At 42.2% G+C, this 144,179-nt stretch overlaps 1 protein-coding gene across 1 annotated transcript; it reads left to right on the top strand.

Moving 5' to 3' along the window:
- Positions 1 to 58,970: 58,970 nt before the first annotated feature.
- LOC132405871 (hepatic lectin-like) lies at positions 58,971 to 93,307 on the top strand. The gene is made up of 7 exons (XM_059990862.1): positions 58,971 to 59,075; positions 59,508 to 59,627; positions 73,679 to 73,744; positions 74,307 to 74,372; positions 76,065 to 76,216; positions 82,367 to 82,476; positions 92,063 to 93,307. The coding sequence occupies exons 1-7, from the start codon at positions 58,976 to 58,978 to the stop codon at positions 92,196 to 92,198; spliced, it is 750 nt and encodes a 249-aa protein (XP_059846845.1). The 5' UTR covers positions 58,971 to 58,975; the 3' UTR covers positions 92,199 to 93,307.
- The last annotated feature ends 50,872 nt before the right edge of the window (positions 93,308 to 144,179 follow it).

The raw sequence follows: 144,179 nt of genomic DNA, 5'->3' as shown, positions 1-144,179 counted from the left end.
CATTACAGAGACTTGAATGGCTCAGGGGCAGGAATGGCTACTTCAAGAGCCAGGCTTTAGATGTTTCAGAAAGGACATGAAGTGAGGTAAAAGAGGTGGGGAATGGCACTGTTGATCAGAGATAGTGTCATGGCTGCAGAAAAGGAGGAAGTCATGAAGGGTTTGTCTACGGTCTCTATGGGTGGAAGTTAGGAATAGGAAGGGGTCAATAACTCTACTGGGTGTTTTTTATTGACCATCCAATAGTAACAGGGACATTGAGGAGCAGATAGGGAGACAGATTCTGGAAAGGAGTAGTAATAATAGGGTTGTTATGGTGGGAGATACTAATTTCTGAAGTATTGATTGGCATCTCCCTAGAGTGAGAGGATTAGATGGGGTGGAGTTTGTTAAGTGTGTTCAGGAAGGTTTCTTGACACCATATGTAGATAAGCTTACAAGAGGAGAGGCTGTACTTGATCTGGTATTAGGAAATGAACCTGGTCAGGTGTCAGGTCATTCAATGGGAAAGCATTTTGGAGAAAGTTATCACAATTCTATTTCCTTTTCTATAGAATTGGAGAAGGATAGGAACAGACAAGTTAGGGAAACATTTAATTGGAGTAAAGGAAAATCAGGTAGGAACTTGGAAGCATAAATTGGAAATAGATGTTCTCAGGGAAACATATGGAAGAAATGTGGCAAATGTTCAGGAGATATTTGCATGGAGTTCTGCGTAGGTACTTCTAATGACACATGGAAAGGATGGTAGGGTACAAGATTCGTGGTGAAGAAAGTCAAGAAGAAAAGAAGAGCTTATGAAAGGTTCAAAAACTAGGTAATGATAGAGATCTAGAAGATTATAAGGCTAGCAAGAAGGAACTTAGGAATGAAATTAGGAGAGCCATAAGGGGCCATGAGAAGACCTTGGCGGACAGGGTTAAGGAAAACTCCAAAGCATTCTACAAGTATGTGAAGAGGAAGAGGATAACATGTGAGAGAATAGGACCAATCAAGAGTGACAGTGGAAAAGTGTGTATGGAACCGGAGGAGATGGCAGAGGTACTTAATGAACATTTTGCTTCAGTATTCACTATGGAAAATTATCCTGGTGATTGTAGCATTGACTTGCAGCAGACTGAAAGCTAAAAAGCCTGAGCATGTCGATATTGAGGAAGAGAATGTGCTGGAGATTTTAGAAAGCATCAAGTTGGATAAGTCACTGGGATTGGATGAGATATACCCCAGGCTACTGTGGGAGGAGAGAGAGGAGATTGCTGAGCCTCTGGTGATGATCTTTGCATCATCATGGGGACAGGAGAGGTTCTGAAGGATTGGAGGGTTGCGGATGTTGTTTCTTTATTCAAGAAAGGGAGTGGAGATAGCCCAGATACTTGGTACTGGGGAGGAGCACAGGGATCTGGGGGGTACATGTCCACAGATTCCTGAAAGTTGCTTCACAGGTAGATAGGGTAGTTAAGAAAGTTTATGGAGTGTTAGCTTTCATAAGTTGAGGGTTAGAGTTAAAGAGTCATGGGGTAATGATACAGCTCTATAAAACTCTGGTTAGGCTACACTTGGAGTACTGTGTCCAGTTTTGGTCACCTCTATAGGAAGGATGTGGAAGCATTGGAAAGGGTACAGAGGAGATTTACCAGCATGCTGCCTGGTTTAGAGAGTATGCATTATGAGCAGAGATTAAAGGAGCTAGGGCATTACTCTCTGGAGAGAAGGAGGATGAGAGGAGACATGTTAGAGGTATAAAAAATATTAAGAAGAATAGATAAAGTGGACAGCCAGCACCTCTTCAACAGGGCACCACTGCTCAATACAAGAGGACATGGCTTTAAGGTAAGGGGTGGAAAGTTTAAGGGGGATAGTAGAGGAAGGGTTTTTACTTAGAGAGTTGTTGGTGCATGGAATGCACTGCCTGAGTCAGTGGTGGAGGCAGATACACTAGTGAAATCTAAGAAACTACTAGACAGGTATATGGTGGAATTTAAGGTGGAAGGTTATATGGGAGGCAGGATTTAAGGGTTGGCACAACATTGTGGGCTGAAGGGCCTGTACTGTGCTGTATTGTTCTATGTTCTATATAGGATCCTGGTCAGACCCCACTTGGAGTACTGTCCCCAATTTTGGTTGCCTCACCACAGGAAGGAAACCATAGAAAAGGTGCAGAGAAGATTTACAATGATGTTGCCTTGGTTGGGCAGCATGCCTTATGAAAATAGGTTGAGTGAACTCGGGCTTTTCTCCTTGGAGTGATAAAGAATGAGAGGTGACCTGATAGAGGTGTACAAGATGATGAGGGGCATTAATCATGTGGATAGTCAGAGGGTTGAAATGGCTAGCACGAAAGGACATAGTTTTAAGGTGCTTGGAAGCTGATACAGAGCAGATGCTAGGGGTAAGGTTTTTATGCAGAGAGTGTTCAGCAGTTGTGGTGGAGGTGAAAATGATAGGGTATTTTAAGAGACTACTGGATGGCTAGATAGTTAAATGGAGGGCTATGGGTAAGCCTGGGTAGTTCTATAGTAAGGACATGTTCAGCACAGCTTTGTGGGCTGAAGGGCCTGTATTGTGCTGCAGGTCCTCTATGTTTCCATGTTTCTATGTTGTAGTAAATCATTCAATTCATGGAGGACATCGGCATCAGATTGATCATTGAAGACATTGGATTCCAAAAAGATTTCATGTCTAAAGCACTTGCTGCTTCTTTCCACATCTTTTGGATCAACTAGAACCTCTGGATTAAACTATCATTCCCACCTCTATGTCATCCACATTGAGATGTTTTCCACTTGCTCTCTATTCTCTAAGTTTGGGTCATCCAAACGATATAAAATTTCTCATGTTCAATACCATCCACGCTTCTCTTGTCCTTGCTGGAATACATTGGCTCCACAGTGCAGTAACTGGAGGGATGATTTGAAGGACGGTGTTGACTGAAGTTGAGGAAGGTCATTATGGGCTTTTAGGATTGAATGGAAGAGTTGGCCATTGGGTCTGCATTTGAATCTACCTGCAGCATATGTGAAAATGCCTGTGACGACTAATCCCTGTATAAATTTCCACTGACATACATGTATGACTGTCACAAAATAGAGTCCATTTTTCAGTGTACTGTATTACTTTTGGACTCCCTTGCATCTAGAAATAGAGTCATAGAAATGTACAGGGCAGAAGTAGTCCCATTGATCATTCTGATCTGTGCCGAGCCATTTAAACTGCCTACTCTCTTCGACCAGCAGTGGGACCATAGCCATCCATAGTACTGCCATCCACGTTCCTATCCAAACTTCTCTTAAATGTTGGAATTGAGCTTCCATGCATCAATTGTTCTGGCAACTTGTATCACACTGTTAGAACTTTCTGGGTGAAGAATTTTGTCCTAATGTTCCCCTTAATGCATAAAATAATTCACCATCACTATTGAATTCAATACATGTTTTCAGCAATTGGTTTATTTTTTCATCATCACTGAGACTTGCTTTGTTCTAGATTTAATCAAACTTTGAATTGAAACTCTCAGATACGGTGTCAGGTTTGAAATTTTTTTTCTAAATTAGTAGCTTCTGGATCCAGCTGCACTCGCAATCAATGCCAGCCTACTTGGAAATTTTGAAGTTGCTCCTTTCAGGAACTAACTTGGATTTCAACTATTCATGTTTTCATTCTCCAGTATGAAAAACCCAAGTCATAAACTTCCCCCACTTAGCCATCATTGTGCTAGGGATGGAAGGAATATGAAGCCCAAAAATTCAGAGATTGGAAAAAAAAGCAACATATTGAATATCTGAAATTTGTTCTCATGCTTTGCTCCTCTTTCTGTTAGAAAACCCTGATATGACAAATGACTCGCTTGCTGAACTGCAGAGTAAGGATTCTCGTCTGAGAAAAGGTAAGTTTAATAATCTGAATGCTCTCATCTGCCACTGTTCATTAAAAATTGGGGATTTTTTCTGTGCTAATTCTGCCAAACTAATATATTTTGTGTTTTAACATTAAATGGTGCTTGGTTTAACTAAAAAGTAAATGCCTTCTATCTTCTCTGAACCCTACTGGCCAGAGTATTTCAGTTGTCCTGGGAGAGTGGGATATTGAACGTGGGGTGGTGGTGGAGTAGTGAGTAAAGCTGTTTCAACAAAGGAAAAGGTCCCTGAATACGGTCCAGTCTATTGACTGGAGGCAATCCCATTGCTGCTCTTTTCCCTCTCTATGAATGAAAGATTTATTGTAGAGTAATTTGCGAAAGTCTTTGGCACATATATTGTGTGAGCTGCATTTAATTTCAACTATTCATGCTTTCTTACTCCAGCATGAAAAACCAAGTCATAAAATTCCCCTACTTAGTTATCATTCTGCTAGGGTTGTAAGGAATAAACATTGCAAAAATCTTGAGATTTGTGAAAAAAACAACATATTGAACGTCTGAAATTTGTTCTAATGCTTTGCTCCTCTTTCTGTAATAGAGAACGCTAAAATGATAAATGGCTCACTTGCTGAACTGCAGAGTGATGTTTCTCAACTGATAGAGAGTAAGTTAAATAATCTGAATACATTCATCTGTAGTTGTTTATTAAAACTAATTCTGCCCAGCTAATTTATTTTGTGTTCTGATATTAAATGGTGCTTGGTTTAACTAAAAAGCAAATGTCTTCTATCTTCTCTGTACCCTATTGCCCAGAGTCTTTCAGTTGCCCTGGGAGAGGGGGATATTGAGCGTGGGGTGGTGGTGGAGTAGTGAGTATAGCTACTACTGCAAAGGAAAAGGTCCCTGAACACGGTCTAGTTGATTGACTGGAGGCAATCCCATTGCTGCTCTTTTGCTTCTCTGTGAATGAACGCTTTAATGTAGAGTAATTTGTGAAAGTCTTTGGCACATCTACTGTATGAACTGCATTTGATTTCAACTATTCATGCTTTCTTTCTCCAGCATGAAAAACCAATTCATAAATTTTACCTACTTAGCCATCATTGTGCTCGGCATGGAAGTTATAGGAATTGCAAAACTCCCGAGATTTGTAAAAAAAAAAGCAACATATTGAATATCTGAAATTTGTTCTAACACTTTGCTCCTCTTTCTGTAATAGAGAACTCTGAAATGATAAGCAGCTCACTTGCCAAACTGCAGAGTGATATTTCTCGACTGATGCAGAGTAAGTTAAATATTCTGAATACTTTAATCTGTAGTTGTTCATTAAAAATTGGGGATTGCTAATTCCGCCCAGCTAATTTATTTTGTGTTCTGACATGAAATGGTGCTTGGTTTAACTAAAAAGCAAACATCTTCTCTCTTCTCTACACCCAACTGGCCAGAGTATTTCAGCTGCCCTGGAGAGGGGGATATTGACCATTGGGTGGTGGTGGAGTAGTGAGTATAGCTGCTACTAGGAAGGAAAAAGTCCCTGAACACGGTCCGGTCCATTGACTCGAGGCAATCCCATTGCCGCGCTTTTGCCTCTCTGTAAATGAAAGATTTAATGTAGAGTAATTTGCGAAGGTCTTTGGCACATACACTGTATGAACTGCATTTGTTGATTCTGGGTCTGTATGCACGGATGCTCAGAAGAATAAAGGGGATCTAATTGAAACCTATCAAATATTGACAGGTCTGGTAAGTGTGGATGTGGAGTGGATTTTTCCCATTGTGGATGAGTCCAGGACTGGAGCGCACAGCTCTAGAACACAGGGATGTCCTTTTAGAATAGAAATGATTTTTCTTAAGCCAGAGTATGATGAATCTGAGGAATGTCTTGCCATGGTCAGCTAAGGAGGATAAATCATTTGGAATATTTGAGGCAGAAGGTGATAAGCTATTGGTTAGTCAGGGTGTCAAAGGTTACAGGTAGAAGGCAGAAAAAGGTCATTGAAAGTTATAATAAGCCAGCATTCCATGGTGGAATGGCTGAGCAGACTCGATAGGCCGAGTGACCAATTCTGCTCATGTATATTATAGTTTTATTGTCTTATCAGTTCAAATCTATTGACTTAAACTGATATCTGAGCACTAATTCTATTTGTCATGGTGAAGAAAAAATTCCCAGCAATGATGGGGCATGCAGACTTCCACAGATATTATTCTGTGCACTTGTTGCCCTCCTGATTTCAAAGTTACAAGGAGCTGACATGAGACTCAGTAGGTATCAGTTTGCCTTTTCATTTTGTGGCTGTGGAACCACTGCTATGCCTTTGAGTAGCAAGTTCGAAAGGCGGAGAAAGGCACCGTTCTGTGATCAACAATGCAGTGGTTCTGGAGTCTATTCTGGTTGCTCCCAGATCACTTCAGTTACACACAGCTCATTGGCCTGCTGGCCTTTACATTACCAAGGTTGAATAATGAGTAGGTTGGGGGAGGATGGGTTAGCGAATGGACTTGTAGCATGGAAGCCATTAATCGAGAGAATGCCAAAAATGATGGAGCAAACAGGAATAGTTGTGGGGTTAGATGAGTCTCTGCTCAAACAGTCAATCTTTGTGATTGATGGTAACTGGAGGAAGGACTTGAAATCTGTTTGATCTTTGTTAGAGGGAACTTTTGTCATAGAAGCAGATCATGGAGTTTTCACGGTCTAGGCTTTAGGGTTTTCCAGGGTCTGGGTTAGTGGACAAACTGACAGTGAATACTGACAACATTATCACCCATGCCTGTGCCTTGTTTTAATTTTCCACTGTTAATGCTCCTTACCAGCAGAGTTATAATTAGATTTTCCCTGATGGTCTGGCAGAGTAACTGCTCATGCAAGCTGTAGCACCTCTGAAGATATAATACTTACTCAGTCCTGCAAAACAAAGTCATTCTAGATTTTATGCCCACCTGTCCTGTGGAGATGGATGCAAAATATTTTTTAAAAATATAGGCGAGAATGTCCATGGACAATAATGAAGTCCTGAAATGCATGATGTATTTAGCGAGTATGAAAATTTCTTAGAGATGACGCTGACACCAGAGGTATAATGTGGTGTGGCTCCTACAAGATTTGCAACATACTATAGATGGGGGCTTCAACATGATATGGCATCAATGCTTGAATGAAAAAAAAATCCATGTGTAAACGTGGGTATGGACATACCCAAGCATTTGCAGTGCACCAAATGTTCCTTATTTCTATTTCAATACCTTCATAGGTATTGGTCCTGTCCAGGCATTAAACACATGGCTATGCTTCAAAGAAAGTGAGTATTATTTTACGTCAGTTTGATGCCTTTGGACAGAAGCGGAGCAACTCTGTGCGCACATGAAGGCCAAACTCGTGGTCATTAACAGTCAAGAAGAGCAGGTAGGAACCATCACATTCATTCTATTTCTGCCTTATTCTTTACTGTCATTAAACCTATGTTACTCAAAGCAATGTTCGATTGATACTGATACTGATGATGTATTAATGCAGGAACAATTATTCCAACTGGATTAACTGAACGTTATTAGCAGGTACGGGTCATCAAAAAAATTCTCAGTCAGTGCTTGCTGCTGCCATTGGAAAAAAGGTACAAGAGCTTCAGGACCCACATCACCAGGTTCAGGAACAGCTATTACCCCAATCCATTAGTCTTTTGAATCAGGGCGTATAACTTCACCGAACCGTACTTAACCACCACTGAACTATTATCGAAACCTATGGACTGACTGACATAAGGTGCTCTGCACCTCATGTTGTTGATATTTGTTGCGTATTCATTATTATTGTTACTTTTACTTCTTCTACACTGAATCTGGTAAATCTGAGCGTATAGCCAAGCACAGTCAATCACTAGGAACTTTCGTATTGTTATAGTTCTGTTTAGTATTGTGGCTTTTCTGAGAATTAAATAATTATTTATATTGCCATGTAGGCCTAATTGTTTAATACTATTGTGTAGTGACTTTTTAATGATACCAGTTGTAGACATTACTATTAGAACAACAGTAATAATTATATTCTGGTCATGCTCAGTAGTGTTTCAATTTCTTCTTTTAATTCAGCATAATTCTGGTGTTTTTCACATGTTAATTTTGTATACTACATTTGTTTGGAATGGCTGTATGTATTGAGTGAGTTATTCTTGCTTGTATATCCTGTAATATTTTATCCATACAGATTTTACTATCTGTAATAATGGATCACCATAATATCATTTGTAAGACTCTGACACTGAAACTGGATCAGGCTTGTATTTATAGTAAGGTATAGCATCTTTTATGAGTATGTATTTTGAAGCAAAATTTTGGTGAATGATGTTTGCCACTTAATTGTGCCTGTGTAACTAATCAGATTGTGGGCAGGATTTAATGTTTTGAATGTGTTAGTGTTTATGATGTACACTTGATAATCTTTTGTGCACCACCTAATCCTGTACTCCTACAAAGATGTTCTCTGTTTCTGGGGTCTCCAACTCTAACCCTGTAGTTCAAAACTTCCTTGTCGACTTGAAACCTATTCAAATCGTGGGGATATCTTCCATGGAGAGTTCTGCTCTTCCATTGGTTAACTTTTTCTTCTGTAGTAATAATTTATTCATTTCTCTGTGTTGTTCTTGCAGTTAAGTCTAGTGGCCTATACTTCAACACACAGGAACAGGTGGTTAGCACAATGAATGACCAAAATATATAATGAAAGGACAACAAAATCAAGATCATAAATGTAGAAAATGCCTAGAGAAGCTGGAAGTAGAGTCATAATACCACAAGTTATGACTGATCAATAATTACAGATAGGACAATCCATAATAACTGTCTGGATATAATAATACAGTATAAACAAGCAAAAGCAACTTATTTGATAGACATAGCCATTCCAATCACATATAACTTACATAGATCAATGTGAAAGACATCACAAATATGCTGAAAATTGAAAGTGAAAATTGAAATTCTCTAGAACATGAACAAGAAACACATTGTCCCAATAATAATATCCACAACTGGTGTCATCCCAAAGGCAATACTGAATAGTATTAAACAATTATGCCTACATAGTAATATCTATGTAAATTTTCAGAAAGCCACAATACTAAATACCACTAGAACAGTCTGAAAGTTCCTAGTGATTCACAAATGAGCATGCTTGGCTATACCTGCATCTGAGGTTTTAACATCTTGAGCTAAGAAAAGAATATAATTATTATTAATAATAATAATAATAGACTGAATAAATTTAGAACATTAAACATAAAGAAAGTTGCAATAGAGCTAATAGAATACAAAACAGAGTAGCAGGATACAATACTACTGATTGATGAACATGAAACATAAGCATCTGGGATATCACCAGGAAAGAAAATAGATCATAGTGTGATAAAGGAAAATCCTTTGGAAGAATTCACTTCAAAGCTTAAGAAAATCTGCCAAAAAGAGTTCTACAGTAAAAATATAACCAAGGCAGAAAACACTTTTGCTATATCTATATTAGTGTATTCTTTTGGCATAGTTCCTTGGTCCAAAACCAACCTGGAAGGTTTACAAAGAAAAATAAGAACTGAAATGAGAAACTGAACTGAAATGACAAATTTCAGAAAACATAAAGGTGTACAAGATATTAAGAGGAATAGGCAGAGTGGACAGCCAGCGCCTCTACCCCAGGGTACCACTGCTCAGTACAAGAGGACATGCCTTTAAGGTAAGGGGAAGGAACTTCAAGGGGGATATTAGAGCAAGGTTTTTCACTCAGAGAGTGGTTGGTGCATGGAATGCACTGCCTGAGTCAGTGGTGAAGGCAGATACACTAGTGAGATTTAAGAGTCTACTAGACAGGTATATAGAGGAATTTAAGTCGGGGGGTTATAAGGGTGGCAGGGTTTGAGGGTCAGCACAACATTGTGGGCCGAAGGGCCTGTAATGTGCTGTTCTATTCTATGTTCTATATTAAGTACATTTGAATGCACTTAGATTAAAATTATCTAGGCCAGAAGAGAGAAGAGGAATAACAAACAATACAGATCTATGCAGCAGTCAGGTAGAACTTCTAAGGGTATACTTTTATAAGGAAAACAGGAATTAGCTCTCCACACAAACATATGCAATTCTGTTAAGAAGTTTACATCACCAAAGTTAAAATAGAGCTCAAATTAGAAAAATGAAGACATTATCACCATTGAAAAAAATGTTAACCAATGGAAGGGTATTATCTACCATGGATGATAACTCCACGATCTGAGCCGACTAGATGTCAACAAGGAAGCATCAAAAGCTTGACCCCGAGTTGAAGAGCTCTACCCAAAACAAAAGGCTTTCTTGTAGAAATACTGAGCCAGGAGGTTAACACACACACACACATGCATGCACACACACACATGCATGCACACACACACACACACACACACACACACACAAATGTGTGCGCATCAAAAATATATAATAAAATACCAAAAAATTCAAGATTTTAGATGTAGTAAATGCAAAGAAAAAAACAGAAACAATCCAGCACATTATAGGATCCTGTAGCAGTTTCACACAATCTGATTACTTACACAGGCATAATCGTGGCAAACGTAATTTATCAAAATCTTGCTTTAAAATACAAACTCATATAAGAATTCACACATTACTAAAGTTCCAGTTTTAGAGTTAGAATACCACAAATTATATTGTGACTGATGTATTATTATAGATAAGGTAATCCATAGTAACTGTTCAGATATAATAATACAGTACAGGATAAACAAGCAAGAACAGTTTATTTAATAAAAATAGCCATCCCAAGCACACATAACGTACAGAAATCAATAAGTGAAAATACCAGAAATATGCTGAATTAAATGAGGGAGCTGAAAGACTTTGGAACGTAAACACGGTGTAAGTTGTACCAATAGTAATATCGACAACTGGTATCATCCCAAGCTCACTGCACAATAGGATTAACCTATTAGGACTACACTGTAATATCTTTGTAAAGCTTCAGAAAGCCACAAAACTGAATACCACTAGAATAGTCCGAAAGGTCCTAGCAACTGATATACGAGTGTGCTTGGATCTATTCGTACCCCAGGATTTTACCAGCTTGAGCAGTGAAAAATAACAATAATAATAATAAAATAATATTTTTAAATTTTTATATTTGTACATCTTGCTGTATCTTGCACATTGATTGTTCATCCATTCTGTTGTGGGCTGTGTTTCATTGATTCGATTGAGTTTCTTGTATTTACTATGAATGTCCACAAGAAAATGTATCCCCCAGTTTGTATATAGTGACACCTGTGTACTTTGCTAATTTAATACTGCACATGACCCAATTCCCGATTACACTATCCACCCTAATCCCCAGCCTATGTCTTGCTTCTGTGGGCCAGAGGAAAAGCAGATACAGTTTCCTGTAATTAAATCTCTCGGTGTGTGAATGGCATCTGAAACACTACAGTGAGCAGAAAACTGTGAGATGAAACTGAACTCAATAACTCAAATGATTTCGTGACTGGGAAATGAGAACGAACGTGATAGTAACCTGAATCTGCACAGGCAAAGCAGCCCTGAATATACATGAGGTTCTTTCTGATATTATAGTGAATCAGGGGAATATTGTTTGAATATTGCAGAGGAAGCAGACTGCATGCAATCTGGCTGTTCTCCAGCAAATATGCATCATTGGCTTTCTTTTTAAACACATGAGAGTGAAGATTGCAAAAGCAAATCTGAAGTTAAACTTTGAACATTGCTCTGAGGTTAATCTTCCTTGTGAGAGTTTCCAAGCAAGGCTGGAGCTCAGTGAAATTCCTCGCCAAGGCCCACATCTATAGTATTAATTTCCCCTCCATTGGTTCCTCCATGTGTCATGGCTTCTTGAAATAACCAGGAGACGCAGAAGATTCTTCGAGAAATTTAAGCCTTTATTTGCAAACAAAAGCTGAGACAATTAATGAATGTGTCACTAATTGTCCACTGAGCCCTAGTTCACAGTATTCATTATAGTAATTTCTTATCTTAGTTTCAGTGGCATATACTTGTTCTAGTGCCTTAACAGGTTTTCACACCATCACACCATTGCACAATCCTGTCTAGTCTACTCCTTGGAACACGTGTCCCCCTTCCTGGCCTTGACTGGTTCCCATACCATCACACCACTCCATGATCCCGTCTACCACCGTTATCTCTGCATGCTTACTTTCGCTGTTAGCTACATTCTCAAGGCACTGATGTGTTCAATATTACAGAGACAATACAGAGATTACATTTTGGCTAATAAGTTGGATACATAGTAAATAGCAAACACAAGGCTGGTCACATAGATCTGGCCACACAGCAAATGTTGCAACTTTATTCTCCAAAATAATCCCCCCTTTGAGATCCATAGGGTCTCACACAGAGAAAGAAGACTAAGAGTCCATGCACAAAAGCCCAAATAAAGTCCAGCACTTATTCCCAGATCTCGGGTTAAACTATAATTTTCTGCGCCAAGTCCTCAAAGTATTCCCTCCCTGTTACCCTAGGCTGCTGAGTCAAAAACCTGTCCCTTTGTATCTGAGACAGGGAAAAAACTCAGTAGTCCTTACAATCTACTCCCACACTGTCGTTTTGCTCTCGTTCATCCTGCAGGCATTGTAGGCTGTAACAATACTTCTTCGGTGCTTCCTTCTCCACTGAGCTTGGTTCAGTAATCACCACGAGCATCAGAAATTGTTTGGTTGCAGCACACTCTACAAGAGACTTGAGACAAGGAAGAAAACAGCACAGAACAAGCACACAGCTCAGCAATACAATACCGACAGTCATTGCCATCTTAGTCAGCCATACTCCCCATCCTCCGAGTCTACTTTCTAACCAGTCAAATAACTGATGCCCAAACCCTGCATTCTGCTTAACTTCCTTTCTGAGACTTTTCAACTTATACATTGCCTTAGTAAACGATCCTTCTGGACTAGTGTTAGTTGGTATAAAAGTACAGCACTGCTCTCCAAACGTCATACAAACTCCTCCTTTTTCTGCCAACAGCCAGTCCAATGCTTGTCTATTCTGCCACGCCATTTTGCTAGTTGCATCTAACTGTTGTCCCAAGGCCTTCAGTGCATCATTGGTGCAGTTGATGAATCTTTGCTGATTGTAATATATATAATTTATCCATTCAATATTCTTAATAGTTCCCATCAAGGGAGAAATGCTTCGAAGCCTGCAGCAATCTCATTCCTCGGTTTAAATTCATTAGGTATACATCTCGGCTGACCTATCCTATCTATCCAAATCATCGAGTCGGGTTCATATTTTCTCCTTTTCCGCAATATTGTCTGCTGTTCAGAGATATCAGTGTTGAAGTGTACTTCAGGGGATAATATAACTTCTTGAAGTAGCATAACGTATGGACACGTACCTGCCCAATTGAGGGGAAGCGTGGATCTCAGACCTCCTTCCTCACCACACAGCCACCAGGTGTCTGCTAAGGGGATGATCTGGGCGTCCAATGCACCTTCGGGTGGAGGGGAACCTACTACGTGTCTTTCACCTGGGGTCACATTCCACATCCGAGTGCAGCTGCCTCTGAAATGACTCACTGAATGAGCACCTGTCCACGTAAAACATTCATAGCTCAGCTGATATTGCATTATAAGCTGTTCCAGTGTAGGTGTCTGGCTTCTTATTCCTCCTGTCTGTCTCCTGCTAACTGTTCCTCCGCATCACTTGCCTCGGACTCCTCACCTGATTGTCCTTGCGGGACTGCCCTCGTGCAGTGGTTCAGATGGTACCAGGTGGAGCGTCCTTCTACCTGAACTGCAGTGGGTTATGCCTTGGTCACCATAAAGGGTCTTTCCCTTCTTGGCTCGTTCTACTTTCTCCAAAAAACTTGCACGTAAGCCTGGTCTCCTGGTTTGATTGGTCCTTCCCCTTGTACAGTCTCCGGCTCTTTCTGTTTTTCCTGTGCATAAATAGACCTATGTATCATTGTTAGCTGCTGCATGTATTGTTTCAATTCTATTTCCAATTGTTCCAAACTAGGTCCTTTATATGGCCCTCTCACCTTTCCCAGCAATGGCATGTGCGGTTGGGGAGTAATTTCGACCTCTTTCATTGTCCCTACCATATTTACACATACCATTATTTTAAAGCAATTGTTGTCTTCTGATATCCACACCTCTGGCGTGATTTTCCTCCACACTGTTACGGTTTCAGCACTCTTAACTAAGGGTCCTAAGTCTTTAGACTGATATCCCTTGTTTACCAACAATGTTACGTGGGGTGCAGCCTCTGATATCCTGTATCATTTTTCTAAAAATGTGTTCCACTTAACTTGTAAAGCTGCCCCTTGCTTTCCAATTATCACAGCCTCCCCTTCCAGGTGCTGTTGGATACGTGCCTCCATGTGCCATCTCCCCTTTAACTCCCTGTTCTGAGTCTCGTCAAAAATTACTGTACAATGTAGCTCAGACTTGGGCATTACAGCCCTGGGTAACATAGCCTGCACACCCTTTTTCCATTTTCCCAGGTTTCCTGAATCTGAACTGCTATGTCTCCTATCCAAAAGACATTAGCCTTCTTGTCTTCTCGCACTATCAATTGAGCCCCTGCTCTTTCCACACTCAGCCTATTTCTGGTGCATTCTAATTTTAATTCCAGTTTTAATAAGGCATCCCTGCGTAGCAAGTTAATCAGAGTTCCTTTAGATACTAGCACTGGCAAAACAATTCCTTTATTTCCCATTCTCAACTGCACTGGAGCCGTGCACTGTGTCAACTGTGTTTTCCCCAAGAACCCTACCATCTTAATAAACTTTCCTGACATGGGAAGGTGAAGGGCATACTGTGGCTGTACACAAGTGTACGTAGCTCCAGTGTCTATCATCATTGGTGTCAGCTGCCCTTCTAATACAACCTGAACAATAGGTTCCTCTTCTGCCTCCCTTGTTATCATTGGGTAATGTCCCTTTCCACTCGAGTTCTTGTGGCACCCCTAATACCTTGCATAGGGGTTCATAGGTCTGCTTGGGCCTGTTGGGGCTGGTCCTTGGCTAAACTTTAGTTCCCTTCTTATCAGTTCCTGCTGGTGTGTGACAGGCCATGGCGTAAATGGACAATCTCTTCTCATGTGACCTGGCTGTTTACATCCCCAGCACAATCTCTCTACCTCTCTTTCCCCCTGTTTCCTCACTGGTCCCCTCTGCCCATAGCTCCTCTGTCCCCCTCCTTGGGACTTCCAGTCCTGTCTGGGCTGTTTGAATTTCATCTGTTCCTGATAGGGCATTTGTGGGAATGCTCCTCCAAAGAGGTTGATTATTGGCATGGGGTTTTCTGGCCCTTGTTTTACAGTATGATCAGTTCCTCCATATAGCGGTGCTTCATCCAGTGCTTTTCTCTTTTTCCTTCTTTTTGAGTTCTTCGAGCTGCATTTGCATTAACTTTCTTTGCACCTCTTCTTGCTGCTCAGCCAACCTTTGTTCGTCTTTCCGGTATTTCTCAACCACATGGACTACGTGGTCTCTGAATTCTTCTGGGGTCATTGATGTCAGCCCAACCACTTCCTCCAGTTTGGATTTAACTTGCTGTGGCATTGCATCCAAAATGCAATGTCGGAACAGTGAGGTCATAAATACGCTATTTCCCACCCTTTCAACTGGTTTTCTACATATTCTGCTGGGTTTTCAGTGTCTTCCACTGGATCCCCCTTTAAAGCTTTGGGGTCCACTTTGGGTGGATAAAGCGTCCCGAGGGCCTGCCTTACCCTCTGCCTCACTCTGTCAAACCTGTCTCCATCAGTTCTCGGGTTGTTCGAGTTTATTATGCCAGCCATTTCCATTAGTTCGTTAAATTTGGAGGTTCCCATCAACCTTATCAATCGTGCCTTTAAATCTCCCATAGCCAATAATTGTCCTGCCATTTCTTCTTCAAAGGCTCTAATCCATTTCCCTGCTCCTTCATATAGACTGGGCAGAGTGTTTTTCAGTCCTTCTAGATCCTGGGATCCCCAAGGGATATTCTGCACTTGTCCTGATCCTTTTACTAACAATGGCATCATTCTTCCTCCTTCTTCCCACTTGCCCTGGCTCTCCTCCTCGCCTGACTCCCCATCCATCCCTGGGTATGTCTTTACTGCCTCCCACACAAATTTCTCTGGGGTCCTCTTCTTCCCTCAGTCTCTCTGTGCAGTTGTTCCTTTCTGTCCTGATTCAATACTTGGTTAGCCCCTGGAGTACTTTTCACATCTCCTCTGGCAAGTCCCTCTCTGTAACTTCTCCCTGAATGTTTACTGCACCCGTCAGCATGGGGCACTGCTTAGGGGTTCCTTCCTCATAATAGGGAGGGGGCCGTTCTGCTTCCTTCACATCCGGGTATGGAGCTGAAGCCAGCTTCTCACTGTACCTTCCTCTCTCTCTAATAGGCTGTTTCTCCAGCACCTTAGTGTCTTCCTCGCTTGGAATCAATATTTTACCTGTCTTCCTCAGCCTCTCTCCCTCCATTCTGAAGAGTTTTAGCACTTCCATTTCTTGTTCTCTTTTTTCCTCTCTTTTCTTAGATTTATCTTTTGGTTTGTAATTTTTAATTAGCGCCTCCATTTCTTCGCATAAGCTTACATCAAATGTTCCTTCTCTTGGCCATTTTGTGACCAGGTTCTTGGTTCTTTGTTCCCATTTTCCTGAAGTTTTTGTGATCTCACTTTTATTTACCGGGAATTTTTTGCTCCAAATCTCTACTGACGTTCTTTTATCTGTCAAGTTGTTCTCTCTTTTTAAGGTTTTTCAGAGATTCACAATTCGTTTACTGGATAATACTATTTACTCTAATTCTATGCCTAGTTGATTGTCTATCTACCAGCGCTTTAAACTATATAATGGACTGTCCTTGTTTCCTATTCCGTTCAGCCCATGCAGACCTCCACATAGAGTGGTATCCACGGAACTTTCTCTTTGCACCTCATCTATTCAGACCCTTATCTCTTAAGGTTATATCCACGAGGATTTTTCTACTTTTCCTTTCCCTGCCCGTTCAGACCTTCATTTCGTATGAAGTGGCATCCACAGGGACTTACCAATGCCATGTGGAATTTGTCTTCACTTAACTTCTTATTAGCTTATTCGTACTTACCCCCATTGCAGTGTTCTCGATCAATCCTCTGAGCCTCCAGTTAACCCCCAATTCTGCCAGATTCTTTGGACTGGAGAGACCCTTCGGCAGTGGTTCCACCCTTCTGAGTCTCCGAGACCTCCGCAAAACCAATAGAATTCTTAGTCCAAATTGTCGCAAAAAGTGCTTACCTTTTGTTTGGGTGCACCCTTAATTCTGTTTGCCCTGTGGGGGTCCCTAGAGGTCCAGGACGATTTCCCAATCTGCCGTTTCCTTTCCGCAGGTCTCTTTCTGGTCCTGCCGCGGTAGCCAATTTTGTCGTGGTTTCTTGAAATAACCAGACCACGCAGAAGATTCTTCAAGAAATTTAAGCCTTTATTTGCAAACAAAAACTGAGACAATTAATGAACATCTCACTAATTGTCCGCCAAGCCCTAGTTCACAGTATTCTTTATAGAAATTTCTTACCTTAGTTTCATTGGCATATACTTGTTCTAGTGCCTTGACTGGTTCTCACACCATCACACCACTCCACGATCCCGTCTACCACCGTTATCTCTACATGCTTACTTACACTGTTAGCTACATTCTTAAGGTACTGATGCGTTTACTAGTACAGAGACAATACAGAGATTACATTTTGGCTAATAAGTTGGATACATAGTAAATAGCAAACACAAGGCTATTCACATAGTTCTGGCCACACAGGAAACATTGCAAATTTATTCTCCAAAACATATCCCAGAAAAATGAAGAAGATCCCACTGTCTATAATATCACAGTGTCTAATTCCGATCCCTTCTCTATCCGCCTCCTTGTACTACCCCAATCCCACTCTTCATCTGTAGTCTGATGCTGCAGGTTTTCCCAGTTGGCCATTCAGGCTGGGGTCAGGAGAAGGAGACCTCCAAGTTCTTTACACAGATAGGGAGAAAATAGGCCTGAACTTACTGGAAGAAATTTGTAACTGCCTGATCATCTATCACTGTTCAGTGATTGGTAAAAAAAGTGGATTTGCGGTTTGGAATAACTTTGCTATCTCCCTTAATGTGCAGACTGAAATTTCTTTGAAGAACATTGTTTTATCCATGGAGATGATCCAATAGTCTTGCAGACACTTGAAGACAATGATGTTGTTCACAATGATGTCTCTGAACTTGGATCAGCTAGCTGCTGCAGCAATTCCTAGAAACACGCAGAGTGTATTCTTACTGAGTAGATGCTCATTAGTTTACTAATTGCCTTTAATTTTTGCATCTGAATGTTCTCCTGGGACTGAGGTAAACTCTGCGTTTCAGGATAGGCTTTCATTTATGTAGCTCATTACATACCATGAGGATGATGTAAGATGCCCCTTCCAGCACACTATTGCACCTGAACTGTTTGTGGTTGATTATCTAAGAGAGAAAGGAAAATCTTAATCTGGTCTCTCAGTATGAATAACGTGCAGATTGGACAAGGGCTGAAGGACAGACAAAACAAGGAAATATTTGGCTTCAGCTCATACTGCCTCACGCCAGGGCAAATTTGAGGATGAAACCAGTCTCAGGTAAATATGAAAAATGCATATCTATCCCCATATCCGCTTGGTATTGTCCAGCATCCTGGGATGGACAAAGGACACATGAGTGTACCTCATGAACAGAAATGAAGAAATCGCTACTGTGATCCCTACAGGATTGATGCCTCTGAGCAAATAAATTAGTCATGCCGCGAACACTGGCAAATCTGATCATGTGAATATATTTAAATGTATCTGGCAGGAATATATCCGGCTGAGTGTGAATTGTGAGCGTTGGATTGGACTCCATGACAGCGCCGAAGAAGGGTAGATGGCACTGATTATGCATCCAATGTCAAGTGAGTATATTTTTACCTCACACAGTGAAAACCTTCACCCGCTGTCTACTGAAGTATGCTATTATCCCCCTTTATTACAGAATTTTGTGCAGTATGAATAATATTTTTCCTCTGCTCCAGCTTGCAGTTTCAAATCACATTCCCTTTTCCTTTCCCGGATACTTTCATTTTATATCCTCTCCCTCTCTTGCTGATATACACTCAGTGTCACTTTATTAGGCAGCAGCTGCACCAGATAAAGTGGCCACTGAGTGTATGTTTCTGGTCTATTGCTGCAATAGCCTATCCACTTCAATGTTAGCTATGTTGTGCGTTCAGACTTTCTGTTGTGCACACCACTATTGTTCACATGGCTGTTTGAGTTATTGTTGCTTTCCTGTCAGCTTGAACCTGTCTATCCTTTCACCTCTGATACCTCCCATTAAAAAGGCATTTTTGCCCACAGAACAGCCACCCACTGGATCTGTATTTTAGTCCGTGAGCCAGTAGGGTTGTTTGGTACCATCTGAGGGGAATAATGCTTGTAGTGATTTTTGACAAGGTATACATCTCTAGAGTTAGAAAATATGTGATAGCATTGTACCAGTGCTTTATGTGTGCCATCATGCATTTTATAACACTACACTAAAATAAGCATTTCTGAAAAGTGGCCAAAATAAAGTTCAACATATATATTCAACATAGTGGTATTTTGTCAACAGTGTCCATCAACACTGAAATTTGTCACAATGATAGCTGAGTTCAAGCACTTTTTGATTTCACCTTTTTTGGCACAGAAAAGGTGATACCTGAGCTCATTGACCTTGGTGGTCGATGCTTTTGGGGTATGCAGGAGACATGTAGATGCCCCCAGTTTGTCCGTCAGTTCTGAGGAGAGGTCCCATTCCTGACCCAACTCTAAGAATGTGTCCTGAGTTTCCCTGTTGCTGGTCAGAAATTTTAGGGCACATCTTCCCTTTGCCTACAAAAGCCCTTACAGTGTCACATCCTGTATATGCGTGCAACCTGATGAGAGCCCTACAGACCTCTATGCCAACAGTGGCAGCAACCTTCTTGATGTCTATAAGCCTTGAAAGGGTTCTACTGCCACACTTCTGGAAGAATGTGTCCTTAATCTTGTCAAAAAATGCTAGAGACATCTGTGTCTTCTGAGCAGATCACTACAGATTAGTTTCCCTCTCTTGTGGCATGGGCAGCAAGGAGAAGTAGGTGGCCATCTGCTCCTTCTTGTTGACACTGAAGTGCTGACACCTCCTCACTGTCTTGAGATGAGATTCTATAACATTTGTTATTCACAGTTGCATACAGAATCTTCTCCTGTAGCTTTGCTCTGTACTCCGCCTTCCACCAGTCATGGACTATGAAGCTAGTGAGACTATTTTTGTTACTGATTTTGGTCAGGAAGCTCCTCCACTATCTCACCATCTGTGTGCCTGTGATACCTTGCAACTCATGACTCATCTCTTCACCCCGTAGAGATCTTTCACTATTCTTGATAGAGTTCTCCTTGTATGTGTTGAACACAACATCTATTCTGCTACTCTGACTGCTTTCCCTCAGAGCCGTACCCAGAATTATTGTGGCAACATCGCTGAAAGTAACTTGATTACCTTCCACTCTTTGGACCAAGTTCATTCCATCAACCACTGTAGCAGAGTTTCCTGGGAGTTGCTCTTCTACTGCTACAATTTTCTGCAAGGTTGTGGCTAAAGTAGCTTTATTTGTCTTTCTCAGCAATCCTTCTGGTGTGGACAGGGCCCAGGACAATGGTCCAAGGTAATGAGAAAGGATATCTTTCATATATAGACTGCACCCTTGTGCCATCACTATGATGCCTCCAAACAAAGACCTGTCTGCTTTCAAGATGATTGCCCTCCCATGTGATTTCACTTCTCTATTGTTACACATATCACTGAATGTTTCCAGCTTGTTGGTTTTCATTGGGTCATGGAATTTCTTTGCTGGTGGGTGTTCCTCTAGTCTCTTATCCTTGAAGGTAGCATAGCATTGCTCACCAATATTTATATGCCTTCATCAGGTCAGAGGCAATGTCCTTGGGGCCTTTGCTGTAGAGATGCTAATGAGGTCCCACTTCTCTGCAAATGGGTTGACCCATTCATATATGAGGCTAAACATTGCTGAAGCTGCTTCCTCATCTTTCTGGATTCTTGGCCGCTGTAGCTCCACATGACAAAGCTCTGATTTGTTGCCTTGCACCATCTCCCTTAGCTGTCCCAGGAATGCACTGCAGCTCTCAGCTGTTATGTGGCAATGCTTGATAGCTGCAGCACTCAGGCTGAACCGTGATGTGCCTCCAGGAGTCTGTGTGCCTTTGTTCACTGTGGCTTCAATAGCCTGGTCCACGGGGATTTTGCCCAAAGGGGTTGACAGCTGCACTGAGAATTGGCCTGTCTTGAAGGCCTCATACACAGGAGGATTCTTGGGAGATTCATCCTCTGAGCAAAGTAAGTGGACAGATACCTGGCATAATTCATCTCATCATGAGCAAAGCACCATAGGATCATAGTTCTTATAGCATGGAGGTGCATGGTCTAAGAATGGTCTAAGAATGATTTGATCATCCCACGCCTCTCTGGAACATTGTCCTCAACACACACAGAAAGCTACCACCACTGCAATGCTTTCACATATTTTCTAGCACTAGGGTGTATACCTTGCCAAAAATCACTATAAGAATTATTCTCCCCAGATGGTATCGGTGGCCCAAATTTGGGGTCCTGGCTCACGGACTATTTGTTTTTTGTTTCTAGCACGATCACATCACTTAGAGCACATTTCTTTCCTCTTTCTGATGTTTGGTCTGAATAACAACTGAATTTAGTGGACATGTATGTAAGCTTTAATGCATAAAGGTGCTACCATATGATTGCAGATTACAGATACTTGTATTAACAAGCAGGTGTTCAGGTGTATTTAATAATGTTGTCGTTGAGCATATATATGGGTTTATATATCAGCAGAGTATTATACAATAGTTCCCTTCAGCTACCAGAGTGTACTGCAGTTAAATTCAAAGCAGGGTTCTTACCATAACCTTCCACCTCATGGATTTTTCAATAAAATAAAAAAAAATGCAAGATATAGGAGCAGAACTAGGCCATTTGGCCCATTGAGCCTGCTCCGCTATTTCATCACAGCTGATCCTATTCTGCTCTCAGCCACAACACAATCCCCTGCCTTCTCCCCATATCCCTTTGTGCCCTGACCAATCAAGAATCTATCAGCTCCTGCCTTAAAAATATATAAAGACTTAACTTCCACAGCTGACTGTGGCAAAGGATTCCACATATTCATCACTCTCCAGCTAAAGGAATTCTTCCTCCTCATCTCCGGTCTAAGAGGATGACCCTCTATTCCGACTCTCCCACCATAGGAAACATCATCTCCACATGCACTCTATGAAAGTCTTTCACTGCTCACTAGGTTTCAATGAGATTCCCCCCTCAGTCTTCTGAATTCCTGTGAATACAGGCTCAGGGCCATCAGACGCTGTTCATGTGATAAGCCAACAAGCAACTGAGGCGTCGTGTCTGAGCCATGCTGAACCACAGTAGTACACCCATGTCGTTTGATATTGCACTGAGAAGATCAATGGCGATCCCAACTATAAACAGAAAGAAGCGAAACTGTGTTCTGGGGACACAAAGCTGTCGGGAGAGTAAAACACAGAGATTGAAAATGCAGACAAGAACACAATTAAAGCCAAATACCAAAGGCTTAGGAAATTATAAAGGTAAACAGAAATACTCAAAACAGCCTTAAACAGCCTCAACACCACTCAAAAACTCACACAGGAACAGAGAGGTTAGTAGAAGTAGGAGATGAAATAATGTGATAAAATATGAGGTTATAGGCCAGGGAAACAGGAATATGTGAGAAATGTTTATATTCAGTAAGAGGGTATGGACGCTTAGATATTTCAGGGTGTATGGTACAAAGCAGAAATTAAACTGGATATCAGCCCTACAATTTGCTGAGTAATTGGAAGAAACTCCATCAAAATAGCAGAATTTTTGCTGCTCCTCTGTAGAACTTCACTTTCAGAATTCTGAAAAAGGAAAACAAACTCAGGAAACTAAATCTTTGCAAGATGAATGAGACATTACTGCTTTGTGCACAGTTGCCGGGCCTAGCTCTCCATTTTTAATGGTATTAATGCTGTTTAAGGCCACTATGCATCCACACTCACTTGAGCACTGTTGTGATGGTGTAGGAATAAGTTCAATCTTCCTTGGATCTCCATAAGAACATAAGAAATAGGAGCCATAGGAAAAATAGCGGTGAAATATAGGAGAAGTAGGCCGTCTGGCCAGTCAAACATGCTCCACCATTGAATAAGATTATGGCTGTTTTGTCCATGTATCCATCTCCACTTACCTGCCTTGTCTACATAACCCTTAATTTCCCTATTATGCAAAAATCTGTCCTGTCTTGTCATTAATATATTTACTAAGGTAGCATCCACTGCTTCATGGGGTAGAATTCACCACTCTTAGGGGAAAGCAGTTCCTCCTCATCTCCATCCTAAACTTAGTCCCTCAAATCTTGAGGCTCTGTCATCTTGTTCTAGTCTCACCTACCAGTGGCAACAACTTCCCTGACTCTATCATATCTATTCCTTTCATAATTTTAAATGTTTCTATAAGATCTCCTCTCATCCTTCTGGATGCCAGCGAATATGGTCCCAGGACACTCAATCTCTCCTCATAGTCTAACCCACTCATCTCTGGAATCAACTGGTGAACCTCCTCTGCACAGCCTCCAAAGCCAGTTTATCCTTCCTCAAGTACAAAGACCAGAAATGCACTCAGTACTCCAGATGTGGCATCACCAATACCCTACACAGCTGCATTATAAACTCCCTGCAGGAATCCAAATGATGATGAATGTAGTTTACTTCTGGATGTCCCCATGTCGAAACATTGCTGAATTTTCGAGTGGGAGGTGGCAAGGAGATATAGAAGGTGGAACATTACAGCACACAAACAGGCCTTTTGGCCCATGATGCTGTACTGATGAAGCTAATGGTGCCTAATTTCACTAATATCTTCCTCAGTATGCACATAGTCAAAATCTTTAATTCTGTATAAATTTACATGCCTATCCCATCTACCCCATTACCAGCCCTGGCAGATCATTCCAGGAACCTATCACTCTCTGTGAAACACTCTGCTGAGTTTCCTCCTTTAACAATAAATGCATACTCCCCAGTATTGCATATTTTAATCCTGCAAAAAATAATCTGATCGTCCATCTATGCCTTTTGTAATTTTATATTCTACAATCACATCTCCACTCAGCCTCCGTTGCTGCAAGAGAAAACCTCTGGTTTGCCCAACCTCTGATTGCACATACCTCAACCAGGGAGCATCCTGGTAAACATTATCTGCATACACTCCAAAGCCTTTACATCCTTCCTGAAATGGGGCAAAAAGAATTGAATGCAATAATTGAGGTGCAACCTTATGAAAATCTTATAATGCTACAACATTACATCCTGATTCTTGAACTGAATGCCTAGAATAACAAATGCAGACAACCTTAAACTTCTCTCCCACCATCAAACAGAGCTATGAAATTGGATGGCAAGGTCTGTCAAGGCATTTGTCACGAACTCTCTACTTTTTCTTTACACTTGATCTCCCAAACTGCCACATCTCACACTTATCAGGTAGAAATTAATCTTCCACCTGTCTCACTGAATCTGCAACTGATCTATGTCCCGCCATACCCTTTAGTTATACCAGCCATTCTCAACGGCGGCCCTGGCACTTTGACGGGGCCATTGACTGAAAACTGTGAGAAGGGAAGCCCCAAGGGTTTATGGCGGCTCTGGTAACTGAATCAATGAAATATCCAAGCAGCAACCTTCATTGGAGTCAATAGTTTCCAAGGGAGACTGTCTTCAAAGTTTTGTTAATCTCTGGGATACCACAGTTTCCTTCATGTCTGATAAAGAGCATGGAGAAAGACTAGTTGATGCTAAGGTGGACATATTTTATCTGGCAGATATCTTTCAAAAACTTAATTTGTTAAACAAGACCTTACAGGGCAAAAACAGTAACCTCATAGATTGTAAGGAATCTATTGTTTCTTTCCTTAAGAAACTCGAAGTCTATTGCTACAATATAGGACGTTGGGAATGTTTTACAATTTCCAAACCTGAAGATGATCGCAGAGACACTGAAGGACGATGACCTTACTGCTTATGTGAAACATCTCAAGCAGATACACAAGGATATGGAAGAAAGATTTAATGACTTGTTAAACCTCAGTATCCCTGATTGTATTTTGAATCCATTTGAAGCACAACCCATCCAAGTTGAGGCAGAAATTCAAGAGAGTTTGATTGATCTTCAGAGTGATATAACTGCACGTCGTCAGTTCAGTCAGTTTCAAAAAGATTTTTGGATTAAGAGTGCTCTGCCGAATAAATTTACAACACTGTGGGAAAAAGCCCAAAGATTTTTTATTGCCTTTCCCTCAACATATTTGGTTGAGAGCGGATTTTGCAAAGTAGTTTCCTTGACAAAATCCAGGAACAGAATTGATATCGCAACAAGAGGTGACCTTGGACTGTAAGAGTAGTTACCATAACCTCTCTTTCTTCAGTGGACAAGCCAACCCCAAATCCAAACAGCCAAGTTCACAACTTTCTCATCTGGGGATCAATTACTTTTATGTTCTTGTCCTTACTCCTTCCTGGCTATTCTTGTACTTACATCTTAATGGCTCATATCGGTCCTAAACTCCTCAAGCAACTTTTACAAAGTGGCCTTGACTTACTCAAAATCAGGTACTTTCAATTAACTATCGATAGATCCTACCTCATACTCTCGGCATTTGCTCTACCCCAATTTAATGCTTTTTGTAATGTCCCTATTTATCTTTATCTATATCTATCTTAAATCTTTAAGAAGTTTGGATCACTAAACATTCCTGCACTGGAGGTTCAATTACCTTGTCAAGCTCATTTCCCAATTTAAAATGCAGTGTGGCTGAACTGTGAGTCGGCGATCCACTCTCTTAGCTCTTTTGCACTAAGAAGAATTTAGATTACACTGTGGAAGTTCAAGTGGCTCACTACTTCAAACCAGTCGAGTTTTCACCTTAACGTCTGATCCCCAATGTCCTGGTGTTTATTGGAAGTTAGGATGGAGTTGGGGAATCAGGATTCTGTATATAAACGATAAGTGCTATATAAATGAATGTTCAGGAACAAACAACGGATTCTACAAATATGGTGGAGAATCACAATTATGGTGTCAATGTTGTCGCTGCTAAATTGTAACCATCCGTCGGCAGTGGAACCTCCGGCTGCCAGGGCAAGGCAATAGTTTTTAACAAGATCTAAATGTCTGTTGTTTTCCACCACTTCTCCTTTCCACTCAGATTCTGGGCAAGCGGTCAACCCAATGGTAATGGAGACTGTGCTGTGATCAGAAGAAATGGATTTTGGTACGATCGGCCATGCAATTCTACGTATTCTGTTATCTGTGAAAGACGAGCAGACTAACGTTCCTTCACGCTGCTGTATACTTGGGAATGTGGGCGGTAGCTACATTTGTAAACCTTTTTCCTGTTCCCCAGATGATCAGCTCGAAGCTGGGATTGGCATGATGGGTCTGTGGCCAGATCTCTCTTACACTTCACCAGGCGATCCCAAAAGCAATCGGCGTGGCACTGTAGCTTTGTGCCATCGAAGTCAATCCTATGGGTATCAAAAATGCAATGTTCTGTTACCGCCGATTTCTCTGGGTAATCCTGTCTTGTTCACCTATTTTTTTTGTTACACTGAGCTCCCAACCTCACTGTGCACCTTTCATCTTTTCTTCCGAATCCTGTAAATTTACCAGAACTTGTTGAAATTTAATGGCTGGGTCTGTAACCGCTGGATTTTTTTCCAGGTCTTGATCTTTTCTTTAATTGTAACTTGCCAGAACTGCCAACAAACTGGGACTTATTTGAATCAAACCTGATTCTAGAAGGATGGGCTGCCAGTTCTAACTTCTACGAGGCAGGTGGATGAATTGATCTGAGTGTTGCCAAGGCTACTCATTGTCTGCCGGTCCCACACAGGCCTCTCCTTTCCTATTTTCTTTCTGTTCATTGACAAAGCCAACCTTTCTTGTTCCAAGCCAACTATATTATTTCTGGACATCATATCAATATCAGGATCTAACCTACAAGATTATGCTCAAGGATCTGCTGCTTTATAATAATTAATATCCATTAAAATTTGTTGGTTACTGGTATCTCAATACTAACAACTTAATCCTGAATAAAGTAGATATGCATTTGGGAATATTGTGGTATTGGTGGTTTCCTTGTCTGCATACGGAGGGCTCAGATGCCTTCGGGGGGATTGTGATAGCACTATTCACATATGAAATCCAAAATCCTATATGCTTCACTAGCTCTTTCGGTACGTTCTGACAACTACGTGGAACTATGCAATCCACTCTTATTTCCGTTGTGGCTTTGAAAATGTACAGCACACTCAATGTTTCCTTTTCCCATTCCTTCTGCTTCTCACAATTCTCTGCATTAACCACAATTCTGCAACCTGCCTGTATTCTTCCTCATCTATGACAGCCCCTTGGAGGTTGTCTGAGAGGGTTTCTTCCTTCTACTCCATATCTGTGCTTTTGGGGGTAAATGAGGTCAATGTATCCCTCTCATAGGTGCGAAATACTTTACACATATTGTCGGGTAGTTTGGGACATTGACTCCCCTTCTGTTACTTATGCTGTACTTGATCATGCTTTAAATTAAACAGCATAACCTTTCTACTGTTAACATGGACATACTCCATTTTGTTCAATCAATCACTGTAGACTCCGATGACTCAGTTGGTCTACTATAAATTCCAAGAAGAAAATGAAATTATCCCTGAATAATTTGCACTCTCTAGCTGTTCATATCTTGTCACATGGAGTTGGGGGTAGGATTTCTGTTACCGACTCTTCTGTAGGATATACAGTGGCATGCAAAAGTTTGGGCCCGGCTGGTCAAAATTTCTATTAATATATAGTTAAATCAGTAGAAGATGAACTGATCTCCAAAAGTCATAAAGTTAAAGATGAAACATTCCTTAAAACATTTTAAGCAACACTAGCGTATTATTTTTGTTTTGTGCATTTTTAGAGTGAAAAAATAAAGAGACACCATACAAATATTTTGGCACCCCAATAGATTTGAGCTCTCATATAACTTTTAGTATGGTCTCAGACCTTAATTAGCTTTTTAGGGCTATGGCTTGTTCACAGTCATTGTTAAGAAAGGCTAGGTAATTCAAATTTCAAAGCTTTATAAATACCCTGACTTCTCAAACCTTGTCCCAACAATCAGCAGCCATGGGCTCCTCTAAGCAGCTGCCTAGAACTCTGAAAATTAAAATAAATGATGCTGACAAAGCAAGAGAAGGCTATAAGAAGATAGCATAGCTTTTCAGGTAGCCGTTTCCTCAGTTCATAATGTAATTAAGAAATGGCAGTTAACAGGAATGGTGGATGTCAAGTTGAGGTCTGGAAGACCAAGAAAACTTTCCGAGAGAACTGCTAGTAGGAATGATGGAAAGGCAAATCAAAAAGCCCGTTTGACTTCAAAAGACCTTCAGGAAGATTTAGCAGACTCTGGAGTGGTGGTGCACTATTCTTTGTGCAGTGACACTTGCAGAAATATGACTTACATGGAACAGTCATCAGAAAAAATCTTTCCTGCATCCTGACTACAAAGTTCAGCATCAGAAGTTTGCAATGGAATATCTAAAGAAGCCTGATGCATTTTGGAAACAAGTCCTGTGAACTGATGAAGTTAAAATAGAACTTTTTGGCCGCAATGAGCAAAGGTATGTTTGGAAAAAAAAAGATGCAGAATTTCATAAAAAGAACACCTCTCCAACTGTTAAGCACCTGGGGTGGATCGGTGCTTTGGGCTTGTGTTGCAGCCAGTGGCATGGGGAACATTTCACTGGTAGAGGGAAGAATGTATTCAGTTAAATACCAGCAAATTCTGGAAGCAAACATCACACCATCTGTAAAAAAAAGTTGAAGATGAAAAGAGGATGGCTTCTACAACAGGATAATGATCCTAAACACACCTCAAAGTCCAAATAGACTACCTCAGGAGGTGCAAGCTGAAGGTTTTGCCATGGCCCTCACAGTCCCCTGACGTAAACATCGAAAATCTGTGGACAAAGAGCAGTGCATGCAAGACAGCCTAAGAATCTCATAGAACTAGAAGACTTTTGCAAGGAAGAATGGGTGAAAATCCCCCAAACAAGAACTGAAAGAATCTTAGCTGGCTACCGAAAGCATTCGCAAGCTGTGATACTTGCCAAAGGGCGTGTTACTAGGTACTGACCATGCAAGAAGCTCATACTGTTGCTTCGGCCTTTCTCCTTTTTTGTTATTTTGAAACTGTAAAAGATGGAAATAAAAAAGTAATCTTGCTTAAAATATTAAAAAAATGTGTCATCTTTAACTTTATGCTTTTGGAAATCAGGTCATCTTTTACTCACTTAGATATTCACAGTAACAGAACTTTTGATCTGGTGTGCCCAAACTTTTGCATGCCACTGTATAACTGATTTCTGCGAATGCAGGCTCTCAAGCTTTCTATCGGATAAGACAAAATCGCTTGCAAGCAATCAGTGTTGGATTTATTTGGAGACTGTCCTCTAAATTCAGAAAAGTGTATCACTGATTAGTCAAGCAGTAGGGTTTACATATGTTACAAATAATATATTGAGCACCTCATTACCGTCCATTAATATGTTACGTTTCACGAACGAAACAGACCCAACAACATCTGTGATACATTGGCACAGACTGGGAGAGCTCAATACTAACTCCACACTCGAGGAAATCTATTGACATTAAGTTAAAAAGGTTAAGGAAACTTCTTCCCGAATTCGACTGCTGGTATGTTTTGCTGATGAACTAGTGCACTCTATTTTGAACAAAGCAGGAACATTTACTGCAGGTAGAATGGGAAGTAATCAGCGTGGTCTTCAAAAGTTATCTGTTAGAAAAGCCAACCCTACTCAAAGTGGCTTAGATATGAAATTCATTGTTGCCACAATGGGATATTAACGTGTTATGATGGAACCAATGAGTTAACTTATTTGACCTAATTCTAAGCAATTTCTCAGTGACAGTAACATACTATTCGAGTAAACCTGGAACATTAGTATCGACCTAATAATTCATATAATTTCACGACTATATACGTACTTTAAACAGAAAATAGTTTGCAAATTCATTCTGGCTAATGACAACGCTGTCAGTTAGTTATGGTGAAATTATGGAAGAATTAATCAATATGCAGTAATGAAATGGAACCAACTATACCTGGTATGGTACATACACTATTTTAAAATCAGTTAATGAATATTTCCATGCATTGTACCGTCACGACTAACTTTAAGTCCGACATTTTAACAATCTTCAGAGGAGTGGACCTGGGTGCAGAGTAAACTCAGGGCTCAGCAGTAGAAATTAAGGATGAAGAATTTTTTAATTCCGGTATAAGAGCTCACCTACTCGCGACTTCAGCACATAGAATTATAGTTCACACGGAACTCGATCCAGAAATCAGCGAAGAATGCTGGTCCAGAATAACTTCAAAAAGAACATAAAACACAGTAACCTCGTGCGGCTCGAAATCAAAAACTAGTCACTTTAGGGCAAGAAGCTTTGGGAGACCGTGTTTAAATAACAAGCGTGAAATGTAGCGAAAATCTAATGATAAAAGTTGCAGTTAAACAACACTAATAAACTCAAATAAATAAATTTCAGATGCGTCGAGACCTGTCGGTACCCGGCGCATCCCATTGGTCCGAATGGTTAATAACTGGTGATCAGTACGTGTTATTAAACTTTCTCAGACTGTACTGATACAACCAGCAATGGATGCACAAGGGCCCCCGCCCCGCCCCCACTCCCCAGCTCTCTGTTCCCATATCCTATTTGGACTCAAGTCTCGTTTTTTTAAACATTTCTATTCTGCTTTTCTTTCCAATACACCGTAATACTGCGTTCCCCAGTTTAAATTTCGTCTGCAATGCAGCGCTATTCTACCACTCTGTCGACATTATCTCAAAAGCTATGATTAAATACGCTTCTGAAATTGTCACTATCTGCAACGTTACGACTTCAGAATCAGGTTTATTATCACCGGCATGTGACGTGAAATTTGTTAACCAACCAGATATAATCTAGCAATACATAATCTAGCAGAGAGAGAGGAAATAATAATAATAATAATAATAAGAAGAAAAAATAAAATAAAACAATAATAAACACAAGTAAATCGATTACGTATATTGAATAGACTATTAAAATGTGCAAAAACAGAAATACTGTATGTTAAAAAGGTGAGGTAGTGTCCAAAGCTTCAAAGTCCATTCAGGAATCGGATGGAAGAGGGAAAGAAGCTGTTCCTGAATTGCTGAGTGTGTGCCTTCAGGATTCTGTATCTTCTACCTGATGGTAACAGTGAGAAAAGGAATCAAAATCGAAATCGAAATTTTGGGAAACGTTTGGTAAGTACTAATGGTCCTAACGCTGAATTAGGGAGACTGCACCATATAACATGGTAAACCTAATTCCTGAACTGCTCTACTCTTACTGACGAAGTAGCACCGAAAATTAAGTTGAGGGGAGAAGGGATGCTCCAGATTCAGGCCAAGAGATGACGAAGAAACAGTAATTTCATTATGAAGCGTTTCTCGTGTTTTGGTGCATTGAAATCCTGTAATTGTACTACAGCTGCTTGTTCAAATATGCGACAAGCTCTAAAAAGTGGGTCCTACTATAATCAATTTGTTGTCAGGTCCTATCAATTTCACCGTTCCCTGGTCTCCATCATTTCTTCATCTCATAATGCCTGGCTACCTTCTGATGAGAAATCTCAGTCTGTAGTCGCGATGTAAAGCCCACTCAGCATTCATTCGGTAGAGCTTCGGCCATGTCTGCAGCACTTACCTTTGGAATCCACTATCAGCGATGTAAGAATGATGCTGGACTGTAGTCGTTTATTGAGGTGTTAAATTCCTCGCCTGTTTTCACAACTAGATGTGACAGGGTTGCGGGGTTTTAGAAACATAGAAAACCTACAGCGCAATACAGGCCTTCGGCTTACAAAGCTGTGCTGAGCACGTCCTTACCTTAGAAATTACCTAGCGTTACCTCTAATTTTGTAAGCTCCATGTACCTATTCAGGAGTCTCTTAAGATACGTTATCGTATTCGCCATCACCATCTTCGCTGGCAGCCGATTACACACACTCATCATTCTCCGCGTAAAAAACGTACACCTACTTCTAAGCACCTTAAAACTGTGCCCTCTTGTGCTAGCTATTTCAGTCGTGTTAAAAAGCCTGTGACTAACCGCACGGTCAATGCCTTTCATCATCTTATACATCTCTATCAGATCACCTCTCATTCTCCGTCGTTCCAAGGAGAAAAGGACAAGTTCATTCAACATATTCTCATTAGGCATGCTCCCCAATCCAGGCAACATCCTTGCAAATCTCCTCTGCATCCTCTGTGTGGTTACCACATCCTTCCTGTAGTGAGGTGACCAGAACTGAGCACAGTAGTCCAAGTGGTGTCTGACCAGCTTCCAATACAGCTTCAAGACTACCTCTCCGCTCCTAAACTCAAACCCACGAATGATGAAATGCCAAGAGTCTGAGCATTAATACTACATTTTGCCATCATATTTGACCTACTAAAATGAACCACTTCACACTTATCTGGGTTCAATTCCATCTGCCACTTCTCAGCCCAGTTTTGCATCCTAGCAATGTTCCACTGTAGCCTTGGACAGCCCTCCACACTGTCCACAACACCCCCAACCATTGTGTCATCAGCAAATTTGCTAACCCATCCCTCCACTTCCTCATCCAGGATATTTATAAAAATCACGAAGATTAGGGATCCCAGAGTAGATCCCTGAGGCACACCACTGGTCTTCGACCTCCATGCAGAATATGACCTGTCTACAGCTACTCTTTGTCCTTTGTGGGCAAGCCAGTTCTGGATCCACAAAGCAATGTCCCCTTGGATCCCATGCCTCCTTACTTTCTCAATAAACCTTGCATGGGGTACCTTATCAACTGTTTTGATGAAATCCATATACACTACATCTACTGTGTTACCTTCATCAATGTGTTTAGTCACATCCTCAAAAAATTCAATCAGGTTCGTGAGGCACGACCTGTTTTTGACAAAGCCATGCTGACTATTCCTAATAATATTATGCCTCTCCAAATGTTCATAAATCCTGCCTGTCAGGATCTCTTCCAGCAACTTAACAACCACTGAAGTAAGACTCACTGTTCTATAATTTCCGGGGCTATCTCCACTCCCTTTCTTGAATAATGGAACAACGTCCGCAACCCTCCAATCCTCCGGAAACTCTCCCGCCCCATTGAAGATGCAAAGATCATCGCCAGAAGCTCAGCAATCTCCTCCCTCGCCTCCCACAGTAGCCTGGGGTACATCTCGTCTGATCGAGGTGACTTATTCAAGTTGATGCTTTCTAACAGCTACAGCACATATCCTTTTTCATAATATCTACATTCTCAAGTTTTTCAGTCTGCTGTAAGTCATCCCTACAATCGCCAAGATCCTCTTCCGTTAGTGAATACTGAAGCAAAGTATTCATTAAGTACCTCTGCTATCTCCTCCGGTTCCAAACACACTTTTCTACTGTCCCGCTTGATCGGCTCTATACTCTGACGTCTTATCCTCTTGCTCTTCTCATACTTGTAGAATGCCGTGGGGTCTTTCACAATCCTGTCCGCCCAGGCTTTCTCATGGCTCTCCTAATTTCTTTCTTAAGTTCCTTCCTGCTAACCCTATAATCTTCTAGATCTCTATCATTACTTTTTTTTGTACCTTTCATAAACTTTTCTGCTTGACTAAATTTACAACAGCATTTGCACACCATGATTCCAGTACCCTCCCATCCTTCCCCTCTCTTCTTGGAACTTACCTTTGCATTTAACGTGGTCTTGGGATTTTGTAGTTCTGCATTTAGAACTTTCTGCATATAGCACGTAGAGTAAATGCTAAATGCAGTTCAATCGTTTATATTCTGGAATATACATCTCGTCTTGAAGCTTCAATCTGTTGGCAGCTCACTTTCAGTTACGTATGCCCTTTTGTACTCTAATGAACCAGGGATGAATTGATGGGTACGCAAATTCGAGTTTTCATATCTGCTCTGCTGATACTGCTTTGTACAATAATGTTGTTGCAGACCACAGAGATAGGACTTCATCTCCATAAGGACTGGGCGGGTTTATTTATTTATTTATTCATTTGGAGATATAGTCAGCGCGTCAATACATTTGGTTCCATGTAGTTCCTAATAAAGCAAACCCTTACTGGCTAATTACACCCATACGGCCAACTAACCAATGAACCCGTATCTCTTTGCGAATGTGGATGAAAACCGGTGTACTTGAAAGGAATCCACGGCATCACATGGAGAACGTACGAAGTCCTCAGTGACAGCAATGGAATTAACCCAGGTCGTTGACGCTGTAAACCTGTTGTACCTCATCTGCTGCATTTATTGTGTTGAGGTTAAAAAGAGCAATTGCATTTTTCCGGGTACATTGACAAGAAAGAGTCGAATGAGGTCGACCCGTTGTATTTTCTCTGTGGCAGATGTTGCAATTCAGGTCTCAGGTATTTTATTTTCGGCAGATTTTCTCTAAATGCAAAGTGGCTCTTTAGTTACATTTTACAATTTAAATTTACAATTCAGTTTAAATTGCTGAGTTGTGTTCTTTGTGCCTGATGTTGGAGAACTAGGAGACCAAGAGTCTCCAGGGGAACTACATCGGCGTGAAGTGCATCCGGCTGCAGCTCTTTGAAGACTGTGTGAGGGATCTGGAGTAGCAGCTGGATGACTTTTGGCCTATGGAAGTGTGAGGATATAATTGAACAAAGTTACAAGGAGGTAGTCACCTCGAAGTTGCAGGAGGTGAGTAACTAGGTGACCCTCAGGAGAAATGGAAATAGGCAGTTAGAGCAGAGCACTCCTGTGGCCATTCCCCTCAAAGACAAGTATACCACTTTGGATACTTTTGTGGGGGATGACCTCCCGGGAGAATGCTACGGCGACCGAGTTACAGGCTCTGAGCATGTGTCCGTGGTGCAGAAGGGAAAGAGGGAGACGTAAGGAGTGGTAGTGATAGGGGGCTGGATAGTGAGGGGAACAGACTGGGGATTCTGTGGACATGAACGGGACACCCGGAAGGTAAGTTGTCTCACAGGTGCCAGGGTTAAGGATGTCTCAGGTCACGTCCACCATATTTTGGAGAGACAGTGGGAGGGGCCAGATGTCTTGGTGCATATTAGTATCCATGATATAGGAGACAAAAGTATTGAGATCCTGAAACGAGAATTTAGGGAGCTAGGTAGAAAGCTGAGAAGCAGGATCTCTTGGGTAGTAATTTCTGGATTGCTACCTATGTCACGTGCTAGTGAGGGTAAAAAGAGTATGATTTGCCAGATAAAGTGTGGCTGAGAAGCTGGTACAGGGGGCAGGGCTTCAGGTTCTTGGATCATTGGGATCTCTTAGGGAACGGTATGACCTGTTCAAAAGTGACAGGTTGCACCTGAATCTGAGGGGGACCAATATTTTTATGGGCAGGTTTGTTAGATCTGTTGGGTAGGGTTTAAAATAATTTGGCAGAGTGGTGGGAACAGGAGTGAGTAGACTCAGGGTAGGACAGATGGTAAAAATGTAAAGCTAGAGTGCAGTCAGACTGTCAAGAAAGGCAGGCGGGTGACGGGACTTAGCTGCAACCAATAGGCTGAGCATCAGTACATTAGGGATACAGAATCACGACGGAGAGCAAACACGGTACTCAAAGCATTATATCTAAATACCGTGGCCATCACTGAATCGTGGCTGAAGGATGGTTGCAGTTGTGAGCAGAATGTGGAAGATTACACGTTATATCAGAGGGATAGGAAGGTAGGCAGAGGTAGGTGGTGTGGCTTTACCGGTAAGGTATGGCATCAAATCGGTAGAAAGATGCGATATAGGATTGGAAGATGTTGAATTCTTGTGGTTTGAATCAAGAAACTGCAAGGATAACAGGACGTTGATAGCAGTTATATACAGGGCTCCCAACAGTGACTGGGAGGTAGACCACAGATTACAATAGGAAATGGAAAAGGCATGTCACAAGAGCAATGTTATGGTACTCATGGGAGATTTTAACATGCAGGTCGATTGGGAAAGTTAGGTCAGTAACTGATCTCAAGACGTTGGGTTTGTTGAATACTTAAGTGATGGCTTTTTAGAGCAGTTTGTCGTTGAGCCTACCAGGGGATCAGCTATACTCTATTGGGTATTTACTAATGAACCAGAGGTGATTAGGGCGCTTAAGGTAGAATAACCTTTAGGAACCAGTGATCGAGTTCAAGTTGAACCTTTAATAGGGAAAAAGTAAATTCTGATAGAGCAGTATTTCAGTGGAGTAAGGGACATTACAGTGGTTTGAGAGAGGAGTTGGCCATAGTAAATTGGAAGGAGCTGCTGACAGGGATGTCCGCAGATCAGCAATGACAACGTTTCTGGAAGGTGCAGGATATACGTATTCCAAAAAATGAAGAAACTCTCAAATAGTAAAATACTACAATCAGGACTATCAAGGGAAGTCAAAGCTGTTGTAAAAGCAAAAGCAGGGGCATACAACAGAGCAAAACTTAGTGGGAAGATAGACGATTTGGAGGATTTTTAAAACCTACAGAGAGCAACTAAAAATCATCAGAAGGGAAAAGAAATCTGAAAACAGAATAGCAAATAATATCAAATTGGATAGTAACTTTGTTTTAAAGAAAATTAAAAGTAAAAAAGAGTGGACATAGGACAGCTAGAAAATGAGGCAGGAGAAATAATAACGGGGTACATGACTTGGCTGGAGGAGAGACCCCCCCCCCCCGGGCGGACCGCGTATGTCCCGGGTAGGGCCGCCTCCCAGGCGGAAACACGGAGGCCTGGGCAAGACGCGAACTCCTAGGAAGGTACAGTGCGCAACCCATCGGAAGCGGGGGGAAGGGGCAGAACACCCCGCCAGGCAGCGGCAGGCCAGCCGGGCCTGCCCTAAAGAGGCAAAGGGGTAGAACGGGGACTAGGTCCAGGGTGACCAGCACGACAGCCATGATCCCCAGGTAACTCGGGAGAGGCAGACAAACAGCGCGGGCGGAGCAGCGGGACGAGTGCATGCGAAAAAAAGCAGGGGAACAAGACCAACCCGGACAGAACAAATACCGAGCAGGTCGGAACCAGGGCAGGGTAAACGGGATGCGGAGCCGGATACAGAACAAAACGACCTCCTACTTGGTCTCAGTCCCAAGGCCCCTGGTAAACACCTGCAGCTGAATTGGCCACAGGTGTGCCTCCTAAAGCCAGGAGGATCCTAACTGGCTCAAGGATGACGGGAGGGACAGCTGCAAGACCCGGAGTCCGGAGTCCGCTGACCGGATCAGACCCAGAACGCAGGTTCTGGACTGGACCCCGACGGAAGGCAGCAGATAGGAAATTATAGACCAGTTAGCCTGACTTCAGTGGTGGGGAAGATGTTAGAAGCATTGCTGAGTATGAGGTGATGGAGTACTTGGTAACACAGGACAAGATAGTGCGTGACACAGCCACGGATTTGGCAGCGCAGCAGATCCGGAAAGTGTGCTCGTGAATATGCATGTGTCAGCTAATAATTATTTCATTGTGATGGCATTTAACTCCATTCATTTCGTCGTCGTATTTGCCGAGACTTGGACACAACGGTGCTTTGCTGCCTGCTTGTATTCCGCCTTGCCGGAGAAATTGGACTGTCAAGTTTAGCGGGATTCGTTTTATTCTTTGTTGTTCTTTTTGGCCGTAGTGTAAGTTTCGCTTACCATTTGAGAATTTTAGCTAATGGCTCTGCTTGATATAGCGTTAATTGTTTTCTTTTCCCTTTAACACTGTCCACATTAAAGTCTGTGAACTATCGACCTACTTCAGTGTCTCCCATCCGAACCTGGTGACAGCAAGTCTTGACCACACACAAAGATAGACCTAGCAGAGAGAGAGAGAGGGCAGCTGATCTTGGCCATGAGATTCGTTGGTCAGAGTGCTTCGTCGAGGTTGCAATGTTCCATTGGAATTCCTATGTATAAACTGTGTCTGTCTCCATCGTGACAGGAGGGAAAATGGAAATGGAGAAGAAACAAGCCAGTCGAACATTTACCTTATTTGAAAGATACGGTTGTCAAGAAAATCGTGACGCAGACTGTGGTCGCACAGGGAACGTGCAGATAACATTCAATTATCTAGTTTTTACACGAACTTGGAGGAAGTTCCAAAAGCCTTGTCCTTGGACATTTTTTTGACATTTATTTATAGTTTGCTTGGACTGTTCAGGCATAATTGTTCGGCACCATGAGTAAACCTAGTGAAGAAGCTAGATTGTTTATGCAACAATGAGCTCCAACGATTATATACAGACTATAGATTAAATCATATGTGTGGCAGGGCTTTTTCCTTTATTGCATTTGATATAGTTGACAATATTTTGTCAATGCAACTTTAATCTAAGCCGATGTTGGTGTGAGTGAAATTATTGCTCCTGACTAACAATAAATTTGCATGGGTAAGTCAGTAATCATACAAATAACGGTCCTACTTTCCCTAAAAGGAACATATAAATTTTAGTATTTCTTTTTACCCGAATCATATTTAACCTAAATATGTTTATTTCTTGGAAATAGCCTTTTGATCTTTGCTCGCCGTGCATTGCAGAGTTATGTTACTGGAGCTTGCATTCACAGTGTAGGCTAACTCATTACAAGCCTTCGGCGAGAGGGTTACACAAGAATATCTTGGAATTGACTACCAATATCCAGTATCATCTTGGTGAATGAACAGATGAAGGATAACAGCTGAGATCACGTTCACATGAATGGGATAATTTTATATATATACACTTACATTATGCTTTGATTCAATTAAAAACAGATGATAGAATTGAAATTCCTGGGAGAACCTGAGTTTCATCTCAAAGGAATTCGTACCGACGATTGTAGCCTGGATCAGATTAATCATGATTGTATCGATTGACAGGAGAGACTTGGCGCCAGCTAACCTACTCCCCATTTCCAATGTTGTCACATTGTCATGAGAGTTCGAGGAGGTTAGGGTGGAGGTTGTGGTGTGCGTGATGGGGCAGCGGTGAGTGTACGTGCAGATAGGAATAGGGGAATGATTGTAAAGGCTTCTTGCGAGTAGCGGGTTTAGAATTGGAGCGCTGGTATTCTGTACCCACTTTTGATCTCTTGACTGTTGTGCGGTACGAGTATCGATGCAATGCGTGTTGAACAATTAAATTCTTCAAGTGATGGCGAAGTACAGCTTCTCTGCTCCTGCTCCAAGTCTGGTAAGTTCCCTATTGTATTCTCGGCGATGACATTTAACTTGAATTTTACAGAATATAAAGACCGACCAGTAGAGTCTGTCCGAAGAAAGCTCTTGCCATTGGGCAATTACACTGTTCTGGCCATCTCCATTGTGCTGCTCTTTCGAATTTTCGGCATCACCGTTGTACAGAGTACCTTTGTGAAAGTCACAATATTGAAAAATATTTACAGTTTTTCAGACAGGGCTAAATTGATATATGGATGACTAACGGTCCGTGGCTTAATAGCTGCATGAGATCGCGATGTGTACAAGAGTAAAATAGATTCACGGAGACGTACAGAATAGAAATAAACCACCTGACCTAAAACATCAATGCTGAGCAGTGGAAACACATCCGTATTAATTCTGCGTTCCGCACTTGGGCCTTATAGCTGCATGCCGAAGCGAGAAATGCTCATTTGGAGACACTTCTTAAATGCTCCCAGCTGTTCCGCTTCAACCGCTATCCCAAGCACCGTTCTATGGGTTCCCAGGGAGAAGCGACCTCCTCAGATCTTTTCTAAATGTTTTAACCTGCACCAATCATATGACAGGTATGTTCAAAGACAGATCCAATCTCTCATTGCAATAGTTGGAAGTTCCCACCAGCTTCAAAAAGGCAATAATGCCGACGAAGAGCAGGATGAGCTGTCTTAGGGAATATTGACCAATGACAGTCACATCGATGATGATGTGCTTTGAGAGGTTGGTTATGTATAGTATTAACTCCTGTCTCAATTATGACCAGTACCCACTTGAATTTGCCTTACGATAGATTAGGTCTGAAGTGGATACGATCTCATTGGCTCTTCTCGCAGCATTGGATGACCTGGATGATACTAATACATATGTCAGATGCTGCTTATTGACTATGGTTCAGAGTTTGATATAATCATTCCTACAAAAACTTCAAAACCTGCACCACTGTAAATCCCTCTGCAACTGGATCCTCGATATCTTCACTGGAAGTTGCAGACGCAATAGATGTCCCCCTGCAGGTCCGTCAAAAAAGCTTATAAAGCCAGGCTCTATAAAAAAGTGGTACAGTCTAGTGGAGTGGTCATGGTGGGAGCAGTCATCTTGGGATCGGTCATCATTGGAGTAGTCTGAGGCAGAGTAGTAAGGCTTTGTCTCAACAAAACTTTGTTGAGAGCAGATGTGGGATTTCCAGCGGACTTCCCGTCTGCCCAATGACCACATCTGCGCCAGGTGCATCGAGATGCAGCTCCATAGAGACCGTGTTAGGGAACTAGCACTGCAGCTCAATGACCTTCGGCTTGCTATGGAAAATGAAGCAGTGATAGACAGGAGCTCCAAGGAGGTAGTCACCACAAGGCTACGAAAGAAAAACAAATGGGTGCCTGTTAGGAGAGGGAAGCAAGACCATCAGATAGTGGAGAACATGCTCGTGGCCTTCCCATTCAACAATAACTACTCCATTTTGAGTTATGTTGAGGGGACTAATTACCTGGGGGAAGCAACAGCGGCCGTGCCTCTGGCACTGAGTCTGGCCCTGTGGCTCAAAAGTGAATGGAATTTAAGAGGACGATAGCAGTAATAAGAAACCCTATAGTCATGGGGAAAAATAAAGACGAATGGTAGTTTGTTTCACAGGTGCCAGGGCTGGTGATATTTCTGGATGCATCCACAATATTCTGAAAAGGGAGGATGAGCAGTCAGAATTGTTTCCTATTGGTACCAACGCATAGGTAGAAAACGCGACAGCGGGGTTATGAATAAAATGAGGTGGCAGATAAATGCGCGACCGAACAATTGGAGCAGTGGGCCAGGATTTAGGGTTCTAGATATATGGGACATCTTCTGGGGCAAGTGGGAACTGTAGAAAAGGAGTAGGTTGCACTTGAAACCGAGTAGAACCAATAATCCTGCAGACAGATTTCCTCGAGCTGTTGGCAGTGGTTTCAACTCATATGGCAGGGGAATGTGAAACAGTATGATATATCTGAGAATGAGCCATCATGTTTCCAAGTAGATGATGGGTATAACATAAATGTAAGGAAGAACAAGCCAATGACTGGGTACAAATACATTATCCACAAAGAGTTAACTTGTACCACAGAGGGGAAATTCAAAAGTGCGAAGAATATAGGGCTGAAGTTGCTGCATTTAAATGTGCATAGCTTTCGGTATAAGGTGGATGTACTCCTTGCACAGTTAGAGATTGATCAGTATGATGTGTGAGCATCACTGAGTGGGGACTGCAAGAAGGCCAATTTTGGCAGGTTTGCATTGAAAGGAGAGGTAGGAAGTCATAGGCGGTGGTTGGTAAGGAATGGAATTATACTTTCAGAAAGAGGTGACATAAGGTCAGATAACGTTGAGTCTTTGTGTGTGGGCTTAAGACACTGTAAGGGTAAAAAAAAAAGCCATCAGAGGAATCGTATGTAGGCCTCCACATAGTAGCAAGGATGTGGGGTTGAGGTTGGAAAGGGAGCTGGAAAAGGCATATAATAAAGGTGATGAAACAATTGCAATGTGGAACTTCTGTGTGTAAGAGTGGGAAAATCAGGTTGGAGTCAGATCACAAGAGAAAACATTTGATGAATGCCTACACGATGGCTTTTTAGAGCAGCTTTTGTTTGAGCTGTTTCGGGGAAAGACTACCATAGATTGGGTGCTGTGTAATAACCCAGATCTTATTAGGGCATTGAATGTACAGGAGCTCTTATGAGGTAGTGATCATACTAAGAGTAAATTCATAGGTAGTTTGAAAGGGAGAAGCATAACTCACATGGATCAGTATCACAATGGAATAAAAGGAATAACAGGCATGGGAGAGGAGCTCGCCCACGTGCATTGGAGGAGGATGAATGCAGAGCGAGATGGCTGACGTATCTGGGAGTAGTTCACAAGGCACAACATACATTCACCCCACAGGAAGAAGTTCTGAAATAGCAGGGAAGCTTTTAAAATCCCACAAAAGAGAACTGAAAAGCTATAAGGAGGGGAAAGATGATATATGAGGGCAGACTAGCCAATAATATAAAGCAGGATACCTTATTATAGCTTATATTAATAGTAAAAGGGAGGTGAGAGTTGATATTGGACCTCTGATGCTAGTGACGCAATAATGAGGAAAAAAGAAATGGCACATGAACTTGATGGGTCTTTGCATCTGTTTTCACAGTGGAAGACACTAACAATGTGCCAGAGGTCCACCAATGTCAGGGAGCAGGAGGGAGTGCCATTGCTATTGGAAACCAAAAAGTGCTAGGCAAACTCAAAGGGCTTAAGGTGGATAAGTCACCTGGATCAGATGGGCTACAACTCAGAGTCCTGAGTGACACTGCTGAAGAGATAACGGGTGTGTAGTTTATGGCCTTTCAAGAATCACTTAATTCTGGCATCGTCCCACAGGACTAGAAGATTGCGGATGTCACTTCTCTCTTTTAGAAACATAGCAACATTGAAAGATAGAAACCCTACAATACAATACAGACCATTCAGCCAAAAATGCCCTGCTGAATACGTACTTACTTTAGAAATTGCCTAGGGTTACCAATAGCCCTCTATTTTTCTAAGCTCCACTTACCCATCCCAGGAGTCTATTAAAAGACCCTGTCGTATCTGCCTCCAACACCATTGCTGGCAGCCTAATCCACACACTCACCACTCTCTGCGTATTAAAAAAAAACTGAACTCTGACATCTCCTCTGTACCTACTTCCAAGCAGCATAAAAAGGTGCCCTCTCAGGTTAGTCATTTCAGCCCTCGGAAAAAAGCCTCTGACTACCACAAGATCAATGCCTCTCATCACCTTATACACCTCTATCAGGTTACCTCTCATCCTCCGTCGCTGCAAGGAGAAAAGGCCGAATTCACTCAAACTGTTCTCATAAAGCATGATCCCCAATCCAGGCAACATCCTTATAAATCTCCTCTGCACCCTTTCTATAGTTTCCACATCTTTCCTATAGTGACGTGACCTGGACTTCAAGTGGGATCTGACCAGTGTCCTATATAACTGTAACATTACCTCTCGGCTCTGAAATTCAAATCCACAGTTGATAAAGGCCAATGCACCATATGCCTCCTTAACCACACAGTCAACATGCAGAGCAGCTTTGAGTGTCCGATGGACTTGGACTGCAGGATCCCTCTGATCCACCACACTGCCAAGAGTCTTAACATTAATGATGTATTCTGCCATCATATTTGCCCTACCAAAATGAACCACCTCACACTTATCTGGGTTAAACTCCATATGCCACTTCAAAGCCCGGTTTTGCATCCTACGTATGTCCCACTGTAACCTCTGACAGCCCTCCACACTATCCACAACACCCACAAACTTTGTGTCATCATAAAATTTTCTAAACTCATTCCTCCACTTCCTCATCCAGCTCTTTTATAAAATCACCAAGAGTAGGGGTCCCAGAACACATCCCTGAGCCACACCACTAGTCACCGACCTCCATGCAGAATATGACCCATCTATAACCACACTTTGCTCTCTGTGGGCAAGTCAATTTTGGATCCACAGAAGAAGATGCACTTGGATCCCATGCCTCCTTACCTTCTCAGTAAGCCTTGCATGGGGTACCTTATAATATGACTTGCTGAAATCCATATACAGTACATCTACTGATCTACCTTCATCAACATGTTTAATAACATCCTCACATCCTTAAGAGGGGAGAAAGGCCAAAGAGAAGTTTTTATAGGTCAGTTATCCTGACCTCAGTAGTTGGGAAAGTGTCGTGGTCTATTGATAAGTATGAGGTTTTGGGGTACTTAGAGACAAAATATAAAATACGTCAACATCAGGATGGTTTCGGTAAAAGGTAATTTTGCCTGACAAATCTATTGGAGTTCTTTGAGGAAGTACCATGCAGGGTGGACAAAGGAGATGCAGTTGATGTTATATACTTGGATTTTCAGAAAGCGATTGTTTAAGGTGCCGCTCATGAGGCTATTACGTTACAGGAAAGATGTGGCATGTATGGAGAATGGCTGACAGACAGGAGGCAGCAGTGAGTGGGAATAAAATGGGCCTTTTTTGGTTGGCTGCAGGTGACCAGTGATGCTCCTCAGGGGTCAGTACTGGGACCACTTATTTTCATATTGAGACTAATTGTAAGAATAGACAAAAAGTGGCAGATGGAATACAGTGTTGGGAAATGCATTTTGGTGAAAGGAACAATAGTGCAGACTATTATCTAGATGTTTCAAAGACCAGAGTTGCAGAGGGGCCGAGGAGTTCTTGTACTCGTGCAAGACTCACAGGAGGTTAATGTACAGGTTGAGTCTGTGATAAAGAAGGCAAACACAATATTGGCATTTATTTCAAGGGGAATAGAATATAAAAGCAAGGATATAATGCTGAGCCTTTAAAAAACGCTAGTCAGGCTGAAGAGAGTATTGTTAACAGTTTTGGGTCCAATATCTCAGAAAGGATGTATTGAATTGAAGTGAGCTTTATGCCTCAATGGAACTTAGAGGAATGCATACGGATTTCACTGAAACCTACCGAATATTGGAAGTACTAGATCGAGTGGATGTGGAGAGGATGTTTCCTACGCTGGAGGTATCCTGAACTAGAGGGCACAGCCTCAAAATTGAGGGTGGATCCTTTACAGCAGATGTAAGGAGGATTTTTTTTTTACCCTGATTGATTAGGGCATTACAGGATATGGTGAGATGGCAGGTGTATATGTTGAGTTGTATCTGGGATCACCGTGATGGATTGATGGAGCAGTCTTGTTGGGCTGAATGTTTTAACTCTATTCTTATGATTTTATGGGATAGCAAGTGAGTGTCATGTCAGTTGCTGTGATGCTGCTGGAGAAAATCCTTAGGGTTGGGATATATGAGCATTTGTAAACCCATGGCCTAATTAGAGAGAGCCAGTATGGCTTTGTGAATAGCAGATCATGCCTTATCAAGCTGAATGAGATTTTTGACATGGTACTAGAGAGTTTGATTGGGAAAGGGTAGTATTTGCATGAACTTTTGTAAGGCGATTGTCAAAGTCCATCATGAGAACCTAATCCAGAAACACAGACTTTGAAGGAGGTCTGTAATTTGTGGAGTTCCTCAGGGATATGTGTTGTTTGTGATGTATATAAATTATCTAGTTGACAATATAGATTGGAGGGTTACTAAATTTGCAGATGATATATGGAGTTGTGGGTAGTCTAAAGGACCTGAAATTAACACAGTCCAATATATTGCATTTGCAAATATGGACTGAAATGGCAAATGGAGTTTAATGCAGATAAATATGAGATTTTGCTCCACGGTAGGGCAAATGCAAGGAGACAGTGGACTGTTAAGGACAAAGTCCTTAACATTGCTCTTGAGCAGAGAGATCTTGAGAACTAAAATGATAGCTCCTTGAAGGTTGCTACACATGCAATTTAGCTAGTTACGTAGGTTTATGGAATGCTTACTGCTGTTAGACGAGGATCTGAGTTCAAAATGCAGGAGGTTGTGTTGCGATTTGATAAAAATCTGGTTAGGCCAAATCAGGACTATTGCATGCAGTTCTGGTACCACCATTATAGGAAGAATGTTGAGGCTTTGGAGAGTGTATAGAAAAGGTTTACTGGTTTAGAAGGAACGTGCTATCATGAAATGCAGGATAAACTTTGGTTATTTTCTATTGAGTGTCGGAGGCTGCCGGAAGATCTGATAGATGTTTATAAGATTATGGGAAGGATGGATAGAGGAGAAACGGTATCTTTTTTCCCAGGGTGGAAATGTCTAATACTAAACGACATACATTGAAGGTGAGAGAGAGTAGGTTCAAAGGGCATGTTTTTTGACTCAGATTCATGTATACCTGAAATGCGCTGTCTACTATGATGGAAGAAGCAAATACAGTTGAGGCTTTTAGGAAACATTTGGGTAGGCACATGGACGTAAGGACGATTGAGGAATAAGAACTTTATGTAGGTAGGAAAGATATGTGTTTGGGTGTTTTTGATTTGCTTTTTAGCAGTGTTGACAAAACATTGTTGTCTGCATGGCCTGTACCTATGTTATACTGTACTATGTTTTAACTTCTCAATATTTCCTTGAGATGTGCTACGATGATCTCCCTTCTCATATGTCTTGTGGAACTACTCAAGATCAAAAAGTTTCTGCGTTCTATGCCAACTTGGAGTCACATTCAGTACCCTGGCTACCAATTGAGTGTAGCATACAATCACTGACACTATTTTACTACATTAAATAACACTTGCAGGAGGATCTGTCACTAGTGTTTGATCATACTGTTCTGAGGGACTGTCGACTCTCAGGGAGGCAGAGCAGAGCACAACTCGCAGAATAACTTATCTGCTCCTGTCGTCCACTTGATATCATAGCAGGGGTTATCTGCAATGCCTACAGGGGAAGGGCATTGAGCTTGTGCTTACAACACAGTCCAGGTGATCACAGGAAATTCACAATGCAGAAATCTATTTGATCATCTCGGCAGTTCTTGTAGACGAAGAAATATGCTGGCTAACCTTCTGCATAAGACCGGAGGACCACAAGGTATAAGAGCATGATTAGGCTATTTGGCCTATCTAGTATGCTACGCCGTTTCCTCATTACGGAACCATTTCCCTCTTAAACACAGTTTCCTGCCTTCTCCCCATAACTATTGATGCCCCGACTAATCAAGAACCCGCGAACCTCCTCCCTCAATACACTCAATGACGTGGCCTCAACCGCGGCTCCGGCAACAAATTGCACAGGTTCACCACCCTCTGCTGGCATTTTTCATCATCTCAGTTCAAAATGGACAGCCTTCTAATCTGAGGATATGCTCTTCAGTCCTAGATTTTTACCACCATGGAAAACATCCTCTCCTCACCCACTCGATCTAGGCCTTTCAACTGCATTTAGATCATCACCGCATACCCCTGTCAGCAGGGGTCGACCATCAAGACGGAATGAGGAAAACGGAAAGAGAGGAGAAACGTTAAAGTTAGTGCAGTCTTGGTTGGCAGAGGTAGCTCACGCACATCCACAGGCATTGAACAAACGATAAGCTCAACCCAAACCGAAACTCTTGAAAGAGAAGTTAAAATCAATAGAGAATTGTTTGGCAGAAGTTCCTCACGCAGTGCGATAACTACAGTCAAAGAGGCAAGCCCAGGCTAATCAGGAAGGACAGGTGTCTCCATTCACAGCGAACGTTCAGTAACTTACCACAGACATCCAGAATCTTGTGGCAGCCATTACCGTCCTCACTGCCATGGTTCAGCAGACGGCTGCCGGACGTCAGGATCAGCAGGCTGTCATTGCCGCATTCGCTGCCGCAATTCTGCAGCATCAACCAGGACAGTTCCACTCCCAACATATCCCACATCTTCCTGCTTAACAGTGTCATCAGCCTCAACCTCTAATGCCCAAATCCCCTGAGAATTTCCGAATCAGAACCTAGTATTCTTACACTAAGCAGTCCCTTCGGTTATCCCGATGGCTGCAGTAATTTCTTTTCCCAGTGTGAGCTGCTTTTCCATGTCCAGCCAGGTCGATCGTGTGATGATGAGCATAAAGTAGTTTAGATATAAACAAGGGCCTTGAATCTCTTAGACTGTTCAATACTTAATGAAGACAAGATTTACTTGAGGCACAGAGTTTCCTAGTACGGAGTCCGCGGAGGTCCTGTAGTAGGTGGGGAGTGGGGGTGGGGCATGCACCTGTCTCAGGAGAAACGTGATCGGCGCAAGAGAACAGCTTACTGCCTCTTCTGTGGCGCTCCAGGACACTTCAGAGAATCATATCCCAAGCGCTCGGTAAAAGAGAATAACCATCGGAAGAAGTGAAATTAGGAGGTGTCAATTCTACCGGCAAGCATTTTCTCCAAATCGGTAATTCTCCCAGCTCCCTTGTCGTGAGGGTTTTCTGACCAATTTTCCTTAAAAAATATATCCGGGGCAGCAGGAATTCTCATGGATACCTCTGTTTCAAAGGTGGGGAACGTCAAATCAACAATTGAGAGAGTATATTGAGATCAAGGCTCTGGATGGCCGGTCTCCGGGGCACAGGCAGGATAGGCCTTTCCACAACATCTCCCCAGGTTGTGCTAGAAGAGAACCACAGGAAACAGTTCTCCTTCTATCTTGTTATATCGCCTGAATTACCAATAGTACTTGGGCTTCTCTGGGTTTCTTGACACAACCCACGTATCGGTGAGCGTTTCAAGATTGGGCACTGGCATGCCTGTCTACCGGTCTGGATCCAACCCAAGCCCCTGTCAGCGTATCGCCTCATGTACCAACTGCTTGTGTGGACCTGTTTGGTGTTACAGTTCAATATGTTGAATTTTCTGAGGTCTTCAGTGAGAAGAATACCATCTCCCTGCCTCCACATCGGACGTATGATTGCGCTATTGACCTGCTACCCGGTATTAATGCACCTCAGGGCAGGTTCTTTCCTCTTACTCGTCCTGAAACAGTGGCCAAGGAATAATAAACCACAGAGGCATTGTTCTTATAGTTTATCCGTCTGTCAAACTCGCCAGCAGGGTGGGCTTCATTTTCGTGAGCAAGAGGGATGGCAAGCTCCGTCCCTGCATTGATCAAAGTCCCTTCAACTACGACATGGTGAATAAGTGCAGCCCTCTTGATCTGCTTGCCTCTGCGTGTGAACATCTTCAGGGAAAACTCATACTTTCAAAGATAGATACAGTATGTGCAATGCAATTTGTGTCATAAGGTGGGCGTTGAGAGCGGACCCAAATGCAAGACACAAACACTGAAGTATCTGCGACAAGCCTAGGTGTGTCAACAAATAAAGGGAAGTGCGGAAGAAACGACGCTGGACAATACACAGGCCCTGGGCGAGACTAGGAGGATACAGGACTAGGGCTAGGAATAGACTAGGAAAGCGAGACCTGGACGAGGAATTAGGAACTAGACACTTGGAATCTGGACAAGGACAGCAAGCCACAGACCGGACAGGGACCCGGAACCTAGTCCTTGACTCGGGCTCGGACTCTGGATCTAGGCTCGGACAAACTGTGGCAAGGCAACAGAACTGGAAGTGGGGGCAGGACGCGGAGCTCCTGGGCTGGATGAGGACATGAAGCTCAGACTCGGACTTGGGAGACTGGAACACATAGCCTCGGTCTTAGGAGACAGGAATGCCGTACACAGAACCTTAGTCTTGGAAGACAGGAACGTGGAACACAGAGCCTTGGTCTTGAGAGACAGGAACGCAGAACACCGAGGCAGGATCCCTCCTTGGGAACAGGATGCAGTGCCAGGACTCATACACAGTAAGCTGAACACGATGAGATGGTTCCCAATACAACATAGCGGCAAACAGACAAACCTGCCTCGCGAAGGCATGGACACAGAGGCAGTTGCAAAGAAGGAAAGACTGCTCCTTATCTAGTCAGAGAAAGGCTCGGGACTTGCTACAGCAGAAAAACTTGATGGCGAGGATAGGCGAGGACGCAGGCGAACTCCAAGAGAAAGGTAGCAGGCGAGGCTTCAGCTAAGGTCTACAGAAAGAAGGGGAAAGGATGGGAACAGTCCAGCCTCAGGGAAACGGCAAAGACGGCCTGGCCTACCCAATGGAGGCAAGAACAGGAAGAGACAGACCCAAACGCAGGATAATGACAAAGCCGGCATGATTCACCCCACGGAGGTGAGAACGGGATACTGTTGAGACGAAACAGCACCTACACTCGACCCAGGGTCACTTATATTCCCAGCCTCAAGACAATCATCAGGTGCCTATGATTAAGCCCAACTGAAGCAAGGGACAGCCGGAAGACCCGGAGTCTGGAGTAAAAATGGAACTCAAATGAACTGGAACGTGGACTTCACAGATCCGACCATGACAGTACCCCACCCCCCATGAGAGCCTCCCGGCGACTTAAAAGGCTCTCCAGGACTAAGGACGACATGGGCGGGTGGGGTACTTAGTATTCAATCAGGAGGTAACCCAGAATGACGAGAGATAGACGGCAGTGTCTGCGTTGCTGGGTGCATGTATGGCTGGTTCGTTTTGCCATAAGGTGGGCGTTGAGAGCGGACCCAAATGTAAGACACAGAGACTGAAGTACTAGGAATAGGACTAGATGTGTCAAGAAAGCAGGGGAAGTGGGAAAGAAACGACGCTGGACAAGACAAAGGCCCTGGGCGAGACTAGGATACAGGGCCACGGCTAGGACTAGTCTGGGAAAGCGGGACCCGGACGAGGAACTAGGAACTGGGAACCTAACAAGGACTCCGATCCAGAGACTGGACAAGGACCTGAAACCTGGGTCTTGACTTGGGCTCGGACTCCAGATCCAGGTTCAGACAAGACGTGACAAGGCAACAGAACTGGACGTGGGGGCAGGATGCGAGACTCCTGGGCCAGATGAAGATAATGGAGCTCAGACTTGGGAGACAGGAACGCAGAACACAGAGCCTTCGTCTTGGGACAAAGGAACACAGAACACAGAGCCATCACCCCTCTTTGGGAACAGGATGTACTGCCGGGACTGATACACAGAACACAGAGCTAGGTTCCCTCCTTGGGAACAGGACGGAGGGCCAGGACTCATATACAGAAAACTGAACACGACGGAACGGTACTTAACACAAGGTAGCGGCAAACGTCCGGAACTACCTAGTGAAGCTGATGATACAAAGAAAGTTCCAAACAAAGAAAGACGTTTCCTTATTGAGACACAGCAAGGCTCTGGTCTTGCTCCAGTGTTAGAACTTTACAGCGAGAATAAGCAAGGACGCAGGCGAGGCTCCAGACAAAAGGTAGCAGTAAAGACTTCAGTCTAAAAGTAGCAAAGGGTAGCAGCCAAGGGCTACAGAAATAAGGAGAAGGGAAGGGAACAGTCCAGCCTCAGGGGAACGGCAAAGATGGCCTGGCTTACCCAACAGAGGCAAAGACAGGAAGGGACAGACCCAACTGCAGGGTAATGGTAAATCCGGCTTGACTTACCAAATGGAGGCGAGGACAGGATACTGATGAGACGAACCAGCACCTACACTCGAACCCAGGGCCATTTATGTTCCCTGTGCCAAGACGAGCATCAGGTGCCGATGATTAAGCCCAACTGAAACAAGGGACAGCTGAAAGACCCGGAATCCGGAGTCCATGGACCAGACTGAACTCGAATGCGGTCTTCACGGACTGGACCATGAAAATCTGATTCGTACCCGGTTCAATTTCACCTCACTTACCCTTCTGGTAGCAGGAATGCAAGTGCCGTTGCTGGTTCCCACCAATTTGGCAACTTTGAGGAAAATGCTTCTCAAATGCTCGTACTTCCTCGCTCAGGAATTGCTTCTCTGGTGATTTGGGGACTACACGCAGAGGTGAGGGGCAGTCTGATAGTTATACAGGCCGAGTTGTTGGTGTTCCCAACCAGCTGCTTCTTCTGGTCACTGTGCGCCCCAAAGTTCTGGCCTTGATAACTCTTCCACTCTTGTTGGCTATTTGGAAATTCAACGGACCCTGGAATTCATAAAGGGACAATTTTGGTGGTTATCTTCATCCCAGGATGTCTACAACTTCATTTCTGCCTGACCAAGTGGTGACAAGAACACGGCATCACGTCAGCGCCCTACTGGTCCACTCTGCTCGCTGTCTCTGCATCGCAGCCTTTGATTTCTCCTCTCTGTCACTGTCTGGTCGGTGAAGTCCGCATTCTGGGTCACAATCTGGTCCATTTACACCGGGTGCCGGGTGTTCCAGCTGTCCCTTGTTTCACTTGGGCTTCATCATAGGCACCTGATGCTCATCTTGCGGCTGGGAATATAAGTCGCCCTGGGTTCGAGTGTAGGTGCGGGTTCGTCTCATCAGTATCCTGTCCTCGTCTCCGTCGGGTAAGTCAGGCTGTCTTTGCTGTTAGCCTGCGATTGGATCTGTCCCTTCCCGTCCTTGCTTTTGTTGAGTAAGCCAGGGTGTCTTTGCCATTACCGTGAGGCTGGACTGTTCTCTTCCCTTCACCTACCTCCTGAAACCTTTGCCTGAAGCCTTTCCTGCAACCTTGCCTGCATCTTTGCCTTTATTGCTGTCAACTTCTACTGCCGGAGCAAGACCAGAGTCTTGTTGTGTCTATATAAGTAACTCCCTATCGTTGTTTGAACAGTCTCTGTGTCCACGCCTTCGATAGGTATGTCTGACCGTTTCCTACTACCTTGTGTTGGCAACCGTCTCAGTGTCCGTGCCTTCACTAGGTAGGCCCGGCTGTTTGCTGCTTCCTTGTGTTGGGAACTGTCTCTCTGTATTCTATTTTCGAGTCCCGGCCCTACGTCCTACTCCCTAGGAGGGGCCCTTTTTAAATATATTTTCTATTAAATTTTTAAGAGAATTACATAAAATGAATAGAATAATAGAGTAATGAAAATTAATATTAGCCCTCCCACTCCCCTTAACCCTTCCCCCCTTAACATCCCTGTCTAAAAATAAAAAGAAAAAAAAAGAAAGAAAGCAGAAAGAAAAAAGGATTGCCTAGATATCGAAGGATCCTCAACTGCTCCATGGAGTTCAAAGTAACTTTACTATATATCGTTAATTTTTTTCTCCCAAATAAGTAATAATTTTATCTTCAAAGGGCCTATATATTTAATCCTATCTTTTGTAGATAGGGATGCCAAATTTTCAAAAATATATCATATTAATTTCATAAATTATAAGTAATTTTTTTCAAGTGGAATGCAGCTATATATTTTATTATTCCAAAGGTCCATAGTTAAGTATGAATCTGATCTCCAAGTAACTGCAATAGCTTTTTTGGCTACTGCCAATGCAATTTTAATAATTTTTTTCTGATTATTCAATTTAGGTTCAATTATTCAATTTAGGTTTCGGTACTATCCCTTCAATATCGCCTAATAAAATAATATTGGGCTATGTGGAAGTTGTATTCCAATAATTTGTTCCGGTAAAAGTCTTAGATTTATCCAAAAACATTGAATTTTAAAACAAGACCAAGTAGAGTGTAAAAAAGTACTGATTTCTTGATTACATCGGAAACATTGGTCGGATAAATTTAGGTTTATTCTTTTTATTTTTTTGTGGTGTAATATATAATTGATGGAAAAATTGTATTGTACTAATCTAAGTCGGACATTTATTGTATTTGTCATGCTATCAAGACATAGTCTTGACTAATTTTTTTTCATCAATTTTAATATTCAAATCTGTCTTGACTTATGAATTCCTGGTTTAATTGTCTGTTTTTGAATCAAATTATACATACAAGACGTAATTTTTTTTAACTATTTCCTTTTTGAATTAAAGTTTCTATTTCATTAGGTTTTGGCATTAACATTGTTTGACCAAGTTTATCTCTCAAATAGGCCTTCTATTGAAAATAACAGAAGACTGTTATTTGATATTTTATGTTTAACCTTTGATTGATCAAATGACATCAATATACCTCCTTCAAAGCAGCCAACGATATATCTGATCCCCTTTTGTAACCAGTTATATAAAAGTTGATTATCCATAGTAAAAGGAATAAGTCTATTTTGTATTATGGTTGTCTTTGCTAATAAAGATTTCTTTATCTCATCATCCACATTTACCTTATTCCCTAAATCGATCAAATGTTTTACTATAAGAGATTCTTGCTTTTCCAGTATCCATTTGGATTCCCATTTATATATAAAATCTTCTGGTATATTTTCTCCTATCTTATCTACTCTATTCCAATCCATGCTGGTTTTTCTTCATCAAAAAAAGATGTAATGAATTTGAGTTGATTTGCTTTATAATGATTCTTAAAATTTGGGAGTTGTAACCTTCCTAGATCAAATTTACATGTCAATTTTTCCACCGATATTCTTGACATCTTAACTTTCCCAAGAAACTTCCTCACACACTTATTCAACTCTTGAAAAAACTTCTGGGGCAGTTGTATTGGTAATGTTTGGAATACATATTGTAATCTAGGAAATATATTCATTTTTACAGCACTAACTCTACCTACTAATGTTATTGGTAACATCATCCATTTATCAAGATCTTCTTGTATTTTTTTCAATAATGGCAAATAATTTAATTTATATAAATTCTTTATATCATTATCAACTTATATCTAAATATTTTATACCATTTGTCGGCCATCTAAATTCAGTTACTAATCGACTTTGACTATAATCTCCTTTAGCAAGGGTTAAAATTTCACTTTTATTCCAGTTTACTTTGTATCCTGATATTTTCCTAAATTCTTCCAATCTAAAAGATAATTTATGCAATGAATGCGATGGGTTTGTTAAATAAATCAGAACATCATCAGCAAACAAATTAAACGTATATTACTCCTGGTTAACTCTGAAGCCCACAATATTTGGATCGGTTCTAATTAATTCAGCGAATGGTTCTATATCCAATACAAGTAGGGCAGTTAATAATGGACAGCCTTATCCAGTTGACTTTGTTAACTGGAATGATGTTGAAATTTGACCATTTGTCACTACTTTAGCTTTGGGACCAGAATTTAAAGTTTTAATCCATTTTATAAAGGATTTTCCTAACCCATATTTTTCCAATACCTTAAATAAAAAGTCCCATTCCAATCTATCAAATGCTTTTACAGCATCCAAAGCAACAGCCACACTAATTTGCTCCCTCTTTTGCGCCAGATGAATTATACTAAGTAACCGAGTTACATTATCCGCCGATTGTCTTTTTAATAAAGCCTGTTTGATCCATATGTATTAATTTTGGTAAATATTTAGATAATCTATTAGATAAAATTTTTGCTATTATGTTATAATCCGTATTCAACAAAGAGACAGGCCTATATGATGTTGGTTTTAAAGGATCTCTATCTTTTTTTGGAAATGCTATTAGGATGACTGTAGAAAAAGATTGTGGAAGTTTATGTGTTCTTTCCACTTGATATATTAACTCCATAAAGGGAGGGATTAATAAATCTTTAAATTTTTTATAAAGTTCAGGCGGAAAACAGTCTTCTCCGGGAGATTTATTACTCTGGAGTGATCCTAAAGCTTCTTCAACCTCTTTTAATATAAAGGGCATATCTACTCCTTTCTGTTCTTCCGAATTCAATTTTTGAAGAGTTATTTGTGATAAAAAAAATTCTATCTCAGCAACCTCATTTTGTGATTCTGATTGATATAATTCGGAGTAATATCTTTTAAAACTTTCATTAATTTCTAAAGGTTTATAAGTAATTTTATTTGCACTTGTACTAATTGCATTTATTGTTTTGGAAGCCTGCTCTATTTTCAACTATCGAACAAGCATCCTGTGTGATCTTTCACCTAATTCGTAATATCACTATTTAGTTCTCATAATTACTTTTTCTGTTCGATATGTCTGGAGTGTATTATATTGTAGCTTCTTATTGACAAGTTGTCTTCGTTTTGCTTCTGTCATATATCTTTGGGATTCTTTTTCTAGTTTTGTAATCTCTTTTTCTAATTGATCTATTTCTACCATATATTCCTTCTTAATTTTAGAATTATAACTTATTATCCGAACCCTCAAATATGCTTTCATCGCGTCCCATAATATAAATTTATCATCAACTGAATATGAATTTGTATCCAAAAAATTGGATCAGTTTTTTTCAGAAAATCAGAAAAATCTTGACGTTTTAATAAAATTGAATTAAATCGTCATCTGTATATCCATTCCTCCTTATCCATCATTATCATTGTCATTATCATGGGGAAATGATCTGACAGTATTCTTGCTTTATATTCCACACTTTTCACTCTATCCTGAATATTCATTGATAATAGGAAAAAATCAATCCTTGAATAAGTTTTATGTCTATTTGAATAAAATGAATAATCTCTTTCTCTTGGATTAATTCTTCTCCACATATCAAACAAATTAGGGTTAGGGTTAGCAAGTACTATGGTGTTTCCAGTTATTGTGCTTCGGTTCTGTAAAGCTCCCGTCGGCTCGAGTTTCAGCACATGTTCAAGATGCATGGCTCTTCTCTCAAGCCATAACACCTGATTGAAATTCCCAGTTCACATTCCGTTCCTGGAAGGATTTCTATTCTATTTTGAGAGCCACAGCCAGCTTCTCATCAAGCCATACTGAGAGAGTGAATGAGAATCTGGAGACAACTCTGATTTAGGAAGACATTGCCTACAATAACCTCTAGTTGTCCTCCAAGAGCATGCCCTGCCCCCGTGGAACGCCACAAGGAATTCCAATCACCGCACTTCCTGTCTAAGGGATTGGCGTTGGCGTGGGAGGTTATGTTACTGAACAGTTGGTCCAACGCTAAAAGATCAAGTAGAGACAGGGCAGGGCTCACGATAGAAAAAGTCAACCAATGGAAGAGTATGAACAATCCATGGAATACATGCTCACGTTCTGAGCAGACTGGATTTCGCCAAAGAATCTCAGGTTTGGAGAGCTCTGACCAGAAATAGAGATGATTCTTATGTCAATAAAGGAGCAGGTTATTAGCACGCAAGCACACACACACACACACACACACACACACACACACACACACACACACACACACTCAATCAAGATAGTCAATAAAAGACAACCAAATTCAAGGTTATAGATGTTAAGTGAAACCAGAAACTTTTGAAAACATTACAATACTGCAAAAGATTGACTCAATCTGATTACTTATAAGTGCACAATCAACAGGTAAACATTACTCACCAAAATTTTGCAGTAAAATACAAACTCACAAATTATATTACGATGGATCCATTATTACCAGTAGAACAATCCATAATAACTGTCCAGGTATTATCTTACACGATAAACAAGCAACTATTTACTTAATGGAAATAGCCATTCGAACACACACACACAACATACAGAAATCACTAAACGAAAAGACCAGAAGTATGTTGACATAAAAAAAGAAATTGAAATACTTTGTCCATTAACATTACTATTGTCCCAATCTACAACTCGTGTCATCTCAAATTCACGACAAAATTTCATTGAACTATTAGGCCTGCACAGCAATATTTAAGTAAATCTTCAGAAAGCCACAATGTTGAACTTCACCTGAAGTCCAAAAGTTCCTAGCAATTGAGAAATGAGTGTGCTTGGCTATGCCCGTATCTCAGCTTGAGCTGAAAACAAAATGAAAAAAATAGCAAAACATATTAATAATATGACATAGAGAGCTCTTGAACGTGATTCCACAGTCTGTGGGAAAAATTCATTTTTTGGTGTAGGTAAAGTTGAGTGAAGTAAAGCCCTTTGTTTAAAGACCCTGATGGTTGAGGGGTAATAACGATTTCTGAACCTGCTGGTGTGAGTCGGCGTCTCCTGTATCTTTTCTTGATGCCAGAATCGAGAAAAAAGTATGTCCTTGAAGAGGGTTCTCCCTGACGATGCTTTCCCGCGGCAGCATATCATGTAGATGCGCTCAACAGTGGGGACGGTGTTACCTGTAATGGACTGCACCATATATATTACTGATTGTAGGCTTTTCTGTACAAGGGCATTGACATTTCCATACCAGGCTGTTATACAACTGCATGTATAGATGTTTTTCAAAGTTTTAGATAGCACTCCAAATCTTCGCAAACATCTACGGAAGTAGATGCCCACCGTACTTCCTTTGCAATTTCTCTTACGTGCTGAGTCCAAACAGTTGTACTAAAATGATAACATCAAAGATCTTACTTTGAAATTTAAGAGCCGCAAGTTGGTCCCATGTTACGTGGGGCCTTTCGTAGTAGAGAAGGCGACCTCATATCCTCATATTGGTTGCGCCTAACATCATCGATGTAGATTCACCCAGTGTTCTAATTTAAGCCAATGACTTCATCCCCACTCGCTCCAGTGACCCTCTCCCCCTCTTTCCCGCTTGGTTTATTTGTTGTTTGGTATATGCGGCGCTTTCTGGCATCTTTCCAGATTCTGGACCTTGTCTGGAATCTTCTGGATTGGGACGGGATCTGCTCCTAGGGGAGCGGTGGGGGGTGGGGGGCCCTTGTCACAACCACGGACTCTGCCATGTAGTCTTAACCAAAGCACAGGGGCAGGCATATTTCTGCTTACCCTAGCCTTCGTTCTGTGAAAGGAAACGGATTGACATTTATTTAATATGCTACTGCTTCCTAGACGCAGTGTCAGTGTTAGTTCTTAGCATGAGAACATTAGTTAACCTCCATGCAGAGTTCTTTTTCAAGTTCAATCTGATTAATCTGTTTCAGTGTCTCTCCGTCTGAATTTAGTTTTTCACCGCACTTCGTACCATCGGTCTCTTGAATGCAACGACTTCTATGAACGAGGTGAATAATCAATTCGCTTGGAAATCGTTGTGATATTTTAACAAACGAATATCTTGTCACGAAGGATTGGTTTATTATTGACACTTGTACCGGGATAAAATGAAAAGCATGCCCTGTGTACAGTTCATGAAGATCAAATTATTGTGAAATGCACCAAGACTGAGCAAGATATAAGAATAAAAATAAGGAATAAATTTTAACAGCTGTAGATGAAGCGCTGTGCAGTTAAATACTGAGGTGCAGGATCATAACGAGGTTGATGGTAAGGTCTGAGTTCCGACTGAGAGTCAGTGCCTTCATGTCCTGATAGCTGTGTGCAAAGATTCCCGGTTTAGTGTATATACACGTGACCCTGTTTTTCTGCAGATCAGGCCGTCCGGAAGCAGAAGTGTTACATTTAATAGAACTCAGCAGAAAAATGATAAATTTATACATGCACGGAATAATGAAAGTTCGGTTTGAGGAAGTTTACGAACAAAAACTGCATTTCGCCTTCCAATGTTCTTCAGTCAAGTGGGTGCGGATGCCAAGGACATGGACCCAAGTAATAATTATGAACTCACTGAAGACAGTTTTCAGCTGGGGAAATGGAAGACAGGTTAGTAATTGTACTTTCGTTTTAGCGAATGAGTTGGAAACAATTACACATTAAGAAAGAAAAGAACCAGAATATTAGTAGACTGATTGTCAAATGTTGACAGATTGGTGATCCGGGTTTGAGTATTGGTGGTGGCTATAGCCATAAACTCTGCTCCTTCAACGTCGCTCTTATCTGAGCGAGTGGTATTGTGTGTAATGGTAAAGAACTTTTAGAACCTCGCCTCCACGCAGTTTGGATTTTTTATCTGCTGTGAGTGAAGATGCTTACCATGACGCCACGTTTATTGAATAGTTTAGGAATTCTAGTGTTGGCAACAGCACTCAGTTCCTCTGCACATTCTTCAGACAGAACCCAAATGAGCTTTCGAGCCTCTTCGCTGAACGATTCCCTCTTGTTCTTGCAGTGACGATATTTTGTTGTACTTTGCAGGATTTCGTGGTCCACGAGCCGAGCCTATCCAAGGAAAATTCTTCCCGTGGATCATCTGCGCTCTCCTGATTGTATCCCTTCTGATGTCCGTGGTGACTCTTGGCATTGTTGTTAAGCTGAGTAAGTTTGTAAAGCTACTGGGGAGGAAATTTTATAGATTGTGTTGGAGCAAACTCTGCATAAGGAGCACTTTACATCCTGCAGATTGTTAACGGAAAGAGGAATAGCTGAGGCCCAGCAGTAATGCCTGGATCTCTATTGTGATGCCCAGTCATTTTGCTGTAGTTTCCTTGTCAATTTGGGGTAGTTAATTGATTCCCAAGAAAGCCTGCAACTATCCGATCTCATCGCTGGCCGTTCATCAGGGCTGCAACTGCTCCCGTGTTCTCCTGCGATCTCCCAATTGCTCCTCTTGTCTGTGTCCTCTCAATACAACCTTTGTCTCGTTCTCCTCGAGTTACATCCACACGTTCTCCTCAATCCACTCCCCGTCTTCGGGTACTGTAGAAGTTCCGGAAATCGCATAGCGTAAAGATTAAAACTGCACTTTAATTGGGACCGTTTTGTAATTCATCGTTTTTATTTCCGTGTATTTCAATGTACTGCTGCCGTTGTTATTAAACCTGATTTTGATTCTGATTTCTTTGCCTGGTTTGCGAATGCGGCGGGGAAGTTTGCATTTCCCCACGGGTCCCTTCTTCGCCACATGGATGACTTCTGCTTCCCGAGCTGTGGGAAGCAATCGGCAACGCAAGAAGCGTTTACGCTGTGACACATAAGTCTCCGACAAAGCTGCCTAACACTTAATCGGTCCCATTGCTCCTCCAATAGCTCTTGTGCCAGCCTCCCCATCCGACAGCGTTGCCTATCTAAATGTATGCCATTTGCCCACATTAGGCATATATCCGTTTATGCCTTCAGCCACAGGAATTTCACTTAGTAGTTAGTATTGGTACGAACGCACCCTGGTCCTGCCTGGACATTCGGTACACCGGGCACAGATAATGGAAGCGTGATTGATGGAACTGAATGCTGCTGACAGTTCTTCAATAAACCAACCTCTTCCCAGCGTAAATAGTGGGGAAAGGAGGAAACGCGATTCAGGCAAAATTAAAAAATGAATGGAGCCGCAAGAGAATGTCAGACAAAGCGAGTGCAATGCTAAATTTCATTGAAGGTCCATTTGAGGAATGAGCTGTGAAACATCTGTCCCAAATCTATATCTATTGCCTTGGTACAAATGCATTACCAGAGGGGCCAAATATTATTAATGTCCACCTGGACTTTGTTTCTGGGCCCAGAGTGATGACACTGAAGAATGGTTCAACATTTCCTTATTTACTATGGGAATTACTAAACAGGGTAATTTTTACCCCTTTTACTGAGAGCGGCAATGACTGCAGATTTGACCATGATATCTCCAGAGCGTCCAACGTAAATACATTTTTGAATCTCTGACTGTCTTCCCAGAAGGGCCGTACTCCATGGATGTCAGTCTGCACACTCCCACATCAACGGTGTCCATCCACAAAGGATGTTTCGTATTTTCATCCATGAGTATGTCAGGAAGATGGCCTCCAATGATCATCTGCTGGGAGAATAGCTCTGACAGCAGGTGGGGGATATGGAAATGGAAGAGCCAGAGGACCAGGGCCATATCAAGAAAAGCCTCTGCATGGGATGTACCGGCGCCAGATATTAGAGGTTTCTGGCATAAGAAAAGCCTACCAATGGCTGGAAATTGCAGAACTGAGTCGAGGGACAACACAGAGAAGCTGCTCATGGCTGAGCAAGAGCAGGCGCTACGCACGAGAGCAATGGAAGCAGGGGTGTATCACACCAGACAAGAGTAACGATGCAGTCTGTACGAGGATTTCACTGAAATCATCCAGCACTTACAATCAGCGTACACAAAATAGGCAGGGAGAACCTAATTTAAAGGCACAGCCAAGTTCCAGGAAATTGTGTACACGAACATCTGCACTGAATGTGGATTGAACGCTCCTAAGTCCAAATGGGAAACACCTGTAAGGCAGTGGAGCATGACAAATTTACGATCCTGTGGGATTTCTAAATACAGACAAATAAGCAGGTACCAGCCATATCAAAACTGGACAAGAAACAGTAGGAAGTAATAATTATAACTGTTGCAATCCCTATTGACAGTACTATCAGGAAGAAGTAAAATGAGCAACTGGAGAAAATGCCAGGGCATGAAAGAACAGATGTAAAGGATGTGAAATGGTAAAGCCAGAATAATCCCGATGGCGACACCAGGACTGGGCGAGTATCTCCAGCAAATCTCAGGAACAGCATCTGAGATCTCATAGAACATAGAAAATAGAACAGTACTGCACAGTACAGACCCTTCGGCCCACAATGTAGTGCCGATCCTCAAACCTTGCCTCCCATATAACCCCCTACCTTAAATTCCTCCATATACCTGTCTAATAGTCTCTTATACTTCACTAGTGTATCTGCCTCCACAACTGACTCAGGCAGTGCATTCCACGCACCACCCACTCTCTGAGTGAAAAACCTTCTTCTAATATCCCCCTTGAACTTCTTTCCCTTTAACCTAAAGCCATGTCCTCTTGTACTGAGCTGTGGTGCCCTGGGGAAGAGGCGCTGGCTGTCCACTCTGTGTATTCCTCTGAATATCTTGTTCACCTCTATCATGTCTTCTCTCATCCTCCTTCTCTCCAAAGAGTAAAGCTCTCGCTCCCTTTATCTCTGATCATAATCCATACTCTCTAAACCAGGCAGCATTCTGGTAAATCTCCTCTGTACACTTCCCAATGCTTCCACATCCTTCCTAAACTGAGGCGACCAGAACTGGACACAGTACTCCGCATGTGGCCCAACTGGAGTTTTATAGAGCTGCATCATTATATCGCATCTCTTAAACTCTATCCCTCGACTTATGAAAGCTAACACCCCATAAGCTTTCTTAACTACCCTATCTACCTGTGAGGCAACGTTCAGGGATCTGTGGACATGTACCCCCAGATCCCTCTGCTCCTCCACACTACCAAGTATTCTGCCATTTACTTTATGCTCTGCCTTGGAGTTTGTCCTTCCAAAGTGTACCACCTCCCACTTCTCCGGGTTGAACTCCATCTGCCACTTCTCAGCCCACTTCTACATCCTATCAATGTCTCTGTGCAATCTTTGACAATCCTCTACACTATCCACAACACCACCAACCTTTGTGTCGTCTGCAAACTTGCCGACCCACCCTTCTAACTCACATCCAGATCGTTAATAAAAATCTCGGACTAGAAGAGCATACTACAAGACAATCAGCCCTCAAAGCTCCAGACCTCTGGTAGAGAACCCTAGCTTAAGGAACAATTAGACATACACATCAGCAATAAGTGTGAAAAAATAAACGTATTAACATGTATACGTGATTCATGCAGAGATGCCCGGTGCTTAATCCATAGATTTCACATCTGCGTTGATGCTACAGACAGATTTGGAGCATAGCTGCTGTGACACAACGAACATGGCTTGATGGTAGCTCCCATGGTCACCTCTCCACAATCCACCATTGTTGCCTGGAAGTTGCATGGGTACACATCGGTGCAGTTTCTGAAATGCTCTCACTCACATAGTCACTGTTGCCATGTAGCTGGAATACAATATCAATGTAATTTTGAAATTCTGTTAGGATAAGTTCGAAGTTATGCGAATATAATTTTGAAATATATAATATAATTATGAAGTATCTTGTAATAAATTCTGGTAATGAATATTCTCCAGAAATATTCAAAATAATAACCGTACCACAATCATAATTTTGAAACATTTTAGGGCTTCAACGTACTTACATGGTCTGCGCTTCAAGTTGCAGCACTGTTAAAAATCATAAAAAGTACACAGAATGGAAGTTGGTAGATCATTCTTAATAAACTCCCGCCCTCTGAATGCCGATGCCGTCTAATCAAAATGTTTCACTTTTGCCATTGTATTTGTCAGTTGGTTTGACTGCCTGACAACGTTTACTTGTGTTGTAAGTTGTAGTTTGTGTTTGTTTGAGGTACATATTATATTAAAGAACAGTTAACTTCCAGCATAGTTTTCAAAACTTGAAAAAGTTTGCTGCTTAGAGCAGCTGTAAAAGAAGTAGAATGAACGATGCTCCCCGCCCGTTCCTTCTCCGCCATTGAAACCCAACAGTCAAAGCTTCCATCAAACTTTGCTCCCTCGATTTTATTTTCTACTCCATTTCATGTATGAATTATATTCCATTTTCTCACTTTTACACCTGTAGAGTACTATCTGTTGAGTGCACTCTTTCAAGTGCAGAGGTTCGTAGCTCCCAACTGTATGTTGCCCAGCGTGTTCCATTAGTAACATGACTCACTAAAACATTTAATCCTATTGTTCCGTTGTCATTTGTATCCCAATGATACGCAATAAGATGATGATGTTTATAGTAAACCTCCAGCAGCCCGTCACTTTTATTCTCCTTTCCACTTTTCACCTTGCCGTTTTTGTATTTAGCCCCCCCCCCTTACTCTTCTACTGCAGGGAAATGTAAGGGCGAGTAACACCACCTCGACTTCAGATACGCAGTATTTTTTCTGTTCACCATTTCTAGTAAAGAGTTATCTGCCTGTATCAATATTTCTCCTGACTTTCCTAAGCAAATGGATAATTCTGTTGTTGCAAATTTTCTTTTTCCCAATTTAAAAATGACCGATTTTTAAACTATTCAGAATCTAACCGATATTTTCATCCTTTTCAATGCATTGACTCCTCTATTTATTACACACGACACACATATTAGTATTCACACTCACTGAGAAAAACCTATAAACTGCACGCATACATCAAGGGAGGAATAACTCTATTATGGTGCCACTATGAAAAATCAGGAATATTATTGATCGGTCGTCCCGTCTATTTCCGTGTTGCCCAGCAGGAGCAGGCATAGTTCCACACGGTGTTTTTCAGAACCGACTGGATAGGTCGTTGACTGCGCCTGCTCCAAATTAAAGACTGTGTAGTTAATTCCTGATTCCTCAAATTTATTTTCCCCAGTCTTAAAGTGTGATCTTGTAGTGCAGCAAGAGCCTCTGATATTTTCCGCCTCTTTTCGGTGATTTTTTTGTCTGCTTGCCGCCTGCCATTTCTGGAACTTCTTTTAGATCAAGGTCCTGGATTAGTGAGTCTGTGTTTGGACTACTGCAATTTTGAGCTGAAATCGTTTCCTGCTTTTTCCTAGGTCTGTTTTTTTTTGCTTAGCTGGCAAAAATAAAGTAAAACTTGATTTCTAATCTGCTCTGCAGGTTAACCCATGTCTGCATCGCAGGTTCTGCAATTGGATTCACTTAAAATTCTCAATGGTACAGGGGGCTGGAGTTTCAACCCAGCGATCTGAGTTCGATTTCAATCGGGCCATTTTCCTTACAATTATAGTTGTCCATCTAATTGACCAGATTAATCTTTAACTAGACACATTTGGAAACGTTGGCAAAGCTTCGCCGTCATACAACCACAAATATTTTCTTTGTTCTCTCCATCCATGCCCTGTTTCTCTTAACCTTCGCTCCGATTGAGACGAAATATAAACTCCGTTGTTTTCAACTGACCTTGGGGATTCTACTATATTTCTATGCATGCTGAAACCAGATTTCTAGATTCTCCATTTTTCTCTGTTCTTCTTGTGCTAAATCCTTCAATTCATTGAGGACATCAGCATCAGATTGACCTTTTGAAAACCATGGATTCCAAAAAGATTCCATGTCCAAAGCACACGCCGCCTCCTTCCACAACGTTTGGACAAGCAAGAACCTCTGTTTTAAACCATCATTCCAACCCCTATCTCGTCCGCATTCAGTTGTTTTCCACTTGCTCTCTGCTCCCTAAGGTTGGGTCATGCAAACGATGTCATAACAGTTATCATGTTCACTACTATCTACGCTTCACTTGCGCTTACGGAAATACATTGGCTCTGTGGTGCAGTAACTTTGGAGGGATGATTTGAAGGCCAGTGTTATGCAGGGTTGCATAAGAACATAAGAAATAGGAGCAGGAGTAGTCCATCCATCCCATCGAGCCTGGCCCACCATTCAATAAGTTCATGCCGGGTTCTGGTCCGGTCCGAAATACGCGTTCCGGGTCTTGATCCGGTCCGCGGACTCCAGAATCTGGATCTTGCAGCTGTCCCTCCCGTCACCCTTGAGCCAGTTAGGATCCTCCTGGCTTAAGGAGGTACAGCTGTAGCCGATTCAGCTGCAGCTGTTTATAAGGTGCCTTGGGACTGAGACAGGTGGGTGGTCGTTTGTTCCGTAACCTGCTGTTGTCTGCCGGCTCCGTACTCTGCTCCGTATCCTGTTTATCCTGCGCGGGTTCTGATCTGCTCCCCATCCTGTATACCCTACGCGGGTTCTGATCTGTTCCGCATCCTGTTTACCCTGCCCGGGTTCCAACCTGCTCTGCATTTGTTCTGTCCATGTTTGTCTTGTCCCCTGCTTTTTCTCGCATGCGCTGGTCCCGCTGCTCCCGTTTTGCCTTGCTCGCACTGTCGCGCTGACTGCCTGCTTCTCTCGAGTTATCTGGTGATCATAGCTGTCGTGCTGGTCACCCTGGATATAGTTCCCGTTCTACCCCTTTGCCTCCGTCGGACAGGTCCGGACGGACTGCCGCTGCCCGGCGGGGCGTTCTGCCCCTTCCCCCACCCCCCGCTTCGGATGGATTGTGCCCCGCACCCGCCTATGAGTCCGCGTCTTGCCCAGGCCTTCGTGCTTCCGCCTGGGAGGCGGACCTACCCGGGATATATGCGGACCGCCCACGGGGGGGCCTCTCCTCCAGCCAAGCGATTTACCTCAAGAACCTGTCTTCTGCCTGTACTCTGGGATTCTTCTGCCCGACCTCTGGGATCCTGCTCTGCCTGCCGACCAAGACTGTCTGTCTGCCTGAACCCCAGCATTACCCTTTACATGCCATGGCATCCCCCTCCTGTCCTACCCCTAGTACTTCAGTGCCTGCATCCTGCACTTGGGTGCATTCCTGTCCCCGTTCCTGACAGATCATGGCTGATATGTCTGCAAGCTCAGCTCCATCTACCTGCCTTTTCCCATTACCCTTAATTCCCCTATTATGTAAAAATCTATCTACTCTATCTTGGGTAGATTTAATGAAGAAGCCTCAATTGCTTCCCTGGGCAGAGAATTCCACAGATTTCTTCATTCTCTGGGAAAAACACTTTCTCCTGAACTCTGTCCTAAATCTTCTCCCCTGAATCTTGAGGCAACGTTTCCTAGTTCTACTCTCACCTAATAATGGAAACAACTTTACTACTTCTATCTTATCTATGCCTTTCAAAATTTTGTATGTTTCTAAAAGATCGCCTCCCATTCTTCTGAAGTCCAGAGAGTATAGTCACTGGTGACTCAATCTCTCCTCTTTGGTTAACCCCTTCATCCCTGGAATCAACCTTGTGAACCTCCTCTGCACTGCCTCCAAAGCCAGTATATCCTTCCCCAAGTATGGAGACCAGAACTGCATACAGTACTCCAGGTGTGGCCTCACCAGTACCCTGTACATTTGGAGCATGACTTCCCTGCTCTTGAATTAAATCCCTATAGCAATGAAGGCCAACATTCCATTGTACCTGTTGTACCTGCCAGCCAACTATTTGCGATTAATGAACAAGCACTCCCAAGTCTATTCCTTCCAAAGTGGGTGATCTCGCATTTACCAGTGTTGCATTCCATCTACCAGAAGTTGGCCAAATCACTTATCCTATCTATATCCCTCTGCAGACTCTCCACATCCTCTGTACAATTCGCTTTTCCAGTCAGTTTAATGTCATCAGCAAATTTTGCTACGCTACACATAGTCCCCTCTTCCAAATCATCAATGTAAATGGTAACCAGCTGTGGGTCCAGTACCAACCTTGTGGCACCCCACTCACCACTGACTGCCAACCGGAGAAACACCCATTTATACCAACTATCTGCCTTCTATTAGTTAACCAATCCACTATACATGCCAATACATTTCCTCCAACTCCATTCATCCATATCTTATTTATAAGTCTCTTGTGCGGCATCTTGTTGAACGCCTTCTGGAAATCCAAGTATACGACATCCACCTGTTCCCCTCTATCCACTGCACTCATTATGTCCTCAAAGAACTCCAGTAAGTTTATCAAACAGGACCTGCACTTTCTGAATCCATGCTACGTCTGTCTAATGAAACCACTCCTTTCTAAATGTTTCGCTATTTCTTCCTTAATGACAGCTTCAAGCGTTTGCCCGACTACATATGTTAAGCTAAGTGTCCTATAATTGCCCGTCTTTTGCCTACATCCCTTTTTAAAGAGTGGCATGACATTTGCTGTCTTCCATTTCGCCGAGACCTTCTCAGAGAGTAAAGAATATTGGCAAATGCTTAACAATGCGTCGACTATCACCTCCGCCAATTCCCTCAGTACCCTAGGATGCTTTCCATCAGGACCAGGGAACTATCTACCTTCACGCCCTCCAGTTTGCTCATCACTATCTCTTTCGTGACAGTGATTTTATCGAGGTCCTCACCTCCCATGTTGTCCATAGCATCATTCTTTGGCATATTGGAAGTGTCCTCCACCGTGAAGACTGACTCAAAATAGTCGCTCAATGCCTCAGCCATTTCCTTCTCACCCAAAATCAATTTCCCCTTATCGTCTTCCAAGGGCCTTACATTGACTTTAGCCACCTTCTTCCGCTTTATATATTCGCTTTTGCTATATGTTTGTAAAGGGGGTTTCTTCTTTTTTCTTTGTTATTGTGTATGTAATCAAAATGGTTTCTTTGTTTTGTTAAAAGTAGGAGTGCTTCTTTGTTGCGAGAGAGTGCTGGAAGCTTGTTTGGGTTAAAATTTACTGATAACGAGAGTTGTATTCCTTTGTAAACCAGCTGGGATTAATGTTGTTCTTTCTTCTGAGTCTGTAAGCTATTGTTGGCGGGCTTTTGGGCAGATCGGCGCGAGGGGGTGAGAGAGAGAGGACGCGATGCTGTAAGCTGGGCGAGGAACGGACCCCAAGCGGGGGTCCGAGGCCAGACCGTACTCCGAGGAGAGGAGATGAAGCTAGATGGGCTTGGTTGACCACTTTGGATGGTCCTAAGCTGCGAGTCGAGGAGTTCGGAGGGGATCGAATGGTGGCCAGAATACTTCAGTAATTGAGCTCCAACTGTTGTGCAAGAAGTGGTTTGGACTTTGATAAGTTTGGCGCCTTTTCTTTATTTTTTTTTTCATATTTACTGTATCGTTATTAATCAGTTACAGTAACCTTTATAAATTGTACTCATTTAATCGCATATGGTGCACTGTCTGTTTTTGGGCGAGGCAGGGACATCGCACAGCATCCACACCAGCTGATTACCCAGTTTGGCGGGGCCGAAGGCTGCTCGTCCTGGACGGGAACGAGCTGAGCGAGCCTGAGGCGACCCAGGGGGTTAAATGTTTGTTATATTTTGTTCTAATTTACAGTAATACTCTATCTTCCTTTCGTTATTTCTTGTTTATTTGTTCTTCCTTGCTTTTTAAAGTTTTTCTAATCCTCCTGTCTCCCAATACTCTGCGACTTAGTAACATGAGCTTTTAATTTGATACAATATTTTATATCCTTAATTATCCAAGGCTGGCTTTACCCACAGTTGCTGTCTTTACATTTGACTGGAATATACTTTTAAGTACAGTGAATAATCTCTTTGAAGTATTCCACCGTTCCTCAATTGTCCTAACAAATAGCTTCTGCTCCCAATGCACATTAGCCATTCCTACCTCATCATGTTGTAGTCTCCTTTGTCCAAGCACAATAAACTCGATTTACATCTATTTCATCCTCCATCTGTATGCGAAATTCAATCATGCTATGATCACTCTTTCCAAGATGATCCCCGACTACAAGATCGTTAATCTTACCTGTATCATTGCAGAGGACTAGATGTAACATAACATTTTACTTTGGAGGTTCACTAACATACTGCTCAAGAAAGTCATCACGGATCCATCCTATGAAGTCCTCCTGAAAACTTCCTTAATCAACCTGATTCACCAATCTATGTGCAAGTTAAAATCCCCCATGACAACTGCCTTTCCCCTCTCACAAACCTCAGTTATTTCTTTGTTAATCGCCTCTGCCACTGCTATATTTTTATTAGCTGGCCAAGAGACAACCACCACCAGTGATTTTCTCCCTGTGCTATTCTTAATCTCTACCCAAATGGACTCAATATTCGGCACTGTAGATCTTTTATTGTCTCTCACAATCGCGCTGATCTCATCCTTGATTAAGAGCGCCATACCAGCTCCTTCCCCTTCCTGCCTATGTTTCCATATTACCTGATACCCTTGGATATCTAATTCCCAGTCATCTGCACCTTGCGACAAGGTTTTCGTAATGTTCACTAAATCAAATGCCGTGGTACTGCTCTGTGCCAGAAGTTCATTAACCTTGTTTCTAATACTATGGACAATGAGATAAAGTGCCCTTATACTCATTGTCCTTTTAGAATCTAGCGACCTATGCGATTTTTGCTTTTTATTTTATGCACTCTACTCTTTCTTTTTTTTCTTCAGTAACTCTAGTTCTGGATCCTGCATTACATCCCTATTCTTTACTATGTGGGTTCCCATCCCCCTGCCATATTAGTTTAAAACTTTCCCAACAGCACCAGAAAACTTATTATTGGCTTGTAGGGTAGAATGAAGGAGTGTGAAATTTGCAAGTGTGTCTACATTTGAACCTACCTGCTGCATACGTGAAAATGCCTGTGACGACATGTCCCTGCATAAACGTCCATTGACATACGTGTCTGACTGTTTGCAGAGTATGGTTTGGAGTATGACATTTGGACTCCCTTGCATCAAGAAATAGAATCTTAGAAATGTACAGGATGGAAATAGACCCTTCGGCCTATCTGGTCTGAGCCCAACCTTTTAAACTGCCTACTCCTATCGACCAGCAGCAGGACCATAGCCTTGCGTAGGCCTACCATTCATGTATCTATCCAAACTTCTCTGAAACATCGAGTTTGCATGCACCAATTGTTCTGGCAACCTGTACCGTACGCTCAGAATTCCCTGAGTGCCCTCGTGTTCCCATTAAACTTTTCACACTTCAACATTAACACATGACTCTATGTTTATAATCCAACTCAACCTCAGTGGAGAAAACAAAATGCTAGAATTTACCCTATCTATACCTCTGATAATCTTGTATACCTAGACAAAGTCATCTCTCAATCTTGTGCGTTCTAAGGAATAAAGTTCAAACCTAATCAATTTTCCCTTATAAGTCAGGTATCCCAGACCCGGCAACGTCCTTGTAAATGTATTCTGTACTGTTTCAATCTTAAATGCTTCCTGTATGCATCTGTCCAGAACTGCACCCAATAATACAAATGAGACCTCAGCAATATCTTACACAACTTCAAGATAACATCCCATCTCATACACTAAATAATGATTTATGGAGGCAAATGTAGCAAAAGCTTTCTTAATGACTGTATGTACCCGAGAATCAATTTTTCCATCAATCATAGCTCTGTATTCCAAGATCCCTTGGTGCTACCACACTGCTCTTGCCCTGCCATTCACTGTGGAACAGCTATCTTGCTCAGTCCTACCGAAATGCAACACGTCACTGTACGTAGGAGACCAAAACTGCACACAAAATTCCACATGAGACGTCAGCAAAATCTTATACAACTTCAAGATAATTTCCCATCTCCTGCACTAAATACTGATATTTATGGAGGCAAATGTGCCAAGGGCTTTCTTAATGACCGTATAAACCCAATTCTCCGTTTTCAACGAATAATAAGATCTGTATTCAAAGGACCCTTTGTGCTACCACACTCTTCTTGCCCTGCCATTCACTGTGGAAGGGCTATCTTGCTTAGTCCAACTGAAGAGCAACAGCTCACACTTGTCCATATTAAGTTCCATTTGCCATTTTCAGCCAGTTTTTCCAGCTGGTGCAAATCCCGTTGCAAGCTATATTAGCCTTCTTCATTGTCTACTCCTGATCTTGGAGTCTTCTGCAAATTTGCTGATCAAGTTGACCACATTATCATCCAAGCAGTTTATATATTGTAGATGACAAACAACTTTGGACCCAGAGCTCCAGTGAAAAAGGAAAACTATCTACTACCACACTCTGTCTTCTCCCACAAATCCAAAGCCTAATCCAATTTACTACTTCATCTCGGAAGGAATTGGCAGAACCTTCTGGACCAAACCCCATGCCGCACCTTGACAAATTCCTTACTAAAGTCTATGTAAATAACATCTACTACCTTAACATTATAAATATCCCTTGTAACATCCTCGAAAAACTCTACAAGACTCATTAGACATTCCCTATCACACATGAAACCTTGCTGAATATTGTTAATCAGTCCAAGTCTATCCAAATACATACGTATCTGATCCCTCAAATGCCTTCCAATAACTTTACTATTACTTACGTCAGGCTCAGCGGGCTATAACTTCCTGTTTTATTTTTAGAGCTTTTCTCGAACACCAGATCAACTTTGGCTATCCTCCAATCCTCTGGTACCTGATCAATCGCTAATGATGATTCAAATAACTTTGCTCAGTCCCCGGCAATTTCTGCACTTATTTCCCGTAGGGTTCGAGGGAACAGCTTGTAGGCTCTATAAAGTTATTCACTCTGATCAGAATTAGGATAACAAGCAGCACATCCCCTATACGCTGTATTAGTCTATGAATTTGATGCTGCTTTGCCTCATTTCTATAATCACTGTGTCCGGCTCTTTAGTAAATTCGGATGTACAAAATTATTTAAGGTCTTACTCATGTCTTGGCTTCAAACATGGACTATCATTCTGATCTTGCAGAAAACTAATTCCTTAGGATTCAGTTTCATATTGGCTGTTAGTAGAACCTCATTCCTTATTTTAGCCCACTTGGTTTATTTCTTAAGTGTTCTGTTGCATTTATTATATTCCATAAGCACTCTATTAATTCCCGTACCTGCTATACATCCCTTCGTCTTACTCGCCAGGGCTTCGATATCTCTTGAAAACCAAGTTTATCTTTACACTGCGTTCTGAAATCCATATACAAGCTTTGTGCTTTCAAAATTTCACTTTTTCCAGACATCCCAAACACCAAATACACTCTTGCCACAAAATAGCCCCTACCAATCTACACTTGCCAATCCCTTTCTGATACATTAATATCGGCTTTTTACCAATTTAGGAACCCAACCTGCCAATCAAACTTAACTTACTACAACACACACAAAATCCTGGAGGAATTCAGCAGGCCAGGCAACATTTATGGAAAAGAATGCAGTTGACGTGCCGGTCCGAGAAACTTAGTCTGCTGAGTTCCTCGACCATTTTGGGTGTGTTGCTTGTATTTCCAGCATCTGCAAATTTTCTGTTTTATATTTCAGCGTATTTATTTTGCTAATCTGTTCTCAGGATGCAGACACTATGAATGTCATCAGAATGCCCAATATGGCAATTCAAGGAATTTGTTGTGTTAGTAATGAACGATCGCCTCTTTCATAATTACATATTGTGTTTTGATACAAAATGTCTTTCAGGTCTGCATTAAAGCAGTACATAATGTTCGGAGAGAAGTGATGTATGTAGCCCTGAGCACAGGTACTGATTGTCGGAAGCTCAGGGCATTGAATAGGCATCTCCAACTACACTTTCAAAGGAGTGGGCTACAGATCGGGTAGATATACAAAAAGAATAAGGTCACGAAATAGTCTTCTCTCACCATACTGATGAAATCAATACATTCTGTATTTTCAACAAGTTGTTTTTTTATCATTACTGCTAATTGCTTTGTTCTAGATTTATTCAAATTTGAACAGAAACTATTAGATACAACGTCAGAATTGAAACTTTATCTCTAAATTAGTAGCTTCTGGATCCAGTTGCTCTGCTATCAATGACAGCCTATTCCCAAATTTGACGTCGCTCCTTTCAGAAACTAACTTGGATTTCAACAATTCGTGCTTTCTTTCTCCAGCAGTAAAAACCAATTCATAAAATTTACCTACTTAGCCATCATTGTGCTAGGGATGGAAGGAATAGGAATTGCTAAAATTCCGATATTTGTAAAGAAATGCAACATATTGAATATCTGAAATTTGTTCTAACGCTTTTCTCCTCTTTCTGTAATAGAGCATTCTAAAATGACAAACGGCTCACTTGCGAAACTGCAGAGTGATGTTACTCGACTGATGGAGCGTAAGTTAAATTATCTGAATACTTTTATCTGTAGTTGTTTATTAAAAATTTGGGATTGCTGATTCCGCCCAGGTAATTTATTTTGTGTTCTGACATTAAATACTGCTTGGTTTAACTAAAAAGCAAACATCTTCTCTCTTCTCTACACCCAACTGACAAGAGTATTTCAGCTGCCCCTGGAGAGGGGGATATTGACCATGCGGTGGTGGTGGAGTAGTGACTAAAGCTGCTACTAGGAAAGAAAAGTTCCCTGAACACGGTCCGGTCGATCGACTCAAGGCAATCCCATTGCTGCGTTTTTGCCTCTGTGAATGAAACCTTTAATATAGAGTAATTTGTGAAAGTCTTTGGCACATATATTGTATGAACTGCATTTGATTTCAACTATTCATGCTTTCTTTCTCCAGCATGAAAAACCAATTTATAAATTTTACCTACTTAGCCATCATTGTGATCGGGATGGAAGGAACAGGAATTGCAAAAATCCTGAGATTTGTGAGAAAAAGCAACATATTGAATATTTGAAATTTGTTCTAACACTTTGCTCCGCTTTCTGTAATAGAGAACTCTGAGATGATAAGCAGCTCACTTGCCAAACTGCAGAGTGATATTTCTCGACTGATGCAGAGTAAGTTAAATATTCTGAATACTTTCATCTGTAGTTGTTTATTAAAAGCTGGGGATTGCTAATTCTGCCCGGCTAATTTATTTTGTGTTCTGACATTAAATGGTACTTGGTTTAACGAAAAATTGGTTTAACTAAAAGATGATTCTCGGTCTGTACGCACGGATGCTCAGAAGAATAAAGGGGATCTAACTGAAACCTATCAAATATTCACAAGTCTGGTAAGAGTGGATGTGGAGCGAATGTTTGCTATTGTGGATGAGTCCAGGACTGGAGCACACAGCTCTAGAAAAGAGGGATATGCTTTTAGAACAGAGATGATTTTTAAAGTCAGAGCATGATGAATCTATGGAATTCATTGCAATGGACTGCTGAGGAGACTAAACCATTTGGAATATTTAAAGCGTAATGTGATAAGCTATTGGTTAGTCAAGGTGTCAAAGGTTAGGGGTTAGGGGTAGAATGCAGAAGAAGGGCATTGTAAAGAATAACAAGTCAGCCGTGGTGGAATGGCGGAGCCGACACGATGCGCCCAGTGAACCAATTCTGCTCCAATGTCTTATGGTCTTATTGCACTGTCAGTTCAAATCCATTGACTTAAACTGATATCTGAGAACTAATTCTATTTGTATTTGTCGTGGTGAAGAAAGCAATAATGGGGCCAAGCAGTCTTCCACAGATTTAATTCTGTGCAGTTGTTGACCTCCTGAATTCAAAGGTACACAGAGCAGACATCAGACTCAATAAGTATCGGGTTTCCTTCTCATTCCTTGGTTGTGGGACGACTGCTACACATTTGAGTAGCAATGTTCAAAGGCAGAAGAGGACATTTCTGGTGTCTATTCTGGTCCCTCCCGGATTGCTTCAGTTACACGCGTTTCATTCGCTTGGGGGCTTCACATCACCAAGGCTGAATAGTGACCCAGATTGGGAAGGATGGGTTAGCGAATGGGCTTGTAGCATGGAAGCTATTAGAAGAGAGATGGAGCCCACAGCAGTAGCTGTGGGGACAGATGTGTCTCTGCTCAAGCAGTCGAAGTTTTTGATGGAAGGTAACTGGAGGAAGGACTTGAAATCTTCTTGACGCTCTCTGTTAAAGAGAACTTTTGTCATAGAACCAGATCATGGAGTATTCACGATCTAAACTGTAGGGTTTTTCAGGATCTTGGTTTGTGAACAAGCCGAACGTGAAAACTGAGAACGTTGTCTCTGATTGCTGGACCTTGTTTTGATTTTACAGTGTTAATGATCATTACCAGCAGAATGATAATTAGAGCTTTCTTGACCTTCTGGCAGATTAACTGCTCATGTAAGGGGTAGCGTCTCTGAAGATCCAATGTTTACTCCGTCCTGCAAAACAAAATCATCCTAGATTTTATGGCCAGCTCTGGTGTGGAAAGGGATGCAAAATCTTTGTTTAATTACAGGCTAGTATGTTGCCTATAGAACAATAACAAAGTCCCAAGCTCGATGATGTATTTAGCGAGTATGGAAATTTCTTACAGATATGGCCGACACCAGAGGTTCAATGTGGAATGGCTCCTACAAGGTTTGTAACATACCATCGATGAGCGCTTTAGCATGATATGGCATGTTGCTTGAAGAAAAAAATCAACGTGTAAACGTGGGTAGGGAAAAGCCCAAGCGTTTGAGATTGTCCAAATGTTCCTTAATTCTATTTAAATAACTTCATAGGTGTGAAGCCTATCCGGTCATTAAACACATGGCGATTCTTCAATCAAAGGGAGTATTATTTTACGTCAACTCGAAATCGTTGGAAAGAAGCGCAGCAATTCTGTGTGTCAATGGACTCCAACCTCGTGGTCATTAACAGTCGAGAGGAACAGGTAGGAACCATTACATTAGTTCTATTTCTGCCTTATTTAGGGCATACCGTTGTTCACTGTCATTAAACCTACGTTACTCTGAGCAAAGTTTGTCTGATATTGATACTGATGATGTATTATGGCAGGAACCATTATTCTAGTTGGATTAACTGAAAGTGATTTGCAGGCAGGAGTCATCAAAAAATTCTTTGTCAGTGCTCGTTCCTGCCATGGGAATGAAGGTACAAGAGCCTTAGGACCCACACCACCAGCTTCAGAAATAGCTATCACCCCGGATTCAGTCACTTTAACTAGAGGGTATAACTTCATTGAACCTCATTTGAACCACATCAAACTATTACCAAACTCTATGGACTGATTTTCAAGGGATCAACACCTCCTGTTTTCGATATTTATTGCTTATTTATTATTATTGCTAATTTTACTTTTTCTCTGCTCAATCTGGGATAAACTGACGGCATAGCCAAGCACAGGTCATTTCTCAATTGCTGGGAACTTTTCTATTATTACAGTTCTGCTTAGTATGTTTGCTTTTCTGAGAATTACATCAATATTTATAATGCCGTGAAGGCCTAATAATTTCATAGTCTTATGCAGTGACATTGTAACCATATCAGCTGAAGATGTTATTTTTCGGACAACAGTAATATTTCTATCGTGGTCACCTTCAGTTAATTCAGCATCATGCTGGTGTTTTTCACATGTTGATTTTTGTATGTTACGTTTGTTTGGATTTACTTAGTGTATGAGAAAGTTATATTTGCTTGTTTATCCTGGTAATCAGAAATAATATCATTTGTTTGACGCTGACTCTAAAACAGGAACAGGCATGTATTTATAATATTTATATTAAGGTATGGTGTCTTTAATGAGTCTGTATTTTAAATCAAGATTTTGGTGAATTGTTTGCCAATCGTACTTGCCTAACTAATCAGATGGAATTACTCTACTACAGGATCCTGTGGTATGCTGGATTTATTGGTTTGACTTTGTTTGTGCATTATTATGTATATTTGATCATCTTTTGGGTTAAACGCCTGATCCTTTAATGCCACAAGGAACATCTCTGTTTCTGAGGCGAGGTCTCCAACTCTAACCCAGTAGTTTGACATTTCTTGTCGACGGCAAGTCTATTCCTGTCGATATCATCTTTGGAGGGTCCTGCTCTTCCATTGGTTAACTTTTTCTTCTGTAGTAAAAATTTCTTCACTTTTATGGGTTATGCTTTCAGTTAAGACTAGTGTCCTATACTTCTATGCATCACTAAAGAACTATTTAAATTACAATAGAGGAATAGGTGGTTAGTACGAAGAATTATCGAAATATATAGTAAAAATCCAACAGAGCTAGGATGATAAATGCAGAGAATGCTTAGAGAGGCTAGAGATAGAATCCGAATACAACAAATAATATTTTGACCGATGAATCCAAAATTACCATCTGGATATTATACTACTATACTGTATAAATAAGAACGAACAACTTATTTGATAGATATAGCCAATTGAAACACATAGAACATACAGAAATCAATGGGAAAGACATGAGAAGTATGCTGAATTAAAAGAGAAAATTGAAAGTCTGCAGAACAGAAGCAAGATACACATTGTCCTGATAGTAATATCTACAAGTGGTGTAATCCCAAAGGCAGTACAGAATAGGATTAAACAAATATTCCTGCACAGTAATATCTATGAAAATCTTCAGAAAGCCACAGTACCAAATACCACTAGAACAGTCCAAGCGTTCCGAGCAAATGAGAATGGACGTGCTTGGTTATGCCCGTGTCTCAGGTTTTACCAGCAAGAGCTGAAGAAAAAAAACCTGATGATGATGATGATGATGATGATAATAATAATAATAATAATAATAATAATAATCTCAATAAATTTAGAACAATAAACATAAAGAAAGATGCAATAGATTTAATAGAATATAAAACATGATAGAATACATTACTATACATAGATAGTAGCATGATAGACTACAACTGATTGATGAATATGAAGCATAATTTATCACCTGGACAGAAATAGATCATAGTGTAATAAAGGAAAAGCCTTTGCCAGAATTTACTTCAAGGGTTTAAGATAATCTGCCAAGCAGAGTACTACAGTAAAAAGATAGCCAATGCAACAAACACTTTTGCTATATCTATACTAATGTATTAATTTGTCTTGTACCTTGGTGTGAAACCAATCCGGAAAATCAACAAAAAAAAAAATAAGAACCGAAATGACAAATTTCAAAAAATGTTATGTATATTCGAATGTGTTTAGATTAACATTACCTAGCCCCGGATGAAGAAGAGGAATAACACATTAAAATCTACACAACTGTCAAACAGAATTTCTAAGGATACACTTCTATAACGAAGGCAGAAATCAGTTCATCACCCAAGCACATACAATTCTTGTACGAAATGTACACCACCAAATTTAAATGAGAGCACAACCAATAAAAATGAAGACATTATCACGATTGAAAAAAAGTTAGCCATTGAAGGAGCATGATCCTCCATGGATGATATCCCCACATTCCGAGCCGACCAGATGTCGACAAGGAAGTGTCAAATGCCTGGCTCAAAGTTTGATACTTCTACACAAAATAAAAGGGTTTCTTGTGGCAATGCAGAGCATGGAGGTTAACAACAAAACACACACAAATACACACACACACACACACACACACATTCTCTCTCTCTCTCTCTCTCTCTCTCTCTCCCTCTCTCTCCCTCTCTCTCTCTCTCTCCCTCTCTCTCTCTCTCTCTCTCTCTCTCTCTCTCTCTCTCTCTCTCTCTCTCTCTCTCTCTCTCCCTCTCTCTCTCTCTCTCTCTCTCTCTCTCTCTCTCTCTCTCTCTCTCTCTCTCTCTCTCTCTCTCTCTCCCTCTCTCTCTCTCCCTCTCTCTCTCTCTAAAATATCTAATAAAAGGCCCATAACTTCAAGATGGTAAATGTAGAAAATGCCAATAAATATCAGAAACAATTCAGCTCATTACAGGATCCCGCAGCGGTTTAACACAATCTGATCACTTACACGGGCACAAACAAATGGCAAACATCATTTGTCAAAACCTTGCTTCAAAATACAAACTCATAAAAGTAATTACAACTTACTGTAGATACACCCCAGATCCAATTTCAGTCAGAATACCGCAAATTATATTATGACTAATCCATTATTATAGATAACACAATCCATAACATCTGTCCGCTTATTATAATACAGGATAAACAAGTAAGAACAACTTATTTAATAGATATAGCCATTCCAAGCACACATTACGAACAGAAATCAAAAAGTGAAAGCATCAAAAATATGCTGAATTAAAAGAAGCTGAAAGACTTTGGAACATAAACACGGTATACATTGTCACACTAGTAATATACACAACTGGTATCATCCCAAGCTCACTGCACAACAACAGTAAAAAATTAGAACTACACTGCATATCTCTGTATATCTTTAGAAAGCCACAAAACTAAACAACACTAGGATAGTGGAAAACATCCGAGCATTTGACACATGAGCATGCTTGGCTATGTCCGTACCCCAGGTTTTACCAGCTGGATCCGAGAAAAAATAATAAAAACAATAATTTGTATTGTTTTGTTTTTAAAATTGCACATCTTTTTGTATTTTGCATTTTGATTGTTCATCTGTTCTGTTGTGGGTAGTGTGTCATTGATTTGATTGTGTTTCTTATATTTACTACGAATGTCTGCAAGAAAACGAATCTCCGTGTCATGTTAGTTGAAAAGGCCTATGGCATGCTAGGCTTCATTAACAAGGGAATTGAGTTCAAGAGTAGAGAGGTCATGTTGCAACTCTACAAATATCTGGTGAGACCGCACTTAGAGTATTGTGTTCAGTTCTGGTCACTTCATCATAGGAAGGATGTGGAAGCCACGGAGAGGGTGCAGAGGAGATTTACCAGGATGTTGCCTGGATTGGAGAACAAGTAATATGAAGCAAGGTTAGCAGAGTTGGGACTTTTCTCTTTGGAGCGTAGAAGAATGAGAGGGGACTTGATTGAGGTGTACAAGATTATGAGAGGCATAGATAGGGTGGATAGTCAGTACCTGTTTTGCAGGGCACCAACAGCAAACACCAGAGGGCATATGTACAAAATTAAGAGAGGAAAGTTTAGGGGAGACATCAGAGGTAAGTTTTTCACACAGAGGGTTGTGAGTGCCTGGAATGACTTGCTGGGGAGGGTGGTGGAGGCTAAAATATTAGGGATATTTAAGAGCCTCTTGGACAGGCACATGGATGAAAGAGAAATGGAGGGTAATGGGGTAGTGTGGGTTTAGTACTTATGTTTAAGGATTATATGGGTCGGCACAACATGGAGCGCTGAAGGGGCTGTACTGTGCCGTAGTGTTCAATGGTTCTATATATGGTGACACCTATGTACTTTGCTAAAGCCGCACATGACCCACTTCCCTCTTACACCTCCCATCCTAATCCCCACCCTAAGTCTTGCTCCTGTGGGTCAGCGGAAAAACAGATACAGTTTCCTGTAATTAAATCTGTGGGTCTTTGAAGGGCATCCAAAACATTGCAGTGAGCAGAGAACTGTGAGATGAAACAGAGATGAACAGCAGAATCGTCGATTGATATCGTGACTGGGAAATGCGAGTGAACATGATAGTCATCTGAATCTGCACAGGAAAAGCATCCCCGAACACACATGAGGTTCTTTCTGATATAACAGTGAATGATGGGAATATTGTTTGGATATTGCAGAGGAAACATACTCTCTGGAATTTGGATGTTCTTTGGCAAATATGCATCATCAGATTTTCGTTTTAAACCACGAGAATGAAGATTGCAAAAGCAAGGCTGCAGATTGCTTGGAGACAAACATTGGACAGCTCTATGGTTCATCTGTCTCGAGGCGTTTCCAAGCCAAAGCTGGAGATCAGCGAATTTCCACGCCTATACCAATAGTATTAATTTCCCCTTAATCAGGTCTTTCATGTCCCAGAAAAAAGAAGAAAATCTCACTGTCTGTAATATCTCAGTCTCTAATACCGTTCCTTTCTGATATCTGCCTCCCCGTACCATTCCAGTCCTCTTCATCAGCAGTTTTTCCTAGTCGTCCATTCAGCCTGGAAGGCTGGGGTCGGGAGAAAGATACCTCCAAATTCTCTCCGCAGAAAGGGGCAAAATAGACCTGAACGTAGTGCCGAATGTCGTAACGCCCCAATCGTCTATCCCTGCTCAGTGATAATCCGAATAATCATGATCAGTACAAGACTGGATTTGTGGCATGGAATAACTTTGCCACCTTCCTTAAGGTCCAGACTTAAATTTCTTTCAAGGATATTGATTTATATTCGGGCATGATCCGACAAACTTGCAGACACTAGAAGACAATGATCACAATGTTCAGAAGTATGTCTCAACACTTGGAACAGCGAGCTGCCGCAAAAATTCATAGAAACACATTGAGTGTGTTATTCCTGAGTACATGCTCATTTGCTGATTTTAACTTTCGCATCTGTGTGTCGTCATGGGACTGAGGTAAAATCTGGGTTGCGGTATAGGAGTTCACTTACGTACATCGTCATATATCATGAGCGTGATGTACATACATCACCCTGAACCGTTTGTGGTTGATTATCTACGAGAGAAAGTAAAGTTTTACTCTCGTCCCTCAGTGTGAACGACGTGTAGTTTGGACAAGTGCTGAAGGACAGATAAAACAAGGAAGTTATTGGCTTGAGCTCATACTGCCTCGCAGCAGGGCCAATTTGATGATGACAACAGTCTTGGGTAAATATGAAAAAATGCTTGTCTGTCCCTATATCAGTTTGTTATTGCCCAGCGTGACGTAATGGAGTGAGAAGACATGAGTGTTCTTCCTAAACAGAAATGAAGAAATCAGGAGTGTTTGACCCAGGGAGCGGTTTCACTCACTGGCCCGTGTCTAATTGATTTGAGGATGCCGGATCCTAGGATTAATTGCAGTTCTTTTTACATTAACGGAACACAAGATTCTGTGCTTTAACAGGGCACTTGTCCAACAAAGAAACTTTTGTGTGAGAATCCCGACTGGAATGACGACTTTGAGCAATTAAATTAGTTCTGCCAGGAACACAGGCATCTGGCCATGCGAATGAATATATTACTATATATTTGCAGGAATATATCCGGATGAATGTGAATCTTGACTATTGGATTGGACTCCATGACATTGTCGAAGAAGGGAATTGGCGATGGGTAGATGGTACTGATTATGCATCCAATGTCAAGTGAGTATATTTTTTTTACCTCACAGGGTGAAAAACCTTCGCCCGCTGTCTACTGAAGTATGCTATTATCCCCCTTTATTATAGAATTGTGTGCAGTGTGAATAATGCTGACCTCTGCCCCAGCTTGTAGTTTCAAATAACTTTTCCCTTTCCGTTCCCAGACACATTCTTTTTTATATCCTTTCCCTCTCTTGCTGACATACACTCAGTTGCCACTTTATTAGGCAGCACCTGCATTCGATAAAGTGGCCACTGAGGGTACGTATGTGGTCTTCTGCTGCGATAGCCTATCGACTTCAATGTTAGGTATGTTAGACCATACGATTGGGCATAAGATAGAGCAGATGTAGGGCATTCGGCCCTCCGCCATTCAATCATGGACTGATCCAATTCTTCCAGTATTTGTGACTCCCCTGCCTTCACTCCATACCCTTTGATGCCCTTGGTATTCAAGATCTATCTCTGCCTTAAATACACCCAATGACTTGTGTGTCCACAGCCGCTCATGGTAACAAATTCCACATATTTACCACCATCTGACTAAAGTAATTTGGCCATATCTCAGTTCCAAATGGACGTCCCTCAATCCTGAAATCGTGCCCTCTTGTCCTAGACGCCCCATATAATGGGAAATAACTTTGCCATATCTAATCTGTTCAGGCCGTTTAAGATTAGGAGTGTTTTTATGAAATCTCCTCTTATTTCCGTGAATTCCAGGGAATACAGTACAAGAGCTGCCAGACGTATCTCAAATGGTAAACTTTTCATTGCTGGAACCATTCTTGTGAATCTTCTCCGAAACCTCTCTATTTTCTGTATATCCATTTTAAATTAAGGAGTCCAAAAAACTACACACAGAACTCTAAGTGCCCTATAGAGCCTCAGTTCCACATCCCAGCTCTGATATTCTATACTTCCAGAAATTAATGCCAACATTGCATTCTGTTTTCTCAACATTGATTCAACCTGGAGGTTAACCTTTAGGGTACTTTGCACAAGTACTCCCAGGTCCCTTTGCATCGCTGCATTTCGAATTCTTTTCTAAATAATAGTCTTCCCGTTTATTACTTCCACCAAAGTGCATGACCGTACACTTTCCAACATTGTATTTCATTCGCCAGTTTTTGGCCCATTCCCTTATACTATTTAAGTCTCTCTGCAGGTTGTCAGCATTTTCAACACTGCACGTTCCTCCACGTATCTTTTTATTATCGGCAAATGTAACAACAATTCCATTATAACGTAGTTCAAGTAATTGAAATACATCCTAAAAAGCTGTGGTTAACACCGACGCCTTTGGAAGTCCACTGGAAACTGGCAGCTACTAGAATAGGATCCATTTATTCCCACTCTCTGTTTTCTACTGACCAGCCAATGCTTCAGCCATACTGGCAACCTCCCTGTAATTCCTTGGGCTCTTATCTTACTAAGTAGCCTCACGTGTAGCATCTTGTCAAAGTTCTTACACCATCTCTACTGCATTTCCTTTGTCTACCTGCTTCTAATTTCCTCGAAGAATTGCAGTCGGTTTGTCAGGCAGGATTTTGTTTTCAAGAACTATGCTGGCTTTGCCTATCTTGTCATGTACGTCAAAATACTCCGTAATATCATCCCTAACAATCGATTCCAACAACTTCCTAACCACTGATGTCAGGCTAACAGGTCTACCGTTTCATTGCTGCTGCCTGCTACCCTTCTTAAATAGCGATGTAACATCTGCAATTTTTCAGTCATCGGGTACAATGCCAGAACCTATCAATTCTTGAAAGACCATGGTTGATGTTTCCGTAATCTCCTCAGCTACTTCCTTTAGAGGGTGTATTGCATTAGATCCTGTAGATTTATCCACACTCAGACCATTAAGCTTCCTGAGCACCTTGTCAGACGTAATTTCACTGCACAAACTTCACTTCCCTGACACTCCTGAACGTCCAGTGTACTGCAAACGTCTTCCAATATGATTCTGCCATCTCTGCTCCTGAACTCAATCCCACTATTGATGAAGGCCAATGCAACACATGCCATCTTTAGCACAGAGTTAACCTGCACAGCAGATCTGAGTGTCCTATGGACTCGGACCCCAAGATCCCTCTGATCCTCTTCACTGCTAAGATTCTTACTAGTAATACTACCAAAAATTCGACCTATCAAAATGTACCACCTCACCCTTACCTGGGTTGAACTCCATCTGCTACATCGAAGCCCAGTTTTGCATCTATAGATGCCCTGCTGAAACATCTGACAACTCTCCACACGATCCACAACACTCCCTACCATTGGGTTATCATCAAATTTACTAACTAATTTTTCCACCTCCTCTCCAGGATGCTTATAAATATCACGAAGAGTAGCGGTCCCAGAACAGATCCCTTAGACACACTATTGCTCACCACCTCCGTACAGAATATGACCAGTCTGCAACCACTCTTTGCCTTCTGTGGTCAAGCCAATTCTTGATCAATAATTATATCCCCCCTTGGATCCCATGCCTCCTTACTTTCTCAATAAGCCTTGCATAGGGTACTTTATCAAATGCCTTGGAGATTGGAAATATTTGTATTAACAAGCAGCTGTATAAGTGTATCTAATCATGTCGTCCCTGTGTGGATATACGTGTTTATATGTAAGCAGGGTATTTTACACTGGTGCCCTTCAGCTATCAAAGTTGGGATCGTATTGCAGTTAAATTCAAAGCAGGGATCTTACCTTAATTTTCCGTTTCATAGATTTGTCAATGAGACCAATAAACCGTAAGATATAGGAGCAGAATTAGACCATTTGGTCCATCGACCCTGTTCCGCCACAACATCATAGCTTACCCAATTTTCCTCTCAGCAGCAATGCAATCTCCTGCTTTCTACCCGTTTTGCTTCATGCCCTGACCAATCAAGAATCTGTCAGCCTCTGCCTTAAAAATGCATAATAACTTCCCGTCTATACCACATGTGGCAAGGTATTCCACGGACCCAGCATTCTCTGGCTAAAGGAATTCCTTCTCATCTTCGTTTAAAATGGACGGCCCTCTATTCTGAGGCCCGTGTCCCCTGGTGGTAGACTCTCCCACCATAGGAAACATCATTTCCACATTCACTCCATGAAAGCCTTTTATCACTCGATAAGTTTCAATGTCATCACCTCCTCATTCTTCTGAATTTGAGTGAAATCAGACCCAGAGCTATCTAAGTTCCTGAGGTGTCATATCTGAGCCATCGCAAACCACAGTAATTCGCTCATGTCATTTTCTAGTGCAATGAGAAGATCAAAGGCAATTTCAACTCTTAAACAGGAAGAAGGGGAACAAGCGCTTCCATGGAGACAAAGCACAAAGATTAAAAAGGCATAAAAGAACACAAATAAAGTCAAGTACAAAAATTGTAGGACTATATAAACGTAAACAGAAATACTCAAAGGACCAGCAGGTCGAAACACAAACGGGAACAGAGAGCATAATGAAAACAGAGAGCATAATGAAAATGGGAGATGAAATGACAATTGATGAATATGAAGTTATAGGCCAGAAAAGCAGGAATATATGAGAAACATTTATATTCAGTAACCGACGCCTAAGTAATCCAGGAATTAAATTGGAGGCGAGCCCTTATATTTGTTGAGGAATTGGAAGGTACTCTGTTAAAACATTAGAATTTTGTACGCTCCTCTGTAGAACTTCACTTTCAGAGTTCTGGAAAATAAACAAGTTCAGGAAATTAAAGACTTGCAAGATGAATAGAGACATAACTGCTTTGTTCTGCCTTGCTCTCCTTTCTCAGTGCCGTCTAGGTTGTTTCAGGCCACTATGCTCCTTACAATTGCTTCGCACTATTAGGGTAGTTTAGGAATAAGGTCAATCTCCTTGGATCTGCATAAGTTAGATAGAGTTAGATAGAGCTCTTAAAGTCAGCGTAGTCAAGGGATATGGGGAGAATGCAGGAACGGGGTACTGATTGTGGATGATCAGCCATTATCACTTTGAATGGCGGTGCTGGCTCAAAGGGCCGAATGACCTACTCCTGCACCAATTGTGTATTATCTATTGTCTATAAGAACATATGAAATAGGAGCAGGAGAGGCCATCTGGCCATGGATCCATCACCACCTACCTGCTTTATCACTATAACCTTTGATTCCCCTACTATGCAAAAACCTATCTAACCGTGACATAAATATATTTACTAAGGTAGCGTCCACTGCTTCATAGGGCAGAGAAGTCCACGGCTTCACCACTCTTTGTGAAAACCAGTTCCTTCTTATCTCCGTCCTAAGTTTAGTCCCCAGAATATTGAGGCTATGTCGTCGAGTGGTAGTCTCAGCTATCAGTGGAAACAACTTCCCTGCCTTTATCTAAAATATCTCTTTCATCATTTTAAATGTTTATATAAGATCTCCTCTCATCCTTCTGGATGCGAGCCAGTAGATTCCCAGGCGGCTCATTCTCTCCGCACAGTCTAACCCCCGCTCTCTGGGATCAGCTGGTGAACTTCGTCTGCACCGCCTCAAAAGCCAGTTCATCCTTCTCAAGTACGGAGACCAGAACTGCACACAGTAGTCCAGATGCGGCTGCATCAGTACCGTTTACAGTTACGGTATAATCTCCCTGCAGGAATACAAATCATAATAAATGTAATTTACGTCTCGGTGTTTCCTTGTCGAAACATTCAGTTCCTTGCTCAATTTTTGAGTAGGATGTGGCAAGGGGATATAGAAGGTGGAACATTACAGCTCATGAACAAGCCTTTCGGCCCAGAATGTTATACTGAGCTAATGGTGACTAACTTCACAAATACGTTCTTCAGTATACTCATAGACAAAACCTGCAATTCTGTATAAAATCATACGCCTATCCCATTACCACCATTACCGGCCCTGGCAAAGTATTCCTAGAACCTACCACTCTCTGTAAAATACTCTGCCGAGTTTCATCTCACAATAAATGCATACTCCCCAGAATTGCACATTTTGATCCTGCAAAAAATAACCTGACTGTCCATCAATGCCTTTCGAAACCTTATTTTCGACAATCACGTCTCCACTTAGGCTCCGTTGCTGCAAGAGAACACCTCAAGTTTGCCCATCCTTTTATTGCACGTACCTCAATCCAGGGAGCATTCTGGTAAACATTGTCTGCACCCTCTCCAAAGCCTCTACACTCTTCCTAAAACGGAGGGAATAGAACAGAATCCTAACGTAAGTCTTATAAAGCTACAGCATTACTTACTGATACTTGAACTCAATGCCTAGAGTAAGGAAAGCAGGTAACCCCTTTTTCTCACCCATCATGTCAAAGAGAGCGGCCACCTCCAGCGAGCTCTGTAATTGGACACCAAGTTCTGTCAAGGCACTTGTAACTAATTCTGGACGTTTTCTTCCCATTTGAGCTCCCAGACTGCCACATATCACTCGTGGCAGGTTGAACTCAATCTTCCATCTGCCTGTCTGCAACTGCAACTGATCTATATCCCGCCGTGCCCTTCGGTAATCCTCTATAACCATATAACAACCACAGCACGGAAACAGGCCATCTTGGCCCTCCTAGTCTGTGCCGAACTCTTAATCTCACCTAGTCTCACCTACCCGCACTCAGCCCATAACCCTCCACTCCTTTCCTGTCCATATACCTATCCAATTTTACCTTAAATGACACAACTGAACTGGCCTCTACTGCTTCTACAGGAAGCTCATTCCACACAGCTATCACGCTCTGAAATACCCCCTCTTGTTTCCCTTAAACATCGGCCCCCTAACTCTCAAATCATGTCCTCTCATTTGAATCTCCCTTACTCTCAATAGAAACAGCCTATTCACGTCAACTCTATCTATCCCTTTCAAAATTTTAAATACCTCGATCACATCCCCCCTCAACCTTCTACGCTCCAATAAATAGAGACCTAACTTGTTCAACCTTTCTCTGTAACATAAGTGCTGAAACCCAGGTAACATCCTAGTAAATCCTCTCTGCACTCTCTCGAATTTATTGATATCTTTCCTATAATTCGGTGACCAGAACTGTACACAATATTGCAAATTTGACCTTACCAATGCCTTGTACAATTTTAACATTACATCCCAACTTCTGTACTCAATGCTCTGATTTATAAAGGCCAGCGTTCCAAAAGCCTTCTTCACCACCCTATCTACATGAGACTCCACCTTTAGGGAACTATGCACTGTTATTCCTAGATCTCTCTGTTCCACTGCATTCCTCAATGGCCTACCATTTACCCTGTATGTTCTAATTGGATTATTCCTGCCAAAATGTAGAACCTCACACTTCTCAGCATTAAACTCCATCTGCCAACTTTCAGCCCATTCTTCTAACCGGCATAAATCTCCCTGCAAGCTTTGAAAACCCTCCTCATTATCCACAACCTCCTACCTTAGTATCATCGGCATACTTACTAATCCAATTTAGCACCCCATCATCCAGATCATTTATGTATATTACAAACAACATTGGGCCCAAAACAGATCCATGAGGCACCCCGCTAGTCACATGCCTCCATCCTGATAAACAATTATCCACCACTACTCTCTGACATCTCCCATCTAGCTACTGTTAAATCCATTTTATTACTCCAGCATTAATACCTAATGACTGAACCTTCTTAACTAACCTTCCATGTGGAACTTTGTTAAAGGCCTTGCTGAAGTCCATATAGACTACATCCACTGCCTTACCCTCGTCAACGTTCCTCGTAACTTCTTCAAAAAATTCAATAAGGTTTGTCAAACATGACCTTCCACGCACAAATCCATACTGGCTACTCCTAATCAGACCCTGTCTATCCAGATAATTATAAATACTATCTCTAAGAATACATTCCATTAATTTACCCACCACTGATGTCAAACTGACAGGTCTATAATTGCTGGGCTTACTTCTAGAACCCTTTTTAAACAATGGAACCACATGAGCAATATGTCACTCCTCCGGCACAATCCCCGTTTCGAATGACATCTGAAAGATCTCCGTCAGAGCTCCTGCTATTTCTACACAAACTTCCCTCAAGGTCCTGGGGAATATCCTGTCAGGATCCGGAGATTTATCCACTTTTAAATTTCTTAAAAGCGCCAGTACTTCCACCTCTTTAATTGTCATAGGTTCCATAACTTCCTTACTTGTTTCCCACACCTTACACAATTTAATATCCTTCTGCTTAGTGAATACCAAAGAGAAGAAATCATTCAAAATCTCTCCCATCTCCCTCGGCTCCACACAAAGCAGACCACCCTGATTCTCTAAGGGACCAATTTTATCCCTCACTATCCTCTTGCTTTTAATGTAACTGTAGAAACCTTTTGGATTTACTTTCACCTTATTTGCCAAACCAACCTCGTATCTTCTTTTAGCTTTTCTAATCTCTTTCTTAAGATTCCTTTTACATTCTTTATACTCCTCGAGCAATTCCTTTACTCCATGCTGCCTATATCTATTGTAGACATCCCTCTTTTTCCGAACCAAGTTTCTAATATCGCTTGAAAACCATGGTGCTTTCAAACCATTAACCTTTCCTTTCAACCTAACAGGAACATAAAGACTCTGTACCCTCATAATTTCACTCTTAAATGACCTCAATTTCTCTATTACATCCTTTCCATAAAACAACTTGACCCAATCCACTCTCTCTAAATCCCTTCGCATCTCTTCAAAGTTAGCCTTTCTCCAATCAAAATCTCAACTCTAGGTCCAGTCCTGTCCTTCTCCATAATTATATTGAAGCTAATGCTATTGTGATCACTGGACCCGAAGTACTCCCCAACACATACATCTGTCAGCTGACCTATCGCATTCCCTAACAGGAGATCCAACAGTGCCCCATCTCTAGTCGGTACTTCTATGTATTGTTGCAAAAAACTATCCTGCACACATTTCACAAACTCTAAACCATCCAGCCCTTTTACAGAATGAGCTTCCCAGTCTACGTGTGGAAAGTTAAAATCTCCCACAATCACCACCTTGTGTTTACAACAAATATCTGCTATCTTCTTACACATTTGCTCTTCCAACTCACGCTCCCCATTAGGTGGCCTATAAAACACTCCTATCAGTGTTACTACACCTTTCCCATTCCTCAATTGCACCCAAATAGTCTCCATAGCGGAGCTCTCTAATCTATCCTTCCAAAGCACTGCCATAAGGTTTTCTCGGACAAGCAATGCAACACCTCCTCCTCTGGCCCCTCCTACTCTATCACACCTGAAGCAACTAAATCCAGGAATATTTAGTTGCCAATCACACCCTTCCTGCAACCATGTTTCACTAATAGCTACAACATCATAATTCCAGGTAGCAATCCACTCTCTATGCTCAGCCACCTTTCTTACAATGCTCCTAGCATTAAAATAGATACATTTAAGACACTCTCCACCTCCTCTTCTCTTTTCATCCCTAACAATGCATTCAAATTTATTATCCTTTTCTTTCTTCTCCCCTACATCTTCGGGCTGAGCGCATCCCTTCTCTATCACCTGCCTTTCCTCCCTCACACACATTCTACTTACTTGCTCTACTGGTGAACTAACATCCTCTCCCATAGTTTCCTCAAACTGATTCCTGCCCCCTCATCTAACTAGTTTAAAGTCTACACTAATAACAATGCCACTAATCTTCGTGACATCTGCAAAGTTAATATCCCACCCATCCACGCATCCACGTGTTTATTCAAGCCAGGTGTGTGTGTGTGTGTGTGTGTGTATAAATATATAATTAGAGCCCCAGTACGTATCCATGTGGAACATTATGAATAATAGACCTGCAGCCTGAGTAAGAGCGGTTACCATTACTGCTCTGCCTTCGGTGGACAAGTCAACACCTAATCCAAACAGACATATTCACAAATTTCTCTCTCAGGGTTCCATTAGTTTGACCTTCTCGTCCTTCGTCTTCGCTATTCTTCTTGTACTTACCTCTTAATAGCACATATCAGCCTTAAACTCCTAAAGCAACCTTTAGATATCAGCCTGCACTTATTCAAAATCAGTTACTTCCAATCAACTATCGACCGATCCTGCTTCATACTGTCGGAATTTGCACTACCCCAATTTAATACTTTCATGTACGGTCCCCATTTATTTTTAACTATATCCATCTTAAAATGTAAAGGAGTTCTGATCACTAAATGTTAATCCACTTGGTTTAATTACCTTGTCAAGCTGATTTCCCAATTTAAAATCCACTAAGCTGATCTTTGAGTCGCTGATCCACCCTTTTAACACTTTTGCACTAAGGAAGACCTAAATAACACTGTGGAAGTTGAAGTCGCTTAATACAAATACGTCAAACCAGTTGGGTTTTCAGCTTAATATCTGACCCCCAATGTTCCGGTGTCTATTGGAAGTTTGAGTGGGGTTGGGGGATCTGCAACTATATATATATGGTTATGTAAGCGCTACATATATGGATGTTCAGGGACAAACAAAGGAATCTACAAATATGGTGGCGAATCACAATTATGGGGTCAGTGTTGTCGGTGCTAGATGTGTAGCTATCCGTCGGCAGAGGCACCTCGGGGTGAGGGTGCAAGTCAATGTTTTTTAATGAGTTATTGAATTGTCCACTGTAATTCTCCACATCTCTTTTTACACTCAGATTCTGGGAAAGGGGTCAACCTAATGTTCATGAAGAATTCGAAGAAGATTGTGTCGTGGTCAGTGGAAACGGATTGTGGCACGATTGGCCATGCGATTCTATGCATTTCGCTATCTGTGAAAAAACAGCAGCCTAACATTCTTTCAAGCTACTTTATACTCCGGGTAATGCGGGCGGTAACTGCGTTTATAAACTTTTTTTCCAGTACAGCAGATGAGCAGCTCTGAGCTGAGATTGGCGTGGTGAGTGCGTTTCCCGATCTATTTTACCCGTGTACTCCCCACTGGAACAGAACTAAATCTTCAAGTGATTTCACGGCGCAGATGACGGATCAACTCTTCTCTGGCTTCCAGCTGCGTACAAGGAGTGATTTTAAATGACCTTTTAGTTGACAAACTCTGCCAATTCATCAGGAATGATGCCTATGCTTATCTAGTCTAGTGGAATATATACCTCCATTGATCGTCCCTCCTGATTGGCTAGTGCTCATCCAATCCGGTTTTGTCTATCCCACCTTGCTAACAAGCGAATTACAGTTCTTACTTAGAACGAGACCTTCGTCTTTGTTAAAATTCTTTACCTCCAGATTTATTTCAAAAGACTTCCTTCTCCAGGCGGTCCCAAAGCCATTGGCGCAGTACAGTAGCTTTGTACCGTCGAAGTCAATCCTATGGCCATTTCGAATGCAAGTTCTGCTACCGCCGGGAAATCCTGTCTCCTACTCCGTTTTTTTTTTGCTAAACCGAATTCTCAACCCCTCTGCGCCCACTTTCAGCTGTCCAGCTGAATCCTGGAAGATTTACCAGAACTTGCTGAAGTTTAATGTCTGGATCAGTAACCGCTGAATTATTTTCCAGTCGTTGACGTTTTCTTTAATTGTAACTTTCCAATACCCGCCAATAAGCTGGGATTTATTCGATCCAAACCTGATCCTAGAAAGCTAGGCTGCCAGCTCTAAATTCTATGAGGCAGGTGGATGGGACTGATCCGAGTGCTACCAATGCTAAAAGCCAATACCAGCCCCACGAAAGCCACAACTTTTTTTTTATTATTGGTCGACAAAGCCATCTTCTTCTTTCCACGTCAAGCATTCCGTTTCTGAACATCATATTGTTTTCAGGTTCTAGCCTGCAAGATTATGCTCAAGGTCTGCCGCTTTCTAATCATTAATATCCAGTCAAATGTGTTGATTACTTCTATCTCACTACTAACAACTTAATACTGAATAAAGAATATATGAATTTAGGATTGTTGTGTTATTGTTGGTTTCCTTTTCTGCATTCAGAGGGCTCAGACAACTTTCGATGGATTGTGCTAACGCTGCTTGATTATGAAATCTAAGACCTTCAACAACTCTTTCGATATGTTAACTGACCACGAGCAACAATGGAATTCACTCTTATACCCGTCGTTGAAAATGTAGAACTCCTTCTATGTTTCCTTGCCCCATTCTTTCTGTATCTCACAATTCTCTGTATTAACCTCAGTTCTCCATTCTGCTTGCATTCTTCCTATTCTACGACATCCCCTTGGGGGTTGTGAGAGAGGATTTCCTCCTCCCACTCTATTTCTCTGCATTTGGAGGGTAAATGAGGTCAATCTATCTCTCTTATAGATGGGGGAGAATGTGTTAAATAAGGTGCTGGGTAGTTCCCGAGGATTATGTTAAAGAAGTTGAGCTCCACTTCTGTCACTTATGCTGTGCTTTATCGTGCTGTAAATTAATGGGCAAAACCTTTCTAATGTCAACATGGACATTTCTCCATTTTGCTCCATCAACCACTATGCAATCTTACGATTCAGTTGGTTTATTAGAAATTTCAAGAAAAAGTTGAAATTAACCCTAAATAATCTGCATGCTTACCCATTAATATCTTGTCACATGGAGTTCGATGTAGGATTTCTGTTGCCGACTCTTCAGTAGGATATATAGCCAATTTCTGCCAACGCAAGCCTTGAAGCTTTGAATTCGGAAAAGGAAAAATCATTCGAAACCAATCAGTTTTGGATGTGTTTGGAAACTCTCGTCTAAATTCAGAAAAATGTATCACTGATTAGTCAAGCAATAGTTTGTGCATATGTTACATATAATGCATTAAGCACCTAGTTACCATACAAAATTCTTTGCTTTCACCAACTATATAGACCCAGCAGCATATGTGATGCATTGGCACAGACTGGGAATGACGAATACTGACTCCATATACGAGGAATTCTGATGGCATTAAGTTAGAAAGATTAAGGAAACTTCTTCCAGAATTCATCTACTGGTATGTTTTGCTGATGTATTAGTGCACACCATTTTGAACAAAGTGGGAAAATGCACTGAAGATAGAAAGGGAAGTTAGCAGCATGCTCTTAGATATGGCTTAGATATGAAATTCATGGTTGACAGAATGGGGTATTAAAATGTCCTCATGTAACCAATGAGTGAACTTATTTGACCTAATTCTAAACAATTTGTCAGTCACAATAACATACTATTCTAGAAAATTTGGAACATCACCATCCACGTAAGAACTCATAGAATTTCACGACTATATGCCTCCAACAGAAAAAAAATCACAAATTCATTCTGGCTAATGACCACGCTTTAGTTACCGTCAAACTTTGGAAGGATTAATCAATATGTGTCATGAAATTGATCCAATTACACCTGCTATGGCCTATACAATATTTCTAGATCAGTTAATGATAATTACCATAATCACCGAAGCCCCTAATTTTAAGTCTGGCAACTTAACGAACTTCAGACAAGCGGACCTGGGTGCAGAGTAAAGTTAGGACTCAGCAGTAGAAATTAACGATGAAGATTTATTCGGAAAATAATATAGTGAATAGGAGCTCACTTCAGCACATAGAATGATAGATCACACGGAAGTCGAGTCCAGGCATCAGCGATGATCCCTGGTCCAGAAAAACCTCAAATTCAATATAAAGTACATGAGGCTGATGGAGCTCAACACAAAAAAAAACAGTCACCTAAAGGCAAGAAGCATTAGTTCAAATAACAAACGGCACGAAGAACGCAGTGAAAACCTTATGATAGAAGTTGCTGGTAAACAAAACGAATAAGTAAATAACCGTCAGGTACTCCGATACCTGCTGGTACCTGGTGTATCCCGTTGGTCCGAAGGGTTTGTGACCAGTGATCAGTACTTGCATACAAAACACCTTCTCATAGCTTACTGATACATCCAACAGTTGATGCATAAGCGCCCATAGCTCTCTGTTCCCATATCCCATTGGGATTCACATCCCGTTTTATAGCATTTCTTTTTTATTGTAATTTATTTTTTTATTGAAGTTCATCATCAAATAAACATTTCTTATGAGATATTTCATATATTGTACATATATATGATGTAGTCATATTTGCCACAAATCTCCACATATTTATCTGAGGTATACACTTACAGAAAAGAGAGGAAAGAAAGAACAAGCAAATAGAGAAAACTATGTACAAGTAGGTAGTGATCTTTTTTTTCAACATAATCATTGATTTTTGAAAATAAAATCAGACCTATGAGGTGTTATGTAGTTAAATAATTTTTCCCAGTATGAATCAAATTCAAATTGTTCCAACTTATGATTAACAGATTCTGTTATCTTTTCCATTTTGTAAATGCCCATTGTAATTTCCATCCAAGCGTTTAAAGTTGGGTTGTCCTGTGATAGCCATTTTCTTTCTTTCTTTTTCAGTATTTTTATTGAAATTTTCAAAAACAGATACGTGACGGACATAATAGTCCAAAGAGCGTGAGATTACATTGTTAGCAATTAACAAATGAGTAAAAACTATAGGTAACACCATATAATAGACCTCCCAAACTCTTGATATAAGCAGGATACAAGAAAAAAATAGAAATAAGAAGATGGAATAAGCCCCAAACTGAAAACTCAAAATCAAACCAAACAAAACTAAACTTACACTAAAAAAAACAAGCTAGGCTATTATGTTACATCAAAAAATATTAGTGTTGTTAACTCCGCTCCTCTACTCAAATTAATGGATAATATAAAGGAATCGGAAAAGGTCAAATTACATTCTGCGAAAGTGTTGAATAAAAAGGTCTCCAAGTTTCTTCAAATTTAACCGAGGAATCAGAAGTACCACTTCTAATTTGTTTTTCTAAATTTAAGCAGGATATGGTTTGATAAAACCATTGAGATGTAGTTGGAGGATTCATCTCTTTCGAATTCAAGAAAATAGATGTTCTAGCCACTAAAGTAGCAAAAGCAATCATCCGCGAGCTGCAGAAGGCAGATCAATTATTGGTACGCCAGAAATTGCAGTAACAGGGTGAGGTTGTAAATCAATGAGCAAAACTGCAGAGAATGTATTAAAATATCTTCCCAAAATGTTTCCAAAAGACGACAAGATCAAAACACATAAGTCAGAGAGGCTACCTCAGAGTGACATCTATCACAATTCAGATTTAAATACGTAAAAACGAGCTAATTTTGTCATGGTTCCGGTTGGCCGTTCCCCTTTAACTCTTCCTTCTCCCTGATCATGCCCCAATTTCAGTCAATTGCTGCTAGTTACCTAATTACCGTACATCTGGCTTTCATCAGAGACTGGGAAATAAATACAATGGTGACTCTATCACAGGTTGCCAGTTCGTTTGTCAATTCTCGTGTGATTCTTCGTTCCCTGTTCAGATTAGAACCTGTAATTCTAAGTTCCGCTCTATTTCTAGACAGTCCCTGTGAATCCCGTCTCCTTGTCAAGATCCCTCTGGTTTCCTGCTCTACGTTCAGGTCTGAGCCAGCCTCTTCAACTGAGTAGATGTGCCAGTGTCCTGCACTTGCGATCTCCTCCGTCGCTCCCGTGTAACAGAACGAACTGGCCAGAATGAACTCAACGGACACAGACCCGTTGCAACAGGCCCTCGTTAGCCAGGGCTCCCTACTGGGCATACATGAACAACTACTCAGAGAATTCATGAAAGATCTTCGTGCCCTATCCGAGGACGTAAAGAAGGTCAGTAAGCAGGTTGACCGGGTATCCGCTCCCCTTACTCCGTCCCTTCCAAGAACCCAGTCTGACCAAACCGCACAGCCTGGAATGGCTATGCCCCTGGGCTCGGCAACACAATCGCTTCGAGAGCCTTATGTACACGATCCAGAAACCAACGCTGGGGACCTAGGGAAGTGCCGGGCTTTCTTACGGCAGTGCTCTCTGGTTTTTGAGCAACAGCCACGTACGGACAGCTCGGACAGATCAAAAATTGCGTACATCATGGGGCTGTCACGAGGGGATGCCTTATCATGACCCACCGGGATCTGGGACACCCTGCCAGAGGTCCGTTCCTCCTTCTCCTCCATCGTCACCGAAATGAAGAAGGTTTATGAACAGCCCATTCGCAGGAAGGACGCCGCCAGGCGCCTTCTGACTCTCTGTCAGGGCTCGCGAAGCGTAGCGAAATACTCCGTAGATTTCCGAACATTAGCAGCCGACTCTGGGTGGAATGACGAAACACGACAGGAAGTGTTTCGAGGGGGTCTCTCTGACAAGATAAAAGATGAATTAGCGGCAAGTGATTACGCGAACAGTCTGGACCCTTTGGTCTCTCTAGTCACCAGGGTAGCTAATCGATTTCGAGAACGTCTGAGAGAAAAGACCGGTCACCCCGCTCCTCGGGTCATCCTACGGCCCACCTTACCATCTTCGGCCAGCCTCTCTTCCCCGTCCACTCCTAGTGCAGTCCGCGCTCCAACTGCTCTGGTGAATCAGACGACACTCCCTTCAGTACCCCAAGCCCGTATGCAGATCCAAGCTTCTGTAACCTACAACCAACAGTCTCTGCCCTTGTCTACCTTGATAGACTCCGGTGCTGAGGGGAATCTGTTGGATGAAGACATAGCTGTCCAGGCCGGAATTCCTCGGCAGCCGTTGTCTACCACTCTGGAAGCCTCGGGCACTGGGCGGAAGACTTCTGGCTTGAGTCACTCACTGTACTCCACCACTGACTTTGATCCTCTCTGGGAATCTTCGGGAACAGGTACAATATAATCTAATCTCCTCTCCTCAAGCCCCGATGGTACTTGGATACCCCTGGTTACGCCACCATAATCCTTGAATTGATTGGTCTACCGGGAGGACAGCCAGCTGGAGCCCATTTTGCCACGCCACATGTCTGCAGTCGGCCCTATTCCCTAGGAAGGATAAAGCGACCTCGCATGTCTTTGAAACCCTCGAATTGTCCAGAGTTACCAGAGAATAGCACGCCCTGGGACAGGCATTCAGCAAGCAACGCGCTCTTTCCCTGCCTCCACATCGCCCGTATGACTGCGCTATCGACCTTCTTCCCGGGGCCTCGTTACCTACCAGTCGCCTGTATAACTTGTCCCGGCCTGAGATAGAAGCCATGGAGAAATATAGTAGTGAGTCTCTCGTGGCGGGCATTGTTCGACCCTCATCCTCCCCGGTGGGAGCTGGATTATTCTTTGTGGGGAAGAAGGATGGCGCTCTCCGTCCCTGCATCGATTACCGAGGCCTAATTCATATCACCATTAAGAACAAGTACCTACTGCCTCTTAAAAATTCTGCGTTCGAGCCACTTCATGGAACCACCATCTTCTCGAAGTTGGACCTGCGAAACGCCTACCTTTTGGTCTGGATAAGGGAGAGGGAGGAGTGGAAGAAGGCTTTCAATACCACGTTTGGCCACTTCGAGTACCGAGTCATGCCTTTCAGCCTCACCAATGCCCCACAGTTTTTCAAGCCTTGATTAACGATGTACTAAGACACTTCATTTATCGCTTTGTGTTTATCTACCTGGATGACATCCTGATCTTTTCCAGCAGTCCCCAGCAACACGTGCATCATGTCCGTCAAGTCCTCCTGAGGCTGGGGGAGAATACATTATTCGTAAAGGCGGACAAATGCGAATTCCACGTCCTCTCGGTCAGCTTCCTAGGTTATATCATCGAGAGGGGACAGGTGAGAGCTGATCCCGAGAAGATCCGGGATGTGGCGGAGTGGCGCATACCCACGGACCACAAGCAACTCCAACGGTTCCTGGGGTTTGCGAACTTCTATCACCGGTTCATCAGAAACTACAGTCAGGTGGCGGCACCCCTTACCCGATCTAATCTCACCTGCCACCCCTTTCCTTTGGAACTCCAAGGAGGACTCAGAATTCGCCGAACTGAAGAGGCGTTTCACGTTTGCCCACGTTCTGATTCAATCGGACCCCTCCTGTCAGGTCATTATGGAATTTGATGCCTCTGACGCCGGGGTGGGAGCGGTACTGTCCCAACGTTCGGGCCCGGATCAGAAACTACATACCTGTGTCTGCTTCTCTCGCCGACTGTCTCCCGCTGAACGAAACTAGGACGTGGGGACCCGGGAGCTACTAGCGGTCAAACAGGCGTTGGAAGAGTGGAGGCATTGTTTGGAGGGGGCGGAACACCCATTTATCCCCTGGACAGACCACAAGAACCTTGAATATATCCAGACCGCCAAACGCCTTAATTCCCGCCTGGCCCGTTGGGCATTATTTTTTGTCCGGTTTAGGTTCTCCCTCACCTATTGTCCGAAGAACAAGAACGGGAAGCCCGATGCCCTCTCCCGCCAAGACGTTTCCAAGAGGATCTTCCCAACCCCGAGACCATTTTTTCCACTGTCCTGTGTATTGGCTGCCCTCACCTGGGCGATCGAGTCCAAAGTCAAAGAGGTCCAAAGGACGCAACCCGACCCAGGCACCGGACCTCTCAATCACCTCTTTGTACCCGATGCTGTTCGATCACAGGCCCTACTGCGGGGGCACAATTCTCGCTTCGCCTGCCATCCCAGAGTCGATTGGACACTGACCCTCCTGAAGGGACATTTCTGGTGGCCCTCCATGGACGCTGACACCCGGTCCTATGTTTCGGCATGTTCCGTCTGCGCCTTGGAAAAGCCTCCTATCGGCCACCTGCTGGATTACTCCGTCCCCTAACTGTACCTCAGCGTCCCTGGTCCCACATCGCTTTAGATTTCATCGCCGGTCTACCCTCTTCACATGGAAACACTGCCGTACGCACAGTGGTGGATCGTTTCTCCAAGTCAGTGCATTTTGTGGCCCTCCCTAAACTACCTTCCGCGCAGGAGACCGCAGATCTTCACGGTCTTCCGCCTCCACGAAATCCCCATAGAGATAATCTCCGATCGAAGTCCCCAGTTCGTCTCACAGGTATGGAAGGCCTCCTGTCAAGCCTTAGGTGTAACGGTCAGCTTGTAGTCCAGCTTCCACCCCCAGACGAACGGCAGTCGGAACGGGTCAACCAACACCTGGAGGCGACGTTACGTTGTGTAACGGCAAACGACCCGTCAACCTGGAGCGACTATCTCCCGTGGGCTGAGTACGCCCACAACTCCCTGGTGAGCTCTGCCATTGGTAGTCCCCGTTCGAGTGCTCCCTTGGGTACCAACCCCCGCTGTTCCCCGCACATGAAGAATAGATCGCGGTACCGTCTGTTCGGGACCATGTTGATCGCTGCCGGAAGATTTTGGAGGAGACTCGCACGGCCCTACTCAAATCTACAAATCAAAATAAGAAAACAGCCGATCGACACCGGACTCCAGCGCCGGAGTCCCAACCGGGGCAGATGGTGTGGCATTCCTCCAGGGACATCCCGCACAAATGTGAACATAGGAAACTCACTACCTGCTTCCTGGGACCATTGAAGATCGATAGGATTATCAATCCCACAGCGGTCCGCCTCACGCTGCCGAAGTCCATGCGTATTCACCCGAACTTCCATGTAGCTCAGTTGAAACTAGTCTCCGTTAGCCCTTTGTGTCCCCCAGCTGAGACTCCTCCCTCCCCCGCCCTGCTCATCGACAACCATCCGGCATACACCGTCCGACGACTGCTAGATGTGCGCCATCGGGGCAAGGGCGTCCAATACCCGGTGGACTGGGAGGGTTACGTTCCTGAAGAGCGTTCCTGGGTCTCCCGCTTCTTTATCCCAGACCCTTCCCGAATCCAGGACGTCCATCGGGATCATCCAGACAGGCCTGGAGGAACGTCGGGTGTGGGGGAGGTGGGTAATGTCATGGTACCGGTTAGCCATTCCCCTTTAACAGTTCTTTCTCCCTGATTATGCCCAAATTTCAGTCAATTGCTGCTAGTTACCCAATTATCTTTCATCTGGCTTTCATCAGAGTCTGGGAAATAAATACGATGGCGACTTTATCACAGGTTGCCAGCTCGTTGGTCAATTCTCGTGTGATAGTTCGTTCCATGTTCCGATTAGAACCGGTAATTCTAAGTTCCGCTCTAGTTCTAAAGAGTCCCTGTGAATCCCGTTTCTTTGTCAAGATACCTCTGGATTCCTGCTCTGTGTTCAGGTCTACGTCATCCTTCTCAAATGAGTCTACGTGCCAGCGTCCTACACCTGGGTTCTCCTCCGTCGCCCCCATATATCAAATTTATCTTAAGACATATGCTCCCTATGCACCACTTTAATTTGAATCAGCGTATGTCAAGCACACATAGAAGAAAAATTAACTAATTGTAACACAAAAATACAACTGCAGATGCTGTGGATCAAAGAATACGAACACAAAGCTGGAAGAACTCCAGGTCAGGCAGCATCCGTGAGAAAAGAGTAGCCAACGTTTCGGGCCGAGACACTTTATCAGGAATGGGAGGGAAGAGAGGACCGAAGCACAGTAATAGAGATAGGGAAGGGGCTAGGCCTAGAGCCGCCAGGAGGAAAACCAATCAGAGGAGAGATAAAGGGGCTGGGAGAGGGGATCAGCATGAAAGAACTGTAGAGATAAAGAAGCAGCAAGTTGAAAGGGTAGAGAGGCAGAGAGGGAGCTGGGATAGGGGAAGGGGAACGGGGACGGAATTACCGCTAATTGGAGAATTTAATGTTTAGACCACAAGGCTGGACGCTACCCAGACGGTAGATAAGGTGTTGCTCCTCCAAGCTGAGTTTGGTCTCATCATGGCAGTAGAGGATGCCATGTATGGACATATCTAGATGGGAATGAGAGACAGAGTTGAAGTGGATCGCAACCGGGTGGTGCTGTCTATTGTGACGGATGGAGCGTCGGTGCTCCCCCAGTCTGCGTCAGGTCTCGCCGATGTAGAGGAGGCCGCACCGGGAGCACCGGATGCAATAGAATACTCCAGCAGACTCGCAGGTGAAGTGTTGCCTCACCTGGGAGGACTGTCTGGGGCCCGGAATGGTGGTAAGGGGGGAGGTGTGGGGACAATTGTAGCATTTGCGCTTATAGGGATCAGTGCCAGGTTGGAGTTCTGTGGGGAGGGACGTGTGAACCAGGTAGTCGTGGAGGGAACGATCCCTACGAAAAGCTCAGAGGGGTAGGGACGGAAAGATGTGCTCGGTGATGGGGTCCTGTTGAAGGTGGCGGAAGTTGCGGAGGATAATATGTTGGATCCGGTCCCGGCAGACCCAGAGTTCGAGACTGCTCCTGCCCCACAACTTGTGTCTGCCTACCGGGACTCCATTTTATCCCCCATAGTTCAGTCTCTCCCCATTTACATCCAGGATACATCCCATGCCCTTCACCTCATCAATAACTTCCAATTCCCCAGCCCCGACCACTTCATTTTACCATGGATGTTCAATCCTTATACACCTCCATCCCCTATCAAGAAGGCCTCAAAGCCTTCCGCTACTTCTTGAATAACAGACCCCACCAGTTCTCCAGCACCACCACACTCCTCCGGTTGGCGGAGCTTGTTCTAACTCTCAATAACTTCTCCATTTGGTTCTTCCCACTTTCTCCAGATCAAGGGCTTAGCCATGGGCACTCACATGGGCCCCGCTATGCCTGCCTCTTTGTGGGTTATGTAGAACAGTCTATGCTCCAAATCTATACTGCATTCACTCACCAACTGCTTCCTGCACCAATGCTGAGCTCGTCAATTTCAACAACTTTGCCTCTAACTTTCACCCAGACCTTAAATTCACTAGGTTCATCCCGGACACTTCTCTCCCCTTTCTTGATCTCTCGGTCTTCATCTCTGGAGACAGACTATCCACTGACATCTTCTACAAACCCACTGACTCCCATAACTATCTTGACGATACCTCTTCCCATCATACCCAATGCAAAAATGCCATTCCTTATTCCCAGTTCCCCCGTCTCCATCGCAACTGCTCCCAGGATGAGACTTTCCGTTCTGGGACTTCTCAATTGTCCTCTTTCTTTCAGGATCGTTGTTTCCCCTCTGGCGTCATCACAGATGCCCTCACCCGCATCTCCTCCACTTCACGCACTTCAGCCCTCAACCCATCCTCCCCTCACCACAACAGCGTCAGGGTCCCCCTTGTCCTCATCTACCACCCCACCAGCCTCCAACAGGTTATCCTCCACAACTTCTGCCAACTTCAACAGGACCCCACTACCGAGCACATCCTTCCCTCCCTACCCCTCTCATCTTTTTGCAGGGATCGTTCCCTCCGCGACTACCTGGTCCACACTTCCCTCCCCAGAGAACTCTCACCTGGCACTTATCCCTGCAAGCGCAATTGCTACACCTCCCCCCTTACGACCATTCCGGGCCCTAGCCAGTCCTCCCAGCTGAGGCAACACTTCTCCTGCGAGTCTGCTGGAGTCGTCTGTTGCATCCGATGCTCCTGGTGCGGCCTCCTTTACATCGGCGAGACCCGACGCAGATTGGGGGACCGATTCGTCCAGCCGCTACACTCCGTCAGTCACAATAGACAGGACCTCCCGGTTGCCTCCCACTTCAACTCTGCCTCTTATTCCCATCTAGATATGTCCATACATGGCCTGCTCTACTGCCATGATGAGGCCAAACTCCGGTTGGAGGAGAAACACCTCATCTACCGTCTGGGTAGCGTCCAACCTGGTGGTATGAACATTGAATTCTCAAATTTCCGGTAATTCCCTCCCCCTTCCCCTATCCCAGGTCCCTCTCTGCCTCTGTCCCCTTTCAACTTTCTGCTTCTTTATCTCCACAGTTCTTTCATGCTTATGCCCTCCCCCTCCCTCCTTTATCTCTCCTCTGATTAGTTATCCAGCTGGCTCCTCTAAGCCCCACCCCCTCCCCTATCTCTATTACTGGGCTTCGGTCCTCTCTTCCCCACCCTTCCTGATGAAAGGTCTCGGCCCGAAACGTTGGCTACTCTTTTCTCACGGATGCTGCCTGACCTGATGAGTTCTTCCAGCGTTGTGTTCGTTAAGTAATTGAAATTTTTTTTCCTATTTCTCTAAAGGTAAAGAAAGTTGAAGTTCCTTCTCCCATTCATTTTTAATTTTATCGGATATATCTGACTGTATATTCATAATCATATCATAGATGATTTCTATTAAACACTTTTGATAAGGGTTTAAGCCTAATTTTGTTTTCCATGATATCAGTTGGATATTAAATCCGAAAAGTAGATAACATCGTATTTAAAAAATCTCTGATCTGTAAGTATCTACAACATGGGATCTGGGAAAATTATATTTAGTAGACAATTGTTCAAAAGGCATGAAACAGTTATTCAGAAATAAATCACGAAAACATATTATGCCCTTTGTTTTTCAAATCAAAAAGGCTTGATCCATGTGAGAGGGTTGAATGAAAAAATAGGTATAATAGGACCTCATAAAACAAATTTATTCAAGCCAAAATATTTTGAAACTGAAATCATATCCGAAATGTATGTTTAATTATTGAATAAACCATTTGTTTATACAACTTAGAAAAAAACAATGGAAGCGTGGTCCCCAGGATGGAAGTGAATGAAAATCCTTGTGCAGAATTACGTTGAAGATTAACCCATTGTGGACTGACGTTAATATCCACATCTTGTGTCCAAAATATTAAATATCGAATATTAATGGCCCAATAATACAATCTTAAATTCGGCAGCCCCAGGCCACCGTCCTTCTTGGATTACTGCAATTATTTTTCACTTAGAGTAGGATTTTTATTTTGCCATATATATGACCAAATTTTAGAATCAATAGTATCAAAAAATGATTTAGGAATAAAGATTGGTACCTCTTGGAAAAGAAATAAAAATTTAGGTAAGATAGTCATTTTAATAGAATTGATTCAACTAAATCAATGATATAGACACTAAGGACCATTTCGTAAGCGATTGTTTAACCTAGTCTATTACAGGTATAAAAATGACGTTAATTAAATCCTTATGATTCTTATAATCTTAAAACTTAGATAAATCAAATAATCCGCAAGAAATCTAAATGATAAACGTGTATAAATTGGAACTTGCATATTTAAAGTGAAAAGTTCACTCTTGTTAAGATTCAGTTTATAACCAGAGAAGTTACTAAACTGACCGAACAAGGATATGCCAGCAGGAATAGATTTCTCAGGATTCGAAATATATAACAACAAATTATCTGAAAATAATGATAACTTGTGTATCACATTTCCGCGGGAAATGCCAAATATAGAAGGTGAGTCACGACTAACAATAGCTAATGTTTCCAGGGGAATATCAAATAAAAAATAGGCTAAGAGAACAACCTTGCCTAGTGCCCCGAAACAATTGAAAAAAGATATCTTATATTATTGGTAAGTACTGAAGACGTAGGGACATGATAAATCAATTTAACCTAAGATATAAATTGCTGGCTAAAATTAAATTTCTCAAGCGTCCTAAATAATTATGGCTATTCAACTCTATCGAAGGCTTTCTCGGCATCTGATGAGATAACACATTCTGCAGTTCTAACTGAGGGAGTATAAACAATATTCATTAATCTCCTAATATAAAAGGACGAATAGCGGTTTTTCATAAATCCGGTCTGATCAACTGAAATAATTCGAGGCAATATATTCCCCAATCTAGTTGCTTATCTTAGAATCTTAGGCCTATATGATGCGAATTCTGTAGGATCTTTATCTTTTTTAAGAATTAAAGAAATAGAGGCACTGTAGCGCTCTCCTTCGGGTGCAACGGAACGCCGAATTAAACGCCGAGATAAACCACTGTCAGTGAAAACCAGGTCGCAGTAAGATTAACCATTTACTGTTCACTCTTCACATTAACATATGGTGAAAACTGTTGATAAAACAATACAAGATTGACACAGTATTTGTTCCTTTCTTAATATCACATTTCCATTGTAAATACTTGTAAATGTGACTATAACTACATTACATTAAGGTGCAGTATATAGGCAGAGTTTATCTACGCCATTGACTACTTTAATACACTTCAATGCAAACTATCCGCAACTCTTTAACTAACGAAAACATAAACATTATCGACCGTCGTTACTTTTAACAGGATCGGCGTTAACATCTTAGTTGAATATATCGATTATCTATTAACTTACAGCGTTGCTCTCACTGTGATTTCTAATGCTTGTAAAACAACTTCTTCTCGGGTCTGACTCGTGGTGAGCCCCTACCCTTGCGTCGATCTCAAACCGGTATTTTCCCACAAGACGCGGCGAAACAGGATGTGACGTCATCGCAAGCCGATATCTTTTACAGGCAATGAATATACTTTAAACACTTCTAATTCTAACTAGAAAATACTAACAAATGAATTACTAAGCGAAAATATTATAAACTAAATAACTGTCATAAAGACAACACAGGCACCGTAAAAAAGATTGTGGTGATTTACTTATAATTAATGCATCCTTAAAGAATTTACATAGCCAGGAAGAAAGTATAGTAGAAAAGGATTTTAAAAATTCTACTGTATTACCATCTGGGCCAGGTGGTTTCCCTGAATTTATCGAAGAAATGGCATCTTTTAATTCTTGTTCCGTAATAGGAGCATCCAGGTGATAATTTCGGAACATTCAATTTCCTTAACAATTCATGCATTATAGTAGGATCATCAGGAGATTCTGATTGATATAAGGAAGTATAAAATTCTTGAAATGATTTGTTTATCTCATCATGATCAACGTCAAACTTACATCTTGTTTACAAATTTTAATCATCTTACGTTTAACCGAAGCCGAGTTCAACTGAATAGCCAATAGTTTACCAGATTTACACCATAAAAATATAAAACTGATCCTAGAATTAATTAATTGTTTTTCAATCGGGGATATTAAAAATAGACCATGCTCCATTTGAAGTTTGACCCTTTTTTATAAAGCTCAGAGTAGGAGCAATAGAGTATTTCTTCTCAGTTATTTCAATCTTATCAACCTACATACAATCTCTTTATTAACTCGTTTTTTTTTTCAGTCCAGCAGCATATGAGATAATGTGTCCACGGATGCATGCTTTAAAAGTGTCACAAGGCATCCCGCTGGAAATTTCATCCGTAGTGTTTGTTGAAAAGAAAAAAAAATCAATCTGTTCTTTAATGAAATTCACAACGTCTGAGTCATGTAATAATACAGAATTGAATCGCCATTGTCGCAAACTAGAAGACTTATCCATTAGTTTAATAGAAAGTTTCAGTGGAGCATGGTCAGAAATGACAATGGAATCATAATTACAGTCAGTAACAGAGGGAGTTAGACGAGAGTCAATAAAAAAGTAATCAATTCTAGAATAACGATGATAAACATGAGAAAAGAGTGAAAACTATTTTTCCCTAGGATGTAGAAACCTCCAGATTTCTGAAATTCCAAAATCAAGCATAAAGAAACTAATAAAAGTAACAGATTTATTCAGAAGTTCTTGATTAGACTTAGATCCATTCACTGAAGGATTTAAACAGCAATTAAAATCTCGTCCCATTATCAACATGTAGTCATTTAAATTGGGAAGGGATGTGAATATGTGTTTAAAAATTCAGGATAATCAATATTCAGAGCATAAACATTAACCATAACCACTTTTTTATTACAGATTATGCCAGTGATGACTAAAAATCTATCATTCGATTCCGAAATTGTTTCGTAATGAACAAATGAAATAGACAAATCTATAAAATAGAAACGTTTTTAACTTTAGCCTGGGAATTCGAATGGTATTGTTGATCTCCAAAACCTGAAAAAAACGCTGATTATCATCTTTCCTCACATGACTTTCTTGTACAAAAATAATATGGGCATTCATTCTTTGGAATACTTTGAAATTTCTTTTCCGTTTAATTGGATGATTTAAACCATTTGTATTTCAAGTTTGTAAAGAAAAGCTGCCTGTAATTCAAGAAATATATGACGAAAAAAACAGAAAAGAGAACCCTCAAATTATAACTGACCCGATCAATAAACTGGTAAATAGCTTAGAAATTTAAGTAAAAACCAAAAAAAAAGACGGAACCCAAGTCAGGCTGTAGTAGAGGAAGTTTGCTGATCAGGAAATTTTTGAGCTTAATTTAATGTCTTGAAGAGACAACGGGAATTATCAGTGAACGATCCTCAATCCTGAACGGGAAAAAGCAGTGTTGGTTTGAGACCTATACGAAAAAAATTCCGACATCAGATGTTTAAATGCCTTTCGTTCCTTCAGAACCCCAGTGATAAAATCTTCAACCAAGGGGAATTTGAAATCTTTAAATTCAAACACGTCTTTCCGCCGAGCAAAGCGAATCAGACGTTCCTTGATATGACATAATGGAGAGTAATAATTACTCGCCGTGTATGAGTAGATTTTGGACGTAATGAGCGATGGACACGGTCGATTAACGGAGGGCCATCCAGGACTTCTGTGCCAAACACATCAAATAAAAATTGAGAAAAGAGCTTAATAGGATCACCCTTCTCAACATCTACAGGGTGCCCGATTATCAGTAGATTCTGTCTTTGAGATCGATTTTCAAGGGCAGTAACTTTAGATTTATAACGATCTAGTTGTCGAGTCATAGAAACTAAAATTTGTTCCAATGTTGCGATTTTTCGGTCTCTTTGCTGAGCGTCCTCATCAAGTTCTGAAATGGTTGCTTGCTGCAGTTCTACTTCAGGTTTAAGCGATCTAAAGTTATACTCGACCGTCTTTAAAACTCGTTGAAACCCGGCAAATTTTTGAATAAGTTTATCATCTATAAGTTTTCACATTGCTTCAACAGTTAACGGAGTCTGCTTAGATTGTTTAGAATCACCATCTCTTTTTCCATTAGGATACGAATCTTTCCCGTTTTTTTTTTTGCTTCTTGTGATCTGGTATACACTTCCAGCGAATTAAAGTCAAAGTCCAAAAGTATATCTATAACATAAACCTTTTGGTGTAGGTATAAAGGAGAGTAAATAAGTGTGGCTACAGGTAATAAAAGTAAAGGTAATAGAGCGAAGCCAGATTAAACCTCACTCTATGAGCACCACCAGGAGAAATCTCGTGATAACCATTTCCTGTTAAGAGTATTTAAGAGCCACCAGCAGTATACCCAGTAATTTTTTTCTCCCTTTTCAACCACTCTTGACGTATATACCCAAAATATATGCTCTTACTTTCTAAGGTATTTCACATTTAAAGATATATTGCAGGGCATTGTGTATCCAACTCCAATAGTCTTTGAGAATGGGTCATTCCCAGAAACAATGACAATTTCACAATTATTCACAATTTCTCCAGCAAACAGGAAGGTTACTATCGTAATGGGATATCAAATTTTCCCATCCAAACTCCCTCCATTTTTGTGAACTGGTACACTTCCATTGATACCTCCATATTATTCTCTATTCTTCTTCAGATATAAATATCCCTTGTTCTTTCTCCCAGTTTGTTTTAATATAGGAAGTCGAAGGTCTTTTAAGATTTGACAAACCCTGATTCACGCTTGAAATGATTCTACTACCATTATCTGAATTACATGTTTTTCTAAATAGCTCTATCAAACATGTACTTGCCTTGGTTGCATTTTAGCCCTCCTATTAACATACCGTCGCATGTGTAGATACCGATAAATGTCTTGTTTTTCTAATGAGTTTCTTTTTAAGCGTTTCAAAACTGAACAGTGTTCCTTCTTTCATTATATTGCAAATAACTGCTATTCCTTTAGCTGTCCAGTAACCAGTTTATTGGGCGTAAAATCCGAGTCATTTTCACACCATTTAAGAAATGCAATATATCCCTTTAGGTTACATTATTTTATAATAGTTTTCCATATTTTAAGAGTCCATTTCACCCAGGGGTTATCAATAGTATTTCTGTACTTTTGTAGGTTGTTATCGGCCAAAATTGCCTGGATAGGGATGGGAAGTATCCCCTCCTTCTAGGCCCTATCCCCTCCTCTATCTCTATTACTGGGCTTCGGTCCTCTCTTTCCCCCCATTCCTGATGAATGGTCTCGGCCCGAAACGTTGGCTCTAGGAACATGCAAATCGGGCCACGGGACTCCTGGGCAGTTCGCGGGACACAGCCCGACAGAGGCAAGGAACCGGAAGGAACAGCACCATCCGCAGGGCAACGGCAACTGGTCTGCTTACCCGACGGAGGCAAGGGACAGGAAGGGACAAAACCGGCTAGAGTCTTGGGTTCTTGGAGCTAACCTCCTGGGCGGGCCGCGGGACTCCTAGACAAGTCACGGGACACCTGGGCAGGATGCTGGACACCTGGTCAGGACGCAGGACACAACCCGACAGAGGAAAGCGACCGGAAGGGACAGAACCAAACGCAGGGCAACGGCAATCGGCCTAGCTTACCCGACGTAAGCGAGAGACAGAAAGGAAGCTCGGTCTCAGGTGGCTTCAAAAGTCGAGGGGGCAGATAACCTCGGCGGGCTACGGAACAGCCAAATACATAACTCACAGAAATAACTCGCCTTCCACCGGTGGGTTACTCCAAGCTGAGACTGACGGGACGACCTCCCCCCCAACTACTCACAATCCCCGAGCCACATATTCCCAGCCAACCAGATGAGCAGCAGTTGCAAATGCTTGAGTCCAATCTGAAACAAGAGAAGGTCGGAGGACCCCAAGTCCGGAGTCCGCGGTCCGAACCGTGAACCAGATTGTAGACTTCGGACCAGACCATGACAGTACCCCCCAACCTGGCCTATGAGAGCCTCCAGGCGACCCAAGATGCTCTTCAGAACTACAGAAGACTCGGGCGGGCGGGGGGATGTTCAAACAGGACGGGATCCCAGAATGACCGGAGATAGACGACAGTGCCTGGGTTGCTGAGTCCAGGAATGGGGGAGGGGGTTGTTCTGTCATAAGGGGGGCGTTGAGACTGGACACAAATGCAGGACGCAGGCACTGAAGTACTAGGAAAACGGTGGGACAAAGTTAAAGGAAGGGACAATTCGCGGCGTTCGTGGCGTTCCTGGAGATCCTGGGGTTCTCGGAGGCTTGGCTTGGAGTTGGCCTCTTGGGCGAGCTGAGGAGCCCCTGGGCAGGACGCGGAATACAACCCGATATAAGCAAGCAACCGGAAGGGACAGAACCAACCGCAGGGCAACAGCAACCGGCCTGGCTTATCCGACGGAGGCGAAAGACAGTAAGGGAGACCGGTCTGGGGTGGCTTCAAGACTCGAGGCGGCGGGAAATCTCAGTGGGCTAGGGAACAGCCAAAGCCATAACTCACAGAAAGAATTCGCCTTCCACCGCTGGGTTACTCCAAGCAGAGACTGGCGGACGACTCCCCAACTACACTCAAGACACCAAGCAGACACCAACAGAATCAACAAACTCATTCGTAAGGCCAGTGATGTTGTGGGGGTGGAACTGGACTCTCTGACGGTGGTGTCTGAAAAAAGGATGCTGTCAAGTTGCATGGCGTCTTGGACAATGACTCCCATCAACTTCATAATGTACTGGTTAGGCACAGGAGTACATTTAGCCAGAGACTCATTCCACCAAAATGTAACACTGAGCGTCATAGGAAGTCATTCCTGCCTGTGGCCATTAAACTTTACAACTCCTCCCTCGGAGTGTCAGACACCCTCAGCGAATAGGCTGGTCCTGGACTTACTTCCACTTGGCATGATTAACTTATTATTATTTATTTATCTTTTTTATACTGCTATATTTCTACAATATTCTTGGTTGGCGTGGCTGTGGCGAAACCCAATTTCCTTCGGGATCAATAAAGTATGTCTGTCTGTCTGTCTCAATCCCCAAGCCAATTATATTCCCAGTCAACCAGATGATCATCAGGTGCAAATGCTTCAGTCCAAGCTGAAGCAAGGGAAGGTCGGAGGACCCAGTGTCCGGAGTCCGCGGACCGGATCGAGAACTGGAATGCGGACTTCGGACCGGACCATGACGCAGAGTCAATTTGCGCAGCTGCTTTGAGCATCTTATGCACTTGGACACCAAGATCCCTCTGATCTTCCACACAGCGAAGAGTCTTATCATTAGTATTATATTCTGCCATTATATTTGACCTACCAAAATGAACCACTTCACACTTATCTGGGTTGAACTCCATCTGCCACTGCTCAGCCCAGTTTTGCGTCCTATCAATTCTATCTGTAACTTCTGACAGCCCTCCACACTATCCATAACACCTCCAACCTTTGTGTCATCATCAATCGTACCTATGCATCCCTCCACTTCTTCATTCAGGTCATTTATAAAAATCACAAAGAGTAAGGGTCTCAGAATGGATCCCTCAGGTGCTCCACTGGTGACTGACTTCCATGCAGAATATGACCCGTCTACAACCATTCTTTACCATCGGTGGGCAAGCAATTTCTGGATCCACAAAGCAATGTCCTCTTGGATGCTATGCCTTCTTACTTCCTCAGTAAGCCTTGCATGGGGTACATTACCAAGTGGCTTGTTGAAATCCATATACACTACAACTCCTGCGCTTCTTTCTTCAATGTGTTTAGTCACATCCTCCAAAAATTCAATCAGGCTCGTAACGTACACCTGCACTTTACAAAGCCATTCTGACTACTCCTCATCATATTCTGCCTCTCCAAATATTCATAAATTCTGCTTTTCTATATCTTTTCCATCAATATAAGAACCACTGAGGTAAGACTCACTGGTGTATAATTTCCTGGGTTATCTCTACTCCCTTTCTTGAGTAAAGGAACAACATTCACAACCCTCCAATCCTCCCTAACTTCCCCATCCTCAAAAATCATCACCAGAGGCTCAGCAATCTGTTCCCTCGCATCCACAGTAGCCTGGGTACATTTTGTCCATTTCCGGCGACATACCCAATCTGATGCTTTCCAAAATCTCCAGCACATTCTCTATCTACATTCTTAAGCTTTTCAGTCATCACTACAAACACTAAGATCCTTTTCCAGAATGAATACTGAAGAAACGTATTCATTAAGTACCTCTGTTATTTCCTCCGGTTCCATAGGCACTTTCTCACTGCCACACTTATTCACGTCTTATCCTCTTGCTCTTCACCTACTTGTAGAATGCTTTGGGGTTTTCCTTAATTTTGCCCGCCAAGGCCTTGTCATGATCCCTTCTGGCTCTCCTAATTTCCTTCTTCAGCTCCTTCCTAGTAGCCTTATAATTTTCTAGATCTCTAACATTACCTAACTCTCTGAACATTTTGTAAGCTTTTCTTCTTGACTAGATTTTTTAGATTTTATTAGATTATGAGGTCACTGAATCCTCGTTTATTGTCATTTAGAAATGCATGCATGCATTAAGAAATGATACAATGTCCCTCCGGAGTGATATCACAAAATTAAAAAAAGGACAAACCATGATCCACACTGACAAAACCACATAATTATAGTATATCGTTACAGCCGTGCAAAACAATACCGTAATTCGATAGACGCAGACCATGGATGCGGTTTTAAAAAAAAGTTTCAAAGTCCCGATCGACTCAAATAGTCCGATAGTCCGATATCAGGCAGCAAAAGGGAGAAAACTCTTCTTGCCATAACCTTCCAACACTGACAATTAATGCATCGGAAGTACCCGACGACAGTAAACTCTGAGTCCGTCCGAAAACTTCGAGCCTCCAACCAGCCCCTCCGATAGAGCTTCCCGAGCTTCATCCTCTGCCGAGCGACTTCGATCTCGTCCCGGCCACCGAAACAGGCAAAGCCGAGGTCTCGAAGTCCTTCTCCTCCGGAGATTCCGGACTGCACAGTAGCAGCAGCAGCGAAGCGGGCATTTCGTAAGTTTCTCCAGGTGTTACTCCACGCTCTCACGTCTGCCTCCATCAAATCAGGATTGTGCACGGATCCCCTACTTAACACGGAACAGATATCCATTCTCCAGAGAGGCCGCGCGCATTGCGTCGCGCCACCATCTTCTCCTCCTAGTACAACCTTTGTACACCACGGTTCCGGTACCCCACCATAACTTCCCTGCCCATTGTAATGTACCTAAACAGAACTCTACACAAATATCCTTGAATGTTTTCCACATTCCTTCTGTACATTTCGGTAAGAACATCTGTTTCCAATTTAAGATTCCAATTTCAGGGCTGATAGCCTCAGAATTCCCCTTACTCCAATTAAGCTCTTTACTAACTTTTCTGTTACCGACTCTCTCCCATGATATTCTAAAGGAGATAGAATAATGATCACAATCGCCAAAATGCTCTCCCACTAAGAGATCTGACACCTGACCAGTTTCAATGCCCAATACCAAATGAAGTACAGCCTCTCCTCTTGTGGGCTTGTCTATATACTGTGTCAAGAAAGCTTCCTGAACACACCTAACGAACATCCACCCTATATAATCCCCTTGTTCTAGGGACATGCCAATCGATATTTGGGAAATTAATATCTCCCATCTCTGTTATTATTACACCTTTCCAGGATCTATTTCCCTATCCGTTCCTCGATATCCCTGTTATTATAAGGCGGCCTATGAAACACCCGGTAAAGCTATTGACGACTTCCTGCTTCTAACGTCCACCTACTGAGACGCCATAGAGAATCCCACTATGCCGTCTGCCTATTCTGCAGCCGTGACGCTATCTATGATCAACAGTCCCACGCTCCCACCTCTTTTGGCTCCCTCCCTGTCCTTTTTGAAACATCTAAAACCCGACATTTGAAGAAACCAATCCTATCCATGATCCATCCAAGTCTCTTTAATGGCCACCACATCATATCTCCAAGTACTGATCCACGCTTTAAGCTCGTCTGCCTTGTTCACAATACTCCTTGCATTAAAATAGACACAGCTTTCCCTTTTATACCTGTTGAGAACAGGTCATCACGTGGCCTCGCACTGGTGGGAAATTACATCACCCCACCTTCACCAGACCATTACATCATGCTCACTAGCCTTCTTTGTGACTGTGTCTCTTCTCTATCACCTGCCTTTCCTCGCTGTCGCACTCTCTACAAGCTTTCTCTATTTGTAAGCTAACCTCTTCTTAACCAGTCTCTTCAGTTCGGTTCCCAGCCCCCAACAGTTCCAGTTTAATCTCTCCCCAATAGCCTTAGCAAACAACCACGCCAAAATATTGCTCGCCCTCGGATTCAAGTGCATCTTTTTTGTATAGGTCACACCTGCCCCAAAAGAAGTCCCAATGATCTAGAAATCTGAATCCCTGCCCCAGCTCCAATCCCTCAGCCAGGCATTTATCCTCCACCTTATCGTATTCCTATTCTCACTGTCAAGTGGCACAGGCAGTAATCTCAGATTACTACCTTTGCGGTCTTGCTTCTCAACTTCCTTCCTAAATCCCTGCAGCTTTTATCAGGACCTCTTCCCTTTTCCTACTGTTACGGTAAGTCCCCAGCAACAATGAATATAGAATTGCATCGGGTCTTATAAACAAGTAAACATTTTATTAAATTCTGCTAAACAAAAATGAAAAGTAAACAAACGATTAACTTAACCAGAAGTTAACTGCTATGTGGCAACTCTGTAGTAATTCTTAAAGTGATAAATACGAACACAGTCTTAAAGTGGTAATTACGACAGTTGAATTGATTTATATAGTAATTAGGGGAGACTTTCTCGAAGTAGCGAATTCCTCGACAACGTGACGTTACTGCTGATTTCAGCCGAAATATGCCTTGTCCAAAGGATTCACGATGAAAGAAATAAAAATGGCTTAAAGGAGCTGATCTTTTCCTTGACAAATGAACACTGCACAACCCTTTCTACTCTTACAGGTAGGGGCTATAGCAAATGCAGGTCACTGCTTCTTAAATGAAGATTCAATAAGGTCGATTCTGTAGTAAACCGCAGACAATCCTACTGTACCCGATCCTTCGGGTCTGCGTACTTCGGTAAAATCTTCACTCTCCAATACTTATACTTTAAAATTAAAACAAAGATACATCAAACATAACTGGCAAAACTGCCGGCACAACGATTCTGTACCTTACAATAGAAAGAAAATCTCCACTTTAAAACGAAACTGGGTCATGAGACCAAATACGCAGCATAACGGAGTAACTGACGAATTAAAAGACGACTCAACGCAAAAACCCCCTGCGTCACAGCAGGTTTTCCACCTTATACCTATTGCGCACAGGTCCTCACATGGCCTCACACTAGCGGGAAATTACATCAACCCACCATCACAAGACCATTACATCATGCTCACCAGATGCTGAATTACATCATGGTCATAAGACAGTCACAAGGTACCCACGGGGTATGTAACACTACCTATGTCACTGGTACCAATATGTACCACGACCTCTGGCTGTTCTTCCTCCCACTGCACGATATCCGAAACATCCCAAACCCTGGCACCTCGGAGGCAAACTGTCTTCTGAGTTCATTTCCTGCGTCCACAGAATCGCCTGTCTGACCCCTTACTATGGAATTCCCTATCACTACTACCTTCCCTATCCCTTCCCTACCCTCCTGAGCCGCAGGACCAGACTCTGTGCCAGAAGCATGGCCACTGCCTCTTTCCCCAGGTAGGCTGTCTCCCCAGTAGCTCTCAAGCAGGAGAACTTGTTGTGAAGGGGCACAGCCACAGGGGTACTCACTGGTACCTGACTTTTCCCCTTCCCCCTGCTGACTGTGACCCTCTTGTCCTTCTGCCGTCGCGCTCTGAAAAATCAGTTCACTCGCAGCCTTCTTGTTCTGAACTGAGACTAAAAAAAAAGAATTAGGTTCCATCTCGTTTTATCTTCCTTATTTTTTATATATAGGCTGATAATTGCATTCTGATAATTTTGCCAAATCTTTTTTCATAATTATGCCGAAATATTTGAAGACTCTGTTTACCATGCCCAGGGATATCTACTTTCAATTTCTCTTGGTGGGCTGTAGTAATATGAAAGTTTTTGGGTTTTATCTATGTTGATCTGCTATCCCGATAATGGACCATATTGTTCAAAGGATTGCATCAGATTAGGTAAAGAGTGTGTTGGTTGTCCTAGATAGATCAAAATGTTATTCGTGTAACAGGCCAATTTATGTTCTGCCCCTTTAATAGTAATTCCCCTGATATCTTGATGTTGTCTGATATACGGAGCTAATGGTTCCAAATATAATGCGAAGAATAGCGGTGACCATGCACAATCCTGTCTCGTGCCACTTTGCAAGATAAAACTACTTGATAAATATCCATTGATTTTAATCCTAGCAGTAGGGCTGTCATATAGTGCCTATATAGTTTTAATAATTGTGTCATGGAAACCAAACCTATCTAAAACTCTGTAAAAAAAATTCCAATTAACCAGATCAAATACCTTTGCAGTGTCCACGCTTATCACTATTGCTTAGATTTTTTTGTATATGATCAATAATATGGTGTCCTTTGTAAATTGTCTTGTGTTTGGCGTTGTTGTATAAAACCTGTCTGATCCTTATGTATCAGTATGGGTAAGAACTTTTCTAATCGTTTGGCCATGATGGAGGTAAATAATCTATAATCTACATTAAGAACGGATATTAGTATAAATGACCCACATTCCTTTTTATCGTTGCTTTCTTTCATTATGGCTGAGATTATTGCCTCTTTGCAGCTGGGTGGCATTTGTGCCTTTTTTTGGAGCCCAATTCAGTGTGGGGAGTAGGACAGGAATTATCTGATTTTTAAATTCTTTGTACCACTCAAACGTATACTGATCCTGATGACTTGCTTAATTTAACCTACTAATTGCCGCTTTTAGTTCAACTTCAGTTATGTCAGCAGTAATCATTCTATTTTGTTCTTCGTTAAAGTGGGAAACTCTAGAGAATTCATGAAAGTGTCAACTTGAGTTACGTTTCCCCGTGGAACTTCGGACTATAGAGTTTTGTAAAACACTTCAAAAGTTTCTTGAATTTCACTTAGCTTATTTTTGATCATTTTTGTTTTGGATCCTTAATTGTATGAATTGCATTTTCAGCTATCTTTTTTTCAGTTTCCACGCCAGTATTTTCATAGACTTAGATCCACTTTCATAATATCTGTTCCAGAAAGATTAAAATTTTCCTGATTTCTTGCGTAGCCAAACTATTAATTCATTACTAATTTTTAAAAATTTACTCTAATGTATCCTGTGCCAAAATCATTTTTTTTCTAGTTCCTTCAGCTTATTTTGTAATTCCTCTAATGTTTTATTCTGTATTTTATTTTTTTCTTATATGAAGATATCCCTATAATTTTCCCTCTTAAGACAGTCTGCAGAGTATCCCACAGAATGAGTGGTGATACCTCTCCATTATCATCGACTTCTAAGTAAAGACCAATTTATTTTTTTAATTTGTTCCTTAAAGTAGGGATCATTGAGTAGAGTTAAGTTTAGTTTCCCAATAGTATTCTTTGGTTGTAGGTCAAGATCAACAGATAAATATATAGTTGCATGGTCACTTACATCTATTGTCCCAATTCCACACGTGTTTATTTTGTCTTTGTCTTTTCCGAATGTTATGAAATAATCTATTTTTGTATATACAGAATGGGGGGAGGGCAGAATAATGAGTGTAATCGTTCTTGTCGGGGAAAAGGTCCCTTCAAATATTAATTAGACCAACATCCTCAAAAAGTGTATTAACTCTCTTATGTAAGGATTTTGTTTCATAGGCTTTTCTATTGGAAGAGTCTAACTTTGTTTATAATTGTAAATTTAATTCCCCCAGATATCAGGAGACCTTCTGTTTCCGATACCATAATATTGATAATTTTCTGAAAGAAACTAATATCATTTCCTAGGGGTTCATATAAATTCAATAGAGTAACTGAATTTCCATCTGTATTCCCCCTTACCAGAATATATCTGCCATCCTTATCTCCCATATCGCATACTTCTTAAAACTTTATCTTGCTTGTGTTAAGAGTAACAACTCATCACCTATGTCTTGATTTATATGAGGAATAAAGCAATTTAATGAAGCCCAATCTCTTTAGCTTTCCATGCAAATTATCACGTAAGTGAGTCTGCTGTAAATATACTACGTGGGCTTGTTCGTTTTTGATTTTTGAAGGAATTTTACTGCGTTTCATTGGATGTAACAGCCCATTGACATTAATAGAAATGTATTTTACTTTCATCTTAGTCATGTGCATTTAGCCTTTTGCATAAGACCAGAGGAGCATAAATAAGCCAATCGGCCTTTCGAGTATGTTCAGCCATTTCCGCATTGCTGATCCATTCCCCTCTAAAAAGCATTTTCCTGCCTTTCCCCTATAATTATTTACACCCGACTAATCAAAAACCTGTGAACCTCCTCCATAAATACACCCAATGACCTGGCATCAACAACACCTATGGCAACAAATTCAATTGATTCAACGTCCTCTGTCTGAATACCTTCTTCTAATCTCCACTCGAAGTGGACGACCCTATATGCTGAGGATATGTCCTAGACTCCTACTAACAGATAAAACATTCTCTCTTGATCCTCTCTTTCTAGGCCTTTCAACATCCCATAGGTTTCAATGAAATTCGTTTAATCCTACCTGAAGTACACAATCAGCTCTTTCGTCTTACTGACGTTGGGTGCCAGGATTTTGCTGAGGCACCATTCCACTAGTTGTCATATCTGACTCCTGTACACCCTCTCGTCACCACCTGGGATTCTACCAATAATGGTTGTATCTTCAGCAAATTTATAGATGGTATTTGAGCTCTGTCTAGCTACACAGCCATGTGCATACAGAGAGTAGAACAGTGGGCCAAGCACTCAGCTCTGAGGTGTGTCAGTGTTGATGGTCAGCAAAGAGGAGATATTATCGCCAATACGCACAGTCTGTGGTCTTCCGGTTAGTGAGTCGAGGATACAATTGCAGAGGGAGGTACAGAGGCCCGGGTTCTGTAACTCCTCAGTCAGGGGTATGGGAATCATAGTAATAAATGATGAGCTATCGTTGATGAACAGCATCCTGACCATCGGTGTTTCTGTTGTCCAGGTGGTCAAAAGCCATGAGAAGTGTCATTGAAATTGCGTCTGCTGTTGACCTGTTGTGGCGATAGGCAAACTGCAACGGGTCCACGTCATTGCTGAGGCAGGAGTTCAGTTTAGTTGTAAGCAACCTCTCAAAACATTTCATCACTTTTAATGTGAGCGCAACTGGGTGATGGTTATTAAGGCATTCCACATTATTATTCTTAGGCACTGGTATAATTATTGCCTTTTTAAAACGACTGGAAACTTCTACACGGAGCAGTCAGAGGTTGTAAATGTCTTTGAATACTCTCTCCAGTTAGTTGGAACCTTACCAGGTACTCCATCGGGACATTCTATCTTGCGAGGGTTCACTGTCTTTAAAGACAGTCTAACATCGGCCTCTGAGACTGAGATCACAGGGTTCTCAGGTGCTGCAGGGATCTTGACATCTGTAGTTCTGTTCTCCTATTGAAAGCGTGCGGATAAGGCGTTAAGTTCATCTGGTAGTGAAGCATCACAGTCCTTCATACTATTGGGGTTCACTTTGTAGGAAGTAATATCTTGCGGACCTTGTTAGAGTTGCCGTGCATTTCATATCGCCTCCAACCTCGTTCGAAATTGTCTCCCCGCTCTTGAAATAGCCCTCCGCAAATCATACCAGGTTTTCTGATACAGGTTTGGTTTGTCAGACTTGAATGCCTCAGATCTAGCCTTTAGCAGACGACCTACCTCTTGGTTCATCCACGTTTCTTGGTTTGGGAATGTACAGTTAGTTTTTGTAGGCACACACTCATCCTCACAGGTTTTCAACGAAGTTGGTAATAACTGCAGCATACTCATCCGGATTCAAAGATGATACCCTGAATACAGCCCCGTCCACCAATTCAAAGCAGTACTGTAGCCGCTCCTGTTCTTCCCTTGTTCAAACCTTCTAGGTCCTCACTGCTGGTGCTGCAGTCTTCAGCCTCTGCCTAACCTCAGGGAGTAGAAGTACAGCTAGGTGATCAGACTTTCCGAAATGAGAGCATGGAACAGCACGGTAGGCATTCTTGATGGTAGTGTAGCAATAACCCAGTGTGTTGTTTCCTTTGGTATTGCAAGTGGTCTGCTGATGATAATTGCTTAGTGATTTTTTCAAAATGGCCTTGTTAAAATCTCCCAAAACAATGGTGAAGGCGTTAGGGTGTGCTGTCTCTTGCACGTTGATACCATTGCTGAGATCATCTGAAGCCTGCTTGACATTGGCCTGAGGTGGAGAGTAAACTGCTACCAGAATGACCACAGAGAACTCCCGTGGATGCATGCATGAAGAGCATTCATCCATCTGCCCTTCATTGTGATCCTTTTACCACTGCTAACTCCATAGATTTACTTCCAGCTTCTGTTGATATCTAATCTGAAAGTGTAATGAATGCTAGCTTGTTTTCCCAACAGAGAAAAACAAAAATAAAAGTTTTACTATTTTGTTTGCAGGGTTGAAGTCTCTTCGAGTTTCGCTGTATCGCCAGTCTGTTCATCAGAGTTCAACTGACTGATATTTTCGGTATCTTTTAGTTCCATATTTTCAGCTAGAACGTCAGTGCTTGGGAAACAAAAAAACACGCGAACAGCATTTATTATATGTAAATTTTGAAGTGCTGTACTTCCTCATGCAGTACTTTCGGTATTGCAGAGCTGCTGCATGGCTTTGCTGACATACGTCAAACTCAGACACTTCTGCATGATGTTGGGTTTCAGTGGAGACGCCCTGAGGTGAAGAACCTGTGGTGACAGTCAGACATTTCTGCTACATTTATGCTCTCAGAATATGGACTCTTGTTCGGATCGCTCTGTATAGATAGATGTTTATTGTCAGAAAGAGCCCTCTTCTGAAAATGGCCTTCAGATGTGATCGAGCTGCTGGTCCCTTTAAGATTTAGGAATAGATCCAAAACGTTGGCTGCCGGCTTTCTTTTAGATGGCAACTATGGCATCAGAAGTCAAGCGGCTGGAGTTCCCCAAATCAGAATATGGCGATTGGTGCACTATCATTACGCCACCTCACATGCCTTTGAAACATAGCATGATTCCAGATTTTAAAATATGTAACACCTCGGAATCATAGTAGGTGGAATTTGAAGGAATTAAGAAATCTAAGGAGCAATTGAACATCAATATTTAATTTACTTATTGAGTATTTAAAAAGTACCAAAATGTATTAACTATTAATTGGTGCATTTGTTAGTCAGAACGCCAGCTGACTCACTATGGAGTCAAAGAACAGAACATTTTGACGTTCCCGTGCGAGAATCTTTTCGTGATTGTTTGGTAATCACACTGTGTCCTAAACACAGATTTATTTAACAAAGGAGCATATATACGTTTATTGACCAAGAGTGTTCTGACATCACTTTAACAAAAAGAACCGTTGACGGACGAAAGAGGCTCTGTAGTAAGATAGCTCCCGACTACCCACAACCTCACCCGCTGCAACTGAAAACAAGAATCCGGTTGCCTTCCAGGCATTTCAGATCAAATTAAGAGAATTTAATATCAATGGTAATGGAATACTTCCTGGGGAGACGGTGCTCCGAAAGTACCACAATCGGAAGAGTTCCAACTGGAGCAAATATGCTGTATAAGTGAAAGGATGTGTACTCATTGGAGCGGACAACTGGAAAGAGTCAGAAAAATGTTGCTGTCGGAGACAACTCAGGGTTAAACGATCACCATTTCCTTGATCGGATTGCGTAGACAGGAAATGTGAATTGTACGATTAAAATGAGGTGAGTAATTTGCCACAGAACATGTCGGAGGGGGGAAATATATGAGCAAAATGTATCTGTTATACATGAAGCTGCTTCAGGCAAAATTAGCAAATGAAACCATTGTTATAAAGAGCAAGTTAACACCAGTAGTGGGCGACATGACGGAGAACTGCTCCAATGCATGAAGTAGTACAGTTCCTCCTCCACGTGGGCAAGGAGAATAAAGAGAAAAGTGAAAACTTTCTGAAAATTCCTCTTTTTTACAAATGGGCGAAGTAGCGGGCTCATTATCAGAACGAAGTTTGAACGAATTACCTAATTGAACAATTCCACGTTAAACCGACATTCATGCCTGACGACCTATGAGATTCGGAAATTAACGATAAAATTTTTATCAGCCTGAGCTATAGCTAAATACAATGGCGAATTTGTGACATCTTTGTAGTGGCCCTGATCCAGAAAAAAATAGATTTCATAAACAAATGAAAAATGAATTTCTGAACGTAAGATCAAAACACTAATACTGTCAGCCACTATTTCCGCGGTTAGGAAATTATATTGTTCTTGGTGATGAGCAACCAACAATTAAATTAGGTCACTCCTCCAATCAGGCTTACTGTGACCAGCAGCACCGAAACCAAGGCGAGTCAAGATCCACAACGCCAATATTTTATCAACGAGGTTGATGGTATGCCATACTCCCTATGTTTAGATTTTCTCTGATTTTCTCTTTTTCTGTATGGCTGTCTTTATACGTTATCAAAACGCCGTCCCGGATGCACTTTAAATATTCTTCCCCTCCATCCCTCTCTATCGAGAGTTTTACAATGAAAGAGGTCGAGATTAATATCGAGGACATAAAAAACCTCACTCCTACAACCCCATTACTCTTGTGCCTTTGTGTGATTTGTCTAGGTGTCTGCTCCTTTTTTTCTGCTGCTCCGTGGTATGCCTAAAGGAAAGTAATCGTCCCTTTTGCTGCTAAACTCGAGATGCGATCTCATTTGAAGAACCGGAGGGAAATTACCTCTATATTAACGACGTAACGGACAGCTTAGTAATTTTCCAAAGCCACTCCTTCCCGCTACCGCCTCCCATCTTCGTGCCTGAAATATTTAAACACTGAAAATTCGATGTTTTCAGTTCTGTCCTTCTTTCAAATATTTCTCCATTATAGAAACCATATCATATTCACATAAGCTGTTTAACATGCTATATTCATCCACCATCCTCGTCAGGTTTTTTCTATAAAAATAAATGCAACTTACCTTCTCTTTTCTCTCATTACTATTCTTCCCACTAAAGTGAATTTGTTTGCCGTCTATAGTATATCTCCCTACCAGACCCAATTGTAAATTCATTCTCTTCGTCATTCTTCTGCGAAATTGGTTAAAACATCTCCTCATAGATTTATCGGATCTATTTTAATACATGCGCATGCCAGTGCTTGTTCAGACCCCTCTTGATACTGAATGGTTGCAGAGAACATTAAAATCTCAAGTCCTGACGCATATATTGCATTCGCCATGCTTTCGGTTAACCCAGCGTTCTACTATGACGTAAGGAAGTAATCATGAGACTACAACCTTCATCCTGCTCCTCTAATTCGGATTACCCGATACATTTTACTTCTCAGAGTTCGCACATGATGCTGCTGCCCCTCTTGCTAACCGATCTAATAGAGTTTTCCGGGGAATTTACCAGGGCAGTGCATGAAGGGAAGGCAGTAGATATTGTCTATATGGACATCAGTAAGGCATTGGACAGGGTACTGTACGACAGGCTGGTCAAGAAGATTCAGTCGCTAGGCATTCACGATTAGTTAGTACATTGGATTAGTTGTTGGCTTTGAGGGAGAAGCTAGAGAGTGGTCGTACAACGTTTCTTGTTTGACTGGAGGCCTGTGACTAGTGGTGTGCCACAGAGGTTGGGGCTGGATCCCTTGTGGTTTGTCATCTATATCAATGATCAGGATGATAATGACGTAAAATGGATTAGCAAATTTGCGGATAACAGCGAGGTTAGTGGTGTACCAGACAGTGTGGAAGGCTATCATGACTTGCTTAGGGATCTGCAGTAGCTGGTAAAATGGCAGGTGGAATTTAATGCGAAAAATGCGAGGACTTGCACTTCGATGTGTTATGCACCCCTAAGGTTCATAGTTTTTTCCTACGGTCTGTCACTTGCAAACACCGGGAGAATGAGACTGACGTTTGCTCTATTGGATTTCTACTGACCACACTTGCGTTTGGACTTATGTAAGGACACTGCCTGCTTCTGAGTTGCTATGGCGAAGAGAGGTGGAGTTGTTTGATGGACAATTGATGTTATAATTTCTCTGCAGCTGTTTTACATTTTTCCTGCGGCTTGTTTTGAACATACAAGGACTCATGGACACATACAGCTTAGAGTCAGGATGGATTCGGTCAATGAAAGACACCAGTCAGTCGGTCGCTGGTTTAAACTTTCAGTAGCCCTAAAGGCGTGAGTTGAGATCGATCCAGAGTATTGATAAATGATTCTGACAAGTTCTGCAACTAGAACCAGTTTGCATGAAGAGAAGAGAGGAGATGAAGTTTTGGAACAGAAGAAACCTAGTGACAAAGAGATCACTGTTTGGACTCTTTCTCGAAGTATCTGGAAGGGTCACTTTGTTTCCATTAGGCCACTGAAGTGTGATTGTCACTTAGTTAATCCACAGGAGTGGGTTCTCTGGTGAGGAGAAACATTTGTGAATACCATGTGTGTCTTTACCCTTTGTCTGTGTGTGGTAGTTCACTGAAGAAAGGCACCCCTGTGGCACATCACTGTTGAAGCTATTTCGTATGTCGTGGATCTGGATAAGTGTCTATCTGGCTGTGTGGTTAGGGTAAGCTTGTGGAATCTGCCGGTGTGTCGACCCTTGCCTGGGTGGTGGTGCCCTTGTAGATAGTCCCCTTTGTGATGAGCTACTCTTGCTGATAATCTATACGTGGATTCTGTTTGAGTATCCTGTGGCCAGCACTTTGAGATGTCCTGCAGCTGAATTCGGATGTGGTACCGCTTGTGTTGAAAGGATATTCATTGAAGATCAGCGTCGGTGATACTTCGTGTGTGGAGTGGAACAACTTCGGAGATAAAACCTACTGCCATTGTCGTGGAATCTGAAGAATATCGTTGTAATTGCCTTCTCACAACATTTCAGTTTAGATTACAGATCTCTCTCTCTCTCTGTCCTCAATTTACTCAACTCAATATCTCGAACAGAACTGATTTCATACCTATACTATCGTAAGACTGTATCATTTACCACTTAAGCCTGAAGAAGTTTAGGGTTTCATATTTGTTCACATATATGTATAAACTCTGCTAACCATTTACTTTATCTCGTTTCATATTATCTTATTACGTAGATATGAATAAAATACTGTTTATTAAAAGAAGACTCACACTCCAGGTGTATTCCATTTCTGCTACTCCTTTTAACCCGTTATGTGGTATGTAGTAGGTGGAACAAAAGATGGTAGGTCACTGAGAAGAAATCAATTAAACTGCTTTTTACTGGGCGTCTCCAGAAACAAGGCCCCTCGCCAGCAAAGTGCTGAGAAAACCACTTTTCTAGAATTCCCTATGTCTGGGGTCGATACGACTTGGGTCCCAGCTGGCATGTCTCGACCACCCGCACACCAATATGAGCGAATGCAGTGTAAGTACTATCTACCCTCCTGTCTTCTTCAAGCTCACGCTGAAAAGACCTCGACCCATTGCAGTAGTCCGTCACGTAAACCTCTCTGCAACTGTTTTCTAGAACCTTCTTCCAACTCCACTAACTTGATAGATTGACACACATTCCTAAGCTGAACAAAATACCTCTTTATCTTCAGCTCATTCCCAAACAGGCTGAAGGCAGAACAGGCTATATTAAGTGCAGAAAGTGAGAAGTTATGTCGAAGTGGTATAAGACGTTGTCGGTCTCTACTCTTGGGTATTTTGAGCAATTTCGGTCAACTACCTGCAGGAAAGAGTATTCAGAACATTTACAAGGATCCTGCTGAGTCTGGAGGACCTGGGTTAAGGGGAAAAATTGAATAGGTTATCACTGTATTCTCTAAAACATGGAAGATTGAGAGGAAATTTAATAAATGCATACAAAATTATGAGGGATATAGATAGGGTAAATGAAACCAGGAGGTTATGTGGGTCTACAACCAGAGGTCACGAGATAAGGGTGAAAGACTAGAAGTTTAATTGGAACATGAGGGGAAACTTTTTCACTCAGAAGGTCGTGAGCATGTGGAATGAGCTGCCAGCACAAGTGGTCCATGTGAGCTTGGTATCAATATTTAAAATACGTTTGGATAGATACATGGATAGTGGGGATATGGATGACTATGGACCCGGTACAGATGGTTGGGAATAAGCATTTTGAATGTTTTTAGCATTTACTAGATGAGTCGGGCCTGTTTCTGTTTTGCACTTTTCGTCAACTATCAGTGACAACAATCACTGCCTATTGAAAACAAACGCAGACAACAGATTGTATTAAAAAACTGATCGTTCTAAGCACACTGTCGAGTCTAACGGGCACGCAAATGCAAGCAACTAATGCAATTAAACGGTTGTGTCCCAAAAATGATGATGATGATGATGATGATGATAATAATAATAATGATAATAATAATAATAATAATAATAATAATAAGAAGAAGAAGAAGAAGAAGAAGAAGAAGAAGAAGAAGAAGAAGAAGAAGAAGAAGAAGAAGAAGAAGAAGAAGAAGAAGAAGAAGAAGAAGAAGAAGAAGAAGAAGAAGAAGAAGAAGAAGAAGAAGGAGAAGGAGAAGAAGAAATAAGCAATAAATGTGAAAAATTGAGATGAACAATAAGTCTCTATGGTGTGGAAAAGTGTCAGTAATTGGGCGAGTGTAATTGAGTGAGGATATTTCTTCTGGGTGAAGTGCCTGATGTCTGATGGGTAATAATTGTTCCTGAACCCGATAGTGTGTGTCCTGAGGCTCTGGTAACTCCCTCCGTATGGCAGAGGCGAGAAGATTTCATGACTTGGATGGTCGGAATTCTTGATGACGAATGCTGCATTCCTATCTCTGTGCGTGTTTATTGGTGGACAGGACTGTACCCGCGATAGACTGGGTGGTATCCATTTCTTTTTGTAAGCACTCTGTCCAAAACATTGCTGTTTCCGTACCAAATAGTGAAGCAATTAGTCAATATACTCTACGTCACATTACTATAGACGTTTATTAAAGCTTTAGATGACGTGCCGATTCTTCACAAATTTCTAAGAAAGTAGCGGCACTTCCGTGTTTTGTACGTAATGACACTAGACCCAGAACAGATCCTATGGAGTAAGAACACAAAGGAGTCTAAAGTTCCTGACCCTTCTTCCCTCGGTCTCCATATGAGGACAGGCTCATAGACCTCCGGATTCCCGTTGCTGAAGTCAATGATCAGCACCTCGGTCTTGCTGACATTGAATGAAAGATTCTTATTATGGTCTGTTGTAATTTTCTGAATTTTATCAAGAAGAATTAGTGGAATAAGCCTTCGTTTATTTTACATGGCACATCCCTACTTACTACCAATACTACTCTCCAAATGCTGCAATTAACCCATCAATTACTGCTTATTTCCAGGACTTCCCTGGCCGGCCCTGGCATCGCAATATCATAATCATTCGGTTTTACCCATTTATCGCTTCCCCTCCTTCTTTGCATCTTATGACTATTGTCTATTTCCCCTTTGAGGTTCAAATGAAAGGTCTTCGACCTAAATCGTCAGATTTGTTTCGCTTTCTACGAATACTGCACAGAATGCGTGCTTCGTCCACTGTTCTACTCTTCCTGCTCCTCTCTCTCTGTTCTGACTGTATGGCTAGGCACAGCTAACGCATTATCCATAAATAGCGTATGGCAGCGAGATACATTGGTTGATCGAAAGGTATCACAACAATAACCCAGCAAAATCAATTAATTGATTGTGGACTTCAGGAATAGGGAAGTCAGGAGAATATACACTAGATTTCAGTAAAGGGTTGGCAGTGGATAGGATTAGACACTTCAAGTAATAAAGGTCAACATCTCAGAACGTCTGTATAGGTCCAATGTATTGATGCAATCTCGAAAACAGCACCCCTATGGCCGGACGTCATTAGCAGTTCGAAGATATTTGGCATGTCACCGAAGTCTAGCAAATTCGTGCCGATATAGTGGAGTGGTTGCATCACCGCTTGGGATGAAGGCTCTAATGCACATGAAATAAAGAGGCTGCGGAGGGTTATATACTCAGCCAGCCCCATCTCGGCTGCAAATCTCCTCACTCTCAAGGGCATCTACAAAAAATGACCGTTAAGACTGTAGCATTCATCATGAAGGACCTTGCCATCTAGGAGATGAATTCGGCTCAGGAGGAAACTGGAGATCCATATAACTGTCCTCATCACGAGCACAGAGAGAGGTTGAGTACAGTTAAATTCCTCAACGTTATCATAACAGAGGATCTATTCTGGACCTGCAAGTAACTGCCATTACAAATAAGAAAAGGAGAACTGGCACAAGAAAGCAGTAAACATCATTAATGACATCCAACATCAAGGCCATGCTCTCTTTTCGATGCCGTCGTCGACAAGGAAGTACAGGAGAATTAGATCCCACATCACCATACTCAGAGACCGTGGCACAGGTGGCACATACTCAGGTGGCACAATAGGCTGAAGAAGCAGCATAGTCCTTTACATTCACGACAACAGTGAATTGATTGCACGACCTACAAGGACTGTACAAGTAAAGTTTTCAATACTATTTATTATCTATCTATCTATATATCTAATTATTAGTTATCATTATTATCCCTATTACTATTATTATTTGTCTTTTCCGTTTGCTAGTTTCGCTTCTTTTGCACACTGGTTGTCTGTCGCTTTTTGTGTTCAGTTTTGCGTTAATTCTGGTGCATTTCGTTGTATCTTCTGTGAATGACCGCTAGAAAATGAATGTCAACGTACTATACGGTGCCATATCCATATTTTGAAAAACAAATTTCCTTTGAACTACGAACTTTTAACATAACTGTTATTGCAGGAAAGGTACACGAGCCTGAAGACCCACACTGAATGGGGAACAGCTTTTACCCCCGCCATTATATTTTATGAATGGTCCATGACACATAACCACAAACTCTATTTCATTATTTCTTCACTTTAGTTTCAAACATAGCATAATGTTTTATGTATTGCGGGTATAGCTGGCATAAAATAACAAATTCCATGGCATGCACTCTGGTAGTGGCCACCTTATTAGGTACGCCTGATATCGCAAGTATCTTATCAACCATCCTATAGCAGAATCCCAAAGCATAAAAGCATGCTCAGATGCTGTTCAAACGAAGCATAAGAATGGGGAGGAAGTTTAATCTAAGTGTTTCTTACCGTAGAATGATTGCTTGTGTCAGACGAGGTGGCTTGAAAATCTCAGAAACTGAGGATCTGAAATTTTCACCCACAACGGTCTCTCGAGGTGCAAAATAGCGCAAACAATTCCAGAAAGCAGCAGTTGTCTGGGCGACAACGGCTTGTTAACGACGGAGGTCAGAGATGGGCAGACTGGTTCAAGCTGATAGGAAGTATATAATAACTCAAATGACCACATATGACAAAAGCGGTGTGCAGAAAAGCACCTCTGAAGGCACGAGACATTGATTCTTGAAGTCGTTGGCGGTATAGCAGTTGAAGACCACAAACATACACATAGTGGCTACTTTATTAGGTACAGGAGGTCATTTTGAAGAGACCACCGAGGGCATGTCAGTGATGATATATCTGATTCGAATTCAGATTCTGCCAATGCTGACAAATATTATGTCAGTTTGTTTCCTCATAAACCTCAACAATCCATCACAGCAGGCCCTAGACACCACGAATACATTTACCATTTCAATTTCTTCAACAACAGGTCAGCGGAATAACCATTTACGTTTGGAGTTGTGATTGTGTCTTGTGGGTTTTCTGCCTATGAGCCAAAGGGTAATCCCAATAGACGTGCAAATAGGTAGCTATTTGAAAAATTTTCTGCACCTAGTACATGTCTTAATCTCAGTTTTCACTTAATTGTGCATCTCCAGCTGCGCAGGAATTAATTAATAATCTGATCACTGTCTTTCTACAAAATTTCAGTAAGTGTTGATCCATGCTTATCCGTTCACCAGTTTTGATAGTCGGCTTTCTAGAATGTCTTGACTTTTATATTTACTTACGAATATTTGTAATTTGTTTAGTTGCAGTGACGAGAGTCAAAACAGCCAACCGATAGAGATTCCGAGAGGAACATGAATGAACAGGAATGTTGATCGAATGCATGTTATGCGAAGTTCTGTATAAATTACCAATTTTCCCCTGCAAGCAAATATTAATCCTGATCTAGATCAATATTGTTTTGTGTCAGCTACTGACACATCAAAATTACTGTAAAATGGAAACTAACAGTCATGTTAATCTAACCGTCCCACAATCTTTGGCTTTTTCCTTCGTGTATTTCTGAGAAACCGAGTCAATTCTGGTACTCCAAGCCTTTCAGCGTAAATGCAGCTAAATGTGGAAGTTGTTTTCCAACGTCGACATCGAAGCACCCACAGCCTTAGTCCCATCTCGATATCACGGCGAATGGAATAAATCTAGTCGTCTGAAAACAGAATTACACTTTTCCCAACGGGACAGCTGCTATTTGAGTCTACTAGGTGTTGCCCATCGGTATGTTCCTCTCTGCTACTCATTGGCGCACTGTTCTTCCCCTGGACTGAATGGAACGGGAGAGGGAGGAATGTGCCAAGACGTGATGGCGTAAAGTTGTGCTGCTGCTAGTTTTGCAAAGTGTCGGTTGAAAAAGCATCTCTTTATAAACAATGTCCAGTGGTCACGGAAATATTTAGAGGATGAATTTCTCAATGCTTCTTTTTAAGTGATCCCACATCAGGCTGACCGAATTGGCTTCGCTCTTCAGTCGATAAGAATAATTTGTTTTCAATAATGGGTCACTCAAAGTATTATCGCCCTTCACTCGCTACTTCTCTCTGTTCAGATGATGTTTATAATCAGACCTACGGGTGTGTTCACATTTCATCTAATGTAAAATGATAATGCCCTCCCATTCTACTGACAGTGACCTAACAGGCACGGAAGCGCAAGCTTCGTTTTGTTGTTACATTTTAAGATAGAAATTAACCTCGAATATTGCAATGCATTGACACAATATAATGACAACCTGCCAAACCTCAGCGAAAGGGGCACGTCACATCTGGACAATCAGAAACTTTAATGACGTCAGTTCACTGGCAGAAAATTTGGTAAAGCAAGAGTAGTTTTAATGGGGTATCGGAAGAGCAACAGTTTTGTTTTTGCTTTGTAACGACATTCTATTCCACTTGAATTATTATTGTTTGTGTGGCGACCCACTTTGTGCGCAGGCGAACCGGCTCACAAATAGCCCGCGCGCGGGGAGACTGCGGAAATACACCTCTGACGTCATTTCTGCCCGGAGAGTGCGGGGACTAGGGATTAAAAACCAGCGCTGCGAAGTTTGAATAAACTAGTCTCGAAACGATTTACCGACTGCGTGTCGTTGTTTCTAGCTCTGTATGCAGTACATCGCTACATTAGTATTGTACCTCACGGATTTACCACTATCCATGTAGTGCCACTATCGGCAGATTTTTAACTCTTTGAAGGCTCTGTGTTTGGTAAACTCGGACTGAATGCCAGCTTAGCTGACATATATTCAACTGCAGTCACCGGAGCTATAAAAACTTCTTCGTTGGTAAGAATTGCTCACCTGACCTGTTTACTTCTGTAGAAAACAGACGTGTTTCGTTTGATCACACGATGAAAAGTACAGCGTATTATTCTTATTTTTTTGCACGTGAAACGCGAGCAGTAAATAGGTTCCACTTCAATAAGATGTTGCGGGAAGTGTATGAATTTCCTTGTGAAGCTGAAGTAAATAATTTTATTAGTATGGCCTAAGTTCTGGGCTATGTAGAAGTTGTAGAAGCAGAGTAGTGGAAGAGAGCGCACTGGGAATACGCTATCGAAATACCACAAATCGGAATGGAACCAGAGTGACTCAATGACTTGCTTTGTGTTTGATAGTGAAGTGAAAGTTCCGTCCAGCTGTATGCTTGTATACTCAGTATCAAAATTGTCTTAGAGTTCTGCTGTCGGGCACCAAAATCAATGAGGGATACTGAGCTTCCAGTCACCGAGCTGACTCAGTGTAAATGAATGGGGGTTTACAATTCCTGTACTTGTTATAGAAGACATCTCCCATATTATTACAACATTAAATAGGTGAATCTGAGTTCGATTCTCTGACTATTTAGTTGGAAAGGCAAAGTCTAAACTAGAATTTTCCTGGGAATTTTACTGTTGAGTGAAGCAAGGAGCCAAGAGCGGATATTATAAAATCACCCGTGTTCTCGCAAACTTGATACTTATAAATAGAGAAAAAGAGATTAACATTTAGGTACACATTTTGGCCTATTACGCAATTTCATCATGGCTGATCTAATTTCCCTCTCCGCCCCAATCTCCTGCCTTCTCCATGTATCCTTTCATGTTCTAACTATTTAAGACTCTATCAACCTCTGCCTTAAATATACTTAAAGACTTTGCCTTCATAGCAACATGTGGCAGAGAATTCCACAGATTCAGCACTCTGGCTAAGTACATTCCTCTTCATCTTCAAAAGCATGCCACTCTATTCTGAGGCTGTTTTCTCTGGTGTTAGACTCTTCCAACACAGGAAACATCCTGCCCCCATCCACTATCAATGCCTTCCACCATTCGATAGGTTTCTATGAGGTGACCCTTCATTTTTCTGAATTCTAGTGAATACAGGGCTAGAGCCAGGAAATGCACTTCATGGGACAAGCCATTCTATCCTTGAAACTTTTCTGAAACTTCTCTGAACCGTTTCCAGTTTCTGCACATGCTTTCTAAGATAAAGGGTCCAAACCTGCTCACAATACTCCAGGTGAGGCCACTCCAGTGTTTTTATACGCCAAGTCCTGCTCGGGATGTCCTTATCACCAGAGCCATGTGAAGAGCGGAATGCTGGACTGACCACAGGCTTGCCTGCACCAATTTGAAGCTACGTATTGCTCCCCACCATTCCAAGCGCTCCAGGTTCCTCAGACCAGCTTTTAAGACCACCAGACTCCAAGAGCCACTGTATCTTCGCAAGTTCCAGACCATCCTTGACGAGAAGCTGTCTGGCAACGGACCACTAACACGTGGGCCAATCCAGAAGTGGAATCAGTTTAGAGAGATTGTGACGGAGACAGCAAAATCAGTCCTCGGCCCCAAGGACCGGAACCACCAAGATTGGTTCGAGGAGAATGACAGTGCCATCAAAGATCTCCTGGCCAGGAAGAAAAAAGCATTCTGGAGTGGCAAAACGACACAAGCTCCATTCCCGTAAAAGAGCGGTTCAAGTCCGTTCATGCCCATGCCCAACGGGAAATTCGCAAGATGCACGACCTAAGGTGGGATAGGAAAGCTAAAGAGTTGCAACGCTTCACCGACTTCAACAACTCGAAGCTGCTCTTCAACTCCATCAAAATGATCTTCGGACGCTCAAGATCTGGCTCATCTCCACTATTGTTCACTGATGGAACCACACTGCTAAAGGACAAAGAGTGCATCCAACGTAGTTGGAAAGAGCATTTCGGCCAGCTCCTGAACCGCCCTTCATCGGTCGACCAGTCTGCCCTGGACCAAATATCCCATCAACCTATTCACGAGGAACTAGATGCTCCTCTCTCGGTAGATGAAGTCCAGAAGGCTGTCACGCAGATAAGCAGTTGCAAGGCGCACGGCAAGAATGGAATACCTGCTGAACTGTACAAGGCACTGAGCAAGGAATCACGTTCCACAGCACTCTCACTAGCATTTGGGAAGAAGAAGAGATGCACCCTAACCTTAGAGACGCAACGATAATCGCCGTCTACAGAAATAAAGGTTCAAAGACCGACTGCAGGAACTGCAGAGGCATCTCACTACTTTCCATTGCCGGAAAAATCCTTGCCCTCAACAGACTAATTCCAACAGTTTCAGAAGAGAACGTTCACGAGTCGCTATGTGTCTTTCGACCCGAATGCAGCACTGTCGAATGATCTTCGCATTGAGACAGATACAGGAGATGTCCCTGGACCAGAACATGACATTATACTCTGTCTATATTGATCAGACGAGGGCGTTTGACACGGTCAACAGAAAAGAGCTGTGGATCATCCTTAGGAAGCTTGGTTGCCGGCAGAAATTCACTACACTCATCCGCTTGCTCCACGATAGCATGACAGGAGAAATGTTCTCAGATGGTTCCCCATCTGAGACTTTCAACATTTCAAATGGTGCGAAGCAAGGATGCGTTCCAGCACCTGTGCTCTTCAACCTTTTCTTCACCCAAATGCTGAAACATGCTATTAAGGACGGATACCTGGGTATTTACTTAAGATATCACCTAGGCGGATCGATGCTTGACCTGAGACGCCTTGCTGCAAAGACCAAAACGATGAGGAAGCTCATTACTGAAGCCCTGTTTGCTGATGGCTGTGCCCTCATGTCCCACCAGAAGAACCACCTGCGGATGATTGTCGATAAGTTCTGCGCAGCCTCAAAGCTGTTAGGCCTGACAATCAGCCTCGATAAGACAGAAGTTCTCCTACAACCTGTACCAAGCAGTCACCGTCCTCAGCCATGCATCATCATAGACGGCACTGTCCTGAAGAATGTGGAGACCTTCAAGTATCTAGGAAGCACTATCTCTAGTGACGGATCCCTTGACAAAGATATCATAGCAAGGATCCGGAAAGCTAGCCAGATACTCGGAAAATTCCGTGTCAAAGTTCTGGAGCACAAGGACATTCAGCTTTCAACCAAGCTCAAGGTGTACAAGGCTGTGGTCCTTACCTATCTGCTGTACGGCTGCGAAACCTGAACTCTGTACCGCAGGCACAACAAACAGCTGGAGCTGTTTCACATGAGCTTTCTGCGGTCGATCATGAGGATTCGATGGCAGGACCGAATCACCAACCAAGAAGTCCTTAACAGAGCCAACAGCACTAGCATTGAAGCAAGGATTCTCCAGGCCTAGCTACGATGGACTGGCCATGTAATCCGGCTGAGCGAAACGAGCATCCCCAGACAGCTGTTCTACGGTGAGCCTGAGCATGCCAGTCGCAATCACGGCTGCCCCTAAAAAGATTTAAAGACAATTTGAAATCTCGCATCAAATGGACAGACCTCCAGCCTCGGCAACTTGAGGTTTCCGCAGCTGGCAGGGATGCGTGGCGCGCCCTGACAAGAAAAGCTGCATCTGACTTTGAGGATGACCGAAATCAACACCTTGCAGTAGCCCGAGATCGACGCCACAAAGCTGTGTATGCACCTGTCCCAACAACTACCATTCCATATTCCAACTTGCAACCGCATGTGTGCTTCGACCTCCGTTTTTTTTCTGTATTTTCTCTTCATTTGGATAATCGTCAGCTCTTTCATTTCTTCGACCAGACTGCATGTCTATACACTTTCCGACATTATATTTTATCTGCCGTTTCTTTGTCCAGTCTCCTAATCTGTCGAAGCCCTTCTGTGACCTCTTTGCCACATAACATAAAAAGTATCGGACCGAAAACAGACCCTTGTGGATTACGTTGAATGTTATTTATTGGCACTGAGTTGCAACAGGGTGGCGAATTATTCAGCATCCAAAGGATCGAAAGAAGCTGCAGAAGGTTCTAGATCTAGTCAGCTCCATCTTGGGCACTAGCCTACAAAGTACCCGGGACATCTTTAGAGAGCGGTGTCTCAGAAAGGCAGTGTCTATTATTAAGGACCTCCAGCATCCAGGACATGTCCTTTTCTCACTGTTACCATCAGGTAGGAGATACAGAAGCCTGAAGGCACATACTCAGCAATTCAGGGAAAGATTCTTCCACTCTGCCATCCGATTCCTGAATGGACCTTGAAGCTTTGGACACTACCTCACTTTTTTAAACATACATTATTTCTGTGTTTTCACATTTAAAAAGAATCTGTTCAATATACATATTGGATTTACTTGTTTATTTATTATTATGTTTCATTTTATTATTTCTTATATTTTCCTCTCTCTGCTAGATTATGTATTGCATTGAAGTGCTGCTGCAAAGTTATCAAATTTCTCGCCATATGCCGGTTATAATAAACCTGATTCTGATTCTAAACCAAGATCTGGGGTGCGAAATGCGGCTCAATCTCACGTGAATGGAGGGACCGGAGTGTGCATTCCGGAGACTTACGCAGCCAACGAAACCAGCGGAGTTTCCTCCAATTAAACGACAGTATTGATCAGCCCTCAAGGAAGCACAAAATTCTTTCATTCATTATACTTTCCCTTCTCCTCTTTCCCTACCCCCAATGTATTGTTTCACAATTCTTCAGAAGAAATTGGATATTCCGCATTCCTTCCCGACCGACCACACCATACGTATCCTGCAGCCTAAAAACTTCTGGTATACTGTTTACCACATCAGCATGTATTTTAGCGTCTGATATTTCATAACAACGATAGCCAGCAGTGGAATATTATGAAGCCGATTTCCCCTTAAACTTACGTTTGGAGAGATCTACTATCCACTGTGCCACTGTTTATCTGTCTCTCATGTGATGTTACGTGATTGGTCGATTTCGGGCTCTAGCCCATCTGCCAATTTGCGTTGACCTAATAGTCCTGTCACACCAAAGAACCAAGATTTAGGCAGATGGGTGACGGTCCAGAGAGGCAGGGGGAGCAGGCAGAGAGAGCAGAGCACCCCTGCGGCCATTCCCATTAACAATAAGTATACCGTACTGGATACTGTTGATGGGGATGACCTACCAGGAATGAGTTGCAGTGGTCCTGCCTCTGGCACGGAGGTTGAACCCTCAACTAGAAAGGGGAGGAGGGAAGAGAAGAGTGCGATAGTTTTAGGGGATTCTATAGTTAGGGGGCAGATAGGAGATTTTGTGGGGCAGATCGGGAGTCTCGGATGGTATGTTGCCTCCCTGGTGCCAGGGTCCGGAACATCTCAGATCGGGTGCAGGCTATTCTTGAGAACGAGGGCATGAACCCAGATGTAGTGGTCCATGTAGGGACCAACGATGTAGGTAAGGTGAGTGAGGGGGTCCTGCTTAGAGAGTTCAGGGAGTTAGGAGTGAAGCTGAAAGGCAGGACCTCCAGGGTGACAATCTCGGGATTGCTACCTGTGCCACGTGCGAGTGAGGCGAAGAATAGAATGATTATGCACATTAATACGAGGCTGAGAGCATGGTGCAGGAAGGAAGGATTCAGGTTTTTGGATAATTGGTCTTTGTTCCAGGGACATTGGGATCTGTTTCGAAGGGACGGTCTATATCTGAACCGGAGGGGTACTAGCATTCTTGCAGGAGTGTTTGCCAGTGCTGCTCGGGGGGGGGGGGGGGGGTTTAAACTAGATGTGCAGGGGGCAGGGATCCAGATCCAGAGGGTTGGTCAGAAGGAGCATGGGATTAAATGTGTAGAAGGTTTGGGTAATCTTGAGAAGGTCATCAAAATTCAGGGTGCAATTAGCCCGATGGAAGTTCAAGGAGCTGGGTTAGGTACAGTAGACAGTCTTTTAAGCAAAGAGAGGAGGAATGGGCTAAGAATTCTATACTTGAATGCACGTAGTGTCAGAAATAAGGCAGATGAGCTTGAAGCTCAGATGAAAATGGGGAACTACGATATTGTTGGGATAACGGAGACATGGCTGCAAGGGGATCAGGCCTGGGAATTGAGTGTACCAGGGTATACGTGCTATCGTAGAGACAGAAATATGGGAAGAGGGGGTGGGGTGGCCCTGTTGGTAAGGAATGAGATTCAGTCCTTAGCAAGACGTGACTTGGGAACAGGGGAAGTAGAGTCTGTGTGGATTGAGCTGAGGAACAGCAAGGGTAAAAAGACCCTAATGGGTGTTGTGTACAGGCCCCCAAACAGTAGCGTGGATATTGGTTAAAAGTTGATTAGGAAGTTAACATTGGCATGTGCTAAAGGTAATGTAGTCGTTATGGGAGATTTCAACATGCAGGTGAACTGGGAGAATCAGGTAGGTGCTGGACCCCAGGATAGGGAGTTTGTGGAGTGTCTAAGGGATGTATTTTTGGAACAGCTTGTGCTTGAGTCAACCAGGAACGAGGCTATTTTGGACTTCGTGATGTGTAATGAACAGGAATTGATAAGTGATCTTGAAGTAAAGGAGCCATTAGGAAGTAGTGATTATAACATGATAAGTTATTATCTACAATTTGAGAGGGATAAGGGCAGATCAGAGGTGTCAGTGTTGCAATTAAATAAAGGAGACTACGGAGCCATGAGGGAAGAGCTGGCCAAAATTAAATGGGCGGATGCCTTGGCAGGAAAGACAGTGGATCAGCAGTGGCAGATATTCTTGGGCATAATACAAAAGATGCAAAAGCAGTTCATTCCAATGAGAAGGAAGGATTCAAAGAGGGGGAAGGGGCCACAGTGGTTGACAAAGGAAGTCAGAGATTGTATAGCATTAAAGAAAAAGGGCGAAGATGAGTGGGAATACAGATGATTGAGAAAGTTTTAAGGAGCAGCAGATCAACTAAAAAAGCAATACGGAGAGAAAAAATCAGGTATGAGCTCAGTCTAGCCAGGAATATAAAAGGGGATAGCAAAAGCTTTTTTAGCTATGTGAAGAGAAAGAAGATAGTTAAGAACAATGTTGGCCCCTTGAAGAATGAATTGGGAAAAATTGTTATGGGAAACAGGGAAATGGCAACAGAATTTAATGCGTACTTTAGATCTGTCTTCACCAGGGAGGACACAAGCAATCTCCCAGATGTATGGTTGGGCCAGGGTCATAAGATATCAGAGGAATTGAGACAGTTTGACATTAGGAAAGAAACTGTGATGAGTAGACTGGTAGGACTGAAGGCTAATAAATCCCCGGGTCCAGATGGTCTGCATCCGAGGGTTCTAAAAGAGGTGGCTCAGGAAATTGCGGATGCATTGGTAATCATTTTCCAATGTTCCTTAGATTCAGGATCAGTTCCTGAAGGTTGGAGAGTGGCTAATGTTATCCAACTTTTCAAGAAGGGAGGGAAGGAGAAAACGGGGAACTATCGCCCTGTTAGCCTAACGTCAGTCGTGGGGAAGATGCTTGAGTCCATTATTAAGGATGAAATAGTGGCACATCTAGATGGCAGAAATTGGATTAGGCCGAGCCAGCATGGATTTACCAAGGGCAAATCATGCTTGACTAATCTGTTGGAGTTTTTTGAGGGTGTAACAAGGATGTTAGACGAGGGTAAGCCAGTGGATGTTGTATACCTAGATTTTCAGAAGGCATTCGATAAGGTGCCACATAGGAGATTGGTGAGTAAAATCAGAGCTCATGGCATTGGGGGCAGGGTTTCAACATGGATAGAAAACTGGTTGGCAGATAGAAAGCAAAGGGTAGCAGTGAATGGGTGTTTCTCGGACTGGCTGGAGGTGACTAGTGGGGTACCACAGGGCTCTGTATTGGGACCACAGCTCTTTACGATTTATGTCAATGATTTAGATGAGGGCATTGAAAACTATATCAGCAAGTTTGCTGACGATACTAAACTGGGTGGCAGTGTGACATGCGAAGAGGACGTTAGGAGAATACAGGGAGACCCGGATAGGCTGGGTGAGTGGGCAGATACTTGGCAGATGTCATTCAATGTGAATAAATGTGAAGTTATCCACTTTGGAAGCAGGAACAAGAGGGCAGAGTATTGTCTGAACGGTGTAGAGTTAGGTAAGGGAGAAATGCAAAGAGACCTAGGAGTCCTAGTTCACCAGTCAATGAAGGTGAATGAGCAAGTGCAACAGGCAGTGAAGAGGGCAAATGGAATGTTGGCCTTTGTTACAAGGGGAATTGAATACAAGAGCAAGGATGTCCTTTTGCATTTGCACAGGGCCCTGGTGAGACCACACCTGGAATATTGTGTACAGTTTTGGTCTCCAGGTTTAAGTTGAGGAAGTGCAGCGTAGATTCACTAGGTTGATTCCTGGGATGGCAGGGCTGTCTTACGCAGAGAGATTGGAGAGATTGGGCTTGTACACGCTGGAATTGAGGAGATTGAGAGGGGATTTGATTGAAATGTTTAAGATAATTAAAGGATTTGATAGGATTGAGGCAGGAAATATGTTCCAGATGTTGGGAGAGTCCGGTACCAGAGGGCATGGATTGAGAATAAGAGGTCAGTTATTTAAAACAGAGTTGAGGAAGAGCTTCTTCTCCCAGAGAGTTGTGCAGGTGTGGAATGCACTACCTCGGAAGACGATGGAGGCCAATTCTCTGGATGCTTTCAAGAAGGAGCTAGATAGATATCTGATGGATAGGGGAATCAAGGGATATGGGGACAAGGCAGGGACTGGGTATTGATAGAGAATGATCAGCCATGATCTCAGAATGGCAGTGCAGACTCGAGGGGCCGAATGGTCTACTTCTGCACCTATTGTCTATTGTCTATTGTGCGTGTGAACAGGTGACTATGAGTCAGGCAGACCTATTCGGCTGCACTGGACACAAGTGATCACTGCAGCTCCCCAATTGTGACAAACACGTTACAACTCCTTTTTCGCTTCCGTTTACCAGAGAGCTCATCCTCATGAGCTCGGGAAGATCTATCCTGCCCTTCTAGTAAAGACGATAACACAGATATCCCTGTCCACACACGGTGGATATATTGCCTTGGATCTCTGACCTAGAAGTGATAGGATAAATGGTCTTAGGTCACATTAACAAAATGGGCTTTCTTTTACGCGGAACCGGGTCTACGGGTGAAGCTGACCTATGCTCAGTGGAGTATTTTAGTACAGCAGGTGAGTCCATGAGAGAAATGCCCTCCTGGGAGCGAATGGAGGAAAATGCTCAGAAAATGGAATTCGGATTCTATTTCAGCAATGGCCGCCGAGGCCTAAATGTACAGAAATTCCTTCAATAAGCATGACGTAGACTTAACAAATTAGCTTCCTCGGATTATTGTGGAACTTCAACATCAAATGCGTTCGGGAAAAAAAATCTTCAGAGATTTTTAAAGCTTGGACGATTCAGCATGTAGGGGAACCAGCAGGAACGTGAATCAACGTTTCGTTCGGTAGTTTGGAGGCTCAGCAACTGAAAGGCGCGGTCTGGAAACTCCCCTCTCCGCCACCCAAAAATTTGCCGATGATTAGTGAATCCTGTGAATAGCTCAAGTCTTGAACATGAGCCACGTTGAGTGTTTATAACATTGTAATAACTAATTTCACTCAGGAGCGGGAGGCGCGTTACCAGCTCTTCGTGGCCCTGTGCGCACTCAGCGCATTAATGCGTTTCCGCATGCAGAATAGGACGGGCTCAAAATTCCTACAAAACAATCGCTAGAATTACTAACTTTATTACTTTCCAGTCGCCTGTAGCACAACAAATTATTTCCCCTGGTAAGAGGAGAACAATGCAGTATTTTTCTCAAAGGACGGTTTCAGGCCTCAATGTGTTTGGAAAGCTAACGGACATTGCTACTTGGGCTGGGAAACGACAGCCGGGTCGGGCAATTTATTCTCGGGAATTTTGAGCAAAGTTAAAGAAATCTTGCATGTTTGATGAAAATAGTTCCAAATCCTATAGTTAACTGACAGAAAACTGGACTGATTCCCTTTCACTCTCTGCTGCAGATTTTGGTATATTATTGCCCTTGGTCTGCTCTCAGCACCAATAGCATTAGCAATACTTGCATTCCACTTGCAACTCTTCTCCGCTACAGTTTATATGATTCATAGGAAGATGAAATACGAAAGTAAGCTAGCCAATGATACTAAGGAGGATACTGAAAATTTCTTCAGAAACATCAAGCGTGAAAGAGAGGCGACAGCGGGTATTGGACCTCTGGAAAACCAAACTGGAGAGGTAGTAATGGCGGACAAGGAAAAGGCAATTGAACTGAATAAGTATTTTGCATCAGTCTTCCCTGTGGAAGACACTAGCAGTATGGTGGAATTTCCAGGCATCAGAGGTCATAAAGTGTGTGCATTGTCAGAAGGTTCTTTGGAAACTGAAAGGTCTGAAGTTTGATAAGTCACTTGGACCAGCTGGTGCACACTACATCTGAAAGTTCTGAAAGAGGTGGCTAATGTGATTGTGGAGGCGTTAGCAATGATTTTGCACGAATAGCAATATTCTGGCATGGTTCCAGAAGACTAGAAAATTGAAATGTCATTCCACTCTTTTAGGCAGAAGAAAAGAAGCTTTCGGCCAGTTAATCTGACCTCAGTGGTTGGGAAGATGTTGGAGTCGATTATTAAGGATGAGGTCTAAGTGTATTTGGAGGAACATGATAAAAATGCTGTAGACAGCATGGTTTCTCAAGGCAAAATCTTGCTGACAAATCTATGGAATTCTTTGAAGAAATAACAAGCAAGATAAATACTCAATTGTGTGTACTTAGATTTTCAGAAAGCCTGTGACAAGATGTCACACGAGACTGCTTAACAAGCTACAAGCCCACGGTATTACAGGAAATATTCCAGCATCGATGAAGTTGACTATTTTCTTAATAGAGAGAAAATGCAAAGAAAATCTTAGGTGGAAAGGGACTTAGGAGTCTCGGTGCAGGATTCCCTAAATGTTAATTTTCAGGATGAGTCTGTGATGAGGAAGGCTAATACAATCTTTGCATTTATTTCAAGAGGACCGGAATATAAAAACAAGAGTAGAATGTTGAAATTTTATAAAACACTGGTAAGGGCTCACTTGGTGTGTTGTGCGCCAGTTTGGGCCCTTTATCTTAGCAAGGATGTGCCGAAACTGGAGAAGGTTCAGGAGAGATTAACAGAGGACACTAGGATAGAATGGCTTATCACATGAAGAGCATGTAATGGCTCTGGGCCTGCATTCACTAGAATTCAGAAGAATGAGGGGACACCTCATTGAAACTTATCGAATAGTGAAAGGCATTGAAAAGTTGATGTAGAGAGGATTGTTTCCTAAGTTGGGAGAGACTAAGACCAGAGAACACAGAATACCATCCTTTTAGAGTTGAGGAGGAATTTATTTAGCCAAAGAATGGTGAATCTGTGGGATACATTACCACAGGCTGCTGTGAATGTCAAGAGTTTAAGTATATTTAAGGCAGAGGTTTATAGATTCTTAATTGGTTAGGGCATGAATGGATACAGAGATAAGGCAGGAGATTGGGGCGAAGAAGAAATTTGGATCAGACATGATGAAATTGGATAGGAGACTCGATGGGCCAAATACCCTAAATCTG

This window comes from Hypanus sabinus, chromosome 16 (assembly GCF_030144855.1).
Source record: "Hypanus sabinus isolate sHypSab1 chromosome 16, sHypSab1.hap1, whole genome shotgun sequence".
NCBI lineage: Eukaryota > Metazoa > Chordata > Chondrichthyes > Myliobatiformes > Dasyatidae > Hypanus > Hypanus sabinus.
The sequence above is the reverse complement of the archived record's forward strand: the minus strand, read 5'-3'. Positions and strand labels throughout refer to the sequence as shown.

Excerpts from the sequence above, each read along its gene's own strand:
- LOC132405871 (XM_059990862.1), top strand. The coding sequence starts at position 58,976 with ATGTTCTTCAGTCAAGTGGGTGCGGATGCCAAGGACATGGACCCAAGT. Across the intron at positions 73,745-74,306 it reads TGTTACTCGACTGATGGAGC|AGAACTCTGAGATGATAAGC; the intron begins GTAAGTTAAATT and ends TTTCTGTAATAG. Across the intron at positions 74,373-76,064 it reads TATTTCTCGACTGATGCAGA|GTGTGAAGCCTATCCGGTCA; the intron begins GTAAGTTAAATA and ends ATAACTTCATAG.